This window comes from Crotalus tigris, unplaced genomic scaffold, assembly GCF_016545835.1.
Source record: "Crotalus tigris isolate CLP2741 ecotype Arizona unplaced genomic scaffold, ASM1654583v1 scf7180000017952.28453644438:3035480, whole genome shotgun sequence".
In the NCBI taxonomy this organism is placed as follows: domain Eukaryota; kingdom Metazoa; phylum Chordata; class Lepidosauria; order Squamata; family Viperidae; genus Crotalus; species Crotalus tigris.
The window spans coordinates 2,853,413-2,984,981 of NW_024096741.1; the positions used below are offsets into that span (position 1 = coordinate 2,853,413).

At 36.5% G+C, this 131,569-nt stretch overlaps 3 protein-coding genes across 19 annotated transcripts; 2 read left to right on the top strand and 1 right to left on the bottom strand.

Annotated features, from left to right (window-relative positions):
* The first annotated feature begins 5,872 nt into the window (after positions 1-5,872).
* Positions 5,873-89,556, top strand: ZNF704 (zinc finger protein 704). Of its 17 annotated transcripts, none has more exons than XM_039345519.1 (20): positions 6,550-6,686; positions 16,533-16,638; positions 18,326-18,363; positions 20,566-20,810; positions 36,252-36,355; positions 38,176-38,408; positions 39,111-39,211; positions 40,952-41,213; positions 42,930-43,034; positions 46,781-46,878; positions 61,547-61,678; positions 71,312-71,389; positions 73,728-73,806; positions 75,461-75,575; positions 76,929-77,113; positions 78,062-78,216; positions 78,430-78,592; positions 79,990-80,148; positions 82,029-82,193; positions 85,816-89,556. In XM_039345519.1, the coding sequence occupies exons 3-16, from the start codon at positions 18,340-18,342 to the stop codon at positions 78,125-78,127; spliced, it is 1,827 nt and encodes a 608-aa protein (XP_039201453.1). In that variant the 5' UTR covers positions 6,550-6,686; positions 16,533-16,638; positions 18,326-18,339; the 3' UTR covers positions 78,128-78,216; positions 78,430-78,592; positions 79,990-80,148; positions 82,029-82,193; positions 85,816-89,556. The 17 variants fall into 17 exon arrangements, with proteins under 17 accessions (XP_039201450.1, XP_039201458.1, XP_039201459.1 ...); XM_039345520.1 differs by lacking the exon at positions 6,550-6,686 and adding an exon at positions 6,812-6,920; XM_039345521.1 differs by lacking the exon at positions 16,533-16,638 and having other exon boundaries at positions 6,582-6,686.
* LOC120308887 (proline-rich nuclear receptor coactivator 2-like) lies at positions 12,973-13,711 on the top strand. Its single transcript, XM_039345534.1, has one exon. The coding sequence runs from the start codon at positions 13,228-13,230 to the stop codon at positions 13,636-13,638; it is 411 nt and encodes a 136-aa protein (XP_039201468.1). The 5' UTR covers positions 12,973-13,227; the 3' UTR covers positions 13,639-13,711.
* On the bottom strand, positions 88,230-110,126 carry ZBTB10 (zinc finger and BTB domain containing 10). Its single transcript, XM_039345514.1, has 5 exons — positions 109,105-110,126; positions 102,003-102,897; positions 96,567-96,704; positions 91,999-92,171; positions 88,230-90,773 (listed from the first exon to the last, which is right to left on the bottom strand). The coding sequence occupies exons 1-5, from the start codon at positions 110,086-110,088 to the stop codon at positions 90,468-90,470; spliced, it is 2,496 nt and encodes an 831-aa protein (XP_039201448.1). The 5' UTR covers positions 110,089-110,126; the 3' UTR covers positions 88,230-90,467.
* Positions 110,127-131,569: the final 21,443 nt, after the last annotated feature.

A 131,569-nucleotide genomic window follows, 5' to 3' on the forward strand; every position in this document is an offset into this window, starting at 1 on the left:
TGTCATCGTTATCTGGATGGTAAATCAAATTGTGGTAGATTCCTTCTATATATTTTTTCCACTTGTTCTTGATCTTCTGGTGGTCACTTAGTACATTCCCATTGCTGCCTTTAATAATTCCTTGCTGAACTGAAAAGCTGGATCATATCATTTTCACTACAGCAAACATGATCTTAGTATGTCCCTTCCTGTTAGCATCTTCCAGATGTTGACACTGCTTCTACCACTGTCTATTTTTGTCTTTCCTGGCTTCACATTGGAAAATTGCATTCAGTTTTTTAATTTTATTCTTATTGCCTTTGGCTTTGGCCACCCTTCTTTGGTCAGCTATTTTGATGGTGTCATCAGATAGCCACTTGCTTGTTCTCTTTGGGTTTTGGCATGACACACACTTTCCAGTAATTTCCATGTTACCTTGGATCTCTCATCACTGTTCATTTGGATCTTTCCCTTCTAGATTTAGTGGTTCAAACCTATTATTAACTTCTATGGTATACATAGGTGAAATTAACTGGATCTGGCAGGTAGTCTACATTTTCTTGTGGAAAAATTTGTTACCTGGAATCTCAAAAGCTGTGGCACACTTCTTTTTCAAAAGGCCCACCTGGGATCTTGGCAATAATTTCCATGTCCAGTTTCCCCTTTTGGTGGGAAAGTTGTTAAGTGGGCAGTTTGGAACCTGCTTCAAAATACCTACTGAAATTATCTGGATACTTTTCAATCAAGTTAGACCAATCAAGGGCTGAAACCACTTTGGTCAAACTGGTACATGATGTTAGGCTAGGATGGAAATAATATGTTCATTCTGATCCCATTAATCCTTTCATTAGCATTCAACACCATCAACCATGATAGTTTTCTGGATCATTTGTATAAATTGGGAATTAGAGGAATTCTTCTGTAATAGTTCTGCTCATTCCTTAGAGGCTGGTTCCAGTTAGTGGTAGCACAGAAAGAGCAGTTGTGCAATTAGAGTGGCTGCTCTAATCTAGCATGCCATAGATTTTGGTGAACCATTGTCTGACTTTTAATATTTACATGAAACCACTGAGAAAAGTCAACCAGTAATACACTCAAGTTGTCCTATTGATATTTAGGTGGGATGAAATATGTTGAAGTTGAACCCAAAGAGATGATGGTGCTGTTTCTCATGGCCTAGTTAGCCTGAGAATATCTCTCAAGATAGGCACTAACCCTGTAGAAGTAGGTCTGAAGTCTCCCTGGATGTACAGCTACTGCTGAATTAACAGTTGGACACACAGGCTTTGCCCAGTTTCAGTAGAGGCACCAATTATGGCGCTATATTGAGCAGGAGGATACGGGATGCAATAGTAACTCATAAATTCACCACTATCTGGTCTACTACAATGTGCTCTACATGGTGCTGCCTTTGAAGACTAAGCAGAAGCTGCAGGTGATATACTGTAAAATGCAATGCCTTCTGTGTTTGTTATTTTGCATTTATCACCATGAGCACATCATACTTGGCTTTCAGCTGCAACTCCGAATGTTGGTTTTGAGCTACAAAGTCCTGTATGACTGATTGCCCAGGACTGCCTCTTTTAAACAGAACAACCCATCTCCCAATAAGATCATCCTAGGAAAAACTATGGTTCCTTCTTTTCCTGACAGATATTAAGACAACATTTTTCAGGAAGGCATTTAGAATTTAACTAATTGATAATATTTGCTATGTCATAGGTGAAAACACTATCTATATATTATAATAATATATTGATGTTTAATGTGGATAATTTACAGTTAACATGTTTATTATTGATACTGACTCTTTAAAATACAAACTGCAAGGAATTGACTATGAATCCAGTAATATAAAAATGTAATACATAAATGTATTTCTTAGCTGTTCCAGTAACACTGATGGATCCAACAACATGAAATTTAATGTAGAGAAAAGCAAGGTTTTAGACCTAGGTAGGAAAAACCAAAGGTATAAGTACAGATTAGGCAAAATCTGGCTCAAAAACAGTAACTGTGATAGGGACCTTGGAGTCCTAGTGAATCACTTAAACACGAGCCAGTAGTGTGTGGCAGCAGCCAAAAAAGCTGCTGGGTTGTATAAACAGAGGCAAAGAATCAAATCATGTGAAGTATTAGTACTGTTTTATAACTCCTTAGTAAGTCCACACCTGGAATACTGCATCTAGTTTTGGTCACCACATTACACAAAAAAAATGTTGAGACTTTGAAAAAGTGCAAAGAAGAGCAACTAAGATGACTAAAAGCCTGGAGACAAAAACATATGAAGAACAGTTGCAGGAACTGGGTATGGCCAATCAAGAGAGAAGAAGGACTAATAGTATTCCAGCATTTGAGGGGCTGATACAAAGAAGAGGAGGTCAACTTATTTTCTAAAGCACCAAAAGACAAGAAACAATGGATAGAAACTAATTAAGGAATGAAGCAACCTGAAATTAAGGAGAAACTTCCTAATAGTGAGCACAACTAACCAGTGGAACAGCTTGCCTTCAGAAGTTGTAGGTGCTTCAACACTGGAGATTTTAAAGAATAGACTGGACAGCCACCTACTGTATCTGAAATGGCATAGGGTCTCCTGCTTGAGCAGGGGGTTGGACTAGAAGATCTTAAAGAAGCTTCATTGACCACAATGGAATTTACTTCTAAGTACTGATGCATGCTGAGTGTACTTCCTAGTCTGGTGATCATTCTATTTTAATCACTTTAATTTTATTAATACTTTAAAGAAATCATATAAATCATCATAAAGAGTGTTATGGCTGAGCATGCAAACATGTTGCATTATTTTGAACATTTTCTCTGAAATGTTCCTGGCTGCGAACATTCTAACAGTCTCAGCAAATGCTTTTCGTCTTCTAGGCACTGCTGTTCAGGCTCCTGTTATTGTAACCTCAGTCCCAGATGTGGCGCCAAAAACTAGTGCACTCCATAAAAGTAACTGACAGCTCAGATGTGTAGCTCAGTGGAGGCCTGGAGAAGTTAAACCAATGAGAAGCTAGCTTTTTCACAGAGCCACACATGTTTACAGTCTGCATTCTGCCGGTAGGAGGAACGGTCTAACTGAAAAGCTGTAATGGATTCATAACAGGAATTAGGATTATTTTTTTCAAATATTGAACAATCCAATTTCTCTCTTTTTTAGAGAGCTGCAGTACAAAACAGTGAAATAGTCTTGTCAATTGAAATAAAGTCTCATTTGAATGAAATCCTGAACCTGACTGATATTCCATGGAAATTCAGAGAAAATTATGAAAGATTTTTTTAAAGACAAAAATGTCAACATTCATATTCATATAATTTTTTGAATTACCAGATGAATAAGCCAGTAATTGTCTGTGAGAATAATATTTTGGAACATATTTCATGAATTACAGCCTGTATGTCATTGAAACTTTTATATTATTCTGATAACTATCAAGATATTGATTACTTGTTGACTGCCCATATAAAAATTAAAAAACAGTCAGGGTTCATAAATTGGAAAATATTCCCACAGTATGCCTTTATCAAATTACAGCTAACTAATGGTGCACCATATGTCCTGAACCTGTTACCTCCAGATGTGTCATAATCCAATTTCTATCAAGTCTATATGGTCATGTTAGCCAAAATAATGGCAGATGGAAGGCTGGCCAGTGACTAGGAAATTAATTTATATTTATAGCTACTATGTCTTTGGGGTGTAGCATATGAGCATTACTTTCATGGAAGTCTCCAATGAAAGACTATATGAAGAATCATAAAATATGTGTCCAAGGATGTCAAAGGATGCAGCACATGGTATTTCAACCAGTTTATTGTTTATTGAAAGGTAATACAATTATGATCTCAGGTTTATCTGTACCCTCATTTTAAGAATTTTTTTGACTCTGCCAATATTAATAGTAGGAATGTTGTTCATTTGGTGCATTTCCCAAATATGACAGATGAATGACAGTATTATGGTTTTAAACATAAGGAGAATCTATTCTTGTTTGAACTTGAAGAAAACAGTTCATTGAAAAGCTAATGTAGAATATATTTGCATGTACCGTATATATGTAGGAGATAAACCTGACTTGCTCTATAAGCAGAAAAATCTCCCTTGCTTTAAACAAAAACCTATGGACTTTAGAAATAACAGAAAACCACTGGTCCAAATTTGACTGGGTAATTTTGGCCAGTCACTTTCTCTCAGCCCAATTCATCTCACAGGGATATTATTGTTGGGAAAACAGGAAGATGAAGGAGTATTCAGTATGTTTGCAGTCTTGAGATGCATGTCAAAAAAAGGAGAGATAAAAATATTTTTTAAAAAATCCAAAAGAGGAATGTTTATTTGAGAAAATGTTCCATCATTCAAGAGAAGGCCTATACTGGAATGAGATGTGGAACATTTAAGGGCTGGGGGCTGCAACTCAGCCTCCTGAGCTTCCAGGAAACTACTGTGATGTGAGGCAAATATGGCAAAACACATTTCATGTTTCATCTCTCTGAAGTGATTTAAGGATGGCAAGTAACTATTGCCATCCCTATCTTTAATTACCAAAAAACAGAACATTGGGTCTAAAATCACAATTCAGGGATGATTTTGAGGTTGTTTTAAAGGACTGAGATTTTTAAGGATGTCAGTGTAGCTTGCCTCCAAGAAATCCTCTATTATAGGCCCTCTAAAAAGACTTTTAAAATGGTTTGGATCCTATAATCAATTCTGCAATTATGACCATGTCATAGTAGGTACAGCAGTTTCTCCTATCTGCAAACTTTTAAAAATGACTACAAGATTCAACTAGTATAAAATATAGCATCTGGTCATTGTCTATTTGACAAATATTTGGGATAAAAGTAGAGACAGAGCACAGGCTTGTACACTTAGCGCTATTTCACTTGTTGCATTGGGATAAAAATACTTAACAAAACAACACTTCAAAATGAATGTATTGATATGATGTATGTATGATCGAATAGAAATGGGAATACTTTTTTCACATTTCTCCTTGGGATTTAAAAACAAATGAAGGATTCTCTAGCCCATTAACCACAGTGACACCAAAAGAGGTGAAAATCCCATTATCATAATGATGTAAGTCTGAAATGTAGAGTTTATTGTGTTTTGTTTTGTGGCTTCAACTGCTAAGCACTTTTCTTTGGGGAAGAACTTCAGAGTCATAATGATTATTGCTACTTTTTCATATTTGATGGTTGGACAATAGGATAAATTACTTTATTCAACTGACTGTAATAGAATCATTTTCATTCACAAGGAAAGAGTTTCCACCAGAGGCACATAGGATTTTGAAATGAGTCAAATGATAAAGTATCAAATTAAAAAAAAAAAACCTACCCCTAAGCAATACAGGCAATGTTTTCAGCCGTTTAAGAATGGTTAAGGCATCAGATTAGAAACAAACTGTCCTGCCTTGGGCACAAAACCAGTTGTTTAACTTGGACCAGTCACTCTCTCAATCCCAAGAAGCCGGCAATGGCAAATCACTTCAGAAATGCTGCCAAGAAAACTGCAGGGACTTCTGCAGAAAGTTGCCAGAAGTCCCTGACTGACTGGAAGGAACCACCAACACCCCGCCCCCGCCCAAACCAAAAAAGTTTAATGGGAGCAAGACTGCAAGGCATCGGAATGTCTTGGCGTATCTTACTAGGTTGCGGGGTAGCGCTAAAAAAGAACCTAAAAAGTCGTTACTCGATCAATGCGATGCTCGCCTGGTCTCCACCAATCTGTCCTAGAAACTCTCATCACTACCCTAATCTGGTTGGTGCCCGCATGTGGCTTTCTCCGCAATTACTGAAGACCTATCCTGCCCCAGCCCAAACCTGCCTTTGAAATCCGCGCCTCCTATTCCACAGCACATTGTGTTGTTGTCACTATTGGTTGCTGGGCGCTTCAGGGCACTTGGAGGCGAGGAAGGCCATAGCCGCGCTCCCAGATCAGAAATCCCTCAGCCGACGCGTGTGACTAGAGCGGCGGCGGCGGCGGGCAGGCGAAACTGCCGCCGACTAGCATTTCAGAGGCAGGCGACTCCAGTCCGGGTTTTGGGGCTGAGGACTAACGAGCCGCAGGGAAAGGCTAGCAAAGGCTAGCTCGGTCCATCCACCCAGCTCGCCCGCCCTTTCACCAACATCTGGGAAACGCCGCTGACCTGCAGAGGGGAGCTTATCCCAGCAGGGTCCCTAAGTCCTCGCCGGGCCAAAACGCCCGATGGCTGTAGCGGCGCGCCCGGCCTTCCTGCCCAGCCCAGCGCATCCGCTGTAAACTGCGGCTGCACCACCTCTGCTGCCTTGCCGCGAGTGCCTCGGCTATAGCGGCAATAGCCGCCGCCGCCGCTCCCGCCCCCTCTCTCAGCCTTGCCCACAGCCCAGCCGAGCCGAGCCCACTCCTCCTCGGTGCGGCGCGCTAAGCTGTGCTGGGCGCGGCCATGCAAGCGCGGCGTCTGGCCAAGCGCTCCAGTCTGGGGAACCGGCGCTTGAACGCGGCGGGGCCGCCCTCGGCCGCGCAGCCTTTCCCGGAATCGGGCAGTCGCGGCATAGCGAAGACCGAAAACTCCTGGAGGCCGCCTCGGCGCGAGGGCTCGGCTGCCGCCCTCGAGGAGGAGGACGAAGAGGAGGACGTGGTGGTAGATGTCGAGGAGGACGACGACGCCGACGAGACGGAGGAGCTGTCAGGGTCGGTCAAGGGCCACGCGGCCTCCCGGGTAAGCCTAAAGGTGCGTCGCCGTCGCCAGAAAAGCGTCCCCGCCGTCAGAGGCTCCGCCTGGCTCGACTGTGGGAAGCGGGGGGGGGATAGGGGGCTGGGTGGGTCAGTGCGGCAGGTTATGGGGTGTGTGAATTTCGGCAAGGAACCTTCGTGAATGAGGATAGCGGCGTCCTTCCTCGGGCAGCCGCTTGAAGTTGAGGCAGGGCTAAGTCAGCCCCAAGTTGTAGTCAAGGTTAGCAAGAGGATGAGAGAGTGCAAAGAGCAGAAGGCGTCTGAGCATACCTAGAGTGTCTTTGCTGCGCGGAAGATTAAGAGCCGTTTCAACCCTTCCTTTGTAACAAGGGCAGAGCTTCTTGTTCTGCCCTGGTGTATCCTCCGCTGATTTTCATTCAGCTAAAATGTCTAGGTCCGGAGAAGGGATTTCTGTGCGAGTCAGGTTGTATAACAATAGACTTCATATTCAGTATTCATCTTATTTTGAGAAGAAATGTTCTGAAAGGCAAGAGCGGGGTGTTCCCATTTTTAATTTTATATTTCTAAAATGCATGGTCAATTGAATTTATAGAAGGAAAGAGATGGAATAAAATGCTGGTTTAACAGCCCTGGAGGGTTGGCATTCGTCTGTTTTGTTCCCCAACTCGGATAACTCGTGTAGTGCAAATAAAGATGGCTGTTGTTTACAGTATTTTAAAAATCAACCCTTTAACAAGTCTGTTGTGCCTGATCAGATAATTTATCGTTGGATGATTGCTATGATTAGACCAAAGTAGATATCCAGAATCAACTATTTTAATGGAAATAAAAAGGCTGGCTGATGAAAGAGGAATGACCATTGGAGAGAATGATTAAAAATAACTGGGATGTGGGCACACACAGCTTTGAAATACATGCAGCTAAAGCGTATGTTACAGAAACAATAGTAAAGCTTTAAAAGACCAAGGGGAATGCCAAAAAGGGAAGAAGGTAAAAATGACATCAGCCGGTAGAACTGCTGTAGTGCAGGAAAACCAACTGTATAAACCCTGCAGTTCTAATACATGCTTAGGAGTAGTTTGTGTATTATAGCACCCAAAAGGTAATAGTAAGTTCAATAAATCTTACTCTCAGATAAATACAGGTTACAGGGAAGATGCAAAGAAACCTAATATATTCTATGACATTAGAATAAAAGATATATTAGAAAAGCAAAATAAATTAAAGCTTGGTTATTGCACTGAAAGTTGATGTGTCAGTGTATCCATCAGAGAAACAAATCTGTGCAATTTCTGACGCAAACCTGTGATTTTCTAGCTGGATCTATGGTCAGAATTTCCATGCAGCATTTTAAAATCTTCAATATAACTAGATACTGAAAGATCAGCTAAACATTGTTATATATTTTATAATTTGAAATATTAATAAGGATAAATGTGTAAAGTATTGTGAACAAGCAAAATGGCTCTTGAATCAGGATCATGGACTAAATTTGGTCCCAAATAACTCTTGACAGACAAAAGGTTATCCCTTGATCTTGTGGATCTGAAGCTCAGTTAAATTGAAGTTTTTGATTTTTGGCTTTTAAAACCATAAACATTCTTGATTTAAGTAGATGCATTTCCTATGTGTTTTGGTTAACCTTTGAGGTTCTGTACAGATAATGAACAAAAGTAGCATCCTAGTTATTTCAACAATTTCCAGAATGAGTTGTTATTCAGAAAGCATCTTTGGCTGCAGCACTTGTTAACATTTTCCTGTTTAGAAATATGCTTAAGAAAAAGAAGCTTTCAGAAGTAGATGACCCTGTTGTATATTTTTTTAATTTACTTTTTTGTTTTCTTGCATTTTGTTGTGTATTTTGAGAAAAAAATATTTTTCAACAGGTATTTTAGCTATTTGAATTTTATTGTAAAAGAAAAATTGGAATAGATAATATATGTTGCTGGCATTTCACTTTACAGGTTTTTCTCTTGTATTATTTAACCAATACTAAAAAAAATCAGATACGATAGATGATTAAAGTAATTAACTCTGTTTGCTCATATCCTTAAGTTAGCATAAATTAGAAGATTCCATGTCAGTGAGTTTTGCAAAAACAGGCCAACTTAATTAAAAATGGAAAGATGGCCTATTGTTACAAGTTGGTAAATAGCTACATATTTGCTCCTAATGTGTTTTTTTTTCACTCAGTGGAACTTTTTGACATATAATAAGTTTATATGTTGCATTTAAGAAGATATACCTTGTTTGTTTTTGGCCTCCATTGTGAGTAATGAATTATCAGTCTTTGTTGCTGTAAGGTTGTTGTTGTTGTTAATTGCGAAGTCGTGTCCGACCCATCGCGACCCCATGGACAACGTTCCTCCATGTCTTCCTGTCCTCTACCATCTTCTGGAGTCCATTTAAGTTCACACCTACTGCTTCAGTGACTCATCCAGCCACCTCATTCTCTGTCGTCCCCTTCTTCTGTTGCCCTTAATCTTTCCCAGCATTAGGCCCTTCTCCAGTGAGTCCTTCCTTCTCATTAGATGGTCAAAGTATTTGAGTTTCAACTTCAGGATCTGGCCTTCTAAAGAGCAGTCGGGGTTGATCTCTTCTAGGACTGACCGGTTTGAACGCCTTGCAGTCCAAGGGACTCGCAGGAGTCTTCTCCAGCACCATAGTTCAAAGGCCTCAATTCTTTGGCGCTCAGCCTTTCTTATGGTCCAACTTTCACAGCCATACATTGCAACTGGGAAAACCATGGCCTGGACTATACGCACTTTTGTTGGCAGGGTGATGTCTCTGCTTTTTAGTATGCTGTCTAGATTTGCCATAGCTTTCCTCCCCAGGAGCAAGCGTCTTTTAATTTCTTGGCTGCAGTCCCCATCTGAGGTGATCTTGGAGCCCAGAAAAATAAAATCTGTCACTACCTCCATACCTCCATTTCTTCCCCATGCTGTAAGGTATGAGAAGCTAATATTAATAACCAATAATGATTTGGTAAAGTGTATGAAATTCAGCTACTGTGTTAAAAGAGCGGTCTAAGGGTAAGCATAGACATGTTAAAACTGTAAAGGGACAAGTTGAGAAAAAACACAGCCTGTATTTGGCCTCCACAGACTTTTCTCAAAGAACTATATTGGTGATGAATATGGCATATTTTTATGTAGGTTGCTAAATATTTCCTGACACATAGTAGTTGCTTGTGGGGGGTCAAAACTTTTTGATATCATCAGCAATAAGCTTGACCAAAACAAGAAGTAGCAAAGTTTTTGAGTACAAAAACATTTTTGTGCTAAGCTATGTAGCATATAGAAAAGGATCAAATTTTCATGGTGTAAGAAAGGAAGTTGTTCAGTAAACTTACTACCCAGTGGAAGTGCTGTTTTGTCCTAAACTGCTTACAACAGAGTTTCCTCAATATATTTATATATAATCAGGACATTTTTTTAAAAAATAAAGTGGATATTCTGAGTAAACAAGCAGGCTACTTAGAGAAAGCTGAAGAAGGGATTTGCTAGCTAAATTTATGTTGAAGAACTGTGTGTGTGTGTGTGTGTGTGTGTGTGGGTGGGTGTGTATGTGGGTGTGGGTGTGTACCACTGAGTCAGTTTTTAACTTCCGGTGACTGAACTAGTTCAGATATTATTTTCTGATCATCTGAATTAAAACTAGTAAAAAATTTAAAAAATTTCTGTGTGTGTGTGTGTGTGTGTAGAAAGATTTTATCTCCATGGTGCTTTCCAGGGGCATCCATGGAGATATCAAAAAAGTTCATATGGTAATCACAACTGCATGACTGAAACACTACCTCTTTTGTTTATGAATTAACTTCATAAACAAAAATAAATTAGCTTCAGCTGCACAATTACAACTACTAACTTAACTTTTTACCCCTTTATTGTCTTTGCAGACGTTCTTGGGGGGGTTTTCTTAATGTTCTATAGCAAAATTGTTTTGTTAGAAATTATTCAGCATGATGGTTAAACAAAAAGAAATGTACAATGAATAGTATTGCTTCCTTAGTAGAAAAATATACAGTTATAAAAATAAAAGCAATTTCCTTTTACTACTATAGGTAGTAGTGGCAAAGGATGTATGAGTGCCCTGCAATAGTGTATTTGCACTTACATTATTTCTGTAGGTTTATTATTTTAAAAATAAATTATTTATAGTAGTAACTTTTACCGCTATCTTACATTTAGGATCTAAATCTTAGTTTCCAGTAACATGAAGAAATACTGGTAATTCTCAACTTAGGACCACAATTGAGCCCAAAAGTAAGACATTGTTAAATGATTTTTGTCGCATTTTAACAACCTTTCTTGCCACAATTGTTAAGTGAATCAGTGCAGTTGTTAAGTTAGTAACATGGTTGTTAAGTGAATCTGGCTTCCCCATTGACTATGCTTGTCACAAAAGGTGATCACATGACCCCAGGACACTGCAACTGTCATAAATATGAGTCAATTGGCAAGCATCTGAATTTTGTTCACACGGGGATGCTGCAACCATCATAAGTGTGAAAAACAGCCATAAATCACTTTTTTCAGTGCCATTGTAACTTCAAATGGTCACTAAATGAACTGTTGTAAGTCAAGGACTACTTGTATACTGTGTGCTTGATAGTGGAAATATCATTCATCATTTTTTATAATAGAAAAATGGGAGCAATCAGGGAATAGTTTGGACATATCACTGGTAATCAGTGTTGTTGAATGTGATTATTTTGGGTAGTAAATTGTTTTGAAAGTAGAGTAGAGTAGAGTAGAATAGAATAGAATAGAATAGAATAGAATAGAATAGAATAGAATAGAATAGAGTTGGAAGGGACCTTGGAGGTCTTCTAGTCCACCCCCCTGCAGTCTCTTCTTAAAAATCTCCAGTGATGGAGCCCCCATGATTTCTGGAGGTAAGCTGTTCCACTGGTTGATTGTCCTCACTGTCAGGAAATTTCTTTCCTGATATACAACATCGCAGAGAGGAGACAGTTTTGTTTACTAATCTTAATCTTTGGTTGATCATGTGGTCATGTCTATTTGGTTGTTCTCTTGAAATATGGAAGGGATATATTGCCACTGCTTTTGTTTTTAATTTCCCAGTCTAGACCATAGTCTAGATATTTTTTATAGTGTCCCTGCCAAGCACTAATCAGGTGTGTCTTTGCTTAGTTATTTTATGAAGCAACCACAGCTGAGGGCTAGTTTTCAGGTACTTATTTGATATCTTCCCTGAACTGTTAATTCTAAAAGTAGGCACAGTAATAGATATGTAGATGTCCTCCTTATTTTGTATGCATATATATTGCACAAATACAATATAACAAACAGTTTGTGTAGAAAATTTACAGTGATTCTCCTAATTCATTACTTTAGGTACTACTTTTACATACAACCCTTTTCAGATGCTTTGATCATATGTAATTAATATTTTTAATAAGGAATTATTAATAATGTAAAAAAATAAATATAAATTAAGTTGAGTTGCCCCAAATGTAGTAATACATGAAAAATCAGAATACCACTTTTTCTAGCATGACGACTACATTGTGGTTCTTTTCATGAATACTTTAGAGATTTCCTGGTGAGAGGATTTTTTGATATAATTTTTCTGTTTAAAATTGCTTCATCCTCAGGCTGGCATAAGAAATGAAAGAATATTTAGAAGTGATTGATGTTGAAGAAACATTTTAAGAAATATGTACAGAAATTGTTTTGGTTTAAAATAGTCTCTTAGGTGTTTGTTTTAATAGAATAGAGTATTTGTACAGTTACCATTGCTATTAGTAAAGATTCACTGTGAAGTATATTCCATAATTACAGGAAGAGTTTATTAGTGCTAGTAAAACATCTCAGGAAAATGTTGTGATATAAGACTCATTGTATGTTAAATCCTTACAAACAAATTTCATTCATGTCCATTCTTCAAAAGTGTCATTTACCACCAGTCCTGTATTTTAAATTGACTTTGTAATGTTTTTGCATTCAACTGAACTGCATCTTCTGAGCTGCATTCTCATTGTCTGCTACCAATTGATCACCTTTATTAGATAAAAGCTTAGTTTTGTCTCAAATACTTTGTTCTATTTATGGTCTGTTAGCAACATAAGCCATTTCTTCCAATTGGTGTAGCAATAAGGAAATAAATTCATCAGTTTTTGTCAACTTTCTGAGTTTGTGCTTCACTGAAGCTTTACTTTGAACGCTGTAGCTTTTTTTTGTAAGATTTCCCTTACCCCGGCTCTTTGGGGCTCAAAGTCGTGAATTGTCGGCCATTTTGTGCGAGAGTTTTTTGAGGCGGTGGAAATAGAAGTCAGCAGGAGCCGGAGGAGCGGAGCAGTTTCGGCTACAGCTGAAGAGCTGGGACTTCTACCCTTAAAGCCCACGTGCCGAGAATCTGATGTTGGGCTTGGCTTCGTGGCTGAAAATGGCAAATCAGCCCATGAGAACTACCATTCCTAGCCAAAAGAGATCCAATAAAAGTCAGCATCTTTTCTTTCAAGTCTGGCAGCAAGAAAGAGGACAGGAGGTGGACATTGTGGAATCTGAAAACAGAACTGAAAGGTGACATTTAACTTGAAGATGGGAGGTGGAGAAAGATTCAGTGTTCCATCTGTCCAGTCCAGAAATGCTACCAAGAGCCATCAACAACTGAATAATAGAAAAAAGAGTAAAGATCAGAATTCCCATATGAAGAAAATTCACAAGAAAGAGAGAGGGCATGGCTGCAACCCATCATCTGTAGCATGGCAGGCCATGCACAATGAAGGAAAAGCCACAGTGCATTTCCAAACGAACCAGACTTGGAATCTAGCTTTATCCCACTCACTTTTCATGCCTCAAACCAACCAAAACTATGCTGGAGCAAAATTCAGTGAGCCCCCATCCCCAAGTGTCCTTCCTAAACCACCGAGCCACTGGGTAACTGTTTCATTTAACCCCGCGGATAAAGAAATCATGACTTTTCAACTTAAGATCTTACTGAAAGTATAGGCTTAAGTTCCATAGAAAATGACACTTCGTAGTTTCAGTATGAGTCCATGTTGGAGTCCATAATTCAAAAAAAGCACAGCATGCAGAACTAAGTCACCATGTTGGAAAGTAGTTGAATTGTGTAGGATGGTGAAAGGTAGCACTCCTTGGAAATACTCTTAATTAAATACTTCACTTTTGGGTGTTACTCTGTATACATTTTTATGTGTTGCAGATGCATTGTTAAAATAATTTGATAGCCTCGTCTAGACCAAATCTCAGTCATTGTTCTCTATATAAATCGTATTAGATAATTTTAGTTTTCTTTCTCAGAAAGTGTGCTCGACAGTATGTCTTTTGGGATGCAGTAATACAAGCCAAACAAATTTCTAATCACAATGGCAATGTAATTGCAAAGTATGATTATTCCCTATACTGTGATATTCTGTAAGTATTCAAAATCAGTTTTTGAGCTCTTAACCCGAATTGTTATAAATTTCTTAATTTCTTCAAGTAATTCATTTTTCTATCATTGAACTGATGGGTTGGGCAAGCAAATACCCAAAACCTTGGGACTTGAAATCCAAAATTGTGGATTTGAAATGCCAATCTATATAAATACTTGTTTAATTGCATGCCAATTATTTTCATTATTGATCTAGTTCTTGTACAATCCTTATAATGCATTGAAGATTGATACCCCTAAAATGTGCCAACTTGAATGTTCGTAATGACAGGTACTGCCAAAAGTGTCTTTTTTCTTCAGTGAATTTTATTAAGCTGTTTTTGATACGCATTCTGTATGTTTTGCATCATTTCCTGAAACTGAATTGCTAAGGCCAGTGTGTAATAGGGCAATCTATTATGTAAACGTGTTTAAAGAATTTGACAATTATAAAAATATCTTTTATGGAGGGAAGGAAGAGCCATGTAAATAAATGTAAAACTTGTAGCATATGTAAATTTATTGTAGGCTTTCCTGCCAAAAAGAACTATTTTTAGTACAAAACTGTTGAATGTAAACAAGTCCATGTTAAATACATGGCATTTTTATAAAAAAAAATTGCTAAAAAAAAAAACTTTAAAAGCACATATCGATTCCATTGCACTTGAGTATCAGTGAAAGAATGTGCTCAGCCTGCATCTGTTTAGATGATAATTTGGATTTAACTTGGTAGAAAGTACCATTTTAAAAAGTTAGTTTTTTTGAAGGGCGCAGTTCAGTTTGTTTAATGCAGAGAAAAAAATCTTGATAATCCAGTAAATGATTATGCACTCTTTAGATTTCAGTCCTAATATACTTTATTGAAAACTGCTTTATTCAAGTGTGTTTGGGACTGGGCTGTAAGGTTGCATTTTCAGTGAAACCTCAACTGCATACTATAACTGTTGCATACAGTTGTAATGTACCTTCTGATGGTTGCTTTCATTTTGGATGTATAAAGTACTTTTAGCAGAAAAACAAAAGTATTAGAAGTTCCAGTGTCCAAAACGCCAAAACCCCATCTTGTATTTGTCAAAATATATAATAAAGCGTTTTTACAAGTGTTTGTTTTTAAACTATGTATTATATTGTAGCACTTTTCTTAGCTGTTTTATATGCTGTCATTTGCAAGCTCAAAATTTATGAAAAAATTTCTACAAAATGTTTTATAGGTGTCACCTTGATCCACAAAAGATATCTCGTATGTATCCAAATGTGCAGCCCAAATGCTGGAGATGTGGTTCTTTGGATGCAACGTATTATCATATTTGGTGGTCATGTGGAAATATAAAGGCTTTCTGGATCAAGATTTGGTGGAACATTCAGAAGATTTTTAATAGAAGGATAAAATTTACACCATAATTGTTTTTGTTAGGTATTATTGCTGATTGTGATGGCAAAGAGATTATTTTGATGTTGAACTTAATCACAGCGGCAAGGTTGCTGATTGGGCAATATTGGAAGAAGGATTCTTTGCCTACTATAGAAGAATGGTTTTTTAAAGTTTCTTATTTATCAGAAATGGCAAAAATTTCGGCTTATCTGAAAGACGATCCACAAGAGAGATACATTTCGGTGTGGAAAAGATGGGTAGATTTTGTACAGAATAAATATGGAATTAAAAAGTATTATTTAGCTTTTGAATAACTTATGTTTAAGGGTAATGGTTAGAATTTTTGTTTTTATGTATTGGAGTTAAAGTATTTAAAAATTCCTTTTTTAGGATGTATGTATAATTGTTTGATGTTCATTTAATTTGTATGTGTTTTTTTGTTTCTTTAACCCTGTATTCAGCTCTGGGAAGGAGGGGGGAGGGTAATGGGGGGTGGATGGGAGGGGGGGAGTATTTTATTGTAAAACTTTAAAAATTTTCAATAAAAAATAAGATTTCCCTTACCCCAAGTTATGGAATTCTGACCAAAATTCTGTATTCTGAAACCTATAGAGATAAGATGGTATATCAAAGACAGGCAGGCAATGTATATGGTTTGACTATTCAAACCTTTGGAAAAATAGTTGTCAGCTAAAATTATTAGTTCTTAGTATGGACTATGTAGCAAAGCAAATAAGTAGAGACTAGGTATCATAGGATACAGAGAGCATACTTTTTTATTACTATCATTTTGTACTACAGAGTTAAAGACTTCTTATTTGAAGTATTGGTTTATAAGGAAATGTAGAAAAAATTCATTTTTTACCTAAGATATTCCATCTAGAACATGGGTGTCCAACCTTTTGACTTGCTTGGGCTGCACTGAGTAAAAAGGAATTGTCTTGGGCTGCATTTTTTTTCTTTTTACGACCCTGTAATTCCTTTTTATCAGGATGGGTTGGGATGACTGAATGGAGCTGACTGTTTACTGGCTAGATGCCCTTCCTGACACCTATGTGGAGTTTGCAGCAGATATTTTCTCTTTGTGCCCCAATATAGGAACATCTGTTGCTGCCTAAGATTGAACTCTCAACTTTCCGAGTGGGAAGCAACTTTCTTCACCTCTAGATCACTGTGCTGCTCTGTCTTCGGCCACATATAATATGTATAGTATAATTAATGTATATAAATCATATAAGAATATTAAAAAGTTTTATGTCTTGTGGGGCTGCATTACAAGCTGTTCAGAGACGCATGCAGCCCATGGGTCACAGGTTGAACACACCTGATTTAAAACAGTGACACTAAAGACAAAATATTTATTAAATTGAAGGCATTTCATTTCTGCTCTTTCTCAACTTCTGAGTTGCTTATCAATTATGACAGTCATGTAGGTGATGGCCATATTCAGTCTAAGACCAGAGCTAATAAATGTGAACTTCTCTTCTAAACTTTTCGGGTAAGGGTAACTAAAAAAAAAATGAAATTATATTAAGGCTACTGAGATTTGCATGCCAATTTTGTCTTGTATTTTTGTTTTTAGCACTCTGGAAAATAGTGGCACTATACTTCATGATGTTGAAATCTAGTGACAAAACACTACAGTAGTAAAGCATAGAAGCATAGAAAGGAGGGCTGTGCTATATCTGAGTTGTCCATTGTGATGAGCATCGCAATGATATTTGAGTTGCTCATCATTTAATGAGAGTTTAGAAGTTTTGTCTTTTAAAACTTTAAGATTTTGTTCTAAGTTTGATTTATTATTTTTGCCCATTTGTTTTATTAATTATCATATTGCATACACTGCTATTCCATCTTCAAATTACTTTTGCTGTTGTTACAAATATAACAAGAGATTTGCCTCTCCCATAGAATTAGGAATCTTTATGCAGCACAATAGCAAAGTCAGTGAACACTGTCCAGTAGTACCAAAGATTATTGGTAGATTTTAAAAGCTTTTTTTAAGCAGTATGAGAATCACACATTCAGTCTTTTAGTCATACAAATCTTACGAATCAAGAAACCTATTTATTACTGACCAAGTAATAAAACAGGCTTGGGAATTTCAGGAAAGCTTTTTAAAAGTATCTTTGATGGAAGGAAAATGAGACTTTCAACTTCTTTTTTCATCTCTTTTTATAGGTAGTGTTGGATTACGTCAGTGTTGTAGCTTGGGGTGTAATTGATTGATGATTGTTCATTAATCTGCAGAAATCATGAATCTTTGTGGGGGTCGTTGGGATGTTCCTGGTTGTGCCCAAACTTGACAGTACCAAATCCTCAGGAAATGTAAGAAACATGTCAGGATGATCAGTTCAGGAACCTTCTATCCCTTCATAGCCTGGTACATCTTGACATGTTTCTGAACATCTTGTGCTTAGGTATATACAATCATATGTCACTTTCAGTGAGTACAACACTCTTTAATGTCTGGCCTTTAATTTACTTACTTCTTGAGACACTGTAACTCAAACGCATGTACAGAAGAATGGTGCTTGGTTATGAAGAAAGATTCATAACCTTCAATTCTATAAAACCAGGTCCTCAGGTCTCAAGGCCCATCAGAAGTTGTAGACAATTTTTTTTGCATACTTTATTTGCCATTATTGATTATTTCACTGGGAATTATTTTGTAAATTTGATAGAAAGTTCTCTAAACTAGCAAAATTACTCAAGATGCATTCAATCATATTTTTCATTCTAACATATGGTAGGGATTTTGCCATATGTCATATACTAACAAATTTTAGTAACATGCATAAACAAAATTTGTTGATTTTGTTCAGTTTTCTTCTGATTTTTTTTTTTTTTTTTTTTTTTTTGTGGCATCAATTAACATGGCTCTCCTCCAGTGGTATATGGTGGAATGCTTGGGACTTACAGTCCAAAAGTGAGTGTTTTAAGAATTCTCAAATGTACTTTAACTTGTGGATTCTGTCTCCTGTAATCTGTCTCTTGTAGTGTTTAATGATCTATGTGTTGAGATTGATCACTTCTTCAAGGACAATATCTAGAGCAAACCTGAAGCCACAGAGTGGGTGGATCCAAATCACAAGTATGAGGATGGCAGGATTTGAAGATGAGATTGAAAAAATTTCTTTAATGTTTAACTGTGGTGTGCCTAATTCAATACTAGCTCTTCATTTGTTCCCATCCTCAAAGCGATTGGAAATTATGCTTCCAGTTTACAGCATTCCTGGTCTGGTGGGCCTCTTAGGGCTGTGTGCAACTTCAGGTCTCAGAACATTTTTCTTCTCTTGTAGTGAATTGAACTAGGAAGGCAAAGACACATAAATTGCAAAGATTGAAAATATTCTTGCAATTATGATACTAGGGTTGGGCCAAGAACTAATAGTATAACTTTAAGATTGTGGACTTCAACTCTCAGTATTTCCAGGCCAGTAGGAGTTGAAATCCACACATCATAAAATTGCCAAATTTGAAAAAACACTGCACTTAACTATTTTAACCCAAAGCAAGCTGACTTTTTTTTAATCTAATATCTCTTATGGTAATCCTCTTAATGTGAATAAGGAATTGAGTGCACTATCCCAGCGTGTAGGAAAATTTGCATCTGCATTATAAAAAGTGGCAGCATAATCCCAAGTGACTTTGCTGCTTAAGAAGAATAGTAAATGATGCTTCTCCCACCCCGCAGTCCATAAATCTTGGCCCAGATTTGTTTGCTTACAAAAAATTCTATAAGCCCCAATCCTATGGTTCTGAATTATACGTAACAATGCCAAACAGTCTTTTGAAATACAGTGCATAATAATGTTCAAAAGTAAAATATTATATTAAGATGGAATTCTCAACCTTTACAGCTCAGCATGAAACCACTATCTTGTTTATAAGAAAGGTTTTGTGGGTAGGTTCCTGAAAATTAGGAGTGAAGGCTGATGGTACCTTCAAGTGCAACATATTCCACAAATGGTGTTACCTCCAGAAAGTCCTGCTTTCTGATCCACATTCCTATGACTTTCAAGTGTAAGGGGTGCCGGTGATGATAGTAGAGATAGTAAAAGACCTTAATTCCCCAACTGGTCAGGCAGGATCATTTTGGATAAGACAGTGCCTGCTTTGTCCAGTAGGAAGATAGCATCAGTTCTGATATAAAAAAATATATAGAAAGCTGATCAAAATTGTTTAGAAGCTTGTCCTATCAGTCTAATAACTTCACAGTTACATCATAAAGGAAATATAAATAGAAAATTAGACAGTTTCTTTCTTTGCTAAAAAGTTGTTTTTAGTGGCAAAGTATCCTGTTCAAGTTTCATTACGGAGATATTTTTACTATAGCAAAAATACGCTATAGTATCTGGTATCAAAATACGCTGGCCACAAGTTTGGCCAACAGCATTAATTTTTACATGACCTATAATAAATTACACACCCTAATTTTGTAAATTTCCCCCGAGATTTGCAATAGCATTTATTTGCTTTATGTGGCCACCTATCTCACATATATGACTCTGGGCGGGTTACAGTACAATAAATAAAGCAAATAAAATATATAATATAAAATAAAAACATAGAACAGCTGAGCATCACAAAATAACCATCAACAAAGTCAATCACACATCCCCAGTGCCCCAGATCAGCAAGGTCGGAGCTAACCTATTCTCAGGTGGAATGATGTTACATAAGGAGAGTGCCATGACAGAAAAAAGATCAAGGGCTTTGCAGCTGATGCACCTTTGACCAGGTGGGACAGATAGAAATAATTTGCATGGTGACATCATGCCAAAAACTTGGCTTCTAGGCAGAGTTGCTATTTAAAAAAAGTTTATAAACCAACAACAGTCTAATATAATACATGTTTGAAGACATGTCTGAGGCACAGAGAAGTTCCAGATTTAATACTTTTGTTTCTCTTTGTCAGAATAGAGATGAAAATTGTTAAGAAGACGCTTGAGAACTGCAAATAGTTGTAGGAAAAAAACTGAAAAGGTTTTCAGATGGTTATAAAGCAAATATGGTTGTAATAAAAGCCTGAACTGCTAAATAGAATTCAGTACCTGGAGGCATTATGTGCTCACTCTTTTAAAATGAATTGTGAGAAATCTAATAATATATGTATTTTATTTTTCAGGTAACCAGCATAAAGCATGAAATGACCTTTGCAGCATTTCAAAAGGAAGACCTAAAAAGTGATCTAAATCAAAAACTCTCAGATCAGCAATTTTTTGTGTTGGCTATGAAGGAGGAAGATTCAAAAACAGAGACCAAAAAACTTGGCAGAATTCATGATCATGAAAAAGAAAATACTCGTTCTATCTGTCTTCTTGAACAGAAGCGCAAAGTTGTATCTTCAAACATTGATGTGCCTCCTACAAGGTACAGAAATTTAAAAAGTAGAAAAGGAAAGAAAATTGATAAAATTTTGAGTTTATTTTATGGTGTTCTTTCTGTTCTTTCAGTGTCTCAAATAACTCAGATACAGGTCGTTCTCAATTTATTACCACAACTGAGCCCAACATTTCCATTTGCTAAGCAAGGCAGTTGTTAAGTGAGTCCTGTCCCATTTTACAACCTTTTTGCCATGGTTGTTAAGTGAATTGTTACAGTTGTTAAATGAATCATGCAGTCGTTCAGTAAATCTGCTTCACCCTATGACTTTGCTTGTCAGAAGCTCCCTAGGAAGGTTGCAAATGACAGTCCCAGGACCCTGGGGTGCTGCAACCCTTTTAAATACACGCCGGTTGCCAAGTATCCCAAGTTTGATCCTGTGACTGGAAATGCTACAACGGTTGTAAATGTGTGAACAGGTCATAAGTCACTTTTTTCAGTACCATTGTAACTTTGAATAGTCATTAAAGAAATGGCTGTAAGCTGAGAACTAACTATAATACTTTTGATGCAAGTGGAACATAGAAGACAGAATTCTAGGGTTGGAAGGGACCTTGAAGGTCTTCTGATTCAACACCCTGCTCAAGGCAGGAGACCCTATGCCATCCGGTCTAAGAATTGCCCAAGGCCTAGAACCTTTTTCCCCTTCTGCTCTGCATCGGTAGGACCAGGGTGGAGAGGGGACAGAGAAAATACCACAAATGCAGGAGATGTCCTTTGGTCACAGGTGGAAGACACAGGGCATGTTTGGCGCTGATAAGGAGGGGGTTAGGGTTCCTAAAAGGAAGCTGCTTCGAGGCCAGATGCCAGATGAGTGACTGTTACGGGGTCATTTAGTGAAATCTTGAATTCCGATAGGAGATATGGATCTATGGAGCAACCTTTAGTGCATCTGGTCTGTCTCAAACAGGAATAAATGTTGTAATTTTTTTAGTTTAGTCTTTTCTTACATTTTGTGAGGAATAAATAATGGGAAATCATGAATAAAAATAGCTGCAGTTATGACACCACCTAGCACAGTGGTGGCGAACCTATGGCATGCATGCCAGAGGTGGCACTAAGAGCCCTCTCTGTGCGCATCCGCACCATTGCTCCAGCCCCATCTCCCCCCTCTCCTCCCTAGCAGCCCCCCTGAGCGCGGCCCATGCAGAGCAGCACAGCCAAGGACATGGCAGTTGGGCAGTGGGGACAAGACTCCGCCGTCATGCCCCGTTGCACGCAGTTTATGCTGCGGGGCATGGGCGGAAGGGGGCTGCCATGGCGCTGCTGGGCTGCCTGGGTGATCTGTGGCAGGCCGTGGGTGGCCCTGTGGGCGGGTGTAGAGTGCAGGGATGGAGTGCAGGGGCAGGCCAGGCCCGGGTTTTGGGCACTCGGTCTCTAAAAGGTTCACCATCACTATCATAACACATTAAGCAACGGCCTTCTACATGCATAGCAGGCAGAGTAATTCCCTAGACTTATGTTTTTCAAGTTGTCCTCCAGATGTCTCAACTACAGATCCTTCATTCTACATTCTGGTGCACAAACAGAACAAGGGATTGGGAAAAGCCACTAATCCAAGGTCCATTTTAATTGTATAACTTAATATATCGTATAAAGTCACAATTTCCCTGATAGGATTTTGATTTCCTATGTTATTTATTTATTTATTTTTGTAAACAAAATTTTATTTTCAATTTTACATTACATTCATAAAAAATACTTCAAATAAAGAGTAAAATAAATTTATACACACAACTTTCGGTATTGCTCACCCATTTCCCCCCAAACCGCATCCACCCTCTAACCTGGTTTCCTATGTTATTTATTAACTGGCTTTCCTGTTTGGGTAAAGTAGGACTTTTAAAAAAATCTAAGCTGAGCATATCAAGAATGGGCAAGAATGGGCAATGTGAGCAGACAGCTCATTTTTAAAGCCATGGTTTATTAGACCAAAATATAATATCTGAATCAGGCATGTATTGAAGCTAATTAGTGCAACAATAACTAACAACCTTTTCCCCCCTTTCCTTCTTTGACATAGTACAGGTAGTCCATAAGCTGTGATAGTAATTGAGCCAGTAATTACGATTATAAGTTGTAATGGTCATAAAGGAGTTCACCATATGACCGGAACCAATTTTACAACATTTTTTAACGTGGCCATTAATTGTACACCATTAAGCAAACCCATTGTTGTCTATGGGCTAGTTTTGCCAAAAATTGAAAGTAAATGCTGGTTTCTGGAAAAACCATCATAAATTGCGGTCATGTGACCACAGGGTTAGAGGTCAGATCTTTGAAATTGGGTTATAAGTCTCTTGGGGGTCTGTCAGAACTTCAAAAGGTAACTAAGTGATCAGTTGTAAATTGAGGAGTATGTGTACTTGCATTGGGGCATTCACAAAAGATTGTGAGAATATGTTAAACATAATTATATGTATGTTGCTACTGAAGACATTCTGTGTATTATTCTCTGATGGAGGCACTTTCTGTAGTATGCATAGACTGCAGACTCATTTCTGAGAATTTGTGTTGGTTGCCCCCTATGAAGTTGGTGTAAAAGCAAACACAGTAGCATTTTTGAAGCTGATTTTCTCACTCACTCATCTACTCACTGCTAAAAAAACTTGAGTGATTTGAAGCATTGATATTTCACCATTAACAGAGATGTGAAATCTGTTAGTGATTGATAATGACATACCAGTGAAAGGGGTCATATTGCTCATCAAAAATAATGCCCCACTCAAGGGAAAAAAAATCAGAAAGAGGTTTTTTGCCTTTTAATAACATTTGTTAATTAGAAAGATGCTACCAGACTACTCTTGATTTTTTCTAAATGAAATAAAGGAATTTAGATGTTAAAAGGCTCAAATGTTCACATGTGTGTCTGTGTAAAATACCTGAGTGTGTATAAAAAAGATGCATGCACACACATAAGAGATGCAAAAGTAATAAAGGCTATTTTCATAATATATGTTTTGCACCTGAATAGCAGTAGTGCAAAGAAATTTTAAGTACCCAATATAGTCTTAAGTACCCAATATAGTATTTGACTTGCAAGCTATTTAGAGCACGGGTATCAAACTCGCCACATCACATGACGTGTTGCGATGTATCGTGACTCTTTTTGCATTGCTGGCAATTGGGTGGGCGCAGCTTCAGTATGCTGAAACCGGCCTGGGCCCGGCAGTTTGACACCCCTGATTTAGAAGTTTGTGTGAATTAGTCTGAAGCATACAGCATGATTTGAGGTAGGAGGAATATGTTCTATTTGTTTTCAAGGCTTATAGGCTACTTCAGTTAGCTGAATCTGAGTAGTATGAAATTCCTTAGTATGTAACTGGGATTAAAACATTACAAATTGAATTTAAAAGCAAGATTTTTGTATTATAACACCAGTAGACATATGCAGAATAATAATAATAAAATCTTTCTCAGGAGGGATCAGGAGAGTGAGGCAGTCTATATGCTTTGATGAAACAGCCAATGAAGGAGTCCTTGGTGCTCTCTGAGCTTGGTTGTTTTCTTGCAGACCTTTTATTATCCAAACTAGGTAGCATAGTCAACATATACTTTGGTTAATGAACCAAACCTAGTTTAGTTAATGAAACATCTGCAAGAAAACAACCAAGTTCAGAGAGCACCAAGGACCCCTCATTTCAACCCGAAGCTACAAATATTCTCTTTTATTGATAAAATAGCCAAATGTTCATATTTCCCGAAGGCCAGGTATAAAGGGGACATTTCAGTGTCAGGGCCAATACTGTTCTAAGGAGAGAGCAGCAACTAGAAGACATAATTCCATGGCAGTTGGCAGTCTGATCAAAGGGACATATAAGGAGCCTTCCCTGCTAGATTGTATTGAGTAGATAGATGTTCCTAGGTAAAGGCAATCCTGTAAGAAAGCCTGGTCTGTACCATGCACTGCTTTAAAAGTGACAACAGCACCTTGATTTCTACCTGAAAGCTAAAAGTCAACCAGTGCAGTATAAATGTTGTGTGAATATCACAAGATGCACTCATAACTATTTGAGTCACTCAATTCTGGGCCAATTGTGGCTTATAAATGCTCTTCAATGGCAGCTATATATGGAACACATTGCAGTAATTCAGTCAAAGAGTGACTAAGGTATGAATGAAAGTAAATAACATTTTCTGTCCAGGAAAAGATCACAGTTCTCACACAAGACAGAACTGTGCCAAAACTCTCTTGACCAGAATTCCCAAGTGCTCCTTGAGCAAAAGCTGTGACTGCTAGTGGACCCTCAGGTTGTGAACCATTCTGTTTGGGGCAGTGCAACTTCATACATGGCTAACAAGAATCATACTGGAATTAATAGGTCTTCAAACTGGAAATCCTTAATATTTCAGTCCTTGAGACAGACAGATGACATCTCATTCCAAAGCATCTGTGCTCTTCCTATCCTGCTTCTTCAAAGTCCAATTTAAGAGTATCACAGGGAAAAACTCTCCTATGTTGATTACTAAATAGGAGGTTTATATCAGATCCACCAGAGGGCACTAGAGAGTGTTTACAACTTTAACATACAAAAGAGATTAAGGGATTATTTCATAAAAAGAGAAACGAAATACATATTTTATTACATACAATCTACTTAGTTGAATTTATTCAGTTTCATACACTGAGCTTGAAAATAATTAGCAAAATGAAAATAGATAATATTCTTCCAGACCTGCAACACTTTTTCCATGAATAAGATTAATGTTCTATACAACTGAAGTCCTCAGTTTTTTCAATGAATAAATGCAAACATTTTCCAAATATATACATGTTGCGTGTTTACTTCTAGAAGAGTGAATTCGTTTTTGGCAGCAATAAAGACAATTGTACATAAATGTTCTTTTAAATTTTTATTCTTTTTTCTACTAGTCAAGCCAAGTCGTTCAGTGTCCTGGAAGTAATTTGTGATTTGTTGGAGATAGCGATACAAGATCTGAAACTATTTACAACAACATTTAAAATTCTCTTCATTTATTCGTAGTTTTAAAAAATGCATGGGCAGGAGTTTTATTGCTGCTAGAAGCTTCAGGTTGTAACAACTAATGTATGTTAGAAGCATAGTCTTGTCAAAGTTGTTGTGGGTGCTCCATCACTGAAGATTTTTAAGAAGAGACTAGACAGCCATTTCTCTGAAATGGTATAGGGTCTCCTGCTCGAACAGGGGACTGGACTAGAAGACCTCCAAAGTCCCCTCTAACTCTATTATTCTATGTTCTAAAGATAGCAGCCTCTGGCTAGATGCTGTCTGATTTTGTTGTAATTAAGCTAGGGAAGTCCTCATCAGAGCTATTGAAAAGAGAGCCTTTGTAAATCAGGATTGCCTATGGCTACAGTGCAGTCCTTTTTGGCATCGGGGACCGGTTTCATGGAAGACCATTTTTCTCATGAACTCGGGGCTGGTGGTTTCGCTTTCACTTGCTTGCTCACTACACACCTCCTCCTGTCTGGCCCGGTTCCTAACAGGCCATGGACTGGAACAGGCCTGTGGCCCAGGGTTTGGAGACCCTTGCTTTAATCAACTGGAAGGTTGGATTGTGTTTCTAGCAATGCCACCAGAAGAGGTCAGCTTTTCCATTTTGTCATTTGAAGAAAGGCATTGGAGCAAAAGATCAACCCCTCCATTTCGAATCATAAACCCTTTAGTTTTCCAATCCCCCCCCCCCAAATTATGCCCTTAGAATTCAGCTGGAAAAAATGGTCAAATTTTAAGAGTTCAATTTCAATCAGGAAGGATGAATTATATCTGGGAATGGTATCTTTCCCATTCCTATTTCCACAAATTTTAAGGAAAAGAAATGGAAATGCCAAAATCCATCGATTTTGTTGCCAAATTTTGCAGGTTAGTCTGTGGATTTTAACAAACTCATACAGCCAATAGATTGTCTATCCCATTCTAAATAGATTATAGTCCTTTATCAGGATGGAAAGTAGTGAACTCATTGTTCAAGATGTCCTAAATTGTTCAAGATGCCCTACTGAAGTCTTGCTATTTCTTATATATATATATATATATATATATATATATATATATATATATATATATACACACATACCAAAAGCAGAGATTTATTTAAGGCATATTCAAGAAGTGCACATTGTAGGGTAAACCAGCCATAGAAACCCTAGTAAAGGAAATTATGATTGTAAAGTTAGCTTTTGTTATTGCCATTCCTGTCCTTATTCTCTAGCACCTGTTTTATTGTGCAAGATTGGGTAGCTTTGCAGAAGCAAAACATCTGAAATATCTGAGCACCAATTCTGTTTTATTCAAAGTTTAAAGAATCCTTCAGATCATACTTAGTTACTGGCAATCAAATAGATGTGTTCATGTAGTCTCAAAATGGGACATAATGTAAATGGTTCTAAATGAATAAATGAAGTTAACGCTGAAATTATAACACTGAAATGTTTTTCAACTTCTTTCTTCTTTTTTAAAGTGTGCAGTCTAAATCAACATTAGGATTTCCTAATGGTTTTCCATTCAAGTTCCAATCAGATTCAACTCTGATTAGTTATTTCAAGATCAGCCAAGGAATTTAGTCTAAATTAAATATAGATCACAATTTCTTCCTGAACTCTGTTAATTGCTTACGTCAACCTTTGGCTTTTTAAAGAGCACTCATAATTCAGCACTCATGAATTTTTGAACGTAGAACCTGCCAGAATAAAGTTTGAGTGTATCATTTCTCTTACTGAATGCTCAAGTTCCATCTGAGCAACTTCTACTTGTTTGGTAGTTTTGTCACATAGCAACATTGAATCAATGTTTGAAAGTCTCCACCAACTAAGATGTGTAAAAGAAGAGAAGTGACAGTGCAAAGAATCCAGCTTGAATGTACTTAGAGCTAATTTAGTTCACTTTGGGCGTGTGCAATATAAATCACCAATAGTGTAATTTAGGAAAGAAATTAATTTCATTAATTAATACATTGGTTTAAATGACCTAAGCTAACTGTGCATTAAAAGAAAACTATAGATTAGTAAATATAGTACGTTTCATATATTATCTCAGAATTGTAATGCTATCAAGGGGCACAAACAACTCTATTATTCTGTACAAAGAAAGGGGAAAAAATTAGTGTTTTTTCTAATTGATGTTAGTATAGTTTCTGTCCTGATGAAATACACTAAAATATTTCTTCAAATGGAATCGACTTGCAGATATGGTACTTAATTAACTACAGTCCACGGCATCCATATCAACAAATGTTGCATATTTTACTGGTGGTGTTTGAGAATGGTCTCTGAATAACAGTAATCAGGTTTGAAAAGACAGATGCTATTAAGGATGCCTGCCAAAAAGCATAATACTATTTGCTAGATTAAAAACTGTGACAACTGGTAGCCAATGTCTATCGTACCATGGCTGCATTCACATTACATTATGCTGTGACTCGTTTTAATCATGTTCGTTGAACTAGCCCTTGTGGTTATTATGTGAACTCTGCATATAGAAGACAGAACTCCTGTTCATTTTTCAAATAATTGGCTCCAATTCTCTATACCATGGATAGGCAACCTTGGCTCTTTTATGACTCGTGGTCCATGAGTCATAAAAGAACCAAGATTGCCTACCCCTGCTCTATACAATGTAATCAATAATTTAGATTTGAATCGTGACTAGACTTATCTCATTCTCTTAGACAGATTTAGTAACCTTCCTTTGTAAACACTGATTATTTATATGGAAATAACAACAACCACTTGTGAAGAAATTCAAACTACTGTAGTTGCTTTCTGTTTATACCTCTAAATTTTCAGGGAGAGAGGAGACAAAAAGAACATTCAGAAATGTTCTGTTAAATACCTGTTGGAAGGGCTCATTCCAGTAGCTAAGCCTTGGGCTTAGAGATGGCAGTCCTACATTGTGACAGAAAAAATATAAATTCCCTCCTTTAATTTAAGATTATTGTTCCATTTGCAGTTTTAGAAGTGTTTATATTAAAAATTATCAAAATCCTAAACACATTAGGCTGAGAGAAAGTTTCATTAAACTCACTCGAGTTTGGTGATTAGTATGTAGGATTTATTGATTGATTTGATTTGATTTCCATAGCTGTCTATCTCAACAAATGACTCTGAGCAGCTAACAGTTCAAAACACATATTACAGTTAAAATTTAAAAAACATTTTAAAATAATAAAAGCATTAAAACAGCAACAAACATTACATATATTCTTAGTATGCAGGGTTATATTTGCTTCCTGTGGAAAAAATAGATAATCTTCTGCGTTCCATGATACTGTATGTATAAATTCTAGTACAGGCACCTTTTTTAATCTCTTAAAAATATTAAAAATTAAACATATTTTTATAAATACCACTGAAGTATGCTAAGTACACAGCATCTAGTTCTGATGGGTACTTATGCTCCAGAGCCCTCCTATAGTTGCTGGAATTGTAATTTTCAGTGCATAGGATGATTAATTTTTGTTGACTCATTGTATATAAATGAATGCTTGCATTAATGTCTCTTTTTATAAAGGCAAAGACAGATAAGTATTATAAAAACTTTTGCAGACTAGGTATGCCAGTGGAAAATGGTTAATAATATATTCATGAGATGTTATTTTTATTAACCAAATTTAAGATATATAAAGCAGTGATTTATAGCTTTGTACTACATAGTAACATTTTAAGGGGCAGTTTTGTTTAAGAGGAGAACTGGACAGTCTCACATGGCTACTGTATCTAAATGTGATATCTGAGTGAAGATCTTGCCAAGATTCTCATACTGTCGTCTTCCGTGTTCCCTAATGTAGGATCACAACTATAAAGTATGAAAACTAGGCAAAGTGGCAAGCTTTCCTTAAAAAATGGCTCTTTTTATTTTTATGGTGTTACTATTACAATGCTTTGATGTATTTGTTAAAAACAATTGAGGTAATGTGGCTGCTCGCATGCAGTCTCTTTTTCTCCATTCTTTCATTGTGGGAGTAAGTTTGGAAAGATAAATGTTCTTATTTATATTTATATTGCCAGCAATACTGTGATCACACCACCAAACAGTGTAATATGTTAAGGGGATAATTCTGCCAAGTTGTTTTATTTGGACAAATGTACTCCATAGTTGTGGTAGAGAAGTTATACTTCATTTTCAAACACGATGTTTAAGGAAATGGATTCAAAAGCAGGCAACAACAACAATAAAATTATCTGTTTCATGCCATATGCACGAATATCCTTGGTGAAGAGTCAGACACCTGTGCTGGTGAAACCAGAAAGGGGGGGAAAATGTCATTTTGTGTATGTTTAATATGTATGTATCATGACAGTGTACAAATGTCCCAGTATCAGTCTGTAGAGAAGCTTGCTGGCTGCACAACCCTTATCTCTTTCACACCCCACTGCTCCCATCCACATTGTTGCTAATACAGTTTGGGAATTATGTTTCCTTCTGACTCAGACTGGATCCATTTAGTCAAGTCACTTGAAGACTTGCAGGTTTTAAATTACAGTTCTCTTCATCCTTGCCATTAACAGGCTGGGTGGGGTAGAGAGATGTTGAATGCCAATTACCTTTGGATTTTTCTCGTTTGTGATTTCCTTTTATGGGGAACAAGGAAGGAGACTGTGCCAATGAGAGAAAATTAAACAGTGGCATCATGAAAGTAAATAGTACTGAAAGTAAATACTATCTGTTCTTCAGAAAATAAGCGGGCAAAGGGGAGGGTTATTGACATACCTCTTACCCAGGATTCTGTAATATTGTGCTTCTGGTTTGTGTGTCCATATGCCTGTATTCAAGAAAGAAAACGTATGAGTGAGACTGTTTTCTATTTATGAGTCCAAACTAACTAACTGACTGACTGACTGACTGACTGACTAACTAACTAACTTTCTTTCTTTTTCTTTTTTTCTTTCTTCATCCACTTTCAAAATTATAATAAATGTGATGAAGATTTAACCCAATTCTTCCATCCAATTTCCCATGAATGCAACAATAATCCCTCCAAAATTCTTATTAGCTCTAGTGGGAAGTTCCCATTAATTGCTCTCTCTGCAAGGAGTAACACTAATTCTGAATTTTCACTACTACTTATAATGGAGCACAGATTCCTAAGTACCACTTACAGTTTTAGCTACATGTTTTTGATGCTGCACATCTTTGAAATGCCATGCATGATGATGATATTGGCAATTTATAACATGGCAGCAATACTGCACAGAGCCTTCCTTGGTTTGAATGGCTTCCAAGCCCAAAATGTACAGTATAGTAATTTCCTGAATTCCATATGATCTTTATTCTAGTGATGCTTATTTAGATGTTTCTAGATTAAAGAACTTGCAGGAATTTTGCATTTTCATGGTGTTAATGCTAATAAAATTATTATAGGAAGTCAAACAAGACTGAAATTGTTGGGCAGCATGGGTTTTGTGACTGTGGTCTAGAAAACAGATTTCCTGATGTTTCTCCAGCAAATGTGTTTGGCTTCTTCAGAAGCAAGATAGTCTGCACAGCTGGCCACAAGTAACTGAGCAGGGACTTATTCAGTTCCTGCTCATCACAGTTGCCTCTGTGATCTTGAAGCCCAAAATTGCCCAACAGATACCGGCTGTGAATACCTATACCAGTGTAAGTTTGAAATCCTTAACTGAGAAGCACTTGACTCTAGTGAACTGTACAGTACATGTTCTACAAGACACGGGAGATAGCACTGCCTGGACTGAACTGGATTAAGCTTGAAAGATAATAAAAGTTGGGTTTGGTTAATTTTGGAATGAAAGAGTACCTGGGAATATCAGGACTATGGACTAAACTGGGAAGTTGAAATACACTCCAGAAGAAGGAATCGTTTCTGTACTGTATTGTTGCCAAGAAAATTCCATGGACAAGTCAGGAAGCCTCCAGGCTTCCTTTGTACATGTTGTGCAAAAGCTCCATATTTGTACTTTGGTTCCCTTTTCCCTCCTTCCCTATCCAAAGACTTATGTCATCTCAGTGTTCTTCAGATATAGAAATACATTATTGTTGATGTTGACCTAAAAAAGGAAGATGGGGAGAGGAGAATAGAAGAGATAGGAGACTGATATATTTCCTGCTGCAGCATCTCTGTATGTAATCTCTTTCCTCAGTCCCCCAGCGTGTAATGAAATATCTTACAAGGAAAAAAAACTGTTTTGAAAATGAAAAGTAGCTATGGCTGGAGAATGAGCTCTACGCATGCTGGGCTTCAGAGAAGCATTATGTCATTCTCATTTGCACTAGTATGGGATGATCTCATGAAGGAGGGGTTGCTGCAATTTACAGCTCTGCTATTTTAGCCCATGTGATGATCAGCATTCACTGTGCTCGCCAGCAGAACAGAATGAACGGGGAAAAGAAGAAGAAATGGCATTGTAAATTATTGAAAATCCCGAGAGTTTTTAAAGAACAAATGCTGGAATGCTGGATTGACAATAACAGGAATGTGATTCACTTGCTCCTTTTTCTGTTCCTCCAGACAGAGGGATTTTATCTCAGAGAAGAAGAAATCAGAACACTCAGGTTGATATTTTTTTTTGCAGTCCTTATCAACTTTTCTCTTGCCACCCCTCCCTACCATTCTATGATCCCCATTTAAAGACTTCTTAATTTTTTTTAAGAGGAAAAGCATATATATTTAGCCTATTGTATAACTGGAAAACTGTGGTCATTTAACCAGTGCACCTGTGCCATAGTGTGTGTTGTGGTTGATAATTCCCAAATTGCTTACTACTAAAAGATCTTTTGTAGGGTACAAAACTTTGTACTTAAAAAAAATTCCACAAGAATTGAAAAATGGAAGTGGGAACAGAAGTCAGAAGACAAAAATGAAGATTGCTGAGAACTAGAAGTAAAGATTGGCAAACCTGTATCTTTAAGCAAGGACCAGATGGATTACACCCCAAGGTTCTCAAGGAACTGGCAGATGTGATATCGGAAGCATTGAACTATATTTTTCAAAGATCCTGGAACACAGGGGAACTACCAGAGGACTGGAAAAGAGCTGATGTAGTTCCCATCCTCAAAAAAGGGGGAAAAATGGATCCAGGAAATTACAGACCTATCAGTCTGACTTCAGTACCTGGGAAGATCCTGGAAAAGATAATCAAACAACGAATCAAAGAACACCTAGAGGCAAACAAAGCCAGCATGGGTTTGTCAAAAATAGATCATGCCAGACAAATCTTATTGCATTCTTTGACCAAGTGACAAAATTAGTGGATCAGACGAATGCTGTGGACATAATTTACTTGGACTCCAGTAAGGCATTTGATAAAGTAGATCACAACCTACTACTTGATAAGATAGAAAAATGTGGGGTAGACAGAATCACCACTAGATGGATCCGTAACTGGCCGTACTCAGCGAGTGGTCCTCAATGGAACTGCATCTATATGGAGGGAAGTGTGTAGTGGGGTGCCCCAGGGCTCTGTTCTGGGCCTAGTGCTCTTCAACATCTTCATCAACGATTTGGACGAAGGGATAGATGGGGAACTCATCAAATTTGCAGATGACACCAAGCTGGCAGGAATAGCCAACACTCCAGAAGACAGGCTTAAGATACAGAAGGATCTGGACAGACTTGAACACTGGGCACTAACTAACAAAATGAAATTCAATGGTGAAAAAAAGCATTTAGACAAGAAAAACCAAATGCACAAGTACAGCATGGGTGGCACCATGCTCAATAGTAGTAACTGTGAGAGGGACCTTGGAGTCCTAGTAGACAATCACCTAAATATGAGCCAGCAGTGTGCTGCAGCTGCCAAAAAGGCCAACACAGTGCTAGGCTGCATTAACAGAGGGATAGAATCAAGATCACGTGAAGTATTAATACCACTCTACAATGCCTTGGTAAGGCCACACTTGGAATACTGCATCCAGTTTTATGTCACCACGATGTAAAAAAGATGTTGAGACTCTAGAAAGAGTACAGAGAAGAGCAACAAAGATGATTAGGGGACTGGAGGCTAAAACATATAAGGAACGATTGCTAGAATTGGGTATGTCTAGTTTAACGAAGAGAAGGACAAGGGGGGACATGATAGCAGTATTCCAATATCTCAGGGGCCGCCATAAAGAAGAGGGAATCAAGCTATTTTCCAAAGCACCTGAAGGCAGGACAAGAAGCAACGGGTGGAAACTAATCAAGGAGAGAAGCAACCTAGAACTAAGGAGAAACTTCCTGACAGTGAGAACAATTAATCAGTGGAACAGCCTGCCTCCAGAAGCAGTAAATGCTCCAACACTGGAAGTTTTTAAGAAGAGACTGGACAGCCATTTGTCTGAAATGGTGTAGGGTTTCCTGCCTGAGCAGGGGGTTGGACTAGATGACCTCCAAGATCCCTTCCAACTTTACTACTACTACTACTACTACTATTATTATTATTATTATTATTATTATTATTATTATTATATAGAGAATGAGAACCCAAATCAATCAAATATGTCATCCGTATCATAAATCGGGGACAAACCAACTTTTTCTAGCCAATAATCCAGGCTCTCCTCCTCCTCCTCCTCCTCCTCCTCCTCCTTCTCCTCTGCCTGAGCTTATCACCTGTGGGGAAGAAATTTTAACTTGTTCCTTTTATTTAAATTATACAGTTAAATATTAAATACAGGATTTTTGTTTCAAAACCTCTGCATTTGCACATCCATTTAACAATTCTTTAAAGGACTTTAGCATATCTATGTTACTTAGGCTGTTCCCACAGAATCCCTATATTCTGTGGGAATAGGCAGCCCTATGCATGAGATGAGAGGTCTTTGTGCAAAGAGAAATGATGAGGCTTATTTTCCTTACTTGTTTTTCCATGTTGCAATGCCACGTGGTTGAATTATAAACATAGTAGATTTTACTGTATTCATTAATGTGATTAATATCAGCACAGCAGTGCTAGAAACAAAGGTGGCACCATAGATAGTGTACTTTAAATGAGACAAAGTTTTTGCCTTGAGGATACTTCATTTAATTTCATGAGCAATTCATATAAGATGGGTTTTTGTAAAAAAAAAAAAAAAAAAAAAATCTATGACATGTTGCAATGCTTTAGCAAAGAAAAGAAAATACAACAACACGTATAGCCTTTTGCCTCTCCTGTACACTGCTTAGTTTCAGGAACTGGTTATTCCTCTGTATGGCTATAAACTATAAAATATAGCTACCGTAATCTATGTAATCCACAGTTCTACTGCCCACAATGGTAGACACTGTTGCCAAATATATGTCACAGTTTGAAACAGAGAATCTTTTCGAGGTATTGCTAAGCTGCCGTTTTTGGACTGCCATGTTCTGGCATGACTACCTGGTAGACTTTACCTGCCTTAATGTTAACTAGACAGTTTTGAGCCATATGTTGAAAGTCAGTACAGTGAACAAGTACTATCCATTGAACAGAAACTGGTCCAACTTGTTCTGTTGCTTGAAGCTTTTAAAGAGCAGCTAGACAACCTGTGCCCCATTGGGTCATCATTTCAGAGATATTTATTTACCTAAACAGAGAAATAGAATGACCAATAATGGGCAAAAAATAGTGGGAGCAGGAGTGACTTTGACTTCCTGCTAAATTCTTCATTGAGTTACCTTGTGGGAATGTCGCAGGAAACATTGGAAATTCCTTTCCCTTTCCTTCCCGTCCCTTCCCCAGGAAGCAGGTAAGTGGCTGTTGCTGAATAGGGGAAGGACTGAGAGATTGCAAGACTGGCTGGGAAACTGAGAACCCTTCAGTGTTTCTCAACCTTGGCCATTTTAAGATGTGTGGACTTCAACTCCCAAAATTCCCCAGCCAGCATAGAAGCGGGCAGTAATACTGAAGCAACCATAACTTTCCCAAATTTCATTCCCTTGGGAGTCGTGGTCCCAGATTTTGGACACATTCTGTAAGTTAGTCCATTTGAGGTAGCTTAATTCAAAAATGTTGCCCCATGATGCACTGTTTCATCCAGTTAAAAAGTCATGACAATGAGAATTTTAGTATAGGCATTCCTCAACTTACAACCGTTTGTTTAGGGAATATTCAAAGTTACAATGGTACTGAAAAACATGACTTATGACCATTTTTCACTCTTATGACCTTTGCAACATCCCCATGGTCACGTGATCAAAATTCAGACATTTGACAACTGATTCATATTTATGACAATTCCCCTGTCCTGGAGTAATGTTACTACCTTTTGGGACCTTCTGACAAGCAAAGTCAATGGGGAAGCCAGATTCACTTAACAACCGTGTTACTAATTTAACAACTGCAGTGATTCTCTTAACAAATGAAAGATTCATAAAATGGGGCAAAACTCATTTAACACATGTTTAACTTAGCAACAGAAAGTTTGGGCTCAGTTGTGGATATAAGTTGAGGACTACCTGTAATATATAGATTAGAATTTGGAATATTAATGGCGCATTGTTCCTAACCCTTTTTTCATTTGTTCCTGATTTCTAATCACTTTGTTTCAGAAAATCTTCAGAAGAAGTAGATATGGATAAAGTCACAGCAGCTATGGTTCTAACTACTTTATCCACCAGCCCTTTGGTTCGCAGCCCCCCAATCCGTCCTAATGGTGAGCATGTTTTCAGGAAAGATTGTGAAAGAAAAGTTTGGGGAAAAGATTGGTAGATATACCTAGCTTCATTTTCCCTTCTGCCTGCTGGTAGGAAGACCAGCAACCAGTCGTTCTCTCTAATGTGGGGTGGAGTGGAGTTAGTGATTATAAACAGATGTTTACACTAGAGGATGTATCCACTTGCTTAATTGTCCAACTAACAATGGAAATGTGAAGAGTTTCATAGTGTGAAGCAGAAGTCAATGCCTTCTTGTGCAATTCTTCTACTCAGCACAACCCCTTCTTCCTGCTTGTCAATTAGGTTATTTCTGACCATAGGTCTAGGATTTTACTTCTTACTATAGAACATGTTTTGAGATGTAGACTGGCTGACAGATTGCAGGCACTGATTGAATAGGAGACAACAATAACAAATGCTCATTTATTGCTTCTGCAAGACAGTGACAATGCTGGTAAGGAGTGACTAAGAAATCTAGCTCTGACCTCCAGTGGCCAAGAGGAGTGAGGGGCTACCATTAACCCACACATAAAAACTGCAGTCACTACTTAGCATCTAGTGTTGCCAAAGCTACAACTGAATAGGCAAAATGATGTGTTTTTTTCTCGCCCCAAATAATAAAGAGTATAAAAGATACAGCCATGTGAAACTCCTTGTTAAGCAGAATCAGTAGAGAACCTGTAATGCTATCAATAGAGACATGCATAGCAACACACAGGTGATATAACTTGGTTGTTTTCTGGTTTGAATTGGCTTTTTGTGCTATTTAGAACTAGTGCTTACTTTCAAAAGAACACTAAACCCATGTTTGGAAGACATGTTAGAAGACCTGCCCTTTGCTAAGCAGCCTGCACAAACCCAAGAAGTGCTTTAGAAAAGATTATCAGGCATTTTATGAACAGATACTTCTATGTGAGTTGTACATTGATCTTTCTTAGCCAAAGCCAAAAGGGCTATGAAAGGCAGCCTCCAGTAACTGAGAAAGAAGGAGGAAAGGAGGGACGGAGGGAGGAGCATAGCATTTAAAAATAGATGCCTGAACAGAATTTAGGTTTAGAATGAGCGAACCTTTAGTCTTATTGCAGAAAATTTAGGAGATATTCCTGAATGGGCTGCCCTAGATACATCATTTGGGATAAGATTTCAGTTAGTTTCAGCCAGATGCTTTTTGTGAAATTGTATTTCAGAAACCCACAATAGCAGCAGTTTTATGCATGAACATTTCCTCCCACAACAGTTATGTTACAGAGGAACCCATGATACTTTCCCAAAATTCTGGACATGTTCATCCATTAAGAGGAAGAAGAACTTTGGCCTAGTCAGCTGTCCAGCTGCAACCTTAGTGGCTTCTCAAGTAGATAGGTTGTCTAGAAAGCATTGGGTACCTGGCTGTAGCCTTCTTTGGGCATGGCATGGTAGAAAAATATGAATAAGTCTTTCTTTGTTTATATCAAGTATAGTTTATTTATGCAGTTTGGAAACCCCAGTAGATATAGAACCATATATATTCCTGGAAAATCTGTGTGCTTTCCGCGTGTGTCTGTGGGTGCGAGTGTGGCATATGTACTTCTTATATCTTAGTAGACAATAATTTTCTGTTAATTGCATGTAATCTAGATGTTCCAGCATTCTTCATAAATACATGTTTTTAATAATACATGTTTTAGTAATCCCCCTACTAAAAATAGTTTATTTATAGTATTTATTAAATTTATTTGCCTCCCATCCTGTTTCAAAGTGACTCTGGGAGACTTACAGCATTAAAAGCATTAATATCCAACATTGTAGTTATTTTTTTAATGCTGTTGTTAATTTGTAGAATCCTTAAATGGATCCTGGAAAGAAGGAGGATTTGTGCCTTCCAGTACCAGCAGCAGTGGGTATTGGAGCTGGAGTGCTCCAAGTGACCAATCAAACCCATCCACTCCATCACCTCCCCTTTCTGCTGACAGCTTCAAACCATTTCGATTGCCATCTCAAACTGACGATGGCATTGACGAAGCTGAAACTAGCAGTCTTCTTTTTGACGAACCTATTCCTAGGAAAAGAAAGGTGAGTCTGATATTGAATTTGTCAATATTCTCCTATAATGTTATACCTGTGTTTCTCATCTTTGGCAGCTTTAAGATAGGTGGACTTCAATTCCCAGAATATTCCAGCCAGCCAGCATGTATATTGTGATATTATATTAATCTTGATTAACAAATACCTGTGTTTATTTATGAAAGACTCCATGATATATTATTTTTATCTAAAACCAGATGTTGTTTGTTTCACTTTGCCTTTATTTACTCTTCATTTTTAAAAATATATGCCAATTGTTTTAGTCCTCTTAAAAGAAATATTTGTCTGAAAAGCCCTGGAGTTGTTACAAATAAATTGCTAATAGATGAAATACTAGGAAATTCCTACGTGTATTACTGTATTGTACTAAAGTCAGCTATTACTTGTCATTCTAATTTGAAAACAGAGTGAACTCATTTCAGTGTTCCAAATTAGCTTTGCAAGATTAATGACCAAAAGATCAATACTGTATAGTTCGGTTTATAAATGGTGAACTTAAATTACACTCAGGTGCATGTTATTTAAAAGTAAATCCCTCCAAGTTCAGTAGGCCTATCTCCTTAAATATATGTGTCCTTGAAACATTAGTTTTAATTTACTTTAGTATCAATGTAAATAGAATAATTTGAAATCCATGCTTGTTAAATGAATGTACTGTGTACAGATTGTGCTCCCTGTTTAACTTCTCAGAACTCCATGAAAGTAATGTTTAAATGCCTTTGGAAAAACTGTGGAAAGGTACTAAGCACTGCTGTTGGCATTCAGAAACACATCCGGACTATTCATCTTGGGTGAGAAGACTACCGTTCTTTTTATTTGTGAAACAACTTTTATCCCAATGTTAGCATTACTTTGAAGCGAGTTCACTACGATTTATAACCAAATGAGCATGTTTATAATCGAGCTATTACTGGTGATGATTCCTTTATTTCTTTTTCAATATTTATACGGGGGTTTGCATCTAACATTGAACTCTGTTTTATCAGTGCTTTGAGCTAGGGGAATGAATCAGCCAGAATTCAGTCTCATATAAGCAGTATCCTAGCTTTTTATTATTTATAAATTTGTTTCCATTAATGAATAACATACAAGGCAATGACAAATCTTACATTGTTTTCTTGATTTGCTAAAGAAAGTAGAATTTATTTTAAGCCACTGTTTCCAATGCATGCATAAGAATCAAAACAATATTTTTCCTAACATGAAACAGAGTGCTGATTTATTTTCCTTTTTGGCCACTCCAAAGAGGGAAAGGTTAAAAAATACAAACCAGCCACTTTGGGTTCATTTTTGTGTGTGTGCCAATGAACTAAGCTTAATTTAATAAGTTGGTAATTATTATAAATGAAGCTATTGTGAATCAATACCACAAATTCGATAAAATTAAAAGTTTTAGAAACATTTGGGGAATTCTTTTTGTAAAAAGAGATAGATAGTTTCTCTGAAAAAGGATTCCTGTTATTTGTGGAAATAACATCTGGAGAAGTATGACTTATGACTGCAACAAGTTACTGCAGATAGTTGGTTAATGAGTTTCCCTTCTTTCTCCTCCTTCTGTATGGCCATGATAAACTTAGATAATTTTGCTTCAGTTTTAGATTCACAGCAGTTTGTTTCAGTTAGACTCAACCAATTGTGGTAAATCCTAACTGTAATTTCTTAATCCAATTTCAATCCTTGAGTTGAATTCAATTTGTTTCAGTGGCATATATGTTTTGGATATAATTCTGAAAAATGGACAATATTGTTTTTTAAACAATAGAACAAAACCTTTCATTTTCCTCATTGTAGCAACATCAATAGAAAGAAGAGCAAGAACTAATGTGAACCCAAAGGATTTTCAATATTTAAAAACTCTCCTATGAGTCACAATAGAAATAATTAAAAATTAAACTCACTGAACTGTGCTGTCATTTTTCATGATATCTTTTTCCCATTAATTCAAACCTGCGTTTAATTTTTTTTAATAAAATGGTTAGTGGGTGGGGAAAGAGAATTTATTGCATAATCCACGTACAATTATATACTTTTTCTTTCTTCCAAACTTTCTCTTTTGCCTCACCAAATTGTTGTGAGAATAAAGAGGAAAATGTGCTGAAGGTTTTGAAAGAAATGAGGAATAAATGAATTAAACAGTCTTTGTCTACTTTAAATATACTGTGTTTCCATCAGTCTGATTTATAAAATGTGACAAATAAAGTTAAGTCTTTTTTATTTCAACATTCTTGATGGTATATTCTATGCATATGAAAAATAAGTATGTTAATTGATGAGTGGATCTCTTCTGAAGAGATAAAGTGTTTTCTGTGTAACTGTGTGCGTGTCTCTGTATGCAAATATTTCTTTATTTTGTTCTTTCCTTCCCCAATATGCACATGAATATATTAATTAAAATATATATTATTGGTTGTAGTTGTAAAAATATTGAACAATTCAATTTGTTTGTGTATACTCATATATTAATATATTGGAATTTCTTATTGTACTGACTTTGATATAGTATTAATGATTTCTGACTATCATTTTTTTAGACGTGTAGGAGAATCTGACTACAGTGATGGAGAGGAAGATTTTTACTACACAGAGATACGTCTCAACACTGACTCAGTAGCAGATGGATTAAATAGTTTATCTCCAGTTTCACCCTCTCTAGCATTTCTTCCTTCTTTTCCATCCCAAGATGTGAACAGAAGTGAACTGTCATGTGCCAAAACAGATGCTAAAGGGATGACGCCTCTAAGCCGTTCAGCTCCTACCAACCTCTACCTCATTCACTCTGACCATGCTTACCAGGTACATATTTTATTTTATTGCACTTGATTTATTTTATTTTATTTTATCCCATAATTACAGTAGCTAGATTCAGTAGTAATGAAGTGGAATTGAGCTGTGACTGACTTGTGGTTATATTTAGGGTTTGGTTTTTTGTTTTTTGCATCCCACCCTCTTGTTTCTCTTTCTTGCTGCAAAGTTCTTGGGAAATCGTTTAAAGTAGGTATATGAAATTGCTAAACTATTTTTACACTATGGTTAATGAGATTACTGAGTAGGAAAAGTGAATTGAATCTCTATTCACTGTATATGCACTATATGAAATTATAATAGCATAAACATATAAAGAGAAAAGGAGCAGAATATGTCAATATAAAACAACAAAAGCTATTGCTGATAATGCCAGTTGATGAATTTTGACTGGTGGTCCCAGGAAGAGGGCTTTCTCTGCCATTGCCCCTCCCCTCTGGCCTATCCTCTTCCCCATACCCCAAGACAGGCTCCCACTCTCTTGGACTTTCGAAGAAAGTTGAAGATTTGGCTTTTCCAATTCACACAAGGCTCCCAGGTGCCTTGATAGCCCTCCTGCTGCCTTTTAACCTTTAATTTATTCTAATCTTGTTTTTATCTTGTTATTGATGTAGTGTTTTTAATCTGGTTTTAGGCTTTCATGTTTTTAACTGTATACTGCCAAGAATCACTCTGTGAACAAGATGGCCAGTATTTAAAATTATATTGATAAATAAATAAATAAGGTTTAAACTTGGCATGCCACCACTCGGAGTGGGTTTTTAGAAGTATCCAGTATCTTTTGAGTGTCTTTACAAACTTTTTTGAGTTTGTAAGGATACCAAAACAGGCATGTGTCCAAACTGCATGACTCTCACGCAGTCTCTCATAGAGGGAAAGACTGATGGCAGCAAATACAATTTCTCCACATTTCTCTGCAAATAATAATAATAATAATTTATTATTATTATAGAATTTTTTACACAGCACAAAAAGTACAAATACAAAAAAGAAAAATCATAAATAAGCAAGAAATAAAGGAAGAAAAAAAAACTGTCTGCAAGAAGGAATCTGCAAACTTCCATAATATTAAGGTAGAAAAGACATAAGAGAGTTTGAAGTCCTTGATGGTGTCTGAACTTGGTTGTTTCTTTGAAGATATTGACCTGACAAGGTAATATCATCACTACATTAATAACCTCATCCATGGGCACTGATTATGTTACCTAGTCAGGTAGTGAAATGTCTGCAAGCAAACAACCAAGTTCAGAGAGCACCAAGGATTCCACAGTTCAACTCTCAACTATCTTCTCCAGTCAGTAAATTCCACATTAGTTGCTTTGTGACCTGTCCATTGTTACCAGTAATAGTCTTTTGCTAGTTGGAAATGTTACAAAAGATGCTATAGTTCAAAATATCTGAAAGAAGCCACATTGGGGAAATGACAAGTTGCTCTAAAATGCTTCTTTTGTCAGATTTAAACTTTAAAATAATTTTATTAGATCTGCATATATTATGAATTCTTTGTCTCTTAATTTGTTTTAGTGACTGCTATAGACTTCTTTCTTTCAATGGTATCATTTATTATTCACCCTATTGTCCTTGAGAGAACTGAAAAATAGAATCAAAATGCGACCGACTTATTATTTTTCATAGGAGATAATCGAACACTTAATTGGGTAACATGGAGATGTTCCTTCTTAACTGATTTCCTATTTTTTGAAACAGGCCACAGCTCCTGTGAACATTCCAGGGTCAGCCAAGTTCACTCCCAATGGAAAAAGCTTTAGCATCTCTTGGCAGACACCCCCTGTTACCTTCACTGGCCTTCCAGTAAGTAGAAAACCAGCAAATTAGGAGGGGAAGGTTTGTTTACTATATAGGATGGCACACCTGAGGCAATATCCATAGAGGTGATGGATTTCCTTCTCCCTTGCCTGTCCCATTCCACCCATAGATGCATTGCAGTAGGCCTGCATTATATAGTTCATGGGCTGGAGTTGCCAAGCAGCCCGTTGGCATTTTTTAAAAAATAATAAATCACCACCCCATCTCCAAACACTGTGAGTGTTCCAAGCCTTTCTGCTACCACCAGCTCCAGAGTACTGCTGCTCCTGTAGCCTCCAAACTGCTAACTGATTTGCTAGGCATTCCTTTGTGGCCTGCAGTGATTTTGAATGTACCAATGGGATCTTTTGCTCTTTACCCTTGTGTAGGCCTGCATCGCAGGTTTCAATAGAGGCAATTCAAGCATATTTTGAACAAAACAGCAACAACAGTAGACTTATATACCGCTTCACAGTGATTTACAGTCCTCTCTAAGAGGTTTTCAGAGTCAGCATATTGCCTCCAACAATCTAGGTCCTTATTTTACTGACCTCGGAAGGATGCAAGGCTGAGTCAACCTTGAGCTGGTCAGAATCAAACTGCTGGCAGTCGGCAGAATTAGCCTACAATACTGCATTCTAACCATTGTGCCACCACGGCTCCCATTTGAAAAAGCGTTCAAATGAATATGCTGAATATTTCCCCTACGAATTAGTTTGATGTTTGGTAATGTACTATGCAGTATCAAAAGGCCTTATGACAGTGCTGAATCCTATAGAAATAAGAGCACATTTTGGCCAAAATTAATTATGGATATTCTACATTTCCATTGGGTTGCAGTGATACAGCATTACAGTTTTTCCTATTCCCTTAACTTCCCTCACAGGGATGTTTTCATTGATTTATTATGATCTATTATGATCCCATAATGCTGCTTAACTGCTTATACTTTCCATATCCATAATATACTTTTAATTTCACTTAATATCTTTAACTACTATAAGTAAACAATATTTCAATTTTTTATTCAAATAATTTCTCTAACTTTTGAATGATCATTATCAGAGCAGATATTGTGTCTTATGTCTTAGCACTTTACCTGAGGCTGCATGTTCCAAATTTTCACAAATATGCAAGGCTGTTTAAAAACTCTGATTTTTGACAGGGCAAATTAGACATTGATAAGGTACTGCCAGCTATTTCTCATTTCACAACGTGAATCACAAAAGCCTCTTATTGTCAACCTTTAGAATTTCTTGGAGGCTTTCTATAGAATCTGGGGTTTCCCGCTGAGCTGATAAAAATGAAAGTAACTGAATCATTCTGCATTCTGCCAATGAATATTTATTAAATTTCATCAAGGAATAGCTAGAAGTGCAAGGCATCCTGCTGGTTGTAATTTGAACAAGAAACTCTTAACAAACATGCTGTGCATGAAATACCCCAAAATTTGATTTCATGACAATATGGTAGAACTGGAGTAATTTTAAAAGGGGACTTGCTCTCTGTGGCATTGGGATAAATTGCAAGAAAGCCAAAGGTCTCATTATCACAAAATAAGTAGATTAGTTTTTTCTAAAACCTGGATCTGGATATGTTGAGACTACAACTTCCATAATTGTCAGTCAACATGGCCAACCAACATGCTGCCTATAGCTTCTGGGAATTATAATTCCAATATGGACTATAGGTAGTTATAGGTATTCAGTACCACTGATCATTTTTTCACAAAGATTAATTATCCCCACACAGTTGAGAACACAACTGTTATATATCATAAGATAATTATTTGCTTATAATTTCTTCTTCCTAGTTCAGTTCTGGCCCCTAGGCTCCAAGGTTACCTTAAATCACAGAGAGCTATAATATGGAAATTGCATTGCAAGCTTCAACAAAGCAAACCAGCTCTACTGACTGGGCCTCAAGATCCAGATTATAAAGAGCTATTAGAAATGTCACTGTTTAGAGCATTTTTCAGTTTCACTGCTGTTTTCTCAACAAATTTATGTATAAGCAGTTCAGAAGCAAACAAATAGCTAGAGAACAAAACTCTATTATTAGTCTCATTTCGAAAAACCCTTTTCCTGATTTTGCCAGTAGCAGCAGTTGAGCTTTTTTTTCCATACAAGTTTATATAGTATATGCTAAAATTAGTTATTCTGATGTTGCCATCATTCACTGCATAAACTAATGAGGTGGCAGGAACATGTAAAATATTGATGAACCTGTTGAAGCTCTTCTCTGAGCAGGCTCATTAGCTGTATATCACCTCAGTAGCAACAACACTTCTTGTATTGTATTGAATATTTTGCCTTTCTCATCTCATAGATGAGAATATGCTAGGTAAAAACAAGTGCCAGAGACAGTGGTGGGATTCAGCCGGTTTGCACCAGTTCAGTAGAACTAGTAGTTAATTTTTTGTTGCCCAGGCCCAGAACGGACTTTTGGAAGCGGCATCCACACAGAACCGGTTGTTCACATATTTGAATCCACCACTGGCCAGAGATACAAGTATATGATCAGATATCCACTTAAATATCCATGCCAAAACATAAGAGAAAACAGAGGATTAAATGAGAGAACATAATCTTATAAAATTCTGAAAACCAGGAAGATTTTCCAGGAAGGAGTATTATTACTTGATTTCTTTAATGTTATGACCTCTACATATTCACATGTGAGCACATTCTTAAATAATTACAATTATTTTTAAAATTAAACCAGATCAGCACACCTGAAGCCTCATGAGGTTTCATAGGACAACTTGGACAGATTTTAGCCATTTCTAGTTTTTTTTCCTACAAAATGAAATGTGGGAAATTATGTAAAGGGACCTGGGACTTTGTCAATCAGCAAGATAATGCTATCACCTCCTCCAATCTATGTCCCCTCCCTCCTGGTCATATAGCCCCAAGCAGCGCATTCGCACTCATCCTTTCCCAATGCACGCATACATAGTCATACAGATGCAACATGAGGGAAACCCAAAAATATAAACACAGACAAACACCTATGCACCATCCTGATTAGATTCTCATACACAACATATATGCATGCACTTTGACTGACCTGGTCCCTGGGATGAAAATACATATACGTGTCTATAATGCAACGTGCTGCTTCATTACTTACAATATCCTTCCTCCTTAAAGGAGGAGATTACTTCCTCCTAGCTGACATATTATAGAAACCTTTAGAAAGGTTGCTAATTTTGTTGTAGCTATTTATAGCTGTTTAAAATTTTGATAACTTTCTTTACTGATTAGGCTTTTATGCACATTTCATTACTCACTGATTATTTTACTATGATTTTTTCCTTTTCCTTATGGTCTATTTACTTTGATCTCTGAACAGAAGAAAATACAGATATTTCCCATATCCCCTGCTGGTAAAAGAGTTGGAAAGAATTTCAGAAACTATGGTCTACACGCACTCCCTACCTTAATTTTAAATCGAAATTGGGGGAGGAATCTATTCCAAGTAGAATCCTTAAGAGGAAAAATGAAGCCAATTTGAGTACTAAGAAGTTATTTACTGGTACAGAATATAACATTTTCTTTTTTGGATGCTTTTGAAAATGGTCCAAAACCATTGAGTTTTGTAATATGTCCTCGGTTTCATTGTGAGAAAGTCCATGAAATTAAGGTGACGAATCCACAGATTAAAGCTCAATACAAGGTAATTTAGTTTTATTATCCATGTTGTATTTTTTAATTCTGCAATCAGAACTCCATCTTTGTTTCTCTTGCTAGGTTTCACCAACTCACACACGGCATGTGGGGATCGGAGAACAAAAGAACCAAGTCCACGCGGTTCTTTCATCACCACCTAGAGCATCAGTGGGCCTCAGGTAGGAGGTGCTTTACTTCGGAATAAAGTGAATTAATTAATGAGTGGAGGATTTTTGTGGTCAACCTGTTTTTAATCTGAGTTTCTTCTCAACATAAATACAGATGAATTATTTTTAACAGTGCAATTTATCCTAATGTGGCAATTACTTTTTTTTTCAGTTCATCACAAAATAAGCCTTTTAAAATTAAAGAAGAAAAATTAGTAAGGAAGGACTAAATAGAGTATGCGGATAGAAAGAGTAAAAACAATCAGACAAATATATAGTATAAGTATTTTGTGAAATTTGGAGAAGGCTATAGAAGTTTAGATAAAACAGGAATAGAAAGTATGTTGTTGTACTGAAATATGGCATTTTTATGTCAAAATATTGCAGAAGATATTGCAGAAAAGAATGTTTTATTTGTAAAAACATTAGTAAATTTTGAAGAAATATTATTCTAAAGATATAACAGGTTTGTAGTACTCCGTCGTCTTATTACATATTTTACTACAACCTACCAGAAAACTAGAATTTTCCTTGGCAGTACCCTCAACATTCTTCATACCTTGAAGCATGTTTTCATTATGTATTCTTGCATATCTTTCTATGTATTTTTCATTCAGTATTTGTGATCTTTGTTCTCATGAATAATCCCTAGATTTCCAGTGACACTTACAATGATTTTGCTTGGCCAGAGTTTTGAATAGAGATTTCAGTATAATTTTTTTTCCAGATACCAAAATCTGCAGAATGTTGGTGCCTGTTAAAGATGCACCTAGTTTCTTAGCCTCATTTTCGAAAGAAGGTTTCTCCTTTGCTGCCTCAGCTATGGAAGCCATGCATTCTGGTGTAGTGCTTAATTCTTACACTATTAACATTTACTCATATTTATTAAGATCTTTTATAAACAAAAGACAAATCAAAAGGGAAAATGAACAAATAAAAGAAAAGTGTGGATTCAGTATGTGAACAACAGCTTCATCATAATAAAAAAGGAACAACTAGAAAAGATCACATGAAACAATCAAGAATATCTGGGGTGAAGGTTCATTCTCCAAGTTTGTGGGTTGATTTCTGAATGTTTTGTTACCAAGCTAGGTAACATCCCCTAAAGCTAAAGATGTTACCTACTCTGGTAACGAAACTTTCGGAAACCAACCCACAAGCTCAGAAAATGAACCTTCACTCTCATACTACACCCAAGCTACAGATATTCACCACTATTGCAAATCAAGAATATCTTCCAAGTAATCAAATTTACAAGGGATGAAGAAAACAATAACACACTATCTTTCCTGGAAATTCTCATCAGTACAGGAAACAATGGCAAAATGCCAGTGTTTATCAAAAAAACAACTTCATTAACCAGAGTAAGGACCAAACTTTCAACAAGAGGAGTTTGGTAACAATGTTATTTTGACAAGTACAATCATACTGCAGTCACCAAGAACACTAGAAAAAGAAAACAAACCACCTAAACAACATTTTCCAACAAAATAAGTACCCACACAACTTTATCAAAATATGCCTGATCATTCAACCCACTGTAGCACAGTCAAAATAAGTTATGAACAGGACAACACTGCCATGCATCAAAAACATCTTATAAACTATCCACAGATTATTACAACCACATAACATCACTGTAGCATTCAAACCAAATAGAACTCTCCAAAAATTTTATGTACCGTAAAACAAGCAAAAGAGCCCAAGAAGAAAAAAACAGTGCAAAAGCTGTAATTATGTAAGACAGACAGGCAGACAATTTGCAGAGCTCATCAGTCAGAAAACATGATGAAAACTCCTTAATCTAACAACACATACTTAACCATAGTTACAACTGGGAAACTGTGAGTATCCTTAAACCAAGCTAAATCCAAAACCACTAGGGAATTCTATAGAGATCCTCAGTCATCCAGGACATGGTTGTCCCAAAGATACTTTTTCCAAGCTTCTTGAGTGAGAAGTGAAATGTCTTCAAGGAAAAAATGAAAGTCCGGTTGCCTTTTGAAAAAGTACCTTTGGGACACTATGGAATTCCTATAAATTGGCCATTATACATATATACATATCATTCAGAAGAGACAATAAAAAGCTAAAAAACACATCCCCACCAGTACTGGAAGTGCTTGCTACTGTATATAAACAGGAAGCAATCTCTACACTCAGTCATATTGATATGCGACCTAGTTGGAATTTTAATTTTATTATACATAAAAACCTATGCCAATCAAATCTCAGGTTATGATCTTCTAACATTCTTTTATTTCTTAACAAGATTTATTATTTTACAAAAAACCAAATAACAGCCTGAAAATTATAGTTTAAAACCAGATGATCCCAGCCCTCCTCTGTCTTTGTATCCTGCAGAATTTTATATTTAACCATTGGTTTCTTACCCTGCCATATAAATGTCTATTATATATTTTTGCCTTTGTTTAAAAGATTCATCATTTTTCAAAACTGATATTGTTTGAAATAAATCATCATTGTAGCTATAGTCATTTTTATCACAGAAAATCTTCCAAACAGTGGAAGTTGCAACTTTTCCCATTTGTTAGATTTTTCTTAATTTCATTCCATATCTTAACATAATTATTCTGAAATAACATATAGTAGAATTTTATTAGTTGCAATAATATCTGAATGTTTACCCTTTTCTCAAATCTGAAAACTAGGTTTTCCAAACAGTTCTTTTTTATCTTCCTCATATTTTTTGTTAAAATGTTAGTCTTTATTCATTTTAAATTCAGCTACTGTGCCAAATTCCTTCAGCTTTTCCATTAATATTGTATTCCTTCCAAGGTATTTTCAACTATTAAAACCAAATAATCTGCAGATGGCCTTATTTTATATACTTCTTTCATCTTCATACCAGTTATTCTCTCATCTTGTTTTCTGTCTCTATTAAGAACTTCCAAAGCCAAAGTAAGCAGCAGTGGTACCATCAGTCTTCTCTTGTCCCTTTTTGAATCTCATAATGAAATCATCATTAACCTCAATTTGTGCTGTTCATAATGTATATACAATATCAGTTTTATCCATTTAATACAATTAACCTTCAAAATCCTTTTTTCCAACATTTTAAATAAAAAAGATTCAAATTGTTAATTGCTTTCTCTGCAACAAGAAATGTCAATGTAGCTGATTTTTCATTATGTTGTTTCAAATATTCTAGTACAGTGCATTCAAAATATTTCTTATATTTTCTCTCAACTTTTTAAAGCAGAAAGTCACATTGATCTTCATGTATGAAGTCCTGCAAAACACCATTCATCATCTGCTTTCACTGTTCACATTTACAACCGGAGTAAAGAGCTTATTTTTCTGCTTGCCCTTTCTAGTTATGGATATTTTTATTAAAATTAAATATTGCTTGAGTTGCTATTTTACCTCTTTTTATATATGTGTGTGTATATATGTGTACAATCTTCAACCTCATCATCTTACCTTAATAAGTTTTTCTTTCAACTTTCTGGCAGAAAACCTAGAGGAGAGGGCAAGAAATGTCGCAAAGTGTACGGGATGGAGAATAGAGATATGTGGTGTACAGCTTGTCGTTGGAAGAAGGCCTGCCAAAGGTTTATTGATTGAAGCCCACAAACAATATGGAGTTGTGTATAATAGGGTTCCCTTGCTGCAAGTGTGCAGTGTGACTCTTCCCACCTCACTGAGCGCTAATGTCTATAGAAGACTGGCACTCTAAAGCAAATACATTTATTTCAAAGGGAAGAACTTCTCAAAAACCTATATAGGAAAAACTAACAAAATCTTTACCAAGTTTTGAATCAGGAGCAGCTATATGCATCTTTCTTTAAAAGAACAGGAACAAAATCTGTTTTTAATACCTTGAACAACTCGCCTGTCAGGACATTTGTCTTTAATACTACATCATGATCAGTATTTCACCTTTGGAATCACTTAAAGCCAAGATTGAGTGATGCTACTTTTCTTAGAATGAAGTAAATAAAACACAAATACACACGTGCATACACAGACACACTAAACTTTAGAAATAAGCTACGTTTTTCTCAAGAGCAGCTCTCCCAGAAGTGGTAAATAATTCTATTGTGAACAGACTTGATTCAGCGTCTGGTGCTTGTCCTTCAAGGATAATGGAAAGATGCTTTGCTAAAGGGGCAAGAAATTTAAGAGTAATCTCAAACTCAGACGTGAAGGTTGAGCACCTCTTGTATCTGTCCCAAAGAAGGCTAGTTGGGGTACAATCACCAGCAGTCCTAAGCAAAAAACAAAAACCCACACATGGGAAAGGAGTCTGATTTTAAATGAACTTGGATTGAAATCAGCATACTTACCATCAATATTTGGGTTCCAGGATATTTTCTTAGAAGCAAGTACTGGAAAATGTACATCTCACAGTGCTAAAGGCTCTGCTCAGACTAATGGGCAGCCCAGAGGACTTCATCAACATTAATCAGGGATGTGATCAACCCATCAGCTTTTCCCTGCTTTTTATGCCAATATTAGGTTAACATTTTAGTTCAAACAGCAAATTTTCACTTCAGGGGATAGAAACTAGAAGGACAAACTGGTTTTCCACTTCCCAACATGTAAAATACGAGTGCAGCAAAGCAGATGTCTGTATGTAAAAAATTCCATTGATTATAAAGTTCTTTCAATATCAGAAATAAAAGCGTTCACGCTGGCTTGCACTTTCATAGGTTTTGTGCTTTAGTGTAATTTAATCTTCATTTGGCCCATGAGATAGACTGTTGTAGCTGTGGTGTAAATTGAACTGATGCTTGAGAATCAGTAGAAAGTTTGGACATCGGTTACTGAAATAACGTCTCTGGATTGCCTATTGAAATAAAGGAATTCCTATAAGAGCACTATTGCATATTAATATAAATACGGCTTGTGCTCAAGACCTTCCTGGTGGATTTTGTCCTTTGATATTAACTCCAGTGGGATGAGATAGGTATCCCAAGTTGGGAAAACAAGAGCAAGAATGGGAGCCCTTGATGCTGTTGTATGATGACAAGTCAGAAATAAATTTTATTGGGGAAGGGGGGTAGAGGAATCGCTGATGGAATATATTATAAATCACTATTATCTAGAGTAGCTGCCTATAATAAATATAAAGAAGCACAAATTTTAATTAAAACACAGAATATTAAGCTAGGGATGACTCTCATGTAAATTTCAGAACGATTAAGTTAGCTTTAACGCTATGATAATATTAAAACAATTCAGGTAGGCCTGGAACTGTCTTCCAAAATAAGGCTATCTGGCTGAAAACACTTTTATTGTACTGATAAGAGTCTTTTTCAAATAAGTATTTTCATCAGATATTCATCCAGTTTTCTCCTTGTTTTCAAAAAGCGCAATTTTCTAGCATGTTATTCCACTCATAACTAGAGAATAAAAAATTTCTTTCATGAGATTTTGTAGGAAAGTAAGAAAAAGGGATGAAATCAACACAAATTATTTATTCCTTTATGGTTTGGTCTTCAACTTCAGCCCTTTTAATTATTTATTCCTTTATGGTTTGGTCTTCAACTTCAGCCCTTTTAACTACCTGTGTCTAGCAAAAGTAAGATTTAGGAAAATCTGAGGTTTTATGTTCTTATCTATTTATTTAACAGCAAATTGTATTTGTCAGGGATTTCTTCAGATCATATATTTACCCAACCAGGCAGCTGACAATTAAATTTGAAAGAGTACATGATGTAATAATCACATCCGCATTCTAACTTGAATGTGTTATATTGCAGTCCTATATTTGTGTTGAAATATATCTCTGGCTGCATGTGCGGTCTGTCCAAAATTCACTAATAAATTGTTCTGACTGGGTGTTTCATGGCCAGCATACGTCCTGGAGGAAATACCAAGTATGGCTTTATGTATTTTTTCCTAATTTCACATACAAAAAAGTAATAGAGTTTATATTTTCAGGTTCACTTTCTGGCATTCTCATTTAAAAGTTTCTAAATGGTAGGACTATAGGCAGGGATCTGCTTGAAAGCATAAAAACTTCCATTGTAGTCAAAATTAGGCTGACTAATGGTTTGAGCTAACCAGACAGCTTAATAAAAATTAAGTTAACATTCTTGATATAGAAAAAACAAACTCAAAATCACCTGGAAAGCTAAGAGTGCTATAATGAATTACTAAATTTTACATACATTGAAAGTATTTATGCATTGATCTTAATAAAAGTTCAGGCTGCAGTGTATTGATTTTCTTTACATTGGACTTTATGTGCATCATCCTATTTTATTCTGTTAGGTATTTCTTTTCAAAGGATGATATGCCATACAATTTTTAAAAAATTATAACTTAGTTGAATCAGCTGTTGGTGTAAATTGTGATCGCATGCCCTGGAAATACCAAGACAAAAGTGGAAAAAAATATTCTAAGATGTATGGGTTGGTCATTGTTGGAAATAAGTGATTTATTGCATATTTTTCAAATTGAGATAGAGATTATAATATATGCCAAATAATATTGATAAATTTATTATTCTTACTTTATGTTATGTTCTCAAATGTTCAAAGCAGAAGTAAATACATGATATTATAATCAGACTACATGATATTATAATCAGACTCCGCATTCACAGGAATTTTAAACTTGGTCGTTCAGTATTTTTATTGCACATTTTTCTAATTAACTGCACTCTTGAGGGCTAGAAATTTTTAAAGATTGAAAAATAATCATAGGATAATAACTATTTGCCAATCTCTGTGCAATATAGCTTTTGTAAGTTCATCTATTGTTTATACCTATCCTCAGTTTTTGGTTCTGCAGATTTTCACTGAGCATGTTCAACTTTGACAGAGAAAATATTTTTATCTTTATAGCGATATTTGAAAAACTTTTTTCCATAGGTAGATTAAAGGCAACAGACCTAAGGTAATATTTGCTTGCTTATACTTTAATTGAAATTACTGCCAGATAATTCTGTTGGATCTGCTGTATAAAGAGATAAACATAATGGAACTGCTGGAATTTGCCTTGTTCTTCTTAGTAAGTGTTCCTCATAACATTGATTGCAACATAATAAATCCTTTTTATTGCTGGAGAATTTCAATAGGGCTTTAAACACACCAAAAGACACAGGAAATAGGTGCTAATCAGAACTGTGCTTAGAATTAGAGACATGGTAAGCAAGGGGGTTGCAGTTAGCATTTCATAGGACTTTTTAAAAAAATATTTTACTGCTTACTTAAATATTCTTTTATAATGATTTATAGGATACCACTGAGGGTTGAGGAGTCCAAAATGTTTCCCCAAATATCTCCCTGATATTTTTCTTAACATGTATTCATAAATATTTTAAAGCTCTATCAGAGGTGATATTCTGAGATCATTATTAGCCTGATTTGACTAAACAATGATGTTGCATAGTAGCTTCAGAGTGAGGGCAGAAAATATTGTCTCTGACTGTTTGTTAGAAAAGAGTTAATAACTTTAACTCAGGGTTACTTTGAAAAGCTCTTGCTGTGCCTATTTGGGCATTTCCAACATCTTGCATGAATACTGTTGTCAAACTTCTTCCATGCCCAGTCCAAGACTACTTTCTGGTGAGTCAAAATAATTTTGAACAGCTGTTATTACATGAGCTTTATGTATAAATAATTATCATGTTAAAATCAAACATGAAAAGCTGCCATTTTTTTTTCTTTTATTCAGGTTTGTATGTTCTTATAAACCTGTTTAGATTATGTTCAGTGTCGTCAGATTATCACCTGTTTGCATCATTATTTTAATTAACCTCCCAATCAAAGGAATATACCAGGGTTGTCAAACTCGCAACATCACGGACATGTCGTGACGTATCGCAACTTTTTTTCCATTGCCGGCAATGGGTGGGCGCGGTTTTGCCATGATGCATCCAGCCCACAGGCTGGTAGTTGACACCCCTGGAATATACAATATACAACATACTTGTGCAGTTAGCTTTTGATTATTTATTTTTCTGAATTTCAAAATTTCTTTCCACTAATAAGATTTAGCTAAAATAAATCTCAGTCATGTAGTCCTCAACTTATGACCACCAGAATTCCATTGTTAAGCAAGGCGGATTTATGTGAGTTGTGCCTGATTTTATGACTTTTTTGCCATCGTTATCAAATCACTGCAGTTGTTAAGTGAATCATGTGGTTATTAAGTGAATCCAACTTTCCCCGGTGATTTTGTTTCTTGAAAGCTGGCTAGGAAGGTGGCAAGCAGCCGTCATCTTATCCCAGGATGCTGCAACTATAGTAAATACATACTGATTGCCAAGCACCTGTACTTTCATCACCTGACCATGGAGATGCTACAACAATTGTAAGTGTGAGGATCAGTTGTAATTCACTTTATTCAGTGCTGTGGTAACTTCGAACAGTCACTAAACAAATGGTTATAAGTCAAGGATTCCCTGTATTCCAAAAGTGTGTTTTGAAGATCCTGGAGTACCCTGGTGTGCATAACAATAATAACCATCAAGCTGATGAAATGGCAGAGTTAGTTTTTACTTTTGTTCGTCTTTCCATTCTGTGCGCAGTCTGCAACCTGCCACTTACATTTACCTAGTGCTTCAGCACTATTAAATTGCAGACATGTCTTCCAAAAACCAAATTTTATTGGCAGACAAATTAAGGGATTATGCATTTATGAGGGAAGAAATAACTTCTTATCTACTAGGTTCTGATTCAACCAAACACTTCCTTGTGTTTATCTTTAATTGGGTCTTCTTTCTTAACAATGAGTTCAACCAACTCCACTATAAGAGTATTAGAATGCGCAAGTTGCACTTCTAATCTTTCTGGATTTATATTGCATGACAATCTGGGTTGTTTTAGATGTCACACCATGCCCTCTGGACACAGAATACTATTTTTCTCCCTCAGTTAAAATATTAAAAAAGTAATTTAGACAAATCAAGAATAGTACTTGGAGTTGACTTTTTAAATAAAATATTTAAACTTAGGTCTAATTGATTAGATATTTTAATTGCTTTAATTTGTGACTGTTGAAGATTTTAATATGCAGTAGTTTAGTCAAAAGGAAAAAGAGACAACCGCCTTATTGAATGGTGCAATATTGCTTTTTACTCAAAAAAAGGGCTAACTTTTTGAAATAGAATTTAAGCTACTGTGAAGAATATTAATTCAGTGTATATTAGAAAGTCTGTATAGACAAGAATATTTTAACAAATGATTTTAAATCAGTGTAATAAGCTTTCCAAAATATAGCGTTTCCTTAAAACACGTGACTAACTTTTGAATATAAATGCAATTTGCAAATCTTTTTTCAAGACAGAGCTTCACTTTCAAATTTTAATTCCCAGCAAATTTTTCTTAAATGTGCATATGGCACAAAGGGAGGTTAGCTAGAAACTCTATTATTCTTAAAATAGGCAGATATTCTTATACTATTTTTTAGAAACTGCTTTAGTTCAATTCTGCTGTATAGGCAATGTGAAATTAAATTTAAACTTTCCTTTATTTTTTTTCTAAATGTACATCAGAAAATGAATCTTATACCTAGAAATCATTGTTAGAGTTTAATCCGCACAGTGAATTAATCTGAATTTGTGAATTTACATCTGGATTTTTCTGAAGAAAGAAGTAACGAAAAAGTCTTTGTCTACAAAACCCATAAATTAACTAAAGATTATAGGATTTTATGATTTTTAATTTTTTTTAACCATGATTAACCTGTTAGAGTTAATCTGGAGGAAGATAAGTGTAGAAGAATAAAAAAAGGAATAAACTTGGGGCTGGTTTAGGTGCAGCAAGATTTACTAGAGTGGAGCTAATAAATACCCTTCAAATGTTTTGGAACAACTTCCATCATCTCCAACCAGTTTTGTCAATTAATTGCTTGTACCTATGATAGATATTTCTTTAAATTATCAAATAACTTAAGTTATTCGGCTTCCATTTTGGATTCCCTTTGTAAGCTTTGATTATGCTGCTTCTTTGTAGCCCTTAAGCACTTTCAGTGTATATATTCATAAACTTTGAGTAAGCTGTGAAATTAAAATTTTCTGTGGTGTGATGAAGATGGCAGAACTTTAAGTAGGCTACTAGTCTGGCAGTGACGAAACACAAAAGTTAGTGTTTCTGCAAGAGATTCAAAAATCCCTATCTATGAACTAGCAAAGCATAACTGCACACATTGTTAATTGGCAGATGATAGCAAAAAATGGCAAGCTAGTCCTCTGTCCTCTCCTATGTCTTCTATTAAAAATATTTTTATGTTATTTTATATTATAGTTGGGTATACTGTACTATAATTTGGTATACTATTATAATCTAAAATGTATTGAGTCATCGCGTTTCTTTCTTCTATTCACTATCCTTTAAGCCAAACATTATTCTAGGATTTAATTAGGTTTGTAGTTTGTAATGAAGGACAATATCAAAATGTTATTTCTTGAAATGGTTTCTCGGAGATATTTCTATCAGTTTATAAGAGAATGTTTCCTCAGATCAAGTTTCAATATTAGCACCAGTCAATTTTGTGGAACTTAGACATGGATGATCATGTTATTAGCAGCTTCCATGGAATTTAGAAAGGGAAGAACATCTTTTTATCCAATCAGCAATATTTTTTTACTAAAACCATTACTAATATATCATCTTTGTTAATGTTTTATTTTTAGAATACATGTCTGGAGCTAGCATTCATAAGAATTATTATTAGTTCTTATTACATACACATAACAAATCATGACGTTTTGCATTAAGTTTCAATAAGGGTATGTGTTTTTCCAGGCAAAATCAGTTGGCATGATGGGGTGTTATTCTAATAAAAGAGGTACAGCCAAAACAAATACGTCAGCAGATCGAGCTAAAAATTAAATTCTCCCTGATTTTAATTTATATTGAAATTTAGTTACATTTAATGTAGATCAAATTATTAAATAGTTTAAATAAAGTTCACATGATCATTCCTTATGTAGTTAATAATTTCTCCTGTCTATGTAGTCTACTTTTGGAGGACTTCTTTAAGCTACATCCCACTTCATACATGTTTGTTTCTGAAGCCAGGAAGGACTATTGGATCTTATTGGCTTCATTTTACTTCATTCCTGATTAATTTTAAATTAATGGTCCTTATTACATACAAAATAGAGTACTTTTTAGGTGATTATTCTTTGCTAGTGTTAAAACCCACCTGATAGGGTTATTGCTGTAGGGAAGGTATAGGAGAAGGAAGCAATATTAGGTATATTTGTTGCCTTGAGTTATTTATAAAAATAATTCACATCCAGAATACCTGAGTTCAGTTGCTTTTTTTGTTTTTGAAAGACATGGCAGATTCATAAACACCAAGGTTTAACCAAAGTTAAACCCAGAGGTTTCTGCAAAGTGATCAAAGGTTTACAGATGGTGAAAGCCTTATGGCACTGTTGAAATTTAAGCTTGGCTCCTTCTGTACTTACATTTTGACTTTAATGCACATTTGAAAGAGGCGGAGCTTACGTTGTAAGAGTATGATGCTGCTTTTGTCCATTTGTTGAAAATTTTGGATTCTGCAGACACATCTGGTTGAGCCTCTGATAAGATCAATGGACCATATAGTGGGGTTACGTAGAATAGAAAAAATAATTCTATATGCGGAAGACTAATTATATTCATGTATCTTCTTTACATTTCATGCATGGCTTGTTTTGCAAAAGTTTTGATAACTTTATGAAGTCAAAACCTATTCTTGGCCTACTGTTGAAAAAGTGTATTCTAATGAAGAGTTTTTTGTCAAAATCAGATCTATCCGATATTGTGAAACCTTTTCCTACTGAAATTGCTATTTACTTAAAACTGGCATAGTGTTAATGAATATTACAGAGGCATAGTGAACGTATACAGAGAGGTCAAAAAAGGCAAAATGGCAACAGTGCAAAATGCTGCCCCTTTTTATGGTACATATGTGACGGACATGAAAAGGGTGGAGCATCACAGAGTCATGCCTAAAAGACTCAGCAAATATCCCATATAAATTGGTTTGGGGATTTTATGTTAATTTTTACATTCTGAAAATAGAAGCATTTAGGTTATTTCCACATGTTATACTAAGAAGTTAAGTGTAGCCAATATGATTCAGTTACTCTTTCTGCAGATGTTTCAAAATGCAGTTTTACAAATATGTTACATAGTAAGTGCTGGATTTTGTGAATGAATGTATCTGCAAGTGCACATGACATATTTTCATTTTTAACACACTTGTTTTGTACCAGCTCTGCATTTTTCTAAAAATCTATTTAAGGAGATACTTACCTAAAGTAGAAATGGCATAGGTTTTTAGATGATACAACTGAGGATAATTACATACCAAACTAGGTGCAGTTTGCTTTAAAAGACCCACTGTTTATGATAGGAGTGTGACAAAACTTTTCCACCGCTATCTATCCTTGCTGTTTCACCACAGCTAGCATATTAGGTGGTTCTATATTTTATTCCTTCCTCCCATCGACTATAATAGAATTCATTTAAATTTGCAAATTCCTAGACAAGTATTGGACTATTTTTTGTGGATGTACTTGAGACTCTGGTTGGAGAAATATACAGCCATTTGCATTACCCCTGGTATTCCCTAGACTCTCCTAGTCAAGAACTGCCGGGAAAAAATCTTGATAGACAGCCCGTTCCAGCCTAGTCCCAGAGGACCCCCTAAGAGAAGATCTTGCAAAGATTTAGTGCTCTTTAAGCTGCTTAGCCTGCCTCCCAGGAGGCATAGATTGGCTTCTTTACAGATATGCTGAAATCATTCCTCTAAACACCGAGCACTCTATATTTTGTTTAGATTTTGTCTAATATTTGTAATGAATTGTCAGCTGCTTAAGTGCATCCAATTGCAATGGCTGTCAAATTGAAAGTGATTACATAACTTTAACTCTCTGAGCTATCCTTAAACTCAGTCGAATTAAACTTTTCAAATGCCTCAAACCAATTTATGTATAGTCAATGCTTTCTATCTAGATAAGCTTGAGAGTTGAAATGCAATCATTTGAAGAGTGGAGCCTGGAGATAATGATTTTCCTGATGTAATTATTTTGATTAAGCAACAATCCTACCGTGCTGCTTTATTTTATATACAATTATCCAATATTTTGTTAGCTGATTTTGAGAAATACTCTTTAAGAAACCTAGGAACTGTCCAGCACAGGAAGAAACATTTCTCTCATTCTACTATGATTCTAATTCCACATCATAATTCATTTGTTTCTGACGATTGAGAGGAATCTCATTGCACATATGGTGTTGAAGGACTGGGTGTTGAGATAGCATACAGACATCACCATCACTAGAGGGCTCTTTCATAATATATTTTACCCCTGTGCCAGGGGAGTGATTTCTAGGTTGGCCTGGGATTAGATTCAAGCCTACCTCGAAGCAATGACTGGAAGTGATTAAGTAGTGTTAAGTAAAAATCTATCTTGGGATAACAGCAGCCTACCTCCAGTATGACATGGGGACAGATGGCAACTACCCTCGGTATGAATGCTGCAAAATTGTGGTATGTTTCAAAGCTTGCAAAGCTGTGTCATATCTCTGGGGTTTCCCTTTCATTGGAATCCAAAGAATATAAGGAAAGTGAGTTATCTTTCAGGAGAGTTTCTTTTCTTATCTGTTTAATATGGAAAAATTCGCTTTATAAATATTTGAAAGAGCTTCCAACTTTGGCACTAATGGAAATATTGGATACTTTTCATATATATATAGAAGGTTATTTGAAAAGAAGTGTTCTGTCTTTTTTATATAATTTTTAATCAAATACAAATATTCTGATTACTACGTCTTGGTTTCCTATCAGGCTGTACGTGCAAAAATAAAACTAGTTCAGGTCTCAGAATCTTGAGTTGGGGGTGGGGGAACCAACCGTTTGAAGTGCTTTGCCAGCTTTTGGTATATGGTACATTTTGTGTGTGTATATAATATATGTAAATTATAAATAATATAAATAGATTCATATGGTTAAATATTTAGTGTTTTTTCACTGTTCTCCAAGGAAACAAAGTGTTTTGTATTGCTTTATGAACTGATTTAAAAGGTTTTATGGGACGACTAAAATATTTTACAGTTATTTTACCCCAGAAATGGGCAGTTCTGCTCTGATGTAAATCTCTCCATTGTTTTTGAAAGCAGAATTTTAGGTTTTAAGCTGGTCCTTCTGAATAGTACCAGGTAAAATGCACTTTCTCATGGCATGCAGTCTATTTTCTCTGAATGAGCTTTCCAACCTAGAGACCACAACACGTTTACATTTGTGTGTGTGTGAGTCCTGTTTTCTTCCCTGCCTAACAAGAGTTGCAGAACTTGAAATCTTTAATCTTTTGGGCGGAGAGGATGGAAAGAAAAACAATGTGCTACTGAAGTAATAGGACATAAGATCTATCATTAGGAATAGATTAGTCCATCTGTTAAAATCCATTGTAGTGATAGTCTCAGTAAGTGAGCTGTGCTTTGTAATTCTTGGCTGTGAGAAATATGCCTTTTCTTTACTTGTCATAAAACTGTTTTACTGTTAATGGTTATTTCTTTGGTTGCATTTGCTTGAACTTAGTTGGAAGACCTTATTCAGACTGTTATGATGTCCATAAATGCAATTTAAATGCACTTACAATTGATTTGCTACCATGGAGTTTGCTGAATTATTTCATTTAATAAAAGCCTTTGTGTAAGTGTTTTCATGTGTGATTTGTTTATGTTAGTTTTTGCTTTTATTGTAGTGAAACTAAACTGCATCAGTGTTTAAGAAGAGAAAATCAGTTATGTCTACTGTACTGCCTTAAGTATTCCAACACTGGAAGTAATGGAAATAATTACTTATCAGAGTGTTTAAAATTCCAGCATATTTTGAGGTAAGATCCCTTCATTATGAGATATTTTAATATAGACAGAGAGATGCTTTTATAGTTAAAGACAAAAACATGGTGCTACCACTGAAGTCTTTCAACATTACTACAATATTACCATTCATTTGCATTGTGCCATAGCTACTTGGAATTACATTTCTCAATAATCCAAATAAGAAAGCAAGTTGCACGTGTCAGTCAAGGCATTATTATTATTTCAATTGTTTCAGCTCCCGGTTGAAATTGCAAGACTTTCTAAAAGTCAGTTACCGTATTTAAATAAGTTGGGCAATGTTTATCACAGTGTGCCCTCCTATGGTGACAAGTATGGCCACAGTCTTTTAAAAGTCATAAACCTGCACAGGCTGTTTGATGAGGGGTGAGTTGGGCTCAGATTGGGCTTTTCCCACTGCAAAGATTATTCTTGGCTCTCGATGGATTTACCAGGAGCTCCTATCCCCAAAAATATTCGTTAAAAATAGGACAAACGTGGTGTGATTTTATTTTCATCAAGCTTTAATCAATATTAAATACAATTAATATAATTTTCCACCTATGCTTTTTATTCCCGGAAAGTGCCTGGTCAAGTCCCTGGATCGGACATGACAAATTGGAAGAAAAAAATATTTATCATTTTTCTCTTCTATAACATTAAATGCTACTTTTTTCTACTTTTTGGGTCCACAATTTGAATTATTGGAATCACATGCATGCCTGTAATCTTTGAACAGATACAACATTCACATACACAAGTTCTTTAACCTGGAGTGGGATGATAGCAAACGGGTAGGTTACATGGCATGTTAATCCAAATATGCATAGAAAGGATACACAACATTACTTTCCAATATATTCTCCAACAAAAAATGGAAGGAATTTTACCAGTTGCTCAAATCAATATCTTTATATGTTTAATCACATTTTTAACTATCTTCACTGTACTTATAGGCCATCTAACTCCATTATGACTCTAGGCAGGTATATTATAATACAATTTAAAACAATGAAGTATAAAACAATACAGAAAATAAATATCCAGTAAAAATAGCACAAGACTAATAAACCCATCTTCTGTAAGGGGGCCACCATTCACTTCACCCAAGACCTGGGGGAAGACCAAGGTTTTGATTCATGACTCACAACAGATGTCACTGTTTAATTAAGGGACCTAGAGCATTCCAACTTCATTGCATCAAATGGGATGGGTAGAAATTGCAGAAGATAGATGATCCTTTAGATAACTTGACCCAATGCTTGACCAAAGCCAAACTTTATGCAAAAATGGAGATTATTTTGGTTGATGGGGGGGTGACTGATGCTTTGGAAGAATTAAGGGCCATCAAAGGGAGAGTTATGGGAGATAAGTGAGGCTCATTAATAATGAGCTGGTCTGGAACCCACTTTATCAAGTCATGGGAATTGTTTAATCAAAATTCAGCACCATGATCAGAAGGAGCGCTAGTGTATGTGTGCTAAAAGTGATTTCAAGAGCCACTTCTTTGTTTACCATGATGTGACCTTCAATATAACCAATAGAGGGTAAAACATTAAAACAAGGTCAGTGTTCAGTGCTATAGCAGATGCATTATGTACACAATCCCTGGGATTTAGAAATCTGGCTTGAACAGTCCTGTCTGAATCTGTGGATAACCATTGCCAATCAAAGTAAACAGAATTAAACTGACAGAACACGGAAGCTTTCTAGATGCCAACTAAATCCACCTAAAGCAAAAATGGCAAGCATGTGGCCTTCTAGATACTGTTAAGCCATAATTGCTGTCATTCCTTATCATTGGCCATAAATTGATGGAAGTTGGATCTCAGCACCATTTGTTCATTTCAAGCTTAATGAATGCTTGACAGAGTAAGTTTTATTTATTCCTAACTTTTTAATGGGAGGGAAAAGTTTTTTGCATTGTTCTTTTGGTCTTTATGGTATATAGTTATACTATAAGAATTATATAGCATTCTCAAAAAAAACCCTCTTGATGTATCCCTTTTGTGGAGTGAGTCAGTTGTGAATATCACCATTTTTGCAGATGGAAAATGGAAACAGCAACTCTTGGTTCAGAGTGAAATAAAAGAGGATAACATAACAAGTAGAGTCAAAATGTAAAAGTTAACACTGTAGTGAGATAAGCAGGAAATATCTTGATGGCCCTCCATAAGGTCCCATACAAAGTCTTTGTTGTACATCTTTGCAATTCAAGGTCCATAACTTGGGATGCATTGCATTTTTGGGTTGCAAACCTCCAGACAATTGCTAGAAGGCAGCCTAGAGACAGAAAGTTAATTCCTGCCATTTTGATACTTACTCTGTCAGCCTTATTTGAGCAGCTCCTTAGGTGGTAACTTTGGAGAATTTTGCCTTACCATTCTTTCCAAATATTACATTACTATTGTCTGGATTTCTTTTCATATTAATAAGCATGAATAGTTGCTGGTTACCAACCTGAGATAAACACATATAGAAATAATAATTAAATGTATACTTCGAAAATAGGATCACAGGTTAATTTCATTTAATAGAAACATTGACTTGCAAAAAGGCAAAGTCAAATACTTTGGATAAAGAGGATTGATTGGAAACATAGGAATTCTACATTTTTTTTAAAAAAAATGAAAATTCTTGTTTGAAATTAAGCCTGCATCTATAAAATGCATTGAATTTCAGACTAGCTAACCAGATTTTATGAACCCAATTCATGTGATCAATTTATGGTTCATGAGACGCCCTAAGATTGGATTAATTTAAGAAAGCAAAGCCTTATAGAAGGGCATACAGATGACTTTGCTAAGCAGATATCAGACCTCATTAATATTTGTGTAGAAGACTACCAGAAAAATCTCAGGAGAGAGGGCTGAACTATGGCTTCCCCCATTAATAAAAATATTGTGAAAAAACAGAATGGCAAACCATTTCTGTATCATTGCAAAAAAACAACATAGACATGTAGACATCTGAAATAAAGCATGTATTATATTTTGCACTTTGTAAACATAATGAAAAACTATTTTGCATGAACAAAAACAATCTCATTGTGGCTCAAATTTTATAAGGGTGGCAGATAGAAAGCTAAAGCTAATCTCTAAACAATCTTCAATCTTATGACACTTCCCATCTGTTGGCATTACAATTTTCAGAAATTCAAACACAATCAAGAATTCTGGTAATTGAAGCCTTAGCAAACCTGGAAGGGTCAATGGGGATTCCAAAATATTTTCAAAACAAGAAATTATGGTGTGCAATATCGATGCTATTATGCTGTGTTTAGAAAATGTTCAGCCTCCAAATTCGTTGGACTTTCAACCGTTTTAGCATAATAGGAGTCATTCACATGTTCTGTTGTTTCTGTTGGAGAACTGGCAGCATGATGTGGAATTAGGGAAGGTTTCTGTTTCACCCATCATGGTTAGATCATTCTAACAGCTCTGCAGTTCTCTGGCACTGCTCCATTGCCCTCCACCACAGGGAAACTTGTCCTATTAAATTGGTCAACTTCAGGCAACTGACAGACACAGTTTGTCTTAAAGGAAACTTTAGGGTTGTTCCTGAGAGGCTGCTACACAATCTGATCAATGAAAGGATGGTAAGACTTCTTGATCTGCAGGATTGTCTGGGACACTACACATCCTCTTCACAACCTGTTTTCCTTATTACCTTCTGGGAGGAGGCTTCTTGGTATCCGAAGCAGAACATCCAGATTCAGTCACAGTTTTGTTCCATACAATATTAACCTTGTGAACTCTCAAGCTTCCTCTTTCCACTATGTATTCAAGATGGACAGTGATTAATATTTATATGTAAGGGTGTAGGTTGTACAGGTATATAGCATGTTTATATACGTGTGTTATATATATGTACACATTGGAGAGCAGGCAACAGAATTTCATTTTTAATGTGTGCCAGTGTGTCCACAGTAAAAAAAATGACAATAAAGGTTATCTTATTATCTTATCAGATTGTGCCCAAGAAACCTTTCCCCACCCCAAGATCTGGAACCCTCTTTGGTTTACAAAATAGTTGAAAGAAATAAATCAGGTGGAGAAATGTGACACTAATCTAACCAAACACAAGCTAGAGCTATTACAGCCTACCTTATGGTGGGAAGGATAGCAATTTTTCCCTGCCATTATTGCATCCATTGATGCCTTATTTGTGGGGTTCTGAATCTTCATGGATGGGGTGGCTTGAGGTTCACCTATAAGATCACATTGAAGAATTCACAAGGCATCTGACAGATAAATTTGATCTGGTGCTATGTTGAATTTTCTCTGTATTAGGTCTTGCAGATATGACTGAGGTAAGGCCTGGTTCAGTTATCTGGAAAAAAATTGATCCTGTCGGACCTGATGAAGTGGGCAGGACTCTGAAGGCTGTTGGGTCAGCCACCTGATTGGCTAAGGCCTCCCAAGAAGTGACTTATGATTGTGTCTTGATGGAAGTTAATTTATTTTTAAGACAGGGGTTGGTTCCACCATCTCTTAAGCCAGTGATGGTCCATCCCTCTTCAAGAGACCATTATTTTGTCCAGTGTTCAAGCTTCCCCTTTGGGGGAACGCTGTGGACAATGTTGCTGTGCAGAAGCTTCAAAGAATTCTGAAAGAAGTTGATTGTCTGAACTTCTTTTAGTCAGATTCGGGCTCTCTCTGGGATGGAACTCAGATGGTATTGACTACGTTCTTGAATCTCTCTGGTAAGAGCAGCATGGGCATAATATATCTGTCCTTGACTTCTTAGTGGCCTTCAATATCACTGAACATGGTATCCTTCTAGGGTGTCTGTCCATCATGGGTTTCTGATATCTCCAATATTGTTTCTTGATGGAGTAACACTACCACTGAAAGAGCAGGTTTATGACTCTGGGCTCATAGCTCCTGCTAGATGGCAGGTGGAGGCTTTAGCTGTGGGGGGAGGAGGGCTGCCTTGCTGAAGCTGGTGTACCTGTTGCAACTTTACTGGAATGTCACAACTTTACAACAGTGCCTCGTGCCCTCACTATAGTTCCTTCCAACCTGCAGGGCAGCTGTGCAGCAGGACTCAGTAAAGGGACCAAAATACAAAATCATTCTATTAGAAGATAGCAGCAATAGTACTTAGATTTATATACACTCCATATGCTTCAATGATTCTTTGAGCGGTTTACAAATATCAGCATATTGACCCCAACAATCTGGGTCCTCATTTTACCAACTTGGAAAGATGGAAGGTTGATTCAACCTTGAGCCAGCCAGGATCGAATTCCTGGCTGTGGGCAGAATTACCCTGCAATACTGCATTCTAACCACTGCACCACCGGGGCTCCTGGTATCAGAAGATATGCCACCAAAATATGCCCGGGGATGGGGGTACTCATATATAGGAAAGAATTTATTTTTATGGTGGATGGGAAGACTTTATTTTTCATGTAAACATGCACCCAATTATGGGTCAACCACCGAGTACTGTTTAGCTGAGATGCTGTGACTGTCTGTGTATAGAGTTGTGATTGTCTTTCTCTGTTAGTGCTGCAACTCACTACAAACTAAAGATATTCCTTCTGCAGAATTCTGATACCTTAAATAATCAGCATTACCTGCTCAATCCGTATTTCATTTCAATTCTGAGATCACATTCTGTTGTGAAGAGGGAATTTCAATGGTTGCAACTTCTTAGACAAATTCCCACATCAGCACAACTACTAAAAGTGCTTTTTCATCCAGCTACTTGATCCAGATGATATGCAGACAGAATTATAGCCATGAAAATAAAGCTCCCCGTGTTTACTCAAAAAGAGCACATACTATATACTCAGTGATACATTCTAATGAAATTTTAGCCTCTAAGAAAAAATCTTATATTCATAGACACTACTCAAGCTCTTCAATGATGACCCATTGTTTTTTAAAAACAGTTTCTTAATTCTCTTACCTGATTTGAACCATGAACTAATATGACTGGTTCACAAATGTGCAGCACAATTAATCAGCCACATTTTAATCTCCTAGGTAATCTTGACCCTTCACTCTCTCTCTTTCTCTCTCTCACACACACACATACACACACACACACTTGGAAGCATGCCCCATTGTAAACTATAAGGCTTGCTTCCAATTCCACGTGGATGTGACTAACCGTTGAGTTAGATCAGCAGGCTCCCAAGGACAGCAAAGCAAGAAATCTCTCTGAAATATACAGAAATGTCTTAAGTATGCTTTGTGTTTTTAGCAGCCAGCAAGTGCTTGACAGAGAAAAAATGTGGCAGAATTGTCATCGCCATAAATACATTAAATGGCTTGTTTTCAGTCAGCTTTTAGACAAACACATTCTGTAATGGGGTATTTTTTTCACAACACTTTGGAGTTTTATGTAAAAAGACCAGGCACAAAACCAAAAAGAAATTCCCAACGAGGGGCATATGTTGTTATTAGGTTTAGTGTGAAACACGATTTGACAACAAAATCTTCACATTAAAGCTTGGGTTGAAATACAACATTAAAGGCACTACTATTTATCCCACTTGCTAATCATATAGAAACGTTACTATCCCCACCCCCAATAAGATATTTTCAGAAAATGCCGGACATTTTCGATTGTCATAGATCTCTTTATTCTTGGGGAAGCGAAAGCTTGGCGTGCTAATTTGCTTAAAGTTTAACCCCACCATCCTGCTGGCCACCCCTCTCCGGATTCCCAGCCCAGGTGGGCTGTTCGGCGATTCTCAAGCAGAGGAAAACTGAACTAACAGCAGCAGGATTGCCATGAATGTCGGGATCTCCCACGAGCCGCGCGTTAAAAAGAGCCCACTGCCTTACTCCGCGAACTCTTTAAAACACCCTTCCGGCATCTTTCTAGGAGTCTGCGCATGATGAGGGGCGGGGGAAGGAAAGGGTTTCTATGGCACCAGCCAACAAACAGGAGCCAATCCAGCCCGGGGGTTCTTTTTCCCACCGAGTCGGAGCTGCAGGTTCTCCTTTCGAGAAAGAGGTTTCGGTGATGTAGGTGGGTGAGTTTATGCCTGCTGGGCGTTTTCAAAGGAGGCAAAGTGAAAAGCAAACCTCAAAGATCTGCTCAGGTTTCCTTGAGCATCGTTTTTCTTTATCGTTTAGGTTAGGAACTGGCATCAGGAGACAAGATGTATTTCTGGTGGCGATGCTGAAACACCTTGGTGATTGGGAGGTTCACATTCCAGTCTAGCTACGAGGAAGAGTCATTTGCCTCAGTTTCTCAAATGGAGAAGGAATTATTGGGCTTTGTGCTTCCAAAACCAGAAAGGAAGGACCATTATTCTTGTCCTCATGCTAGCATTGTGACCTCGACAAAGCTGGGGAGCCCATTTGTCCTGAATCAGTTCAGGACACAAGCTCAGAAGTGAGAAGCACCAGGAGGGCAAATGGGTGGACTCTGTAGGAAAGTGGGTGGGTTATCAAGCTCCAAACTGGATATTGTTGTCCTTTCTGCTCTGTTAATAGCTGCACCAATATGCATTTACTTATCCATCCATTTGCTCTCCAGTCTCCACTTTGAAAATGACTCTAGTTTGCTACTCGAGAGCTGAGCCAGCACATCTGTTTCTTAGACTGATTTCCTTCTTCTCCTTGCCCTCTTTTTATAATAGTTTGAGAAAAATCCTGGAAAATTTGAAATCTTGCCCAGTCATTTTGTCTGGACCAATAAAGTTTTTAGCAAACTTTAGTTTTGGATTCTTTATGAGCTAACATTGCTATGATTGCTTTTTATGTAATTGAATAATTGATTTTCTAACACTGAGTCAAAAATGAATGACTGAGGTATAGAATATTAACACTGGATTGCTGGAGAGATGATTGATAGCCTGATCCATTCCATGTCTCTTCAAACCAGCTGGAAGTCCTTTTAAGATTATAAGAAGGGCCCTGCAGGATCATGTGTATCTATCTAATCCAGCATTCAGTGTCACATAACAACTAATCAGGTGCATTCATGAGTCTCAGGCATGAGAGGCAGAGCAGAGCAATAGGTTCCTACTCCTGAGCAAGTAAAATGCTACCAGTGGAACACCACAAAGAATATCATTATACATTTTGAAACCACATGTCTGTGCAGATTTATTCAGGTAGAAATTCAACTAAGTTCAAAACTGCAACTGTATACACCAGTGGTGGCGAAACTATGGCATGGGTGCCAGAGGCGGCACTCGGAGCCCTCTCTGTGGGCACATGTGCCATTGGCCCAGCCTCGCCTCCCTTCATGACCCCCTCCTCACCAGCAGCCCCCCTGGAGGAGTCGCCCCTGAGCGTGGCCTACGTGGAGCAGCGCAGCCAAGGACATGGCAGCCAGGCAGTGTAGACAAGACTCTGCCCTCATGCCCCATCACGCAGGGCGCAGGCAGAGGGCGTGGCCACCATGGCGCTGCTGGGCTGCCTGGGCAATCTGTGGTGGGCCCTGGAGGCGGTGAGTGGCCCTGCGGGCAGGTGGGGTGGGGGATGGTGTTGGGGCAGAATGGGGACACAGCAGGGGGTGGAGCAGGGGCAGGGCTAGTTTTGGGGCACTCGGTCTCTAAAAGGTTCACCATCACTGGTATACACCCTTAATATACGAATAATCTTCTCCAAACATACAGTACCTCTCCAAACAAGGGCTTAGTCATCAACAAAATATTAATGAATGTAGCAGACATGCATCATGAAATTCTATGAAATATAAAATGAAAATAGCAAAAGAACATCAACCTTGTATAAACTTAATGTTTAAGACAAATCATGGGAAAGATGTCCATTCAAGCTGTTTGTCCATAATTAAACCCTTGGGCAGATCCAATTTTAAACTTACGCAGCATGTACACTTTAGTCCTCTACATTCCTATTCAGAAGAGTGGCCTTGCTTAGGCCCCATCAATCAAGCAGGTAAATGTAATGAGAGCAGGGAAGCATGCCTTCTCTGTTAGGTGCCTTCCCTCTGGAATAATATTCCCCCACTCCAGAGATCTGAATGACTCCCATCTTGAGGATGTTGTATGAAGCTATTAAAGACCTGGTTATTCTCCCAGTCTAGGGGCAGGATAAAAGTTGAGCCCCTATTGAATGTGAAAGAATTAGGGTTGGTTACTTTATATGTTCATCCGTCTGTCTGTCTGTCTGTCTCTCTGTCTGTCTGTCTCTCTGTCTGTTTGTCTATCATAAACATTTGTTGATCTATTGATCTGTCTGCCACTCATGATCTTTTTGTTATTTGTCTATTTTTACTTCCCCCCCTTTTCTGGTTCAATCATGTACAATTTTCAGGGAGCATCTAGACAAGTCTCTGCACTTTTCTTGACAAGCGGTTTGCCACTGCCTGCTTCCTAGGGCTGAGAGAGAGTGACTGGCTCAAGTTTACCCAGTGGCTTTGTGCCTAAGGCAGAACAGAACTCCCATTTTCTAGCCTGATGTCTTAACTACTAAACCAAGCTGCCTTTCATTTTTACTTTATTTTTTATAATTAAAAGTGGTCTATAAATTGCATAAATGCATAAAAAATAATGTTATGTAGATAAGGAAAGATAAGGAAATAAATTCAATATTCATTTGAAAGCTTTTAAAAACCTTCATTGGGTTCCTGATACAAAAGAGATGAAAATGGCATTCCCCCCAGTCTGTAGCTACTAATACATTAATATGGTTTGTGCTTCCCTTTTTTAGTGAAATGAACTTTGAAGCTGAGTACATAAACAATTTGCAAAAACAAATCTGCTTACTAGAATATGAGACAACTTATCTATATCCTTTTTAAAATAATGGAATTTTATTACAGGTATTTATGGAGGTTTCAAATTAGCTTTATTTCTTAATTTTAAAATGTTCTGTATTTTGAATATCAAGGATCCATGCCTGTTTGTTATGAAGGATTACAATTTATTGGATTAATTTATTCTAAAAACACAGTGTGATAGGTTTCTTTTTCCTTTCCCCAATATTCAGTTTCTTTATTTAGGACAAAATTAAGTCACACCTTTTGTTAACAGTATATCATGTACTTTCTCTGTTTCCAACACTAAAATTGGAATGACACTTATTTATTTATAAATTTGTAAGACCACCTAACTCACAAAATGTGACTCAAGGCAGCTAACATAGGATTAAAAGGAATAAAAGATTAACAAAAAAAACATCAAAGAAGCATAACAATACAATATGAATAATACAGAGATTAAAAATCAAACATCTTCAAAATCCTAAACCGTTAGTTTTCCAGATGTCTTAACTCAGTTCCCAGAAGAAATACAACGCTTTTAACACCTTGTGGAAGGCCAGCAGCGTTAGGCCATCTGAATCTTGAGAAGTATGTGTTCCAAAGGACAGGCACCAATCATGTCTTCTGGGTCCCATTAGATGGAACTGTGTCATGGAGGGACCTGAAGCATGCCCAGTTTGTCAGATCTCATGTGATGGGCAGACATAATTTGATGTAGGTAGTCCCACAAACAACATGGCCTTTGTAGTTAATAGGTACCTTGAATTGCGCCCAGAGCCTGTAGAAAGCTAGTGCAGTAGTAATGTTACATTTGTATCTTTAACTATACATATCAGTATCTCCTTGACCAATTGTAACTTCTGGTTGGTATTCAAATGTATCCCATGTACAGAATGTTGCAATAGCCCAAGTGGAAGGTAATGAAGATATGGGTAACCATTAGTAAAACCTCCTGATCATGGAAGAGAGTCCATGGCATACAATATGTAGTTGTAGAAAGGTCCTTTTGACCACTGTTGCCACCTTTTTTTTAAACAGGAGCCACAACTCAAAATTACCTCCAGATTGCAGATTGTCTGCGGGAAATACAATCCCATCAAGAACTAAACAGAGAAAATCTCCAAATCCAGATCCAAAACCCAGAGCCGTCTTGTTTAGATTAAGCAAAATGTGTTTCTCTCCATCCAGATATCTATAACCTCCAGATATTGGGAAATAAATGTGATGCTACTATTTAGTCAGGTGGGGAAGAGATACAAAGCTGATGATACTTAACCTCATATTGATGGCTGGATTTGCCTACTGGTTTAATGTATATTAAATAAGAGCAGAGAAAGAAGAACCTTGAGAAATCCTGCAAACCTGCAGTCTATGGCTAGATCTCTTTTCTCCATCAATATCACCTGGAACATCTATTGAAGAAAGGAGGAGAGTTGCTGCAACACTCTGCCCCTATTCTCAACCCTCAAAAACTGATCCAGAAAAGTACCATGGCTGTAACCTGTGCTTTATTGGATTCACTCTTTATTTTCTTCAGGTGGGGTTTGGGTCATCTCTTCTGCTGCTTTCTCTCTGGAGAAGTTTCATGAGCTGAGAGTTCACACATGTGCAATCTGATCACAGGCTGTTGTTACCCCCTTATTCCAGACAGTGACTACAACCTCACTCAAACCATGCATTAGACACTTAGGAAAAGCCCCAACTTTTCTCTGGATCCCAATAGAGTCCATCTAGCACCTGTGGTGCACCAATCAAATAAATCTTTCCTGTGGTGGGAAGTGGGTGCAGAGAACTTCAATGGAACAAATGTAAAATTAAACCCCCGGTCTTTTATCTCCACTGCATTTCTCAACTATATACAAAATTGTTCTTTGGAAGGGAAGAAAAAGCATTTAATTCCCTTATGGTACTTAATATTCAAATGAAATGACCAATGCCTGTCTATATATAAGAACTGTTTTCAATAATATAAGAGAACAATGCAAGCTTGGAGACCAAATAGTACCTTTATATCCTCCTTTATATTGCATATGGATACTTTTCTTTTATACTGTTTTAAAAAACCCTGAAAAGTAATTTATTATTTCTAGGACAATTGAAGAAAGCTTACATTATGTCCTGCCTAAAAAAGTGTACACCGTGTATATTTAGCGCTCCAAAGGAGTGCCAAAATCACTCATGCTGATATCAGAAATTTAGCATTTTTGAGGTTGAATTTTTTTGAGATCATACTTTTATGAAGATAATAGAAAATTCATGATTACTCAAGATTATTAACATATTTCTGATGTTAACATGTTTCTGAAACTAGGAATTGATCTTTCAAACATCATATATCTTGTTCCTTAATCATGCACCATTTACTAGAGAGAAGGCTAAGAATGCTACACATATCCCACCTAAAGTTACTAGAAAAGCCGAGACTCTATTGCAGGCAATGAAGGTAACTTCTGTTAAGGGCTTATTTGATTCTCTTGCATTGCCATTCCAATGTCAGTATCCTCAATGATCACTACAGGCTTCTGCGGTTGTATCGAGATGCTCTTTCCACAGCACTTTCGTGTTGCTTTTAAGTTGGCGTGATGTTCATTTGAAAGCAAATTTTGAAAGCAAAATTGTCAAGGATATCTTTGCATCTACAGGAACACTCTATATGTGATTGCACTGAGTCTTTATAGTGTACTCTTTCCATTTTATTTAAATTATAAATATTAGTTATACTATAACTTCACATAATTATCTGCTTGTAGAAATAACCCATTCTTGTAATTGCTTATAGAGCAATACTTAAGTAGATGATCCCATAGTATTTATTTATTCCTTATTTGATGCCTTTTCTTCACTTGTTTATGGATTGATGTGCAGCCAGTTTAATTAATTTTGCTTATTGTGCATATTGAGATAATCAAGTTAGTAAACTGTGGTTCAGTTAAACTGAGTAGTGTATATGTAAACATGCTAATCTAATATAGCACTGAGCTTTCTAACTGCTTGGGGATTCAGTGGCATCAATAAGTGTCAATTCTTAATGACCACATAGGTAATTTTTCTCCATGATGATCTGTTCCAGTCTGGTCCTTCAAGTCTTCCTGCAATGCGCTCATCATTGCAGTAACATCCACTTTGCTACTGGGTTTTCCTTCTTTCCCTTTCTTCTACTTCATTCCATCTTTCTAGGAGCTAGGTCTTCAATGATGAATCCAAAGTATGATAATTTGAGCCCATTCATTTGTGTCTCAAATGAAAACTCTGGATTTATTTATTTGATAATCTATTTGTTTGTTTTCTTGGCTGCCTGTAGTATTCTCAGTAGTGTTCTCCATTATTCAAAAAATATTAATACTCATTCTATCCTGTTCAAAGTCCAAATTTTCTTCCCAGCAGCTGAGTATTTCTCCAAAACTTTCATTGCTGCTCTACTGACTACTAGACTGTGGCAAATTTCTGGTTCTTTTACTTTATTGTTGATTCCGAAAGGCAAAGCTACTCACTATTTCAATATCTTCACTGTCAGGTTTAAAGCTGGTTGTTGTATCTGTTGTCATTAATTTAGTCGTCTTTAATTTAATCTTTGTTCCATTTATTTTTTCATTGCACTCCTTGAGTGATATTAGTACTGTAGTTTGCAAGTCATTACTTTTTCAGCTATAGTTTAGCATCATCAGCGTAGTGTGGATTATTGATGTTTCTTCTTCCAAACTTACACATTCCAACATTCCACGTGTTATAATTTATTTTATAGGTAACATATTTGCCCCAATACAAAAAGGATAGCACTTATTCAGAAGACCGATGAGAAAAGAAACACAAATACAGAAGGGTACAGAAAGTAACGTAGATGTTTCTTGGCTTTGTTAAGAATCCGTGTGGATCATAGCCTAGGCTTCCACAATGAGATGCCATTTGGAGCGCTTGACTTCAACTGTTAGCTATACTGATTGTGAATGGTAGGAAATAAAATCTTAATTCTCTAGATAGCAATAATTTGAGGAGGATCTCACCTGTATTGTAACTGATTTACTAGTCATCTTTAATCCTAGTCTTTTAATTGAAATAAATACATATGCATGAAATTAACCTACTGCATATTTTCAAAGGAACTGGAAGCTACCATAAACAGAACAGAAATAGATATAGCAAAGAAAGAAAATAGCATCATGCTCTATGAAGCTGAAACTCAAGCAATACACAAACGTCTTCAAATATTGTCTGGTAATGAAAAACTTTTCTTCTTATGGGTTGTCATTCTTGCTATTAAGCTAAATTTATGAATATGAACTGGATCACTGTTGAACTTCTATATCTCTAAATGTCTATCTAAAATGTAGTCATATTCTGTATTGCAGTATAGAATGTGAGTATATTCTATAATCTGATAATTATCAGAAATAGGGGAAATCTGGCTTTACAAGACACGGGAGCTTTGTGTTACAATCACACTTGTAATACCAAGCAAAGCTGTCTTTTTTTTTTTTTTTTAGACTAATATGTTTGGACGTCCAGAAGAAAAGGAGAAACAGGGATGTTACTCTAAGCCAAGAGTCTTCAAACCTAGCTCTTTTATGACTTGTGGCTGAGGAATTTTGGGAGTTGAAGTCCACAAGTCATAAAAGGGCCAAGTTTGAAGACCCCTGCTCTAAGCAGTGTAGGAAATTAAGGCTTTCCCAATGTTTGCTAGATTAGGAAATATGAGTATTTGTTTGATGTTTATTAGAATACCCATATTGGAGCAGATGCTATCTATCCATGTTGCATTATAATCTCATGTCATGGTTTATAAACTACAATTGGGCCAGTTTGTAAGCCTTGCTTAAGATTATCATTGCTCAAACAATATATGAAACCACTCACTTCTAATACAGTTTTCCTTTCCTAGGTAGCTAACTGGATTAAAGCACCAAAGATTCTTTTCTAAAACTTTTTAAACAATACTTCTTCCATGAGAGGAGAGAGTTCCATAGTACAAACTCTTACTGCTCTAGAATTCTCCATTCATGGCTTAATTTACTAGTGCCCCTCGACCTTTTATAAAAAAAAACTATCATAATTTGTTATTTCCTTCCCTACTAAAATCACAATAATGGAGGACACTAAGACTCAGATTGCTAGAGCCAGCATTCCCATCTGCATTGCTGTTGGAAAAAGTAACCCAGGCAAAAGGAAAAGGAAAAAGAGCACCAAGATTTTGAGTGCAAAGCTGTCTAGCTATCTTCCTGGACTGAGGGACACTAAAATATAAACACATACCTGTACATATTATTTATGAATTTGCACGAAAAGAGCTTAGTGATTTTCAAGAAGTAGCACATAAGGTGCTGCAGCAACTCAAATATTGTTTGTTCCCATTCTTTGCATACTGTAAGCATGCTTTATCTGGATGTAAGCCCTGCTTTGTTTCAGTAGGTTATCTTTCCTAATAAGTACTTTTAGAATTCCAGCCTCAGAAACATCTGGAGGCTTAGTGTCATAATTCAACTAAGCAGTCACACAAGAAAGGAAATAGATGTTTACAGGAAGATAATGTGTATTTTAAATGTGTGGAGCGATCCTGATGATTTCCTGCAGATGCAAGTGCTAAAGAAAAACTGCTATTAATGGAGGAGGTTACAAAACTGAAGAAAATGGTTGAACACTCTACCCAGGCTATTTCACACAAAGAAGCAGAACTGCTAAAAATTCAGAGAGAAATGCAAGAGACTGTGAATTTAGTGAAAGAAAAAGAATATGCTGTCTGCCTTTTGGAATCAAAAGTAAGCTATTGCAGTTAAGATATTTACCAAAATGCATCTGTGAGAGAGTTGTTGCTATGTTAGAGGCATACATGGTTGAATTAATTTTAATTTTAAAATGAGAGACTTGTGATGAATAGACACTTCTTTCTTAAAAGTGAAAATAATATGTATTTTATTACCTAAACTATAATTTAGCCAAACTGTGTCTTCAATCTGCTTTTGCTAATCCAAATAGATTATATTTCTGAAGAAGAATATAATTCCATTTTACTTAAATACAAACTTTAATATATATATAGTTCTGAAAACTTTGGTCATTATGTAGACCTATTCACACATAAAATAAAAATTTATGACTTGGATTATTTGAAGAAGATCAAACTTATGTTATTATTCTTTACTTACTGAAAATTGATTTTGGAACTTTAGTTCTATGAAATAGCCAGTGATCTCTGTCAATTAAGCCTTCAGCCTTGTTATGAAACAACAACCTTCATAATTTTAATGGAAAGCTTTGAGCATTAAAACTCCATGTGCATATCTGCTCTAATGAAAATTGATTAAAACTGATATTATTCAGAGCTAGCTCTAGTATTAAAATGAATATTGCTTCCAGAATTATGGAGAGGGATGAGGTTTTCTTACCCCATCAATCACCTCCAGCAGTGAGTCCCCTTTTTAGTAAAACTGGAATTAAAATCTGGTGAAGTTTGGTTTAAACACAAGAAACAAGATGCACAGATTCTAGAGTTATGACAAATGCAATATCTCATAACAAATGAGCAATCTGGAAGGTGAGTGCCTTACTGCTATATAAGCAACAGATAATGAGTGTACATTCCTTATGCTAGAAAGGGATCGTCCTATACTCTCACTAGAAGAATCTTTAATGATACTTACAACAATAGCAGCAAAGCCTGAGGGAAGGGAATGTTTAGCATTCATTTTATTGTATGTTTTATTTAGTGTCAGCAGCAGATTTGGCAGTACCAGGACATGGAAAAAAACCTTTCAGAACTCAGATCACAGTGAACACAACTGCAAGCATTGCTCTACCACTTAGAAGAGAAATTATCAGCAAGCTCCCAATCTCCACAAGAGACTATTGTCAAGGAACTTAGGTAAAGACATTTCTGTTATCCACCTTTTAATATTTTCAGAGCTATTTGGTATCTCTTCTTCATACTGGATAGCTAAGCATTTCTGCATAATCATCTATAGTACAGTGTAGTATAGTAATAAAATCAAAAGAGATAATGGTAGCATAGAAATAAAAAAGAACCTTATTTTTGAATGACCCATAATAATTACTATTTAAAATGATTTATACTTAGTGAGGAAGCTGAAAAATTAAGGCAGATCCTCAAGGAAAATGAGCTTTCAGCTGATGAAGATAAATATTTGCTCAACAAGATGGCAGAAGACTGTGGACATCTGACAAAGGAGAGTAGTCTTTTACATGCTCAAATACAGAAAGTTACCAAGCATCTAAACCAGGTAGGCCTCATTTGTTCCTCAAATTTCAGCCTCGAAATGATTAAAAGAAACCACAAAGAAATTTCATTCCAAGATTTGTTGTTCTTTGTACATTATGAATTTTCATAACATTGATTGAAAGATCCATGCACAAATATATAACAGACATTTTAAAATAGAATTTTTTTACTATAATAATAGCCATAGAGGCCAAAACAGGGGAACTTCAAGGGAATTCTATTACCCGTAAATGCCGGCATACAAGGCGACCCGGCGTATAAGACGACCCCCGTCTTTATAGCCGGGCCGCATTCCTAGAACGTCGTCTTATACGCTGGAAACTACCAGTATTTCCGGCGTATAAGACGACTCGGCGTATAAGACGACCCCCGTCTTTGGCGCCGATTTCAGCGCTCACGGAAGTCACCTTATACGCCGGCATTTACGGTATGTCTGGTGATTGGAAAAGTAGCAATAAAAATTTTATGGCTTATGAGTTGAAATTAGCAGCATACTATTTACTGCTGTTTTTCTTCATATTTCTTATTTCTTCATATTTTCATTGCTGAGGAAGGAATCCCAGGATTCAGTGAGGCCAAAAGTGGGGATTCATTTTTTTCTGATATCCTCTGTCTTTCAACTCTATCTTCCATGCAACAGTGAATAAAATAATTCTTATCAAATTCTGAGTTGATCTCTTGCATGAGAAGGCTGAAATTAATTTTGGCCTAAATTAAATCAGTTGTATTCCTAGTTGTTCACCCCTTTCTTACAGAAAAGGTGTGCAAATAAGCCAAAATTTGGCGATAAATTTGTTATTGCCATAAATCAAATTGATTTTTAAGGCGGCAATTAAATGTAACTGGTTCAGTCTGCCAAAGTACAAAGCTATTGCATTTGGTCATTCCTTGAATTCAGTGTTCTTATTAGAATATCAGTATCAGCTATGGTGCAATTGCAGAATCTACGATTCCCTAAAATAGAGCATAAATAATTCCAGATTGGTACATGCATTCAAAGCATTTTGAGTTTTTGAGACTAAGAAATAGTCTTTACTCTCTGCATAGGAATCACTCCACAATGGAAGAGTGGTGTTCAGTGCTAAACCTGTACTGTGTTTGAAAATGATCTGTTTTTCCACTCCCAACTAGCGCAAGCTGGAAGTTAAATCACCTATTAATACATACATTCTATGGCGAGTGCCCCAAAGTGGCCAAGAAACAGTTGATACATTTTACTTAAGTCTTAGAACTAGAGACTGCATGTACAACATGCTCATTTTTTAAAAAAAAATGGTAGATATATAATTATTTGCATGCCTTATAACAATTATGTGAAGTTAAGAGTGGAAATAGCAGTAGTATATTGGAGATGCTATGATTTGTTTACTAATAAACCATCTCATATATATGCTATAGGAAAGGCTGCTGAGAGCGGAGGAGACTTCTTCCTATTCAAGAAGAGTGGCTGAGCTAGCATCAGGAAGAGAGAAAACATGGCAATTTAAGCTGAAACTCACCCACTTTAAGACTCTGTTACAAAACATAAGACAGAAAGTTCTTAAAGCCCAGGAACAGGTTGTAACAATATTTTATGTAAATCAATTTCCATTGGTAGAATATAGGTGTACCTGGGGAATTAAGCAATGCTGATGACCTATCTCAATGTCTGAAGGCTCTGAGCATCTGGATGGGAAAAAATAGGCTTTAACTGAACTATGGTTAGGACCTGCTGGTTCTACAACTGTGACATCTTTGGTGCTGGATTGGGATGTATTGTCCCAGACAGACAGCTTGACAATCTGGGGGTCCTCCTAGAATCATGACTCCTGTTTGAAGAGCAGTTAACAGTTGTAGCTAGGAGGGCCTTTGCATTGTGTGCCAGTTGCACCTGTTCCTATATTGAGGGCCTCTCCTCAGTCTAGTCAACTAACTATTTGGATTACTGTAATGCACTTTACGTGTGCATTAGCTGTCCTTGCTAAAGTTTCTAAAAGTTTCAACTGGTGTGAAATACAACATTAGTTATGTGTATTTCTAACAGAACACAGGTTAAACCTCTTCTCTGTGAGTTACATTGGCTGCCAGTTTGTTTCCAAATCAAATTCATGGAGTTGACTTGGAACGGATTACATCTGTCCAGATCCAACAGAGGGCATGCTGTGAGTCCTATTGGCTAGGGAACTACATTTGGTAGACCTAGGCCAGTGATGGCGAACCTTTTAGAGATCGAGTGCCCAAAAACTGGCCCTGCCTGTTCCACCCCCTGCCCTGCCCCTACCCCACCCCCTGCCCCGCCCCACCCTGCCTGCTGGGCCAACTCACCACTCCAGGGCCCGCCGCAGATTGCCCAGGCAGCCCAGCAGCACCATGGTGGCCACGCCCTCTGCCCATGCCCCGCAGCATCAACTGTGCACATTGGGGTGTGAGGGCAAAGTCTTGTCTATGCTGCCTGACTGCCATGTTCTTGGCTGCGGTGCTCCATGTGGGCCATGCTCAGGGGCGACTCTCCTCCAGGGAGGCTGCTGGTGAGGAGGTGGTCGTGGGCGGAGGCAAGGCTGGGGCAATGGCATGTGTGCCCACAGAGAGGGCTCCGAGTGCCACCACTGGCACCCGTGCCATAGGTTTGCCACCACTGCCCTAGGCAACAGGATGTCTCTGCTGTGGCAACTACTTTATGGAATATTCTTTCCCCCAAAGTGAGGCTGGTTTTATCACTTTTTATTTTCTGAAGATCCCTTAAAATCTGGTTGTGCCCTCAGACTTGGAGACCTGCAGGTGACTGGTGAATTAGTAAGGTGGCTACATTATTACTATCGTTATTTCCTTTTCAGCTTTTATAGTTGTTTTTAATAATGTTTATAATATTATTTTTATATTTATTAATTACCTTTTTTTACTGTTGTACATTGCTTAGAGTCACTTGTTGTGAGATGGGCAGCTATTTAAAGTTGATAAATAAATTAAACCCAAACACAAGAGCCAATATATATTCCCTTTCTGTACTAGGAAATTCTAGTAATATCCTTTGGATTTTGCAGACAGTCAAAATTAAGTTTAAAATAAAACAAGTTTAGTTTTTATCCTGATCTCACTTTGTGGAAAGTGATTTCCAGTATGCTATTTGACAGAATTGTCCTCATCTGAAAAAAATTATATTCATTTGGATATCAATTCACACATACATGAAGCGTGCTTAAGATTGTATGCAATTATACAAGCATAGTTAAGGATAAAATTAAGACATTCTTTGAATCCTTGTTTACAACAATGTTGTTGTAAGATTTGCCAGTAAATGTGACATGCATGTAAAATAAATGTAAATATATCCTTTCTGAACAATCTTCCATATTCCATTAAAATCAAGGAAGCCTACCATGCAAGCATGTTAATTACTTACACATTTTAAAATGAAATTGAAGTTTACACACTAACATATTTCAAAATCATGCAAATAGTTATTTCATCTACAAGAAAGAAAATCTATGGATCACAAAAGGCAACATCTTCATACTCAACTAATTGATTTAGAAAATCAACACACCAAAATGCAACTGGAAAATTCTAAACTGAGAACAGAGAAAAATCATTGGGTGGAATGTATTTCTCAAATGCACAAACAGGTATCTTAAGCAACATATCTTTTTATTTACATTCTATGCTTTTGACGTTTTGAAAAAAATAATCTCGGTAATTGTATCCCCATATTTAATTATGTCTAGTATAAAATGTAGCAAATGATTGGTTATGACTCAGAATAAAATATTTATGAAAACTGCAGTTAAAGAGCCAGATACAATTCTGTGAACATTCAGGGGAAGAACTAAAAACAACCTGTGCATTCTTGCTGGCAATTTAAACAGTGAATTAAGATTACAAAATTCATTAATCAGGGTTAAACTGCTTTAAAGGAGGATCAGTCATGGCAGCTATTGGGATCTTCATGTTCAGGGATAACATACCACTGAATAGGAGATGCTGAGATAAGGAAAGAATCGAAGTCTTTTGTGTTCTGCTGGATTTCCTTCCGAGGCATGTAGTTGGGGGAAAGGATGCTGGATTATAGTATATATCAAGTTGAAATCAGTGCTTTTCAAAATGACCTGAGGCTTAGTTATAGAACTTTCAATAACAAGTTTACCAACTCTTGAACCATTCATAATCCTATGGTACGTGACCTACAGCGTGATCTGAAATTTATTCAAGTACTGTTAATAAACTCACTTTGGGGGTGGGGAGATATTTTGGCCTACCCCTTTTTACAAAACTACTTCAGCTCATTGACGTTTTGAGGCTGTGTGAACTGCTCACTTCAAGTCCTACTGCAACATTTCAGTTGGGTTAGAAAAACAATTCCAAAATGCAAACATTCTTCTGCATTCATCTTTCTGTTGTAGATTTGTTTGTTTAGGGTCATCTTTGTGCTGCATGACTCAGATTTGGCTCACAGAGACACAGTGATATCTCTTGTAGAATTTGATAATATGCAGGTAACGGAACTCAATGTCTAAAAAGCTAATCCTATCATCCAGACGCAGCCTCTTGATCATGACTTTTATTGAACAGCCATTTGTGAACAGAGTAGCAGCATATATACAATATAAGATGCAATTATCATTAACTGCATAATCAGGGATGATAGAAGCTAAGTTTGATCAAGATTTCCTAGTATGAGCATCAATAATCCTTTTTTGAGGTCCATAAAGATCTCTGGATCAAGTCACGTGTACCATCTTTTGTGGGAGAGTCTTCCAGACACAGATCTGATTTGCAATTTAATTGGAATTACCAGTTGAAAAGCTGCTTGCCCTAAGGCCTTATATATTTTTTCCAACAGTCAGTGAATGTTGGCTTAATATATTCAGTAAAGACATGACACAATACTCTTTGTTAATCTCTTTATTAATGGAAGCTTAACTGAAGTTCTGATTACGCTGTCACACTGCCATACTGCAGAATTACTGATAGTGTGAGTCACAGACTTCTCTCAACAGTGTATAGTATTTTGTTGCTATAACAAGCAGATCATTAAACCTGCTTTTCCTGGCACCTGTAGAAGTTGTTGTTTGTTTGCTTGACCCACGAGTGTAGAGATTAAAGTCAGTCATGGAAGCTCACTGGGACATTTTAGATCAGTCATTCTCAGCCTAAACTAAATTACAAGCTTGGTGTGTGTGTGTGTGTCTGTGGGTGTGTGGGTGTGTGTATGGGTATGGGTATCTGGAAAAGGGAGTGCTATGTATGATCTTTTGAGCTGCTGAAAGGAAGGGGAAATATATCAAATCAATTATAAAAATGTTAACTCCTCCTATTTGTTATTAAAACAATTTAAGATTTTGCCTAATTTTATGAAACTTAGTCCTGCATGATGCCAAAGATGTCTATTATCCAATGATCTACTTTTGTAATAAAATGTGATTAGTAGGCAAAACATTCAGAAAAGCAAAGAATCAGATTTAGTGATCAAAAGCATACATTTTAGTGACACCATGTAACGTCCTTTTCGAAGGTTAGCAGAATAAGAAAATGTTTATTTTCTTCACTTCTTCATATACAACACAGAATTTAGTTTACCTTGGTACAAAATTTAATAGCCTTAGTTTGTCAGGCATTTCTAGAAAACTATCATGATTATAGCTAAAAAGTAGAGAGCTTTTATTGCAATAGGGCAACATATAACAAAAGTAGTAAAGATATAAAAATGTTTAATGTTTAAGCCATGGCTAGCAATTCAATAAACCAGATTAAAGATGGCCTTCCATGCATACTTAACAGTTCCACAAAAACGATTCTCTCAAACAAGCCCTTTCTGCATATTTAATAACTTGATAGGTTTGTCCAGTTCTCAATCTACTGGATAGTATGTATGACTTTAGAACTTGAGAGCCAGACCTGGAGTCAATCCCAAAAGTCTGACCAGTGAAGATCTCTACGAGATTAAAATCACCAGAGATGATGACCACTGCAATTATGACTGTTTTACATTCATTAATTAAGCTTCCGATTCCTGATTATGCTGAGAAGCTTGCAAATAGTTTAAGGATTAGGCAAATGAGGAATGGAAAATAGTTGCTAAATCAGTCTTCATGTACCCTTCCTGTTATAGGAAGGGTACATGAACTATGACGCTTACATAAGATTTTCTCCCCAGTATTCTTAGAGATGCTTTTATTAAATGTTTTGAAAGAATACATGATTCCATTTCACAATAGGAAAGTTCATCTCCTTTTTCCCAACTTTGTAAGCTTCTAACTATAGTAGCAAATTCTAGGACTTGGCTTCAAAAACATTTGCAGCAGTTAAGTATTGTGAAAAGTTTTTTGGACTAGAATCCTCATTTGGTACATAAAATTTAGTTGATAATACTATAATCTCCAAAAGCCTATATCATGATAAAATTTGTTAAGGTTTCAACCAACTTTAGAAGAGGACAGGAATAATCTAGTCCAACTCCTTGCTCTGTACTAGATCCATTATAGAATTTCAAATTGGCTATTCAGCCTGTTTGAAGACTTGCACTGAAGGAAATGTACTTCAGACCATTGGCTGACAACTCTTAGCATAAAGAGTTCGTAAAGTGGCATTTAAAGCTAATATATAAAGTCTAATCTAAATGTGTCCAAGTAATTGGATCTGGTAGAAGAGAACAAGCCCACCCCCTTTCTCTATGTAACAACTCTTTAATATCTGAAGATTATTCTGTCTTGTTGCAGTGTTCTATTTTGCAAGTTAAACATATCCAGGTTCTTTAACTGTTCCTTGTTAAGACTTAATTCCAAGCCACACAACATTTTGGTAGCCCTGCTATGAATTTGCCTATCAGTTCAGAATGTGGTATCCAGAACTGGATGCAGTATTCCAAATGGATCTGACCAAAGCAGAGTGGAACAAGAGCAGAATCTGAATTCCATGCTGTTACACACAGAAAAATAGCATTTCCTGTTTTTAGCAGCCATACCTATTAATTTCTGTTCAACGTATGATCTTCTAGAACTTTTTCATGTTTCTGTCACTATCTGTGGACTTTAGCGTTAGACATGAGAAAATTATGCACCTAGAAATTTGCTTTTAAATTTTTCTTCAAAATGCTGATTTCTTCAGTATTACTGAATTATATTTTGCATTTTGCTGAAACCAGATAACCATGTCAAATATCTCATAATTACATGTATAATTAAATATGAAGATTAATGTTAGTACAATTATTGCAATATTCAGAATTAATACTTTTTTCCTATTACACAGATTGCTGAAAACCAGGACATCAGTTTTCTGCATAGCCATGTTTATAGCTTGTCGTGTGATCTCAACAACTTGAAATCTGAAGTCAATATGGCCTCTATTCCTCAGAAGGAAAAGGGAACGTGATCTCCAATATATTAACAACAAATTGTAGTTCAGTGAACTAAAATGAAAAGTAGTTAATTTTCCCTTATATAAATATCATCCTTTGAAAAGTTTCTTTAAATCAGGAAGTTGTGTTTTATACATGGTACTATTTTTTTTAAAAAAAATGCCTTAGAGATCTTAAGATTAACTAGGTTTTTTATTTTAAATAATATTTTAAGTATTTGTATATTCTCAAGATATTAAATATTAATTTCAAAATAGTTTTAATACTTTTCTGGTTATTAATGGATCAAATTCACTATCTGAAAAGAAATTGTCACAAATCAGTACTAGTGAAAAAAATCAGACTTGTATGGTATTCTTATTGACATGATTATATTTAGCACACAGCAAAACTGAGAGCAAATAAATTACTTTTTTTAAAAGTCAGAATTCTTTCTGTACTCGGCTTCCTATAAAGGATCAGATTCATTAACTCTTCACAATATCTCTAATGGTTAGTGCCATCTGAACCACCCCATTCTGCAGACATTGAGTCCAAATTACCCCATTTTCTAGAAAAATAAAGAGGGGAAATCTAAGCCTTTTGTACACAGAATGTACAAACTTACAGCAGTACCAAGGGAAGATCTTAGTGCCAGGTTGCTGTTGTACATGTTCTACACAATTCTCTCTACAGAAACAATTCAGTAGAGAATCTACTACTTAGTATAGCCATGAAAATGATTTGGAAGGGCACTTCAATTCCCACAACTTTACAAGCAGGATATCATTCTAAAGGTTTCGTTTGACTGCTTCAAAGATCTTCCCCTATTTCCTGTTTTTCTTCACAGGCGGTTTCAGCAGATCTTCTGTCTATACAAATGCATGAACTGTCAAGCTGAGAAAGGGTTTATATTGAATCACTGGGTTTTACATTTCTGTTCAGTTGGCAAATTGCTATGATTGATCTTTCCCTGCCCCAACCCCAATTAATTGCCTAGCCCTACTACTCCTTTTAGCAGTTCTACTTGGTCTATCTGCTAATGAACAAAACATATATGAAATATGAATATGTCAAAATCTAGTCAAGAGTCAAGAAATTAAGACTGTTGTGGGGATGCATATTAAGAGTTCCCAGGTTTTCTGGCTGACAAAACACTATTGCAAGAAAAGATAGTGACCCATGATTCAGCATGTTCAAATTAACAATACTAAGCAGCCTGCACATCCAGTTAGATGGAGCTGGTGGATTTCTATCATACACTTCTGCATAAATAGAAGCACATGTACCATGCTCTACTGGGTGCTAAAACAATGCACATTTACAAAAAGTATATTTTTAAAATATATTTTAAAATGTTATAAAACTCTGCAGACATATATAAAGGGAAACTGAAATTCAAAGGGGCTTATATAAACTAATTTGATTGAAAAAATAAGAAGGTAAGCAAATTTGTGATTTTAAGGCTAGTAGCCAGTCTAAACAAAGCAAATACATTACCATAACGCCATAATTCTTGTAAAGGTATAAACGAAGTCCAGAGCTAAACTAAGGCATATAACCCTTTAGTAGAGGGAGACTGAAGAGATACCATCTACATTTTTTCTTGCATTCTTAAATTGTACGCAATAGCTTAAAATATTTAGATACATTTTAAACTATGGACTTTATTCTTTTTATTATGCTTCACATATTTACACGTAACTTTTTAAATTACTATATTTTGCTTTAGTTATGTACGTTTTCATACCGTAACAGTGTATTTAGGAAATAAAGCTTGCTTAAATAAACATGCTTCTTACCTGAAGCTATTTTGGAAAATTGCTTAATAGTAGTATAGCTAACAGTCCAAATCCAGCTTAAACAAAGGTACTAGATAGATTGGTTTTTAATAGCAGTGCAGAATGTATCCCAGAGAAATCTAAGCCAATTTGAGGACTGATATGGAAGTTAGGATTCAACAATAACTGATTCTTAATCTCTGGTTTATAAAAAACTTTTTCCCAAAATATAAATTACCAATATTTTTCTTTCAATTAGTTATAACCAATAAAAAGATCAGTCTAGAGGCAACTACCATGGGGTATCAGTTTTTTAAAGTCAACAGTTTTCCATGATAAAATAATTTTGATAATGCTTGTGTTTTGTTAAAGGAATAGCCAAAAGGCCACACTTAAGATATAGTTCAAAAACAAAAACAAAGGCCTGACTAGAGATGCAAAATGCATAATAATTTATCCAAAGCCAACAAAAAATCCTGAACATGTCTACATTTTTTTCTTTTAAAAAAGATAACCCGAACAAATCACAACAATTCTGTAGTGTACCAAGTGTATATTTCAATTTACTGTATTTAATCTAACAACAGATTTGGTCATAATTTACCAGATATACACAAATGATTTAAGTAGCAAAAGGAGATTCGGTTTCAAGAGAATAAGTAAAATACATTAAGAATGTAAAGCCAGGTCCAGTTTAAGCATTAAGTGAATAGTATGTTATAATAAAGCAGATTTAGGTGATTTTAGGACAAGATAGGTAGATCAATTGTAAACTATTTTATGGGGAATAAATGGGATGGAAGAAATCTTTATACTATAACTTACATATTCACAGAGCAGAACATTTACTTAACGTTTAAAATACTTCCCATTCATATTATGTTTCCCCGCTATTTTCTACTTTGGACCCCAACAGAATTACACATTACTCATTTCAGTCTAGAAGAGAATAAGATGTATTCAGTTCTTAAAAGAAAACCCAAGAACTACTTATCTGTCAGGTTTACAGTGATGTGGAATCTACCAATGATGTATTTGGATAGAAAAGATTATACAATACCCATATGATTCAGTCTGTTTCATCCAGCAGAAACAGCGTCCAACATTAATCCATTGTTGTATTGAAATAAGGGATAATAAAGCTGTCTCTTTAAATATATTTTATATATATTTATATATATATATATATATAAAAACTTTGAACAGATGGAGCACCATTAAGATTCTATCTGTCAAAGCAATTAAGTTTACCACACAACTACCATAATTTAGTTCGCAGATATAAAATAGGAAAATATACTCATTTTAAAGTTAATAAACTCAAATATGGTGACCCTCAACTTATAATACAGTACTATCACACTGGCCTAGCTATGTATTATGATAAATGCTGTGCATATTTATTCACTGTGACATAGTAATATATTGAATGCAGTGTCTAAACTTCAGGTAGCTCACGTGCATTCAGGCTAGATGAAGCTGAGAATACTAAGCATAAAAAAGGTGCAATACCCTCCCTTCCCTCAGAAAAAAAGGCCTGAAATCATTGGTACAATATAACAAGTTTAGAAAAGATTTATGGCTACAAAAATTCAAGTTTCAATGTCTCATCCAAAAACAGAAGCAAAGAGCATTGGGGATAAATAGCTCCAGCAATTATACTAACAATTTTCTTTTTTAAAAAAAGAAGTTCCAGCAAATTAAGCTGCCAAGTTAAACATAGTTTGTTTGGTATATAAAAGAACCCCCAAAATAGGAGAGAAGCAAAGATTCAGTTTGTGTTTACTTTAATGAAAAGCAAAGGGGCACAAAAAAGTAGATAGCCTTATGTCTAATTTTTCACATAACAAAAACTAGACAAAAGCAGACAAATTGGGCTGGACTATTAAAATCAAAAATATCAATTACACGCCTTTTCAGATTCTAGGACTCTAAGCTTTGTGATGGATTGAGGTATACAGTAGTGAATAAAAGTAATAGCCAATAGAATAGTGCTAACAAAAACATAAATTAAAATATGGGCAGCCACGCCAAAAAGTGTCTAACATAAAGTTCTTTAAGTGACAAGGAGAACATTTCTTTCACTCCAATCACAATCTTCCTTGCAGTTTTAAGTCATTATTAACATTTGGTGAAAGAGCTGTAGCATTTTGAAAACTCAAAGTACTGAAACCTAGTAAGTCAGGAAATTAAATATCAGTGATTAGGTTTCCAGGACTTGTCAGCTATCATATCCTGACAAAATTAAGTCACACAGATTCATGTCATCCAGAAGCTGGATACTGAAACTATCAGGGGAAGGGCAATGGCAAGAGAGGTGAGGTAAAGCCTCCTTTTAGGAAACGCGAGCCACTATGCCAGACTAGCCACTTTTGTTCAAAAACTATGATTGGAATCAAGGGAGCCATCTCCAAAAATTGCAATTTATTTCATCCATGTTAAGAGACACATGAATGATTAACACAGGCATAGTTAGTACTATGCCAGATTAGGACCCAAATAGTAATATCCTATAAATAATAAAAATACATTTTTACTTTGATAATTGACTGTAGGTGTGAAGACTCTATATAATTCAACCAAATGACTGTACAGTCCTGTGCAAATATCTTTTAAAAAATTAATAATCTTTTTTTTTGCTATAAGGCTTTAACCCTATAATTTTCACAGCAACATAACTTTCATCCAGCCTGTACCATATTTTTTCCAATCCTTCAGTCCAAAAATTCAACATGGTCAGTCTGTATGACGTCAAAATAAAGCATCTATAAGATCAAATCCCCTCAGTCTTCTAAAGGCACACAGACTTCCCCAGATTCATCCCACCGAGTCTGGTCATTCTGTTCTTCTATATCATCAGGTAGCTCTTCATCAGCTTCCCCTACTTCATTTTCTTCAAACTCTTCATCTCTAGGAAAATCGGTGTCTTGTACCTGGTCTACTCCCTCTTGCGCTCCTGGCTGAGATTTGTCTGCACAGTCAACGCAAACACCATAACGCCGAGATCCATGTCTTATTCCAACGCTAGCTGCTAGCATGAAAATCTTCTTGCACACCATACATTTGTACTTCTTATCCTTTTTGTGAACCTACATTAAGGATAGAATTATTACATCAACAGGTTTAATATAGATTTATTAAAATTGATTTATGTTTTGTTAATTAATCCAAAAGTAAGATTTGAATATACTTGAAAGCCACAAATGGGATCTACTGCACCCATATCAAAATTTTGCACTTCACAAGAAATGAAAAATATAGGTTTTATTCTTGTTATATTTTTAAGCTCCTATTTCTGCTCCAGTTCCTTAGTAAGTTGAATTATAAATTATTGTAGAATGCAATTTAAAACCCAGTATCAAAATTAAATATTACTGATATGTCTCAATAATATTACTTCTTAAAGCAGATATTCAGCCAGCCTTTAACAAGGAACACTAATCTTAAGTTTCCTTCAGCTTTTGGGATTAAAAGGAAATAAATTCTGACACCAACTTTCTTGGCTTTTTAATTACCAAGTACACATTGTAAGGTGCAAAAAATCCCACACTGTATTCTCATTACTGAATCCGAGCATGAGGGAATATCTGAGATGCAGATTTGTATTTAAATTTGTATTTGTACTGAAACAAAAGCAGAGCAAGACTGTACATATTCATCTAAATCTGATTACTGGTTCAACCAGAGCAAAATCAGACCTCTATTCATACATTTAGTTTATCTATAATAGTAGTCTTCCTGAATAACGAACCAGGGAATTATTTCTATTTTTGCATTATGTTTTTGAAATATAGTATAAACACCAGCAAAACCATTTTTTTTAGTAAGTTATTGAATTCATCCAATAATTTCCAATTCCTGACTATTAATATTACCATAACTATTTTATAATAATAATGTATATATTAGTATTTAGAAAAAAACTGGGGCAGATTTTTATTAATTATCCAATTTATTAATTTTGAATGTTTAAACATATTTTACTGGATCCAATCTGGGTCGGTCATCAGGACTAGAGATTTAGTCTTCCTAGCTTTCGGACTCATGCTGCAGCCCATACTCAAGGAACTTCTCACCATTATCCAATTATAGACGTTAGTTTGTTTGTCCAGTAGGACAATATAATTCCAAACATTGCCACAGAGAATGCTGTAGTTTGAAGCAAGCTACTTATTTAAACACTTTAATTGTAATCTACACAAATACGACGTCAGTTAGCAGCTTAATTCTATATGAAACATGATATACCAAACTAATTCAATACATAACAAATCTTATTTAGTTTTATTGTAGCAAACTGTAGAAGTTACATACCAAGGAATGTCTTTTTACATGTTCTCTACGAGTAAACAGTTTTCCACAAATATCACAGCTGAAAGACCTCACTCCTGTATGAATGAGCAAATGTCTCTTTAGTGTTCTTCTATATTTGGCTACATAGTTACAGTGTGGACACTTCAATTTATTCATGATTAGAGAAGAATCACCTAAAGATCCAAACAAAAGTGATTTAATAAGTTAACAAAAATATTTTTCAAAATAGGATATAAAATAATATAGTATAATAAGCGTGTATGTGTATGTATATGTGTGTATATTGCCATTCAGCACAAAGCTAATCTCTGCATAGCCATAACACCCAGATTTATTTCACCCACATACCTCAAGTATGTTTACATATAACTACAGGGAGGGGAAAAATATTTGATCACCTGCTGTTTTTGTACGTTTGTTCACTGACAAAGAAATGATCAGTTTATAATTTTAATGGTAGGTTTATTTTAACAATGAGAGACAAAATAGCAACCAAAAATCCCAGAAAACCACATTTCAAAAAAGTTTTAAATTGATTTGCATTTTAATGAGTGAAATAAGTATTTGACCCTTTGCAAAACATGACTTAGTACTTGGTGGCAAAACCCTTGTTGGCAATCAGAGGTCAAACGTTTCTTGTAGTTGGCCACCAGGTTTGCACACATTTCAGGAGGAATTTTGTCCCACTAGTCTTTGCAGATCCTCTCCAAGTCATTAAGGTTTCGAGGCTGACATTTGGCAGCTCGAACCTTCAGCTCCCTCCATAGATTTTTTTATGGGATTAAGGTTTGGAGATTGGCTAGACCACTCCAGGACCTTAATGTACTTCTTCTTGAGTCACTCCTTTGTTGCCTTGGCCGTGTGTTTGGGGTCATTGCCATGCTGGAATACCCATCCACAACCCATTTTCAATGCCCTGGTTGAGGGAAGGAGGTTCTCGCCCAAGATTTGATGGTACATGGCTCCATCTATCGTCCCTTTGATGCGGTGAAGTTGTCCTGTCTCCTCAACAGAAATACATCCCCAAAGCGTAATGTTTCCACCTCCATGTTTGACAGTGGGGATGGTATTCTTGGGGTCATAGACAGCATTCCTCCTCCTCCAAACACGGCAAGTTGAGTTGATGCTAAATAGCTTGGTTTTGGTCTCATCTGACCACAACACTTTCATTCAGTTCTCCTCTGAACCATTCAGATGTTCAATGGCAAATTTCAGAAGGGCCTGTACATGTGCTTTCTTGAGCAGGGGGACCCTGCAGGATTTCAGTCGTTCACGGTGTAGTGTGTTACCAATTGTTTTCTTGATGACTATGGTCCTAGCTGCCTTGAGATCATTGACAAAATCCTCCCATGTAGTCCTGGGTTGATTCCTCACCATTCTCATGATCATTGAGACTCCACAAGGTGAGATCTTACATGGAGCCCCAGACCGAAGGAGATTGACAGTTATTTTGTGTTTCTTCCATTTGCGTATAATCACACCAATGTTGTCACCTTCTCACCAAACTGCTTGGCAATAGTCTTGTAACCCATTCCAGCCTTGTGTAGGTCTATAATCTTATCCCTGACATCCTTGGACAGCTCTTTGGTCTTGGCCATGGTGAAGAGTTTGGAATCTGATTGATTGCTTCTGTGGACAGAGTCATTCCTTTTTTTTAAAAAAATAATTTTTTATTTTTCCAAACTCTCGCCCATACATATACCATGATATTTATCAGATGTTAACATACATTCTTTTTACATTCATATATAAGATACTTTTAATAAAATGAAATAAATACATACACGACTTTTGGTGTTGCTCACCCATTTCCCTTTTCACTGTATCCACCCTCCTTCTTCTCTATCTTTTTTCTCCCTTTCTTCTCTTCCCTACTTCCCTCTTCTTCCTCTCCTCTTCTCTTTCCTTCACCACTCTCCTCCTCTTTCTCCCCACTTCTCATCTTCTCCTCCAACCTTCCTACTTCCTTCTCCCCTCCTTCACTCTTTTCTCTCTCCTCTCCTTTCTTCCCTCTTATTCCTCTTCAGATACAATTCAGGGGTAATATCTCCAAATTTCCCTATCTGTATTATATACAATAATTTTCTCTTACATTAATCTAACCTATTTATCTAACCTTCTTGGTATATACTTCTATAAATATTTATACAAACTCCAGTTATTCAATACTGTGTCGTCTGGGTCTCCCTTCTTATCTGCTCGTTTTTCTTCCATCTAAATTGATGTTAACTATCTTTTAACCGTATTCTCTTTTCAGCCAATCATAAAAAGTTCCCCAGATTTCATAGTAGTCTGACTCTGTCTTATCTTTAATTGTCATTGTTAGTCTATTCATTTCTGCACATTCCAGTATTTTCCCAATCACCTCTCCCTCTGGGGGGGGGGCTTTCAGTGCTTTCCAATTTTGTGCAAACACAATCCTGGCTGCCATAATTATATGAATAATTAAATATGTTTTCTCTTTATTGTAGAATACCCAACAGGAATATTTCTGGTCTTAGTTCTATACGTTGTTGTATCATCTTTTCTATCCATGTTCTAATTATATTCCAATACGTTTTAGCTTCTACACACGTCCACCACATATGGTAGAAGGAACCTGGTATCTGATGACATTTCCAACATTTCATAGACCTGTCCTTAAACATTTTAGTTAATCTTTCTGGAGACAAGTGCCATCTATAAAACATTTTATACATATTTTCTTTATACGCAGTCGCCATTGTCAATTTATAGTTTCTTTCCCATAGTTGCTGCCATCTATCTAATTCAATTGTGTATCCAAAATTCCTAGGACAGAGTATTCCTAATCTCAGCTCATTACCTGTATAAAAGACACCTGGAAGGCAGAAATCTTGCTGATTGATAGGGGATCAAATATTTATTTCACTCCTTAAAATGCAAATCAATTTGTAACTTTTTTAAAATGTATTTGTCTGGATTATTTTTGTTGTTGTTATTCTATCTCTCATTGTTAAAATAAACCTACCATTAAAATTATAGACTGATCATTTGTCAGTGGACAAATGTACAAAATCAGCAGGGGATCAGATAATTTTTTACCTCACTGTAGTTCATTCACCTTCATTTTTAAGGCGTTAGAATTATTTGACTCTTTGAGACCAAGGTTAAAGAGAACAGCAATTTACCACATGATCGGAACAGGTTAGCAAAAGTGTGATTTCTAACTGTTTAACAACAGCCTGCATACAATAGCACACATGGTACTTTCTTTAAAAAAATTACATTTTTAAGGTAATCAGCAAAAGATTGGTGACAATTGCAAATAAAGTGTTTCAATGGCTTGAAAATGTTTATGTAATTATCCTTATCAAATAAACAGAAAATATACAAATTAGAAATTTTCTAATGCAAAGAGAAAAATGTCCCAGACAGAGTGATTTCTGCAATCCTCTAATTTGTAGAGGAAGATTTTCAGAAATGTTTCTGTACAAGATTTGCCAGAATGCTAATACAGGTAGTTCTTGATTTACATAACTTTATTTAGTGACCGTTCAAAGTTATAATGGCCCTGAAAAAAGTGATTTATGACTGCTTTTCGTACAACTCTTTACAACATCCCCCCCAAAATTCAGCCATTTGGCAACTGACTCATATTTATGACGGTTTCAATGTTCCAGGGTCATGCAATCTCCTTTTCTGATCTTCTGATAAGTGAACTCAATGGGGAAGCCACATTCATTTAACAACCGTATTATTAACTTAGCAATCGCAGAGATTCACTTAGCAACTGTGGCAAGGTTGTAAAATGGGGCAAAACTCACTTAACAACTATCTCGCTTAGCAACAGAAATTTTGGGCTCAATCGTAGTCATAACTTGAGGACTACCTGTACTAATCTTGGCAAATAAAAGGCCCTCTAAGAGAATCAATCACTAATGCATTTTTATATGTAAAGACTGCAAGTTCAACCAAGCTTTTAGGCAAAGTATATCCCTGGAGATACCATTCTCAATCTAAAATGCTCAAAACTCTATGCTGTCCCATTTATCCACCAGTTTAAATTAAAATTATGGATCCTGTGATTTTATAGTTCTAATTGAAATCCAAATAAACACATCAAGAAGTTTATTCATCATTAGTATACATTGCAGATGAATTGTACCAAAGTTTCAAAACTTTTTTTAATAGTACCAGAAATTCAAAAAAGCACATTTTTGAATTGTAGCAGAGTTTAAATATATTTTTAAATTGTATGAATGAATGAAGGTAAGGCCACACATAAGATTAGATCCTCCAAATTCTGGGACATCTATAAAAACAGATTAGGAAAGCTTTTTTTCAAGTTTGAGGGAAGCATTCCTTCACAAGAAATCTTTAGTAGAAAGGAAACATATGCCAGGATCTTTGAGATTCTTATCATCTGCGGATCCGCAAATTATCATTCAACAATAGTTATTTTGCTTATTTAACAGTAATCATTGCAGATTCTTTCTATGCAGTTTGAATTTTTCAGAGAATAGTGTTCACTTCGGATACATTACAATTATATTACTCTTGTATAAATAGAAAATATAGTTTGAACAGAAGTTAATAGCTTTTCTCACCATTTTCCCAGTTTTCTTTTGGCCAGGATTCAGGTAGCAATCCATATTTGAAATCATTTGAAGTCCCTGGTAGTAACCCAAACTTGAAATCATTGGTGATACTAGGAAATATTCCAAACTTGAAATCATTTGAGGTACCTGTTATAAGAGATTTTTTTTAAAAAAAATTATACGTTGTAAGATGTATACAAAAGATATAATATTAATGCAAATAAATAAGCACCCATATTGTATATATAAAACAAAGACAGCAGTCCCACAAGTAACCTAGCCCTGTGCAATAAGGATTTTACCTAGGCATACTGAGATTCAAGGTGAAAAAGTGGTAATTAAACCTTGTATATGCTATATACATTAATTTTACATCTTTGAGATGCTTTAAAACACTCTATAAAACTTGACCTGAGTTAATTTGAGTATGAGTAGTAATTTGAGTAGTACTTAATTTGAGTATATGGTTCTATGTACTACATACTGAAACTGGAAAACTCTACATACAGTTCTATATTCAACATCCACTCTAATCCAACTATTTCATAGAGGAAACAAAAACAGATCATGTAAGTTTTAACTTCCTGTTTCTATGAACTTTCTGTTTCGCTATCATGACTGACCAGAAGAACTTTCAGGGGCAGAGCAGATAGAAGCATCTTTTGGTTGGCAGAACCTAAGAAAGTTATGATAGGAAGAGCTTAAAATGATGGAGGAATAGGGGAAATTTATAAACCAAGACTCATTATGAATTTTGTTTACTGAGGAAAACTAAGTTACAACAAGCTCTCCAAAATGGATCTGTTATTGGGGCTTTAAAAAACCTTAACAAATAAAATGAAAATTACAGTTAAAAAAGCAAATCCCACATTGTCTACAAATCTAGAAAATAGATTGAATCAAAGCAAGATATAAAAAAAACAATGCCTCCTAGAAATGTCTTGAGCTAGATATTACTAGCAATTATTTCCAATAGCTATATTTCAAAATCATTCAAATCTACCAATGCTGGTTAGTATTCTAAAATCAAAACTATTAGTTCTTTTAAAATAAAGGAAAAATGTCCCCTCTCATACAAGCCTCAAGACGTACACCAAAGTTACTGTAGTAAATAATTGTTTCCAATATTCTTTTGCAAAAGTTTTAAATACAAAGTCCAATGTTGACCACTGGGCTATTAGAGAGCTTAGTGTATTACAATAAATAAAATTTGAAAATGGCTAAGCAATAGCTAAGCAAAAATGTTACCTTGTTTTTAGACAGTTTACCTTGAATTTATATTATTCACTCATAAATTAACACTTTAAAAGCTCCAAATCAACTCTCATATAGTTGGCCCTGAACTAACTGAAATGGAGGAATTACTTTTCTCATATTGAATAACTTTAGGTATGAAAAAGGAAACACTTTGGAATTTACTCGTATACTCAAAACTTCTTCATAAATAGGTAAGACCCATACGAAGCTCAAATAATATTCAGTAAAGATATTAAAGGTAAAGATAAAGTTATACAAAATGCAGAAAAAAAGCAAAAGAGCCAAAATAGTTTCCCACTATTTAGTACACTAACTCTCACCAAATTTAACATAACAGGATAATAGACTATGGCCTAAATCTCAAGTTTTAGTTTATCTAATTTATTTTGACTTCTTCCAATTATTAATAGAAAGTAATTAAAATATTAACTTGGCAATCATGGCTAAAGTAAACAAGTCATCATTTAATTTGAATGTCTGCCCAGAAACAGTCAGGACTGCTTATCTGGGCAAATGTGTTATATGACCCATTTGTCAAAGAGATAGAAGTTGCAATCTATTTCCAACATTCTTTCAGCTGTTCTTGGCACTTGTATTCAGAGTAGGTCACAGGAATGAAAACCTGGAAACCTATCTTCACAATCTTCAACTAATGAATTAGTGGAGTTAGTTGCAATAAGTGAATGAAGAATGAATATTGATCTTCCTCTTTTATTTTCTATAACCACCTTATATTCTAAATATCTCTCTTCACTAATATAAAGAACAAAGAAAAGGAAAAAGCATTGGCTTCATTTCCCTAAAGCATAACAATTTAGTACGATTTGGTTAAAACATCTCTCTCCCAACAATCATTACAGCCATATATATCTCTTCTGCCTTTAATAGAAATATAAAAGTTGAAATAAGTGGCTTCATGTACATGTATCTCTCTGGGGGAGCAGTAAGTAATTTGCCATTACAAGTAATCCTCAAGTTATGACCAAAATGGACCCTGGCCAATTTTACAAACATGTTGCATCAATTACAAAGTAAATGCTGTGTTCATTAAGAAAACCCATGGTTCACTATGGGCGTGGTTTTGCCAAGAACCAAAGTGTTGTTTTTTTGCAAAACCATTGTAAAATGTGATCATGAATATGGAGGACACCTTATGAACTGGGTCATAAGTCTCCTTTTTCAGCTTCAATGTAACTCTGAATGGTCATTAAGCAACTGATCATAAGTTAAGGACTACCTGTACTGCTATCTGATTTTTTTTATTCTCCAATCTAAACTATAGTATTAGTGCAGAATTCTCTGCGGATTTCTCATTCAAGTAATAACCAAGTCCTGCCCTCCTTACCTTTCAAGCCCAGAGAAGCTTGATTAAGTGCTGCTGTTAATAGAGCAGCTCAAAGGGATTGGTTATTCATGTACAGATGATATAGTACAGTGGTTCTCAACCTGTGGGTCGGGACCCCATTTGGGGTCGAACGTCCATTTCACGGGGGTCGCCAAACAACGCAGTCCATCATTTTTTTCTCCCTTTTCCTTAGCTGTGCTACTCCTTTAATTCTATTGGCTTTTGAAAGCCAATAGAATAGACTCTCTTGAATAGAGTCTAATTCTATTGGCTTTCAAAAGCCAATAGGAATTGTCCAGGCTGTCTCTGCCCTGCTGAGCCCGCCAAAAGTCCCATTCTGCAAACGGCGCTGCACCAGTTGAGTAGTCCTCGACTTACAACCGGTTGAGTAGTCCTCGACTTACGACCGGTTGGGGGTCGCGGCATTAAAAAGGTTGAGAACCACTGATATAGTATATATTGATTCCAGACTATAGAAGCAAGAAAATTATTCTAGGTATAAAGAGGCTAGTGTTAGGAAATAAAAAGAGGGTGCAAAGAAGGACAAAAGCAGTTGGAAGCTTAACTTTGGTGCCAAACTTTTAATCTTTATGGTTTTAATTGATATATGTATTATGTTGCTGTAATGATGCTATTTTGATTGGGAACTATCCAGAGTTCGATATAAGATGGGTGACTATATAAATGTTTTAAATGAGTAAAATAATTTTAATTTTCTTGTATCTTTGTTTCACAATTAATATTTTTTAACTGGAAGAGCAGTGAAAGGATTCCTAAACAAATAACACTACATTGTTTGGTTAAAATTTACTTCAAGGATTTCAACATATTTTCATTTTCAGTTTAAGCTTCCTTCTCTCTCCCCCCCCCCCCCGCAACTTCGTATATTTTGGTTTGGAATATTTATAATGTATATATCTGGGATGAAGGACAGCTGTATTCATTGATGCCTTTTTCTTCCTGGCTTAATTCTAAGGCAGGAAGAAGCAAAGCACAAGTATACTACTGTTTTATAAAGGTAGTCCTGAACTTAAGGCCATTGTTCAGTGTTGTTTGAAGTTATGACGGCACTGAACAAATGGACTGACAGTCATGTAATCGAAATTTGGGCACTGGAGCTGCATGCACTTACAACTGCAGGGGTACCTCAACTCCCTCCCACCCACTCTACATCTATACCCTTTGTGAGGTAGCTGCTGGCTGCACAAGGTGTCTTCCCAAGGTCTCTCACACAGGAGTTTCCTCACAAGTCTTGAAGAAGATGGTCTCATGTGGCAGCAGTTGCCTCAGGACAGGCACGCTTGTCAGCAGTGGGAGCAAGAAGATGGCAAAGTCAGCTGGGTTGGTGTATAGCATGGGTCTCCCAACCCCTGGGCCCCAGACTGCTAACGGTCTATGGCCTGTTGGGTACCAGACTACGCAAGCGGCAGGTCAAGAGCGTGAAACTTTGTGGAGCCAGAAAGGTTGGGGACCACTGGTATATAGGGTAGTAGAGGTGTTGGCATGCAGTTGCAAAGATGGCTGAACTGGGGCTTCCCAGGGTGCAGGGCCTTTGTACAGTGCTGCTCAGCAACATTGTGCAAAGTCGTTTCCTGGCACACTGCAACTCTGGGACTGCAAAAAGTTCCAAAGTTGTGTACTAGGAAGTCCCTTTGGCCAGGCTTTGCAAAGTACAAAGGAACTTCCTGGCACACCACAGATCTAGGGCTTTTAGCAGCTATAAAGGCCATGAAGTGCCAGGAACTCCCTTTACACAGCACCAATCCCAGCCTCAGCCTGGCCTAGCAATGTAGCACAAAAGGGCTACATGGCATGCTGCAGCTGCAAAAATGTTGTATTTCCACAGCTTGGCCACACCAAGAAGCTTCCTATCCCCCTATTTTCTAGTCACTGTCATTTGGCAGCCCTCACTTACAACAGTGGCTATTCCAGTTCCCTGCCTGGCCTGAGAACATAGAAAAAATATATATATCTGAATTCAAGGCTCTTTTAACTGTAGCCTGGTAGTCTACTATTAACTTTTTAATATATTTCTAGATTTGCTTTGTTTCCTGTTTTTCTCAGCTAATTATACTGAAATGTTTAAATCCTTCACGGATAGTACAATGTACCCTTAAATATTGGTTTTGTTTTATTTAAAAGCAGTTACATTTCTAAATTATAATTAGTCCAAAAATACAATTCTATGTGCCATATATATTACCAAACTATTAACAGTTAGGATCTGATTTCAAATGCTTCACGTTTTGAGTTTCCCCAAATGCCATTCTTCTGTTAGTGGTAGGCAAATAAATCAGATTTCAAAGATTTGAATTTTTTTCTCTGAATATGCTGGCTGTAACACAAATATGAAAAGAACACGAACTCTGTCAAAAGCAATATTACCATATATATGCCTGCACTCTGCATATCGTAGAATACGCTAATATTTCAAAATTGAAGGTTTAGAATATTTAGAACTACTGATTCTATAAACTTCTAAATAGAATTCCAATTCTAAACATAGTTACAAAGAAACTATTTTAGAAAGTAAGTTTAGCCACTTTAGTATAAATGTGTGACTTTAGCTCCATCTTTCTCTCTATAGTAGTTTTTATAATCCTGCAGTAAAACCAATACTGCTGATCATCAATCTTCACAACTGAGATTTATTCTATATCTTAAAGCAGCTGTACATTATATGATCCATATGTAAATGACTCAATGGTTTCAAAATCACAAGAGAAAAGGATGCTTTTGTATTTCAGAAGAAATATTAAAAAATGTTAGGATATTAAACTTTGGAAAAGCAACTTTCTGTTGCTTTATTAATTATGTTTGATATCCATCATGCCAGCATTTACCTGCTACTTCTTCCTTGATAAACTGCAGATCTTCTTCTGGATACTGTACTGAAGTTTGAGCAGCTGAGCAGTCTTCTAACGGCTCATCGTTATTGGGTGGTATATTGTAAACAAATCTTTTTGCACCTGGGTTTTTCCTCCTCGTTTTTCCAGGTTCTTGAAGCGATTGTCCCTGTGAACTCATATCATTCCACACAAAGACCTTCCCTTCACCTTGAGATTCGTTTTCAGCCATTTCGGGTGAGCTGTCCTGGACCCAATCATTAATTTGGTAGTTTTCAGACTGGCTTTCATCAATGCAGTAGCCATCATTTTCAGTTTTTATGTTGCTTGCCAAGTTAGTTAGATTTCTTGTAGCCCAAAAACTAGCAACTTTCTGATCCCTTGAAGATAACCCATCTCTACTCACTGATCTTCTATTATAATCCACAACTACAGCTTCTGGGGCTTCTGATTTTATGCTTATATTTAAGGCATCTTTGATAAAATTACGACAGGATTGCACAACCTCTGTCATCTGAAGGTAGCTGGCCACTGACATAACTTCAATTGCATTCTGGCTTGTAAGCACAAGATTACCAGAGTATAGAAAGTCCAAGATGACAGAGAAGCCTTGAACAGCAACAACATCTAAGTAGGTAACAGTGGTTTGGTTACGATTTTCTTTGTTTGTAAAGCAATACAGAGTCTTGAAGAAACGGCTGCCTGCAACCAGAATATTTTTGTGAGCTCTGAAGACTCTTCCACTCACCACAATATTGACATCACAGAGAATGCCCTTTTTCCTTTGCTCGTTTAATTCTTGCAATAGTTGATAGCAGTAAGAGTTCTCATTTGGCCTAATATTATAATCACAATCTCTCTCATTAGCCAATTCTGATGTTAATTCAGATTCCTGTAATTAAGAGAAGAGGGAAGAAGATTATACATTTGAGTTGAGGCTTGACTGGTTTGAAATTCTAAATACTTTTAGGATTAAACAACCCAATTCTAAAATATTATTGTTGCTTTCTTTATAATATTTTGTAGTTTAGTCCACTGCCATATATTTCTAGTTCAAGCACATACTGAAATTAATTTTACAACACACAAAATATGTACAAAGGACATACAATTACATTACACTAATTTCTCAGGGCCATTAAAACTTCTGCTATTAATTGGAATATAACTATTTCATTGCCATGTAAATACTATGTAAATGTCCTTGTGCAATTTGCAAGATAAAAACATCACTGTGTCCTTGCTGAAATATCCCATCATAACAATGGATAAGACTAGCAACTCTAGAGAAATATATATGAATTTGAAATATAAATTAGCCACTGCCTAGCCACAATCTGTATCTTACCTTTTTTGTCTCCTGGTTTTTGTCTCTTTCCAAGTCACACCTCTTTAAATATTTGGTGCCTACTTAATACCTAACATCTTTTCTTAAAATTATACCTCAAAGTTACCTCAATTATTTTCTTACTTTCCAGTTTGTTAACCATCCTCACCATCCTTTGCATTGCTTCAGTTTGTCTGAATCTCTGTAAAATGTGATTTCAAGAACTGAGCACAATTCTTGAGGTGGACTCTAAACATGGGATTTTTACTTCCTGTATTTGGAGAACTATTCCTACTAATACGACCTATATTTTTAAATGTCTTTTCAACAAGCTCCTTAAGACATTCAACTCATATTGTACTACAATTCAAAATTCTTTTCACACACTCTACCACCAAGATAGGTATCTCTCATGTGATACTACTATACAGGTATACTATAAAGCCAGAAACTGAACAAATACTATCTAACCATACTGTATAAGAATGTTGATAACTGGAGTACATCTAATAACTCTCCTCACGTGCATTACTTCATAGCTCACTGATGAATCCCCTAATTTACAAAAGTGCCTTCTTAGTGAAGGAATCTTCCTCAGATGCTATGTATTTTATTTTTAGCATTTGGCACTTAGACACATATACCTTTTGTTATTTTTGTATATACTTTTGTTATTGTTGGCAATTGTTTTCAATGTTATTTTCTTTCCCAGAGTCACTTGTGGAGCTGGGTGGCCATACAAATTGATTAAGTAAATAAATGCATAAAACAATTGTTCCTAAATTGGAAATCTCATGTTTACTGTAATCACAGTAAGACAGACTACCCCTGACCTTGGTCTAGAAGATACAGGTGATGCAGAACATGGCAGTAAGAAAAGCAACAATTCAGATTCAAAAAGTGAAATGCAATTTGGCATGTGCATCAGTGCTCAAGCAGCAACTGTCAAGAGAAATGCCTTATAGGTTGTATGTCAGTTGCAAAGAATGGCTGTGAACCCAGGAAAATCTGCAGCTGTTTTAAGGTGGTCCTGACCAATGCTATGTCAACAGTAAAGTATCTGAATGCACAGACCTAACGGTGATGCATATTACCGATTTGCACTGATAGTTGGTTAATTAATACTGAACAAGATTAAGGTTTCTTCCCTAGGATATTGGTGCTCACTGAAAATTAAAAAAAAAACATTCCAGAAGAAAGCAGTAACAAACATGGTAACATTTTTAAAGACACTGTGTTAATACAGTGACTAGAAGTTAAGATCAACTTGAATATCCTTAAAAAAAAACTCTAAATAACTTATGACCACAATGTCATTACTATACAGACTTAATCAACTATGATAAAAGAATCTTGTGTGTCTATGTACAAGACACATAGTATTCAGTTACTAATATTAGAACCACAATTCATTTGTGGTTGTATCAACTCCACTTTTGAGGGCACTAAAGCAATTTTTTTCTTTCATTGTACTCATACAATATGGGATAATGGCCTCAAGATGCCTCCTCATTTTTCCATATTAAAATTAATTTCTGCTCTGGATTAAAATTTTCATTATTCATTTGCAATATTATTTATTTCAAGTAATATTGAAATAAGAGAAATTTTACCAGTATTATGCTGTATCAATACACTGATTCCCTACTGCTGTTTATTATGACAACTATATATGTTTCCCTTTTGTTTTTGCTATCCTCCATTTAACCTTTCAGATAGCCTAGTGAGGAATAAAACAGAGCATCTGTAGCTAAAACATATTTTTCTGTTCTTCAATTTGGGGCCTTCAAGATCTTTTGGTACTAAAATTCATAACTTCTAGACAATGTAAAGGATACAAGCTTTTTTTGGGGGGGGGAACTACTTCACATATTAACCTATACATCAAATCACAGTTTCAATATCATTAATCAAAGAGTTCATTCAATCCCAGTTAACTGATATATACCATTTTCTGGTTAAAAGTGTTAAACGTATCAGGCATTATTATCCATTCCATAAGAACCAACCTTTTTTTAATTCTAATAATCCAGAAGCTATTTTCCAGAAAATAGCTGTCGTATCTATTCCAGATTTCTACATAGTCATGTATGACATAAATATGAAGGAAAGTTTGTTACTATCTGCTCTTTAGTTAAATACATTCTGGATTTTTAGTGAAGATACTGTTCCTTCAAGGTGTCTGATACAAATGGGAGGATTTTAATTAGCTTAACAACTTAATCCCTAACCTGATTTTCAGACACAAGCCCTAAGATTGAAGACTTATACCCTACATCTATTTTAAGGAATCTTAAACTGAAGAATTAGATCATCTTCTTGTGCCTATTTAAAATATATCCCATATACTCAGCTTCCTGAAATTTGTTCAGCATTAATATGTTATAAGGAATCTTTAAAAAACCAAAGTATTTTCAACCATTTTGCACAGCCTAAAAAATGTCTACAATCACACATCTAATCTTTGAAGAAAAATGTATTTCTTAGGGTATTCATGCAATCTTTTATCAAAATAACTTTTAAGGACACAGCCTAAATATAATGCAAATTATACAATCATGTTATATTATCAGTGATACTTTCCACGTAATTCAAAACTGCTTCCATCACAAATCAATGTATATCTCAGTTTTGAGTATGAAAGTTAAAACAGCTTCTCCAAATATCAAATATAATATTTCTTATCAAGTGTTATCCTGCAATTTAAAAAAAACCTGTTGATGTTAATATAAATTCAGGCCCTAATTAAATACAGGGAAGTATTGCATGCTAAGGGACATACACAATGCATAGAAAATAATCTAATATTGTTTCAAACAATTGAATATACAATTTGGATGTTAACAAACAAATGTCATTTGTAATTTGAGAAAGTTTTTTTTTAAAAAATACACACTATAATGGTTAAAGATGGATACAATGGAAACTCACAAGGAAACCCACAAGGTTTAGGTTTACTGTTAAAGACCACAAAAATCCATGATTACTGTACCTCAATCTTGTTCACAGCAATCTAACTTTGGATCTGGCATTGTGTGAGTTAATGTAGGAATATAGCAAAAGAGAACATGAATTTAGCAAAAATATTCCATTTTTCCTTTGGATTCTAAGTACAGTACAATAACAAATGTATATTAAATTACACTGAGAAATACTTCACAAAGTTCAGGGCAATAGATAATGGCTTGCTCTCCTAAACTTGAAATAGATCACACTTCACCACCAGTCCTCCCATCTTTCTAAGGCAGTGCTTCTCATCTCTGGCACCTTTATGATGTGTGGACTTCAAGCTCCAAAATTTCCAGAATACTGGGAATTAAAGTCCATACATTATAGAGTTACTAAAGATGAGAAACACAGTTCTAAAGAAATAAACACTTGAGTGATTATCTCATCCTTCCTTAGTACCTCTCAGTAATACCCATAGCATATACCTAAGATACAATTAGTCTTGGAGAAAGTGGGATATGCTGAGAGAACAGCAGCAATTTGTGTGCTGTTGGCTGTCTCTGACAAGGAATGAGGAGATATTAATACAGTGCAGTGAATCATAAGAACTTAATGCTAACAAGTAAATAAATTTAAATCGGCAAGAAAAGTTACTTAAATCATTAGTTTAGACCAAATTTCCTATTGAAAAAAAGTATTAAATAATGGTCACTGACATCAATGTTAATATAGTACTGAATAATGTTGTTTACTTATTACAATTACATTAATTGTAATCCAGCACCAAACTGGGGAATCCGATTTATATGATTTCTCATAATCTTGCTATCAACTTCGGTTTTCTATTTTTTTTTATGTTTTATCAACATTTTCTTTTTCTTTTTTATAAATAAAGGAAATCGCTTGAAATATTCTGAAGACAAAATAAGACCTGACACTTTACTGAATGGGCCAACAGAATTTAAATATTGAGACTATTTTTAGTTTTTATGAGAATGTTTTTTCAATAGTATATGGTATCTTTAATCTTTGCATAAAGATTAATTAAAGATACCATACAACATTTTATTTGTTAAACAGGCAAAACACAATTTAAGAGCTTTTTTAGTTTTAAAAAAAAGTATTTTCAGCCACTCTGGTGTGTCTGCATCATATTCAGAACAAAAAAGACTCTCACCATGATATTTTCTAAACTATATTGCTTAAAAGAAATAATTATAACAAAATATAAGAAGGGACAATGGAAATAGTGAAAAGAACAAGGTAAAATATTGGAACTTAAATGGAACATCTACACAACTTTAGAACAAAACTGGCTTCTATTAGGATAGAATGCTCAGTTTAGATAAATCCCCAAAGTTATGATGTTTCTTTGGATAACATTAAGACTAGTCTAGACTAGCTCATATTTATATCTGGGTAGATGGTTGATTGGCTATAAATTCAAAATGATCTAGTTGTTCAATATTCAAATGCTGAATGCAAAGTCTACATTCACGTATTTCTTGCTGTAATCTCATTTCTCAATCTATCCATCTTCAAAAGTTTATTATTAAACTAATGTTTCCAGTTATTTGAAATGTAACAACCTTTATCACATTTATTTTTAGATTTTTATTTTGCCTTTCCTCCAGTGACTCTAAGTGGACTATAGAAACTCTCTTCTATTTTTCTCACGATCACTTTGTGGGGTAGAGAAATAATGGATGGTCCAAAGTCCATTCATGAACTTCCACAATTGAGAATGGACTTGAATTTGCATTTTTATCCAATACCGTCCTTAACCATTATACCAAGACAGACTCTTAGTTTTAATCAGAAGGAAAATGGAAACATAGCTAAAATTTGGGAAGTTTATATGCAGGTTTTCATATGAGGAAATATACGGTAATTGACTTTAGTCTCATTTTTTGCATCTGAAGTGTTGTTTAGTGAACTGTTTACTAAGTAGAAAAATCCATGACACAAAAAGTAAAAAAAGAACCCTTAGGATTCTTAGTAACAGAAAATTTGGGATACTTGAAAATATCAAGAATTACAAAACAGGTATATAATGTGCCAGGTTCAATTCTAAAACAATATACATGAGTAAATAGAGTGAGAACAGAACACCTTGTTTGCACCTCTTTAACAGTAGCAGTCTTTTCTCTGGATCCTATAATGCCAGAAAATCACTGATGTTTTGAAAAGTTAGATAGGTAGAAAGTTTTCCCCCCAAAACAATTTTACTTGGAGTGTAGTGCAAGAATGTATTTCTCAAGAACTCTCAAGATTTTTGAAAGATTTATATCATTACATTTATAGATTTTCCCATTATGAATAAACCTCACTGTATTATTTGAATGTATTTAAATGGGTAAAAAGGATAGTTTGCACCACATGGTATAATACAATGCCAAATACAGGGAGTACAAAATATATTAGACCTTACATTCACCTACATTATACAAACCAATTACAGATACTACTGCCTACCTAGATTTGTACCCCCCTAATCAATGGAAATAATTGCATTAAGAAACATTAAAGGTAAAAATTATTGAACCTCAAAACTGTTACAAGCCACCCCTTAAACTTTTCGATCAAAATTGCTGATTATGCTTCCTTAAAATCAGAAAGCAGAATAAATTCATTATGGGAAGAACATGAGCCAGGATTATAATATGCCCTCAAACTCACACAATGCTTTAGAAGCCCTTTAAAGTAATTCATACAAGGCACACTCCTGACAACGAGACCATCTAAGGAAAAGAGGACACCAAGTCCGCGACTGCTTTCCCCTACCACCACTGCCTCCCTCCCCCAGGCCCCGATTCAACTCACCTGCTCAGCAGTGACTGGCTCATTGAGACGATGCTCAGCTGACAGATGATGCCTGAGAAATAGGGCGCGTTTATAATTGCGGGTACCCTTGCAGAGATCGTCGTGGCCCCTGCTGCTGCTGTTGTTGCTGCTGCTGCCGTCTGTAGAAGAGGTGGTAGGGACGGCAGCGGTGCACCAAGCACAGGACACTAGCCCTGTCTTCTGACAGTACTGTAGCCACGGGAACTCCTTAAGCCAGCAGCTCTGGAAGGAGACGTGCAGCTTCTGCAGGAGGGACTTGGGCCGGGTTGCCAGCGGAAAGTGTTGGATACTCTCCCCCTCCCCCGCGCCTACGCTGTTGACCTCCGCCTCATCCCCCCCAGACCGCCTGCTGCTGCTGCAGCTGCCGCCCTCTGCGCCGCTGCCATCACCCAGGCTGCCCCCCTCGCCGTCTTCCTCGTCCTCGCTGCTGTCGCTCAGCGACCCCCCGTCCTGCACCAGCTCTTTCCCCTCCAGCAGCCCCTCCAACTCCAGCTCCTCCTCCTCTCCGCCACCACCCCGCCCGTTCAACGGCCGCCGCGACCAGGCCGCCCCGTCGCAGCCATTGTTTGCTGCCGCCACCAAGCCCCCACCACGGAAGGCCAAGGTCCGACGATTCCTCTCGGCGAACATGGGGCCGACCGGGGCAGCGACGGATGTAGCAGCGCTCGCCGAGTCCGAAGGAGGGGTCGGCGAGAGCTCTTTTCCGGCAGTGTCCGAGGCCTCCACCTCGGCCACCTCCAGTTCCACAGTCTCTAGCTCCACTTCCTCCTCCACCCCCTGGCCGTTCAACTGCTCGGCTTCCTGACGGACCCAGGCCTCGCCCTGGCCACTGCTGCCACCACTCCCGCTATTGCCGTTAGCTGTCGGGCCACCGCCACCCCCTCCTCCCACGGTGGCGGTGGTGGCGCTGACCAGGCCTCCCCCACGGAACGCCAAGGTCCTGCGGTTCATCTCGGCGAACATGGCGGGCGACCGCGCGCCCCCCCCCCGCCCGCTCCGGCCCAACTGTCTCTCTGCTCCCCTCCCCCCGGCCCCACAACCGATCGCTCTGGGGAAAAGGGGAGGCAGAAAAATTGGCTAACCAACCGAAGCACCCACCCGGCCAGGCAGTTTCAGTCAGTCAGTTCGCCGGGCCGCTCGAAAGCGCTTTTAAAGGCTGCAAGAACAAAATCTTATCCCCACGCTCCAGACTGCGTCGCTGGCACGGCCGCCTTCGTCGTCGCCTCCTCAAGTGCTTCCCCTACAATAGATCCGGCTCAACCAGCAGCAGCCCTTCCGCCCTACCAGGCCCCGGCCCAGGTCGAATGGCAAATGAACAACGGACTGCGCCCACAATGCACTGGGGCGGCAATAGCGGCCGACGCCGCGGGGGAGGAGAGGGGGAGGGAGGGAGAAGGAGGGGGCGAGGAGCCCGAACAGCTGGCGAGTGTCAGGTTTTATTGCGCGTCCGCGTCACGCCCGCAGGGCGACGCAGGCTCGCCTGGGCTTCGCAGGAGTTTTTGCCCCCTCAAACTTTCGTCCCGAAAGGCTCGGCGCGCTTTCCCCCACCCCTCATTTAAGGAGGCGCTGGTACCCCACCCGTCGGAGGCTCACATATTAATCCCCACCCCTTTGACATCACCACCTTCCAGCGCCCAGTAGTGGACATCTTGGGTCCCTCCTCAGTGCAATTCCCTCTCAGGCCACCACGCCTCGTTGGTCAGCCCTTTCGCCCGTCCCGCGCACTTCCGCTACCGGCCCCGGCTCTGCCGAAAGAGGGTCTCCCCCCTGAGGTTTTTTACATTCACCGCTCCGAGGGAAAAAAACCGACGCTCCCCGGGCGCGCAAAAGAAGCTGTCTTTTCTTGGCCGGCGCGAGCACGCGGGAGCAGCGGCTGAACATCCCCCCCCTCCTTCGAAGCGCACCGGGCGGTCCCCTCCTAGGGGAGAGCCTCGAGTGCCCTTGAGCGCCGGCGGTCACCGAGTTGCGAGCTCGGGAAGGCCGCCCGTGGGCTACGGTGGCTAAGCGCTGGCTGCCTCCGCTGACGAGCAGCAGCGGTGTGCCAGGCCCTAGTAATTACTTGGAAATTGTAGTGCCCCGAGTGCCTTTATTTCTGTTCTTGGGAAACGGAATTTAAATATAAAGGTCACGCACGTGCTGCTGCTCCGCTGAGCCAAGGTTTTTCTATTGACGCGGCCGTTGGCTCACTGGCAACCGATAGCAGCGCTTCCTTTCTACATGTTGCTACTTGAACGGCTTTCGAAATTTGGGCTTTTAAAGTTTACATACCGGCGACTTAAAAGGTTGCTAAGGGAGTGGCCGGGAGGCATAGAGACCGGCAACAGGAGAGCAAGAGAAAGGCAAGCAGCGTTGCAAGCAGATCCCGCGCAGGATTGCGAGCGCCTTAAGTCCATTGAAACGAAGGTTCCCTTTAAAAACAAGTAATTTTTAAAGGAATTGATCGTGCCTACAGGAGCTGATAGGACTATAAACCACCTGCTGCTGTCGTTTCGTTGGAACTTTTCAGAATTGTTGCCGATTATTTTCTAAGCTCCCTGCTGAATATGGGGAACTTTTCACTAAGTAATCGGACAGAGTGTAAATGTGGAGGATCTCTGAATCCTTTATTTTCATCGCTTTCCCCGAGGGCGTTTGTTCAATAAAACACACTTATTCATATGTTTTCACCCTTAAAACTAATGTTAAAACATTTTTCATGCTTGCTTATACATTGTATATATGAATACAACTAGATTATATAGTAATTGTAGGACAATGAATCTTGAGTCTTCAACTCATTATTTTAAAGGAAGCATTACTTCCTATAGGAGAAAGGAATATCTCTTCCACTGTAGCACCCACAATCTATCATTTTTTATAAGTACCATTATCTGCACTTTATCACTATCTGATTTATGTTTTAATTCTTTTAACTGATTAAATGACTTAAGTTAATCTGTTCTTAAATTTTATGGAACATATTTCATTATTAACAGGATGATGTTGATATATATTTAAAGTCAGGATGTATGCATGTGCAGGAAGAAATATGGCTCATTTACTTTAATTGGGTATTTCTATGCAACTGACTCTTGATGCATGTTTTCCTGAACTTGAATTTGGTGCATCCCTGAAATTGATTTTCAAGCTTTGTTTCATAACTTTTTTATTATGATACTGTGGATCTAAATGGACTTTCTATGCTCAGTAGCTTCTTGGTTCTCTGCCAGACAAAAAGCATTAAATTCTTATGCAGGAGCAAAATTGCCCATGACTAGAGAGAAAGGATTTTTATGATCCCACTGTGCACTGTGATGTTTCTGTCGTTATATGGATTGCAATAAGTACCATACTGCCAAGGATGATATTGTAGATAGATATATGAATAGGTGGATGGATGGATAGATGGATGGATAGATAGCTGCAGTATACTGTAAAATTAAAATGGCATACTATATATGCTTGAGAATAGTGATTTAAATATATTGATAGAATCAATAGTCAGCCAGCTTCAAAGCTGCTGTGTGGAGTCACCCTAACTGGCAAGAACAGCAAGGAACAAACTTGTTTAAAATGAAAGTGGGATTCTGGTTATTTCTCCTATTGCTAGTACTTAGGTCACTAAACTGAAGAAATATTTTTGACTAATCATGGGGATTTTAATTTATTACTCAAATATGGATTACATTTGCATATATTGGCATGTAAATATATTCTGAAAAAACATTTCATTTTGTTCACATGTAAAATATGATCTCAAATATTTTTAATATTACCAATATTTGTTTAGGTTTTTAAATGTTTTGTTTCACATTCTATACTATATAATATAAACCACTAAGATTAGAGTGATATTGTCTACTGTAGAGAATATATGGTTACATTTTTCCTTTAAAATAGATTTCTATTGTATATTATCAAACTGGTGGTTTAAAATGTAATCACAAGCCAATCATTTAAAATCAGCTGATCCTGATTATCTATAGCTTGAAGCAACAGTTAGCCCATTAATTATTTAGGAATTTTAGGCATCCTATACAATGGCCTTTCAAATGTAAACATTCCTTTTTCTTTACTCATAATATTCAGTAAAAAGATCCATTGACTTAAACTGCAAAACATGCCTTTCTAGTTCGATTCGTCAATCGGATTTTAACTAGGTACTAAAACTCCAAGTTCCTTGTTTAAACACTACATGAACATTTGGATCATTATTTTGTACCAAGCTGTACTTTAGGGATTAAAATGTCAGTCTAATAATGATTTGAGGTTTAAAAAAATAATAATTTGCTTGTACTGGCTAGGTAAGTTCATAACAGAAAGATTTGAATCCGGAACTTTGCTGTTCATACTGTACATCTACTCACTCTTAAGACTACATTTAGAATTTCTAAGAATGGCAGATACTTCTCTGCAACATTTTGGGGATCAGTTTTTTGCAATTATTGAAATGTCATCCTTTTGAAGTGGGAAAATATACCCTATTCATAGCCATATTTTTTCTCATTTCAATTTCATTTCAGTTTCAATTTTCACAAAAATGTACAATCTAAAATTTGATTTAATTTAGGGAAATATTAGTCCAGTAGGCATATTGACTAGTGAACACAATTTTCCTGGGAAGCGAATACTAGAGACTAGATTCTATTTTTCTTGGCTTATCACCTATCTTACTTCAGTGATGAGGTAAAGCTTTAAGTATTTTTATACATGACTGTAATTAAGTATGCTAATTGGGTTTGCATATTGCACAAGGCTGGGTAGGTAGCTAATATGCTAAAAAAGACCAATTTAAAATTATCATAATGTATTAGAAGAGTGGACTGAAATGAATCAAATCAAATTTAACAGAAACAAATGCAGAATTCTTCTTTAGGAAATAAGTATCAACATGCATATGTGTAGAGGGGAAGATACTGCTTATGAAAAAGACTTTGGATTAGCAATTGATTATAAGCGGAATTAGAACCACTTTGGTGTAATGGTTAAGGCATCAGGCTAGAAACCAGGAGACTGAGTTCTAGTCATGCCTTAGGCCAGGGGTAGGCAACCTTGGCTCTTTTATGACTCGTGGACTTCAATTCCCAGAATTCCTGAGCCAGCTGGCTCAGGAATTCTGGGAGTTGAAGTCCACGAGTCATAAAAGAGCCAAGGTTGCCTACCACTGCCTTAGGCACTAAGCCAGCTGTGGGTGACCTTGAGCCACTCATTCTCTCCCAGCCTTAGAAAAGAGGCAATGGCAAATCACTTCTGAAAAACATTGCCAAGAAAACTGCAGCGATTTATTCAAGTAGTCTGAGAATTGAACAGGATTGAATAGAAGAAAAATGAACAAAATTTAAATAATGTCATTGCAAAAGAGCAAATATAATTTTAGATTTTGTAAGAAGAGGTATAATTGTCAAATAATGGAAAGTAATAATTCTACTTTATAGTACACTGTCCTGTTCTCAAGTATTGCATCCAGGTCTGGACACCACACTTTGCTGAGAAGATTTGTTTTATTTATTTATAAAATTTATTGGCTACCCACCTTACCACAGGGTGACTCTGGGCAATTTACAACCCCCAAAAGTAAATATATATATATACTAAAAACATAAATAAATTAATACAAGCAAATACATGATCCAATTACAAATGGAGAGGGGGGAGGGGGGGAGAGATGGGATCTTTGTTAATCAATTAACCATCTCCACTGTTATGCTCCTAAGAAAAAACAATCTTTCTTCTCCACAGATTAATTCCAATATTCACTTTCAGAAATGCAGAAAAAGTAACAGGAAAAGAGGACTGACAGATGTTAGTTCACCTTTCCTCATGTTCCCAATCCCCAGTAATCAGATTGCTTAAAAGGCTCTTCTGGAGAGAAATAAATATTTATCCTCTGTGGCATTGATCAGACAAATCAGTTGTGGGAAATAATCAAATTGGTACCTGAAGAGTTGCCCCTTCTCAATCTCATCTTGCCACGTCTTTCAATCTTTTTATTTCAAGGCTTGGAAATGATGGTAGAAGTGAGGAGATACAGTTCTCTAGCAACTATGTAGCCTCTGATTGCATATATCAGTTTTATGAGATCAGAGATTGGGCAGGTAAAAAGCTACCTCTACTTCCCTTTTTTCTTATTATTCCCTACCCTCCCAGCTGTGGGGATACATGGCAGGTCTGGGAGGGAGGGATCTTTTCCCATTGGTTTTTGATCCCATTAAGCACCCTTAATCAGGGAACTGGTTAATTTGTTGTTAGTTGCGAAGTCGTGTCTGACCCATCGCGACCCCATGGTTAGTATAGGACAGGGGTAGGCAACCTTAGCTCTTTTATAACTCATGGACTTCAACATAGCTGGCTCAGGAATTCTGGGAGTTGAAGTCCGTGAGTCATAAAAGAGCCAAGGTTGCCTATCCCTGGTATAGGAGGTGCTTTAGCTGAAAAAAAAAAAGACTGGAAAAGACAGTGGCATGCAAAACAATACCCAAAGATTGGATGGAAGAGAGCATGTCATAAAGACGTTGGTTTAAATCACAATAATCCCAGACTCTAATCTCATTACTATCTCCGATAAAACTTGTGTTAGAAAAAACCTTATTTAAACATAGATCAAGTATATTATAGACTAAGTTGCTTCTGTGTTAGGCTGTACATGACACCAAGTGGCATGAGGACATAACCAACATAAACGGTTATGAGGGCATTTTCCTGTAGTGATTATAAGGACATAAGGATGAGCTTTAAGAGCAAATTCAATGTTTTTTTTTAAATCCTGAAAAAACAGAAGAAAGTCACAAATCTGCTCTGTCATTTCAGAGTTCATATCATGGAATAAAGATGTAAAGTTACAGGAAGGCAAATTCCAGATGGATTTAAAAAAAAAAAGTAATATACATCATTACAACTAACAGTGGCTCATTTCATCAGATAGCTAGAGCATACCCCTGGGAAAAAAGTCCATAAAAACAGCTATTTTTTGATAATAGGCTGAGATTGAAGGAAGTGGAGGAAAAAGAAGATGCAAAATACAAATTACTTGCGGATAGTGGTAATTGCACAAGGTTTATGCATAACAGTGTTTAAACACAATCACAGATTGTGTTCTGTGATTATTTTTGCATTAATTAACGTATGTAGGTTGGTTTGGTCATGACACTATTGAAATGTGATTGGTTTAGTTTTGAATGAGCAGATTGTACACTAACCCATTGTTAGCATGTTTTACAAACCCAATCAGCTGGTTTATTAATTAAACTATGAGCAAGCAACCATGCCTTAATATGATGTGTAAACTAACTGACAAAGTAATTAAACTTGTTCTTTAATTTGTGAAAAACTGATCAATTTCACAATAAGTTGCAGCTTGAATTCTAGCTAAAACTGGTTTAGAGTGAGTGAAACTGATTTTGTCCTTTGGGTAACCCTTGGGCTATATTGATCTTAAACCACATAGAACTTCAGGGATGATAATGGCACCTTGAATTGTTCTTGGAAGCAAACCAGAAATTAGTGCAATTGCTGAAAGACTGGGGTGTGAACTGCTACATCTGAATCTGAGTACAAGAAGAAAAAGAATTGGATATCATTAGCATGTCTCAGTTATATGTGAGATGGTTGCTACAGCTGTCTCTGGAGGCTAATGTCAGGGTACTTCACTCTGAGCTTTTAAATGCACTCATGTGCTGCTCCAGGCAGTGACTTGGAAGGTTACAGTGTAATAGGCCCCAATTCATTACCTGTTTTGCTCTCTTAACTGAAATTGCTTTTCCATTCAGATGTTAGGCTTGCTTAGCATTCTTCAGCCACAGTGGCTAACAATGATCAACCAACATGGATTGATCTTGGAAAAACAAAGCAAGATTTGACTTGTTTAGAACTTGAATGAAAGGTTACCAGGAAATTCCATGGATAGTGTACAGATTGAGAAATCAAAAAGATGGAAGGACACTGGCAAATGACTTCCCTATTGTATTCTCCCAAATCCAACATGGCTCTGGTCATATAATCATTCAAGTTCATCTTGAAAGACATTTACTTTGTATGTGTTTGAGACAATGGAATAATTGAAGGGGTTTAAGGTGGCAATCAAAGGTCTGATTTCAACAAAGGGAAGCAGCATGGAATCTTAGGCCATTTATCTTTGAATTAAAGCTTCTACAGTCACTCAGCCACCAAAGTACCATTAATGAATAAATAAATACCAGCCATGTAGAGCTAGCTTCTATATATATTGCCATATAAAATTATCTTATGTTGCAAAATGTTAGAGCTATAGTTGTTCTGTATATAGGGAATAATTAAGACTGTGCTACACAGATAATTGATTATAACCTAAATAAATAATGACCTAATCTGTATTTCAAGGGAGGAATATAATATAGTCTGATTATTTTTATTTACATGTGGGCTGCAAAATCCAGACCATCATTGGATGTAGCAAAATGATAGCATTTTGGCTATATCTTTGGTACCATCCAGTGATTTTTGTAGCCCATGTATATATCTATTCCATATGAAAAAAATGATACACACAGTGGTGGGATTCAGCCGGTTCGCACCACTTTGGCAGAACCGGTAGCTAATTTTTTGTTGCCCAGGCCCAGAATGGACTTCCTGAAGTGGCATCCACACAGAGAACCGGTTGTTCATATATTTGAATCCCACCACTGGATACACAGTAATGCATTAGATACATTAGACTTAATCCTACTAGCCCTTTTATTCAATGGAATGCTAAGCTGTTGTGTTTGATGGTTTCTCTTTCTGTATGTTAATAATATCTTATATAAACAACTAATCAATGTTCTCACAAGGGTCTTAGCATTAATTTACCTATCTTTAGTGTGCCTGCTTGGGATTTCATTAAAAAAAATAAAATAATCCAAGCTATGTTTCAATATATTTTGATAGATATCTACTGTTTCCTAAAAACGGCTTTTGAAAGATGCTTGTTGCATACCAATGTTAATGTCTAATACACTATGAAAGGTTCTGGTATATCACATTTTTTACCAGATTTTCCTTTTTCATTGTAGCTCAGCACATTTTTCCCTACAAAATTGGTATAAAGACTTGCACATTAATAAAGTCATGCTTAAAATCATAGTTTGACAAAGCCACAGTTGATTGGTGAATGCCTGGACTAGTTCTTGCAGTTTTCTTGGCAAGGTTCTTTGAAAGTGGTTTGCCATTGACTGCTTCTTAGAGCTAATAAAGAGTGATCTGCCCATGGTTCCCCAAACTGATTTTGTACCCAAGGCGGGACTAGAACTCATGCTCATCTGGTTTATAGCCTGATGCCTTAACCACTACACCAAACTGGCTCTCCAAATTATATAACAACACATTACAATCAGTGGTGGGATTCAAATATATGAACAACTGGTTCTCTGTGTGGATGCTGCTTCCAGAAGTCTATTCTGAGCCTGGGCAACAAAAAATTAGCTATTGGTTCTGCCAAACTGGTGCGAACTGGCTGAATTCCACCATTGATTACAATGTAATATTTGTTATACTATTAATTGCTGACTGGCTATTATATATATATTCCTTTGAACTCAGTGGTATATTCACTCATGAACAGACACAACAGGCTTGCACTAAAGCCTTTTAGCATTTGGGGCTGGCATAGCCAGATAGAAGAAAGATTTCTTAACATACATTCCAGAATAGGCTAGGTTCTAATGTGGCAGGGAGTGGTTAGACAGATATAATGAAGCAGACAAACTGATAAATGCAACAGAGGAATGAGGCTGGAGGTTTAATACAGTGATCTATGTTCCTGCGCAGAAGCAGATGTTATTGAATTCAAAAGGACTGCAATCTAAAAATATTTTTTCTTTTCCATTTTTTTTTTAATTGTTGCACTGCAGGTTCTGTAATCTGAGTGGTACCATTGTTCATGCTGGCTTGTCACGGTGGGAATTGTAATCCAACTCCTTTGCTTAGAGGACTGCATTAAGTTGGACAGTAGAGCAGAAAAAGGATTGTTTCTAACTTCAGTATTCAAAAAGGATGGGCTGCAGAACAATCATCTGGGTCAACAGGCAAGACTATTCTCTCAAAACATTTTGTTGATTTTTTTTTTAAAGTTTAAAACATCACCAAGTACCATCATCATTACAGAATGGGAAGTAGGGGTTGTCATGAATAGGCATTCCATGACACGGGTGTGAGATGTCTCAGGGAAATATGGGGAAAAAAGAGATAAATTTTTAATGGGAATTATTATGCCAATAGAAAATAAGGTAGGGAATGTAAAGAAAAATCACACATATATATGCACTATCAATTTTGTTGATGTATTTGGGCTTGGATTTTTCTGTATTAAAAATGAATGAATATTGTTTCAGATTAGCTCTAGTGCCCCATCTGTAGATGAGTAATAATATTACTTACAAAGATGCTGAAGTTTTTTCTTTTTAATAACAAACCTTTTCTGGCTTATCTGCTCCCAGACATTCAATATTTGTTTAAACAAGCTGACCCCAGCCTGGAGCTTTTCAATTGTGCCATTTTGTCATTTTTATCTTTGGATGTCACTTCCACCTAATATTTCATTTTTTTAATTTGATTCATTCACATTTCTAAAAATATTAATTATGTTCAATCAACTAACATTGTTGACTAAAAAAAGAGAGCAGCAAGTAAAAATTAGTCAGAGTTTTTTTAATGGAAAGCTATAACTAATTCCTCCTTCCTCCTTAACTGTATGATCAATACAAAATGTTATTGTAAAATTCTTTTTTAATTTTTAGTCATTGATCTGTAATTAGAAAGAAATAGAGAATTATAAAGTTTTCAAAGGAAAGTGAAATATTCTGGATTATTAAAATAAAAAGAAAATATGAGCCAGTTTAGTGCACTGGTTAGAGCACCAAGCTAGAAACCAGACGACTATGAATTCTAGTCCTATCTTAGATATGAAAGCAGTCTGGGCGATCTTTGGCCAGTCTCACTCTCTCTCAACGCATCTCACCCCACAGGGTTATTGAGGAGAAAACAGGAGGAGGAAGGAGAATTAGGTATGTTTGCCGCCTTGAGTTATTTATAAAAACAACAAAGGTGGGATTAAAAAAAAATTAAAAACCAGGAAAGGATACATCCAAACTAAATTAGCATTAAATGGTAAATGTATTTCACCATAAGCAAGCAGAAAATTATTTATATTGAAGCCAATATATCCTAACTTCAAAGGGCTAAACTTCTGATGACTAACTAAAAAGGATTATGATAGTTCTAGTATTTAGTTTACTGAAAGTTTCAACTCGTTATTCTGCAGCTCTCGCTAGAAGCAAAGGTGAATTCCACCATGCCTTTGAATCAGTCTTGAATCCTTTCTGGCAGCTATATGGACAAGTTCATGCAACTTTCTTAGCAACAGTTTTGGAACTGGTCTGCCTTTTTCCTGGAATGAGAGAGAGCTACTGTCCCAAAGTCACCCAGCTGGTTTGTACCTAAGGCAAGGTTAGAACTCAGTTTCCTGGTTTCTATCCCAGAGCCTTTAATTATTACATGAAACTGGCTCTGTGTTGTGATTGTACTTAGAATGCATTGTATCCTTTTGGTTGCTTCATTTAAAAAAACAATATTGTAAATTCAGTTTTCAAAAAGGTTTAGAACAAGTACAGAAAATGGTAGCTGATATTATTTCAGGTCTAAAGCAATGAGGCAAACTCACAGTTTTGTAAATTTTAGGGCTGCAAGCGACAAGTGCAGGACTGCAAAAATTCACATGACCATCAGAAGGAGACAAAGATTTATTTTATTACTTTACTACCATCTAGTGGTAGTCTGGATTTTTGTAGCACAAATCTGGTTGCCTTAAGGTTGTGGGTGTGGATGTGTTTCACATTAAAAAAGACTTGTAAGAAGAACTATGATAGTTAATGCATAGTGGACATCTCACAAAACAGAACCACAATAGATTCAGGAGAAAGGTCCTTCACAGAACACTATATTGTTGTGGATTTTTTAAATTACAATATAGCAGCCCTGCTATATTTATCTATAGTTGGATTCACACAACCTAGCTAAAATGTGGCTGTCTACTTTGCAGTCCAGTATGAGATACACACACAATCTCAATGGTGGCTACCAACTTTGATAGCTTTATAAAGGAATAAAATCAGATCAGTTTAGTTCAGTTCTAGATGACGGTGATCATGCTGAATACTGAATGTTATTTCTGTATTGTAAAGGAACAGTATCCTCAATTATATCTGAATAAAATAGACCAAAATTTAAAAATGATGGAAAAATACTTTCTGTATGTCAGTGACATAACAATATGTGTCAATCAAACAAGCATTCCTATGGAAAGCTTTATTTCATTCTCTTTCTTCTCCCTGTTTAAAAAAAGAGCAATTTCATGAAGGGTTTTCTGAACAGTTCAGCTGAATGGTGACTGAAGCAGAAAAAAGTTTCAAGCTGATTAATTAAACTTGCCTTGCTACTTTATAGACATAGAATGATCAAATCTATGAAGTCACAACATTCCATAATTGAATGAATGGCTCCTTTATGTATAAAAGTGTTTTTGTAGCCCTGTATATTAACACAAATAAATAAATAAATAAATAAATAAATAAATAAATAAATACAGTATAGCATGATTTGTGTGTGGCATTTATTAAAAATAAACTTGTAACTTCTTCTGTATGCATTTTCTTATCCATCAGGTCTACATTTTGGTCAATAAAGGCCACTGAGTTTTCAAACAGAAAAATTTGACCAAGTATCCCCAAGGAAGAAGCATAGCTATGCTTCTGTATGGTTAATTGAGCTATAGTTATGTAATTAGATTTTCAAGATATGTACAAATTATGTACATTATGAACTACACATGCTGGATTTGCACATGTTAGGCTAAAATGTGGTTAGTGGGGAGTTCTAAGTTCACACATCTTAAAGTTGTCCACACTGGACTAGATTGTGGGAAGATCACCAGTTTGGTGTAAACACCAGGCTAGAAAACAGGAGATGGTGTATTCTAGTCCCAAATTAGGCTCAAAACCAGCTGGGTGACCTTGGCCCAATCACTCTGTCTCAGCCCTAGCAAACCACTCTGAAATCTTGCCAAGAAAACTGCAGGGACTTGTCTAGGCAGTTGACAAGAGTCAACAGTGATTTGATGGCACAATAGATAGAACAATAGAGCATGCCCAATGTATCTCTTCTCATATAAGACTCTAGATTTGTTTTTTGCTCCTGACCTTTATCTTTTCAGCCTTCTGTGCCTTTTAGATGCAACTTTCTCCCCATGTTCATTTCTTTCTTGCACATAAAAAAGTTCTTATTTATTATGTTTCTGTTTTTTTTCTCTAAGTCTTCAGTTCTCCAATTTTATTCTTAAAATATAGCTACCTTGTGAAGTAGCTGTGAGGTAGAATAATAGCCTGGTAACAAAACATTTGGAAACCAACCACAAGCTTGGAGAACAAACCTTCACCCTCAATAATAGACTGATTCAGTGAATTATTTGTATGCAAATTTGAATCTGAAACTTCCAAGTCACAAGTTAACATTATAATCATTATACATTTTCCTCAAATTCATCATCTTCCAGATATATGGGACTTCAATCTTGAACCTAAGGCAAACCAGAATTTTTACTTCTTACTATGGGGAATATAAATGATTCGAAAAGCAAACTGGTGACCTGGAAAACAAGCTTAGATTAAGAAATGTTGTGTCAATAGGCAGGGAACACAGAGAGGAAAATACAAAGATACTCTTGTCACACTGGATTATGACAAATGGGGAGGGAAGATGAAAACTTTGAGCTCTCTCTTGTGATGGGTATAAATCTGTGAGAAGGACATCAGACAACCAAAATATAAATATTCTCTGTTTGCTTTTATCCCACATAAATTCTATTGACATTTATGTATTTATCACATTTTTCAATCACCAATCTCCCTCAGAGAGGGACTCTGGGCCATGTACAATAAAACATTAAAACATAAGAATTAAAAAAATCTTATTTTTAAATTAAAATTAAAAAAAAATAGAATTTAGAATTTAGAAGTAGGCAAAGATGAATTAATCCTATTAAAAATTAGTTTAAAACATGAAGGGAGGGCTCTTGGGGTACTAACCAGTCTCATGTGAGGTTATATAGCCAAGTTTTAACTCCTTTTCAGGAGGCCAGGAGAGTGTGAGCCTGCCTCACCTCTGGGGAGAATATTCTGCAGGGCTGGGGTGATGGCAGAGAAGGCTCTCTTCTTAGACCTGGCCAGTCAGAATTCTTTAACTGATAGAGTCTGCATCATAACTTCCCTGCCTGACTGGGTAGCACGGACTGATGTAATGGGCTTAAGACCATTCCATAGCTTGACCCCATACCATGTGGGGCTTTATAGGTCACAACCAACACTTTCAATTAGATCTGGAACAAACCAGTATCCAACACAATTTGCAGAGCAAAGGTGTTACATGCGCCCTTCTTTGGGCTCTCAGAATTGCTTCCATGGCCACATTCTGCACCAGCTGAAGCTTCAAGATACTTTACAAGGGCAGTCGCATGTAAAGCAAGTTGCAATAGTTCAGACAGGAGATAACTAAGACATGAGTGACAGGAAAGAATGTATCTGGTACACAACACAAAGTAGAGCAAAGGCTCTCCTAGCAACAGCTGCTACCTATCAGGGTTCAACTAAAGTGTGTTGTTGCCTATCCAGCCCCCCCCCCAAACTCCAGGCACATAAAAGAACATCCACAGCATCACTCATTTCATATGGAGTGGAGATATATTATTGGATATCTCATCCCTTGGAGACCAGTGAGCTTGTCCAATAGTTTCATGTAGATGTTAAAAGGAGTGGAGAGTGCCCTGAGCCCTGTGGCACCCCACAAAAAGGGGTCATGAGCTGGAACTCTTGCTCCCTATCAACACTGATTGGGACTGACCTATGAAGAAGGAGGTGAAGCAGTACAAAACTGTGCCATTCAACCCAAATTCCCTCAGTTGGTCTAAAATGAAGTCATGGTGGATGGTAATGAAAGCTGCCAAGACATTAAGAACAGGAAGGATGGATGCATTACCTTCATCCCATTCCTGCCAAAGATCACTGATGAATGCTACCAATGCTCTTTTAGTCCCATATCCGGTCTGAAATCTGATTGAAAAGAGTCCAGATAATCTTTTTCCTCTATGATCTTCTGGAGTTGAATACCACCTTCTCAATCACCTTCCCTAAAAACAGGAGATGGCAAACTGGGTGAAAGTTATCCAGAATGGTAGGGACTAGCAATGTCTTTTTCAGTAGGAGGCACACACCAGAACCTCTTTGAAAGGAGTCAGAAACAATCCCTCCAAAAAGGATAAATTCACCATTGCTTGAACCTCCTCAGGAGCATTAATCAGCCAGAAGGGGCATGAATTTAATACAGAAGTGTTTTTATATTTCACAGGACCCTATCCAATTCCTTAGAATTAAAGTATTCCCAGATAATACTTTGAATACGTCCATTCACCAGGCATTTCTATAAGACTTCCACTATGCTTGGTGTCCAACTAGGAACCAATCTCAGTGATTTTACCCTTCAGATGCAAAGAAAATTCCTTCACAGGACCCTGTAGATGGACCTCCGAGCTTCCCTTTTCAAGGAGAGTCTGGGTTGACCCTAAACAGGGTAGCTGAATGGCATTCTGTGGATGCAATATGTGTGAAGAAGTATTGACATTTTGCCACTCTTACTGCCATGAGGTTATTTTGTTATTTTCCTCCAGCAGCACTCTAAGTATCTTTTGGCCCTTTTCTTGGTCCTCAACTCCTCTGTCAATCATGGGGATTAATGGGAATGGTAGACTGAGAGAGGCCACATAAGCATGATCCTGTCTAAGACTCCGGCCGACTTCCTCTTCCAGACAACTGCCAGATGCTCTGCAGAACTTTGTAGCAGATCAGTAGCTATTTCCCCCAGCAGAACAGAAGAAAAAAAAAAAAACTGGAGAAAATCCCCAAATACAAAGATTTGCAAATAGAAGCATAACAATTGTGGCAAAAGAAAGCAAAGATAGTACCAATAATAATAGGCACCTTGGGAGCAATCCCAAAAACAACTGGAGAACCCCTTGAACACCATTAGCATTAACAAAATTATCACCAGCCAATTGGAAAAAGGCAGCTTGACTTGAGACAGCTTACATCCTGCGACAATACTTTAACACCATCAAACAACACCTGCCTATACTAGGTCCTTGGGAAGGACGTGATAATTGGATAAAAATGCCAAATCCAGTCCAAACATTTGACTGACTGAGTGACCAACGAACCAACCATAATAATAGTAGTTGCTACCATATGCTCTCAATAGAAGAATAATTGCATGAGGGAAAGGACATGTGGATCACTGAATGAATGAGAAAGATCTGGAGAACTACAAAACTTCAAGGACCCTTATGAAGACTGAACATGTTTAAGCACAGAATACTGAAATACTGTGATGAATGGACCCAGAAAGGAGTGCAAGGGAAACAGAATACAGTATGCTGATAGAGTGCAAAATAGTTTTACTGGAACAGTGCACTGGCATATTTTCTTGTAGGCCATATAATGGATATACCTATACTAGTAAGGAAAAATATTCCAATCACACATGCCTACAACCTGATTGTTCTTTTTTTATATACTGTATATGTGAGGGATTGCTCATTGCAAGATTGATTTTGAGATGGAGCCATTACATTTCCAGCTGTAGATTAAATGCTTTTTGGTTATATGATGGGCCATTCAGTAGTGCAAGGTATCATTATGAGTCCCACTGTCCCAGCCATTAAAAGCATGTACACTGTAATCTAGCCCTTAGCGTATGGCTAATATAAGCCACTACAGGGAATGATTCAGAGAAAGCCTGGATAGAATGTATCATTCCACCTCTATGCAGTGGCTCCTACTGAACATAAGTTAACAAGAGCTGTTTTAGGTATAAGTTGTACAAATAGCCAAGGTAGGACATGGTAAAATATAATACAAAAGAGATGTGCACATATTTTATGACTGTTATAATTTGCTCTAAGAGCTTTTAAAGAGTTAAAAGTCCAGTGCTAAAAAGAGCCCTAGAAATTTTATGACCTCGGAGTAAGTTGAAATCCTAAGTAGTCGAACAGGTTTTGCTAATACATTCAAACCCAAAGGCTATGCTGCTTTCTGCCAAGCAATTGTTAACTTTCTGGCAATGTTTCACCTGACCTTCTAACACTGATAGATATCAAAAGCTCAGGTTCTTTTGTTAAACAAGAAATTACTTTTTTGCATTTCTAAGTGTTATTTCTGAACAGGCCAAATGTATTTTAAATTTGAAATGGATATATTAGACTCCACAGAAACAGTATCCTATAGATGAAATATGACCGTTAATAGTATTTACTGATAAAGAATTGAGAGGAACAGCTGCATAAAACCAAATCTGAATGGAACTGTATTTTACACCTAAACATTTCTTGGAAGAAAGTATGATTTTCAATCCAGGAGGAGGAGGAGACTTTAAACAAATTGTTTCCCGTTATTTCCGAACTGAAAAGAACTGTGATTTATGTAAAGCTGCTCAGTTGAACAATCTCTGACTTCAAACCCTGATCTGTTGGGCAGGACTTGAACATCCAAAGACACAGCAGGGAACTCAGCTTCTCTGAAAAGCTCACTGCCTCCTTAAGGCAGGACTGAAGGATCATTTTGCAGCCATGAACTACATGATTTTTGTCTTTGAACAGGAGGATTCTTCTGGCTGCTGAGGACCTCAAGTGGGTTTGGCAGGCTGGAGGAAGCAGGACTTCTCAGGAGAAAGCAGGATGAAATCCTTCAGTCCACTTTGTGTATGTATGTATTTTAGAGTTCAGAAGGGAAGTTTGGAACAAAACTACTATGTTAAACCTAGCAGGAGTTTAATAAACATGTTATTTTAGTCATATAAAATGTTTGCTCTTTCCAATAGGTGACGTGGTCCTGAGAGCTTCAGGAGCAACAGAAATGAGGCAGGAGACTGTATGGAAATACTAGGTCTAAATTACTCACCTCTGCTCTAGTGTATGGCAGAAGAGAGGTTATGTTGGAGTTTCAACCATGATTTGTCATTCTCTCTGAAACAGCTTTCTCGGATACTATATGGAAAACTCCAAAGCTATTAGTTAAAACTCCAAAGCTATTTACTGGATAGTAACAACAACAAAAAGGAATACCAATAAATACAGGGGGTAACAAAGAAAAGGAAAAGGTTAAACACATTTTTTCTTTTCTTTATTAAAGTCAAGATTTGTACTCTATTCTTTTTGGTAAAGAGTTATATGTATGGGTATGGGGTAATCATAGAACTTCCTATTCTATCCCATTAACTCCATCTGTTAATACACTGTAAAATAGATGTTTGACCATTGTCTTTCACAATTGTTAATAGCATAGAATGGTCACAGGCATGCTTTTAAGCACAGGGAATAATTTCATTATTTAACCATTCTTTGGGTCTGTACTCAAACGCTACAACTCTTTGATCAGTATGTGCTGATGTTAAAGTCTAAGCTAGATATTAGGACAGCATGACCAAACTTAGTTTACTCTGATTTCTATAAGGGAGGGATAGAGATGCTGAAGCAGTAATAGAAAGGGGAGAGGGAATTAATTCTCATTTCTTTGTATGCTTCTGCCTTTGAAATGAGTCTTCTCCACAGATGGTTATTCTCCTCTAATGTAAACACCCCCCCAGCAAGAATATTTTCCTAAAATTTTTGATAGTTAATGCAGCAGTAGAAAACCTTTCTATAAGACAGACACTTCAAATTGTTTCGAACATGTAAGTGGGAAGGATTCTAAGGAAATGTATTTTGATAAACAACTGAGCAAAGGTTTCAGCCATGGAAGTTTCATGTCCCAAGTTCCTCAAATCACATGAGTTTTAGGAAATGCAACTTTGAATTTTGACTTAGATAATGTCCGGGCCATGTGATAGCAGTTTCCTAAATGTTTAACCAGTTCTATATGTGTACAGATATAAACCCATAAAATCTATTTACCCATGCAGGGAAAGTCCTGATGAGATCACAATCCTAGCTTTAAATATACAGAGACATGTATGCTTTATTAGGCATCCTGGCCCAAATAAGGGATTAGTATTCTGAAACAATAGAAATTGCTATTATTTCATAGAAGATTACCGTTATGAAATTGCTGTTAAAAAAAAGGGAGGAGTATACACTGTGTGTGTATGTGTGTTATGTTTTGTTTTGTTTTGTTGGTTTCAAAAAAATTTAAAAAAAAAGAAATTGCTATTATTTCAAGGATTTTGCAGTTACATTTTGAATATATCTTACATGAATAATTTCCTTTATAGTACGGGCAATTAAAAGATGTACTGATAAAACAATATGATCCAGTCATTTTAGCAGAGCTACAAGAAGTAGTTGGAAATTTAAAAGATGTTATATTTGAAATAATATTCCACACAAAACTAAAGAAAGTCAATATTGATCATTAACTATAATATAATGTGGAATAAGGAATCATTATATTCAACTTTTCTAGAGCAATAGGACCCAGTTTATTGGATTCCTCAAAATTTTTGTTCAAACTTCTATGGGTATCTTCAGACATAAATTTCAATTTATGTCCAATTCCTTTTGTACGTGCATGCAACACATAAAGGCATTCATAGGATCTATAAGTTGTCTTCATTATTTGCCTCCCTTTGATTCCCCCATTTAGATGTCTCTACTTCATAGAAGAAATGCAATTTGGTAATAGTTTTCTTTTAATGAGGCAAAATATCATACTAGTTTTTTAGTTAAGTAAAATTATGGGGGGGGGGAATCACACACAAGTAGTTAATTAAAATCTAAGGATATAATTGATGACAGAATCAAGGCAAAGGATCATATTTTAATCATTTGCCTTGGTCTTCAAAGGCTCATTTCCCAGTGTAAATTTAATACATACCATGGTGTTCATACCATGGCATGAAATAACAAAAAGGGTACCTTTAAAAAACAAAGGGAACCAAGAATTTTTAAAAGACTGGATATAACAAAGAAATCTTTATGTTGCTTGCTTGGCATTCCCCCCCCACCCCCCGCCTTTTTTTGTTGATATGCTATTTGTTGAAATATTGTCAGTACCTTGAAATACTATTAGGCAGGTTATATGCTTCCTGAATACCTCTTGACTGATACTATGTGCAAAATTTTGCCTTTCCGGCTTCCCTGTTTTTCTCCATCCCTCAGCATATTATGGAGAGTTTTTTTTTTTAAAAAAAGACTGTTGCTTCTTATGAAAAGCTACATGAACAGTGGTGGGATTCAGCCAGTTCGCACCACTTTGGCAGAACTGGTAGCTAATTTTTTGTTGCCCAGGCCTAGAATGGACTTCCAGAAGCGGCATCCACACAGAGAACTGGTTGTTCACATATTTGAATCCCACCACTGTACATGAATATAACAAATGAAGATGTCTAAAATCAAACAAAGAGACCAACTTGAACTCTGACACAACAACTTGTAAAACATAAGGCAAGTTTAGAACGACCAAGGGTCAATATGGTATGCATAGTAAAATAGATATAGGGTCAAATATGCTTTAAGTGATGTTTGCTGAATGACTTTAAGGTTTAGGGGGTTGTTTTGAGTATAAAAAATAAATTATAGCAAAAACTAGATTTTCATACTGTGCCTTATTTAGTCAAGTCTTAGTCTATCATAAATTATGATTTGTAAGCCACAGTAATTGACTTTACATGAAACCAAATAAACAGTGAACATTGTCTACCCTCCTTAGGCTGAAATAAAATAAATACCTTTGCCAGTGTGGGGAATTCTAAATTCTCATTATTCTATTAGATTTCTTGGTTATGTCTGCATGATAGCGAACTATAAATACTAACCTGGGGGTAAACCTTTATTTGCAGTTACATTAAGGTGCAGTTTATTGTGTGAGATCAGAAAACTGGATGAGTAAACTGTTATTCAAATTAATCATCATAAATTGGTTTTACTTCCATTCCTCACTAAGCTTCCAGAAAGATCTCAACCAAGACTTGTTATTTTGGCAAGCTTTTAACAACAATACAATGAGGAAACCATTATAACCTTTGTGGTTCAGCATGACTCCATAGCCAACCAATTGGTAGGATTATTCCAGAGCCTGGAAATAAATATTATAAGAAGCAAGCTATGTTTCAAAGTATAGTTCTAAAAAATGATGCAATCACAAGGATGGGACAGTTGCTTAAATAAGGAAATGATCATAATTCTAATCCAGGTAGTGATATCAGAAGTAGTGGTTTTTCTGCCTTAACTAAATAAGGAAAAGGTCTAATGGTCAAAGTGAAAGGTCCATGTTATTTAAATATCTAAACACAACCTTTGTGAATTCAGAGAACTACACAAGTATTTGCAAAGCAACAACTGAAGCAAACTGGATTTAACACCATAGTATTTAGCCATTACATTTTTCCTCTGTGTCAAAAAATAAACTATTGTAGGTATAATCTCAGAGAAAAAAGTATAATTTATCTTTTCAGGAATTCCAAAAGGCTACCTAGAAACCAAGAGACTGTGAGTTCTAATCCTGCCTTAGGCATGAAAGCTGGCTGGGTGACTTTAGGCCAGTTGCTCCCTCTCAGCCCAATCCACCTCATAGGTTTGTTGTTGTGGGAAAAATAGGAGGAGAAAGAAGTATTAGGTATGTTTGCCATCTTGAGTTATTAAAAAAGGCAGGATATGGATGGATGGATGGATGGATGGATGGATGGATGGATGGATGGATGGAGAGCTTAACCCTAAGTATTTTCCTTTGTTATCTCCTGTGTTCTGTAGGAGCTGAGGTCCAAAACACAGCATCTGGTTAAGATCTCAGAAATCAAAGCACGTTAACCTAACAAATAAGTTCTATAAACTAAAATATATTGATATTTAGTTACCTCAAGTGTGGTGTTGAAGATTTTTACAGATATAAACTAGACTTCTGGAAAACCAGAGCACTGCTGAGGATCTCTTTTTTTTCTAATTAGAAAGCCAAGCTGCTGCTTTTCATTTCACTGGCCTAATCTAATACAGTTCAAGTATGGAAATTACATTGGTAGACAACATGCTGATTTATAGGCTTACAACATTTTTTTGTTGCCTTATCTCAATATTATGCTACTTATTTCTACAATTTCCAGTTGTTCAATGGTGGCAACACCTAGACAACCTTTTACGAGGTCAGAAGCTAAGCAAAGTCCGGCCTTAATACTTGGATGCAAGATTTCCTTAGAAATCCAGCAGTGGAGGCTAACCTGGAAATCAAAAGAAAGATATACTGGAAGAAGGCAATGGGAAAGTACTTTTGTGCTATAGGTAAGACTTCAGGGAGGATATACCTTTGCAACTGATTAACTTAAGAGCTGGGTTTGTAAAGGCTTTCATAAAAAAAACAGGTTATTTTAAACCAAAAAGATATAGATTTTTCACAATCAGTGATTTTGATCAGCAATGAAAAGAGCACGG

Bases quoted from the DNA above. Each gene is read 5' to 3' on its own strand.
- ZNF704 (XM_039345516.1), top strand. From the start codon at position 6,411: ATGCAAGCGCGGCGTCTGGCCAAGCGCTCCAGTCTGGGGAACCGGCGC. The intron at 6,699-20,565 runs GTGCGTCGCCGT...TTTATTTTTCAG, and splicing joins CCTCCCGGGTAAGCCTAAAG to GTAACCAGCATAAAGCATGA. The intron at 71,390-73,727 runs ATATCCTTTTTA...TGCACCATTTAC, and splicing joins GAATATGAGACAACTTATCT to TAGAGAGAAGGCTAAGAATG.
- LOC120308887 (XM_039345534.1), top strand. From the start codon at position 13,228: ATGGGAGGTGGAGAAAGATTCAGTGTTCCATCTGTCCAGTCCAGAAAT.
- ZBTB10 (XM_039345514.1), bottom strand. From the start codon at position 110,088: ATGTTCGCCGAGATGAACCGCAGGACCTTGGCGTTCCGTGGGGGAGGC. The intron at 102,898-109,104 runs GTGAGTTGAATC...TCTTAATTACAG, and splicing joins AGCCAGTCACTGCTGAGCAG to GAATCTGAATTAACATCAGA. The intron at 96,705-102,002 runs GTAAATGCTGGC...CTCTTATAACAG, and splicing joins TATCAAGGAAGAAGTAGCAG to GTACCTCAAATGATTTCAAG.